Below are 111,642 nucleotides of genomic sequence, written 5' to 3' on the forward strand. Positions count from 1 at the left end.
CAGCTCAAGAGTCAGGTCCCCAGACCACTTGAGAGAAAATTCACACCCGTCGCCCCCTTCCCCAGCGTCCCGAGAAGGCGCTGGGTGGTGGTGTGAATGGGGAGAGGACAGGGTTTCCCGGGGTCCCCTGTGTCCTCTTCGCGCCCCCCCGGAGGTGTGCAAGGGGAGGGGAGCGCGGGTGGGTGGAACCGGGCCGGTGGGGGAGGGGATGAGGGCGAGGAGGAGGAGGAGAAGGAGGAGGAGGAGTGTGTGCGAGCGTGTGTGGCTGGGGGAAGCCATTGCCTGTTTAATAGTTGCTGTTGCTGCACTTCCGCTTCTCTCCCAGCGAGAGAGAGACACGAGTGGCCAGGCCCAGCCGCAGCCGCAGCAGCAGCCGCCGCGGCGGCACGGAGGAGCCAGACACAAAGAGAGGTACGGGGATCCCCCCGCCGCCCGCCGCCCCCCGGTCGCGTCCCCGGGCCTCGGGGACACCCCTCGCCGCCTTCCCCGACCCGCGCCGCCCGGGCCGCCGGACACCAGGCTGGCGCGGTGGGAGGGGGGGGCGGACAGGGGCTGGGGAGCCCCAGGGGTCCGAGGCCCGCCTGCGGGGGATGGGCAGGGACCCCGGGCCGCGTGGGGTGCGGGGACCTTCCGCGTCGGGGGTTGGGAGGGGGCATCGTGGCTGGAACTGTCAGCGCTGCCCCTGGAGCCACCCCCACTGTCCGCCCGGGGCGCCGGGAGCGGGGGAGGGGGAGTTGGGGGAGCCCCGTTTTCCCCCATGGCGGGGGCCCACGGGGATTAACCCCTCTGGGGCGGACGGGCTCATTGTTATTCCTCCGCCGAGGAGGCCGATTCCACCCCCCACCCCCCGCCGACCTCACACCCCCACCCCCACCAAGGGTGGCGATCGGGCATGTGCTCGGGACCCCCCGCCACGGCCACGCAGCCCCCAGCCGGGCTGCCGAGGGCCAGGCCGCGGGGAGGGACGTCGGGGCGCGGCGCGGGGGACCTCGGGCCTCGTCGCCCCTGCCCCCCCGCCGGCCTCTCCCTTCCCCCACCGGGGCACCCGCTCCCCGCCTCCGTCCCCCTCTTTCGGCTTCCTCTCTTACTCCTCTCCGCCCCTCTTCTCTTCCTGACCTGTCCAAACTCTGCTCCCGGCCCCCGCAGGCTCGCCCTGGCCGCTCGACCCCCGCGACCCCCAGGAAGCCGACACAAACAGCCCCGAGGCCGGCCGGCCGCCGGGACCTTCCCTCGGTGCCCCGCCGCGGCGCCCGCGCCCCCGCCCTGCGCTCCTCCTCCCCCTGGGCTTCTCCTCTCCCGGCGCGGAGGGGAGCTCCTGGAGGGGGGTGAAGGGAGAGGCCGCACGCTTTGCTCCTGACCGTTTTCCAACCGTGTCCCCCTACTTGGGGCCAAAAATAAACAAACAAGCCGCGTCCAATTTGCAGAAGCCTTAATGGGCCTGAAGACTTTGAGAAGCGAGCGGAGGGTGGGGGGCGGCCAGGTGCACCCCTGACCCAAGCCCCCCTGACAGCACCCGGGTTCTTTATTTACACTGGCTGCTGAGTTGTGTTTTTCTGTTTTGTTTCTCCCCTCCTGCAGGGGCTGTTTGCGGGGTGGGGTGGGGGGTTCGCTATGTCGGATGACGATTCGAGGGCCAGCACCAGCTCTTCCTCATCTTCGTCCTCCAACCAGCAAACCGAGAAAGAAACAAACACCCCCAAGAAGAAGGAGAGTAAAGTCAGCATGAGCAAAAACTCCAAACTCCTCTCCACCAGTGCCAAGAGGTACCGTACTTTTCCTCCCAGGCTTCCTATCCCCCCCCCCCCCCCCCCCGCCTCTTGCTGCATTGGGTCTGCCCTCCCAGTGAGGGTAGACTTAAATGCTCCTCGTGATTTATGGGTTCTTAAAAATGAAAGAAGGGCCTTGGAAGCCCTCACTATGTTTTGTCTTGCTTTTTCTGATATTTTCTTTTAATCACTGTCCACCTGCAGCTGTTGTTGCTTGCCTTTCTCATTTCTTGCTGAAGTTTGAAAGAATCCTCATTACTTCTATTTCTGACCCCCCAATCTGATTTCAGATGACTTGCCCTATTAATCACCAATCTGTGACTCCCTCTCACTGCTGTCACCGTACTTAATTACTAATACCTGCCCAGACAACACTACCAAAATGAATTCTCTTACCATCTGACATCTTCCTCACCTGTTGCACATACGATCTTTTTTTGAATAGAGCTTTCCCCTACAGATTGCATAAGGAATAAGTAACTCATTTTAGCAGGGTAAAAAAATTAATAGGTGGAGACAGAAGTTTCCTAATGGATTTTTCTGAGGCGAATGGGTGAATCAATACATGATGTAAAATGGTAATTCTAGGTTATTTGGGGCTTCTCTTTTGTTCTGTTTAAGAAATTCAGTTGACCAAATTTCAGGGAGTCTTAACTTTTTTCACGCTCTTTTCTCTTGTACTGTAAAATGTTGGTTTTTTTATTTCCGGAGTTGAATTCAAGTAGCGGCTTTTTTTCTTTAGTCTTTCACTTACGTCTCTGGAAGAAGCTACTTTTTACCTCCATCATTCTTCGGTAATGGCCTCTGATCCCTATGACCCTTAAAAGAATCTATTGCAGATTCAAGGAAGCCCCAGGACGTTTCATAAATCCTTACTGCTCTCAGGTGGACAGTCGTTAAACTTTACAATGGCAAACCAGAAGGTAGTAAGAAATCCAAAGGGTGGGTAAGATAAGGATATCTTTCTTAAAAGAATGTAAAATAAAATGGAACATGAGGCTTTCTATCTCTCCACTGAGTACTGAACCTGGAACTTGGAGTTTGAAAGTTTGTTCTTGTTATCCTGCCTGACTTGAAATTTGCAGTGTTGGAAAAGGGCTTTGGAAACCTAACATGAAGCCGTGAGTTTAACTTACTTTAAAAAGTGTAGACCTCTAGAATTAAGTAGTAAGGTGCTTTGGTAGGATTGTTCTTATTTTCAGAGGGTTGGTTTGATTGTATATCCGTTTTCTAGGAGTTGTAACCGGCCCTCATTGATTAGTCCTGTTCTGGTTTTCCCAGAATCTGGCATCGACCCTGCCCACTTTGGACGGGGCCTTCCTTAATCTCCCTGCTCCCCCACCTCCCTCCCAGGATCTGGGCTTCTAAATTCACAGTGGTGCAGCTTTTGGCCTCACCTAAGACAGGATATTTGCTTTAGGTCATTAGTGTTTTTATATTTCGCTGGCTATTCCTGCTGTGCATGTATATATTTGGGGGTAAAGGCACAGGTTTCAGATAAAAACAGTCTTGCTTTGTGTCAGGAAATTACAGAGGAAGGTTTGTCATTAGACACAATTTGTCCGTCTCTGCTAAGGGAGTTAAAAATTTATTTCGAAATGCCTGGGAAAGAGATGGTAGGTGTTAAAAAAAATGAAAGGTTGGAAGCTACAAGTAGTAATTTTACCTATGAACTTAACGTCGGTTTTAGCTCTCTGGATATCTTGCTGAAACACTAGCTGTTAGTGTTAAAGCAGAACTAAAGTTAATAGTAGAGGTAATAAATGGAGAGGGTAGGGTCAGTGTATCCAGGAAAGAATAAGGGGAAATTGATGTTAGTGGGGCCCCATAGAAAGTCGACTCTGAAATATATTGATTTGGAAGGCAAGTGTTGCCCGTAGAATTGGAAGGAGCATGTATACCTGGAGACAGATTGAAAAAGAAGCCTGAATTGGCTGACAAGATTACTTAACTGCATAGTGGAAACTGGTTTCTAGGCCACGCGTAGAGGAAAGCCCCCGTTGAGTGTGGTCTGGACAGGAATCACTCTTTGGAACATATGAATGTGTAACTCTTGCAAATCTTTTGCCATTATTCTGGAAGTGCGCACGAGTTTGTTGTAGAGGTGAAGTGGATAAAGCTGTCTGGTATTACACTTTTTAGGTATTGAACTACCTTTTCTTGACATTTTTCGGAGTAGAGGTTGCATTTGACAAGGAGAAGTGAAGTCAATAGGTATTTTTATACAAGTTGGACTCAGGGGAGAAGGATATTTTTCCTATCTAATATGCATGCAGGTAAAGAATCAGGAAACCAGGGTTCCAAACTTTAACATACAATAATGAGTCATACAGCAGGGATTCCACTATGCCAGAACTGAAATGCTTCTTGGTAGCAGTGGAATTTAGCAGCACACAGGTAAGTAGATGTCAGTAGAGATCGAGAGCAAACCTCTTTCCAAGGTTGACCAGATTTGTAGGGGACAGAAAATGTTCTCCAACCCGAAGGTTTAAAGAACTTTACCAGTCACCAACTTTAAATTCTCTTAACACCTAGAAAAAAAGTGCCTCCTGAAACCTATTCCGCATAGCATCAGCCAGCCAGTCTTACCCTCAGAAAACCTTTGGAAAGAAAAAGCGTCCATTGTGATTCAGATTGCCTTTAGAGAGTGTGTGTGCGTGTTCTTTGTTTTTGTTTTTACTGTGCTGCCCTGGTGAGATTTTTAAATTAAACCGTAGCGCTTGAGGGCTTTATATGAGAGGAGCAGAGAAAGTTACAAAGATAGAAGGCACCATTTCGAAGGTGGAAGAAGCGTAAAGGCCGCAAACTTTATCATCTTAGTTGATGCCCTAAGCGCCTAGGTAAGCGAAGACAAAGGCCAGGGCTTGGTGAGAACGGCCTGTGCCGTCGGCCTAGGAGAGGGGGATGGAGCCCTTTGTGAAGTCATAGGTTGGTGCAGAGAGAAAACTGGGGGAGTCCCGGGTTCTGTGCTGAGTGTGGGATGGCGGAGGAAGGGGGCTGACCCTAGGGAAGTTGGAGGATGTTTTGGAAAAAGGGCCGGAAGGTGGGCCGAGAGTCCGAGAGCCTGCGGGCTGCAGGCCGGACCCGGGTGCACCTGCGTGGGCCGCGGGCGGCTTTTGGAGTCCGGCCTCCGCGGAGGGGCGGGCGGGGGTGTTCGCGCCATGGCTCCGCGCGGCGTCGCGGCCGGAGGTTCCGGGGCGCGGTGGAGGCGAGCTGGGGAGTCGCCTGGCGTCCCGGAGCGTCTCCCCGAGCCCCGGCCCGCAACTTCGCTCAAGCGGCCCGGGCTACCGGGCGCGAGCGGGTGGGGGTGGGGGTGGGGGCAGGCGGCGGGGGCGGCCAACCGTAGGGGTCCGCTTGCGGGCCCGCGTCGCCCCTGTCCCCGCGACGGCGTGCAGGTCACTTAGGGCTCCAGGGGCCTCGAGGGGCCTCGCGGGGAGCGGCCATGTTGGTATCCTCACTGAGGACGCTGGGCGGCGTGGGGGTGGGGGACCTGTCGGAGCCGGGAGGTGGGATTAAGGACGCCCCAGGTGTCTAGGGTGACACAGCCGTCCCCGAGGGGCGGGGGCCGAGGCGGTGGGGCGCGTCCTTCCCACCCTCTCGATATCTCTTGATTGCTCCGTCCAGGGACAGGAGGTGCTGGGGAGGGATGAGAGTGTCCTGACACGTTTTAGGACAGTTCAGAAAACTTGTGCGCAGGGGAGCTTTTGCATTACTTTTTAAATGGAAAACACTAAGAAACAGAACTGCCTTAATGTGTGAGTTCAGTTTCGAATCCAGACATTGTAGATGGCAACAAGAGACCCTGGCCTGCCAGCTAGCTGCCTGGGCCAAAAAATACAAAAAAAAATTTTTTTTTCCTAAATGACGGATCTGAACCTTTTGGTGTGTAGTTTCCGCCTCCCTTAGTAGAATCCAGTTATCGTGGCAGGAGGGTAGGTTTTTCTGCGAGACCAGTAAGTTAGAGGTGGGGGGTTCTCAAGGACTAAATGTGTCTTGTGTCTTTTTCTCTCCCTTCTCTGACTCCAGGATTCAGAAGGAATTGGCAGATATCACTTTAGATCCCCCACCTAACTGCAGGTGAGCATCCTTTCAAATTTGTTTCTTTTAAAATAACTCTTCTAACCTTTATCTTGGGTTTTATCTTTATTATTTTTATAAACTTTGGTTTTTATTCTTTCGTTAATGCTTGTTTTGGTGCTAACGTCAAGTAACAGCTGAAATTTATTTACCTGAGCATAATGTTTTGATGAGCCTCTTACAATCTCAGTACTATGTGAAAGAGAAGGAATGGATTTATTTGGAGTGGACACTTTTACATACACGAAACAAAACTAAAGTGAATTTAAAGATGTACCTTTGCCTAATCCTGGATCTTTCTTATGTTATTAAGGATGATGCTCAGGTACATTTCGGCTTAGAAAATTGCTTTGCTCTCTTTGTTACTCAGGCTCTCTACTAAGAGAGCACAGAGTTAAATCAAACACTGGCTCCTCACAATTTCTGTATTACTTATAAATCTTGTGTTGGGTTTTTGGCAGACCAATTAGAAAATAATCCGTGGCTTTGATAAAAGGTTTTCAGTTATTTTATAGATTTAAACTCTCCCATTAAGGTGTATTTCAGTTTCAAAACAGTTTGATACTGGTTTTAAAAGGGTTGTTGATCACTATTTAGAATACTCATTTTGTTATTTGCTGTTGGGTCAGGGTAAAAAACTTGATGACTCTACTAAATCAACAGTGAAGCGAGGAAAGACTTGTTATGATAGAGCTGTTTACTTTAAGAGTGATTAATTGTTCAGTTTTATTACTCCGATTGTTTAAAATTCAGTATAACATTTGACTTCATTCTCAGTTTTCATATAGGCATTGGAATGGGATGTGAGATTTCAAAGGTATGCTGAACGTATAGGTAGGGGTAGAAGAAGTTACCGACAAGAAAATACTGTGGCCACAACAGAATTTAAATCAAGCGTGTGGAAATACTCAGGTTGAAAAGCTAAATTAAATACTTTGCTTATTAACACAGAATTTTCTAAACTATGGTTAACAGATTAAGTGGAAACTTTAATATTGCTGTTTGGTTACATATATTATTAATATTGGTCAGGTGTGGGATGTTCTTTGGTAAAATTTTGTCGTGCTTTGTAAGGAAAATAATTTTAAGTTATAGTTTATAACTGAACCATTCAGTGATTCTTGAGGATTTCTTTCCTGGCTATTAAGAATCTTTTCAGGCCCTGGATGATGTGGTTCAGTGGATTGAGCTCAGGCCTGTGAACTAAAAGGTGGCAGGTTTGATTCCCAGTCAGGGCACAAGCTTAGGTTGTGGGCCAGGTCCTCAGTTAGGGGCGTGCAATTGGTGTTTCCCTCTTCCTCTAAAAAATAAAATCTTAATTTTTTTTTTTAAGGATCTTTTCACACTGTTGAAAAAGTGGAGAAAGGAGTAAGGCTGAGGGTTGTGATACCTTTTTTATTTTTTGGAATCGTTCAGATGGAAGCCTGCAGCTTCCTTCATTTGGTTGTGTTGAGTCCATGGGTATTTCCCATACTGAGTCTGTGCTCTGTAGTTTTTGCTCTTGTTTGGTGTGTGTCTTCCATGTGTCTGGTGAGGTCAAGCAGCTGTAGCTGATCAGTGTATAAAGTTTTTCAAGCATGGGTTCAGGACTAATAACATTTATCAAAATGTGTGGTGGCTTTCTTGCAAAATAAGTGCAATCACATTTTAAAATTGTAAATGATTTAAAGGGTTTCATGGGACTACTTTTTAAAGAAAGGATAAGTTCACTTTAATGTCACACCATTGTAACAAAGTTTACGTGTGAGAGATTTGTGCTGTTGAACATGTAGAACTTTGTATCCTTGGAAAACCCTCCTAAGTACCTTTTTCAAGGTAAAATCTGTAAATATTACCTCTGGTCAGGTGACTCACCAAACCTGATGGCTATTGGGTGGTTGGTGGTGGGGAACATAATTTGCAAAAAACGTCTCTTCAATTTCAAAGACATTAGGCATCTTTGTCTTGCAAGAGAATATGTATTATGTTGACTTCTAAGAATAAAAACTGCTATATTTTCTGAAGATGTTTTCCAGGATGGCTGTTGAAGTAACATGAATTACTATTTCTACTTTTGGTTGACTTACAAGTGTTGACTGACTCAATGTTATCCAGTAGTTCCAATATTCAGCTTACTTAAATGAGTTTGGTTTTATGTTTTGTATTGGCATGGGACTGAATTATTTAACATCATAATACACATTATTGTTGGAGATGGAAATGGATAATTTAGCGTGGGGATACTTTCTGAAGTTAGCTTCCAAGTAAAATGTAGGAATTAAATGATACATTGAACATGCATTGTTTATATTTTTATAACTTTTTTTATTCAGCATGAGAGCTTGATAGCTTGGTTTTTATGAAATTGTAAATTCATCAACTGTAAATTATATTTTGAAAGCATTAAATAATTAGCTTTAACTCTTTGTGGGGCTGTCTTTTCAGTCAGTACTCAGGGTATAGTTTACAAATTAAAACACATTTATTTATCAAAATGGTGCTATGTAGTAACCTCAAAACAGTTGGACCAGTGAGAGAATTGCTTCTCTTGAGGGTGCACTGTTGGTGTTCACTAATTTTAGCACTTGGCAAAAATATTTGGCTTCGATGTTACTGAACTTCAAAACTTGTGTGAAATGCAATTGCTAAATATGTTATAATGTATGAGCACATAAAGTTAAATCCTCAGTGTTGTATATCATGTTAAGTAGATTTTAAGTGAATATTTTAAAATTGGTTTATATTGCCATATAAATCAAATTCTTTGGAGTCTCTGAACTATTTGGTTATGTGTGTGTATACAGAGAAGTCTCCCAACTTATGTACCATGCATTTGGCTAGGCTTTTCCCCTGCATTTTTTCTCTTGTTTAGGGAAAAAATATTTTCTTAACTACTAAATGATGTCATAAAGCATGCTATATCTTGGATGGTAAAATCATGCCTTTTAGGTAGCTGGTGAACTCTGGGCCATTAGAGTCAGTTTTGTAGCTGTTATTTATAGCTTAGGGCTCACGCTTTTCTAAATTGACTAGTTATAGCTGTCTAATCTGTAGACATAAATGTCTGTAGAAAGCATGTGTGCACATAATAAATGATGTATTTTGCCCGTCTTTATTTTTTTAATTTTATTTTATTTTAGAGAGAGAAACATCGATTTTTTGCTCCACTTATTTATGCATTAATTGATTCTTGTATGTGCCCTGACCAGAGATCTAACCTGGAACCTTGGCATACCAGGGCGATGCTCTACCAACTGAGATACCTGGCCAGGGCCCTCAAGTCTTTTAAACTTCAGATTTTACTTAATGGATGTATTTTTATTATGAGTGAACTACTCATATAGTGTCTTGAAACCTAAAAACTCAGGATTTTTGCAAGGGCTGCTATTTTAGGATAAAATGTTGTCTTTTAGAAGTTATGGAACGTTTCAAGCATGCTAGAGAATATTAAAAATAAGTTTTCCTTATAAATGATTTTATTACATTTTTACCATTATTTTTCTGTTTCCTAAATATGTAAGCTTGAGCCAATACTTTTTATTTTTCTGGGAAAGTACTGTGTAATTAGATACAGTTGGTTTTACATTTTTACAGCTAAATAATACTTTTTAAAATATGATTTAAAGGCTAATGAGAAAAAAAATGGAATGCATTTGTCTAGGAAGTTAAATTTTCTCAACCTACTTTTCCTCATTTACTAAAAGGGCTGAATACCTGGCTTGCCTACCTCATAGTGCTGCAAAGTTCAAATAAGATTAGAATTTTCTGTGTGTTAGATTGGTGATATTATTAGAATTGCCCACTTAGGTCCTTTTAATAGCTCATCTCTTTTTACTAACACTGCCTTTTATTGCTTGTATTTTAATACAATTTTAAGGCATTATGCAATAATATAAGAATGCACATTTTTGAAAAGTTGAAATGCAGAAGTTCTGGAGTAAAAAGTGAAAGATCCCCTCATGACCTCATCGGATCCTCTCCCTTGCACAGAGGTGCTCCAGTTTAGCGCTTTGTATGTATCTTCTGGATAGTTTCTGTGAATTGACATTATTGTAGTTTCCTGGTTTTACAAATCCTCCTGGAATTAGTGGTAATAGTACAGGGTGGGGGAAAAGTAGGATTATAGTCGTTCGTATGGAAAATAATACAATAATTGATACTATAAGAATAAACTCTTTATTTGTGCATACTCGGGACTGTAAACCGCACTCCTTGTTGAGATGTCAGTTTAGGAGTTCCAGGCTGCTGACCTTGGAATGAAAAGTGATCCTTTCCTTGCAACAGTAAAGGTATATATACCTTGTCTGAGTTTAGCATGTTGTAGTATGCTTTATTTATTTTAATCCTCACCTGAGGGTGCATTTATTGATTTTAAAGAGTGAGAGGTGGGAGAGGGAGACAAAGAGAGACATTGATGTGAGAGAGCAACATCGATTGGCTGCCTCCCTTAAGCACCCAGACTGGGGGATCGAACCCAAAACCTAGGTATGCACCCTGACCGGGGATCGAACCCGCAACCTTTTGGGGTATGGGATGATGCTCCAACCAACTGACCCCCCGAACCCGGGTCGAGTTTAGCATGTTATAAATGGTGGTTAGGTTAAAAGAGTTCTACAGAAGTCATCTTTTACAAAATCCTATGTCATTTCACTGCTGAAAATGTCCTTCCTTTTATGTATTTTTAATTCATCTGATGCTACTAAATGCATTAAGGATATTGATGTGACTTCGCCATCTGCATGTTTAGTTTTGTTCTAATTTTTATATGACGTATGCTTGTCTTCATGTGCATAAAGCCAATATTGAAAAAGAGTGAGAACCAGGAGATAAGAGTGTCAGCACTATCAAAATAGCACCCAAACCAGGGTCAAGTGGCTGGAAACTATGTCATCACTTGGGACCTGAATGTGTAGGAAGGAAGGAAATCTGTCCAGAAGTGAATTGCTTACTAAAGGAGCAGGAACTCTTCTTGCTGTTGTGTTTACCCAAAGACCCATGTTTCTGGATTGTAAAGCTACACTGCTCTTGTTTCTCAAAAAGCTAAACTGAGTTACTGTATGACCCAGCAATTCTGTTCCTAGGTATATACCCCAAAGGATTGAAAACAGGGACTCAAATAGATACTTGTCAGTGTTCACAGCAGTGTTATTCATAATACTCCAAAAGAAGAAACAGCTCAAATATCTCAACAGATGAATGAATAAACAAAATGTAGAATATATATATGTGTGTGTGTGTGTGTATACACACACACACACACATATACAATGGAACATTATTCAACTGTGTAAAGTAATGAAGTTCTGGTACATGCCACAACATGGATGAACCCTGAAAATGTTACACTAACTGAAATAAGCCAGACCCAAAAGGACAAATATTGTATGATTCTACTTAAATGAAGTACCTAAAATAGTCAAATTCATAGAGACAGAAAGAAGGTGAGAGATTTCCAGGAGCTGGGGGAGGGGAGAATGGGGAGTTATTTCTTAATGGGTACAGAGTTCCTGTTTGGGGTGATGAAAATTTTGGAAGCAGCTAGTGCTGATGGTTACACAACATTGTGAATGTAATTAATGCCACCTAATTTTATACTTAAAAATGGTTAAAATGGCATACTTTATGTTTACCACACACAGACACAAAGAAAAGGTTAAAAAAGATATTGCTGTTAAAATGTTATCAGTATTTTGAGAGCGAACGCTTATAAGCTTAGGAGGCAACACTTCAGTTTTTAGGAATTCTTATGAAGAATGCTAATGTTAAATTTCGGTCACAAACCATGAGTGCCCGTTACACGTGAAAAGTCACTGCCTTCAGGGAGTTTATAATCTAGTGAGGGGGTCAGAAATGCACACACTGATTTAGAGTAGTACTTGGAAGATTATTTGGAAAGTAATACACGTAACATGTTAAAGGTGCAGAGGAGTGAGAGGCTGCTTTGACCTCGGTGGGAGGGGTCTAGGCTGGAGCACTCACTCACTGATCTGGGACGCTCCAGGAGGAAATGAGAAGTGAGGTGAGAAGGCAAGGGACATCTGTGGCGGGGAGACAGCGTAAGCAGAGACAGAGCAGAGGAAAGGCAGCGAGGACGCTCTCGGGCAGTAGTGAATAAACCTTTGGGAGGAGAAAGAGTAAGAGTAAGAGATCAAATTTGCGGTGTTCCTTGGTGTTGGGCTGAGGCTTTGAATTTCCTTTTATAGATACTGGAGAATTATTGAAACCTTTTTGAACTGGAAGTGTAATCCAGTTGGAGCTGAGTGTCTGGATAGGGACAAAGTGAGGGATGGGCGGAGCCTGGTGGGAACCAGAGACCTGGAGATGGTTTCAGTAGTTGATGTGGGAGGTCATGAAGGCTGTGGGGACAGGTGACAGCCATCAGTGTGGAGAGGAGCGAGGAGGAAAGCAGTAGAATCTTTAGAACTTGGCTACTGACTTAGATAGGGAGCACTTGAAAGGAGTCAGATGTTCTTTGGGTGTTGGGGAAGGTGGTATGATATATACAATTAACAGAAAGGATAAGGCAGGAAGATGAATGGGCTTGAGGGAGACGGATTAGATCATTCTCCCCAGGTTTAATTATTTGCTTTATTGACCATATAAAGGTAAAATTTAGCATATTGCTACTTAGTAGGCTCTTCGCAAATATTTGCAATTTGATTATCGTTGTCGGCAGCCGTCCGTCTCGAGAGACGATGGTGTAGCTTCTTAAGAGTCTATCTGCACTGCCGAAAATGGCTGTGCAGTCCGACTCGGGAGTGACACGGTATCTGTCTCCTCCCGTGTTGAATCGACATCTTGCGATGACGCTGGAGTGTCCTCTCCAGTGGAGCTGAAGCTACAGAGCCTGGGCAGGGTGATATGGAGGGTCTGCTGTTGCCCATGCAGGAGACCCCCCCCCTCTCTTCACAGCTGAAGGGTCCAAGGGAAAGACGAAGTCAATACAGCTTGGCTTCAGGTGCGCCGCAGGAGTTGCCGGTGTTGACTACAACGTCAAACCGCCTTAGGGACTCCGGCTCTGGATTTTCTGTCGGGGTTTACTCCCTTAGCCTTTCCCCTGAAGAGGTATGTCGCAAGGCAGCGGAAGTTTTTTGGAGTCAGAGTTTTCCTTCTCTGATGTGCCCTGACTGGAAGATCGAACCAGTGACACTTAGCTCGCAGGCCGACGCTCAATCCACTGAGCCAAACCAGCCAGGGTACAATTTGATTATATATTTAAGCTTATTAGTGTGTCAGTCATTTGAACTCTCAGATCTTCGTGCCTGCTTTGAGATTACAGTAGACAAATTAAGTAATTTATAAACTCCCCAAAAGGCACAGGGACTGTGATTTCTGTCTTTGATTCTGATCCTACATGTTTGTTCCCCAACTTTTCAGTTGGAAAATTCAAAGCTACAGAAGAATAGAAAGAAAAAATAATACAGAGAACACCCATTTTTTACCCTGGTTCATCAGCTGTTGAGTCGCACCGTGTTAGCCTCGTCTCTCATCGCTGTGTATTTATTTTGCAGGACCATTTGAAAGTGAGCTGCCTCATGATGTTTTAGGTTTATAGCATTGAATCTGAGGTGGGCCAGCAGGGCTGCTGAATTTGGAACTGGCTTTGGGAGTCCACATTAGAAATTCGAGGGAATTTTTCTTAGGTTTTGAAGTGTCAAGTTAAGTGTGTGCTTTATAGGCTGAGAAGCAGCAGCAAGTAGAGAGGACAAGAGTGAAACAGACAGAGGAGGATGTAATGTTCGTTAAACACAGCGTAGAAGTGATAGAATTTGGAACTGAGGTCATAAGAGGAGATTATATTTAGACAGGCTGGTAGCTTGGAACTTTATGATAGTGTGACAGTTTTCTGAAGGTAACAGACACTCCGGCTACTTGTATAGAACTGAAAAGCAGAAGCGCGTGTCCTCAGTTTTTATTTGGTTGGGTTCTTTCCCAGTAGACTTTAAGTTCCTTGATTGCAGGGATTCTATCTTGATTGCAGGGAGTGTGTCCAAGAAAGAATAGATAAACAACATATATTTGTTAAATTAAAACACCAACACAAAAACCTAATTCAGGTCTGATGGTTTAATGGAACATCTTCATTACCCTCTTCAGAAAATAATGGAAAGAGCTGGGGAAATTGCCGTCACGTTGTACAGCTACCCATTGCTGGCAGTCTGTCTGGATTGGCACCCAAGCAGTTTTGTCAATTTTCACCTTCCCGGAATCACAGAGCAGCTCTGGACTGGAGTGTGATATAAAAGATGTGATCACGCTGCAGGCTAGATTGAGAAGATGCATGAAGAAAACACCACTACCTTTGATTCGCATGTTTTGACTTTATAAGATTACTGTTGGCCAACAAGCGAGTGTGGGTTTAGGGGTGCTAAGTAAATTGGCCTTCCTAGATATGTTTCCTAAAATCCTAAAGCTATTCCAGATAGTTGGTTATGTTAGAGATGCTGGCACCCGCCTGAGACATCTGACACATTCCCCATTATCAGTCGGTGAAACGGGATTTCATAATAAGCCCATTCTCATTCAGCCCCTCGTATGCAGCCATGCTCTGAAGTGAAACAAAAGACCTCATAACTGATGTCAGAATCTGCCTCTAATCCTCTGGGAAACTTCCTTCTCTATAGGCTAAGAATCTCAAAGCTGCTTGCTTGAGGACTGTAATCTAGGAACTGCTGTATACTATTGGCTCTTGTCTTCAAACATGTATGTGAGTGATTACAGATTGCTGGTAGAGCCAGTGCCACACTGCACCGGTGAGGAGCCTGCGGAGGGCCAAGGTGAAGTCTGCCCTGGTCAGGAAGTCGTGAAAAACCGATGTTTTCATATGCAGATGTAAATGGAAGTTGTCACCAGGTGATGCTGCCTGGGGCAGCATGCAGTTCACTCCTACTTTTAACATTCGCGCACACTTTAATTAACAGAGTAGTCAAAACCTGAATTCTGTCTGCTTTTTAAAGAACCTGAGCGAGATAGAGTGAAATGCCAGGGCAAACTAAAGGGACAGGAATAGGTGTTCTCTGGCTCCTACGTGGCATTCAGTGCATGTGCCACCGGAGGCATGTCTGACTTCGCTGTAGTGACCTGTGTTCGCACTAAGTTGTTCTTTTTTTTTGAAAATTTGGCAGCTTGAACCTCTTTTTAGTACTTAAAAAAACATATAATCAGAAACTTTCAATGCAGAAATAACCTTACCAAACCTTTGGAAAGCTTTGTTGTTCGACAGGATTTCGCATCAGGTCTACTAGGACATTGGTCCAGCCCTTTGAGCCCTGCCCCTTCCCCCATTCATGTGTGCCGACACTCAGTAGGACAGGCACACTGTCATCACCAAAATGGCCCCACCTCCTGGGTCTGGATGGCCAGGTGCCAGAAGCTATGATGATTTCTAGCCTGGGCAGGGAGCTTCCAGGATCCCCTCCCCTTATGGCTTGAATTTGCAAGCACTGCTACACTGGTGTCACCTTAATGCTCAGACTGGAGTGTGCTGTCCATGCCAGGAGCCCCGAGCTCTGTGCATGCGCACAGGACCCATGATCAGCCAGGACAGTCTGAGGATGGAGACCATGCCTTTGCTCCTGCCTCTTGGCCCAGCCAGCTGCCACCCTCCACAGCGACACCTGCCCAGACCCACCGTGCTCCCCCACCTCGTTAAATAGTGATCATCAGTGGAGCGGTCCTGTAGGGGCTACCGGCACCGGAATGGTGATCGTTGTGTGGAATACCAGGACATTGGGTGTTTGTACCCATTTACATTGATGGATGGGAAATTGATGTGTGGTGGATCCTCAAGTTCAATAGAAAAAGATTGAAGCACATTTTCAAATAACGGTAGATAGAACTCAGTTTGAAATGATCTTATTTGGAGAAAGGTTTTAGAATGGATACAGCTCCAAAAGTCAGGGTTGTAATCAGAAAGTAATGCCGTACAAGAGTAAATCAGGTGTTATCTACTTAAAATATTAGAGTGTCTGCTGTGTGCTAGGCATTGCTGTGGAGGTGACCACAGCAGACCTCTGGCTTGTGGAACTTGAACTTTAGTGGGCAATATAGGCAGCAACCAAGTAGAGGATTAGTAACTACCAGTGTGTTGGCTAGGATGAGAGAAATTAACATGAGTGATGGAGAATAATTTGGGGAGGGGGTGCTATTTAGAGAAGGCTTAAAAAGACAATTAGGGAAAGACCTGAAAAATGAGAAGAAAGGAGAGCTTTGCGAAGAGGACCGGAAAGGCATCGCAGACAGGGGGAAGCACAGAGGCCCGGGGGTCAGGAGAGCCCCATGGTATGGGATCATGTAAACTGTGGTAGAGAGCTTGGATTTCGTGCACCCCACTTCTTTCAGCGGGAAGCCATTCAAAGTTTTGAAGCGAGAAAGTGATGTTATTTCAATAATGATTTCAAAGTCTTTTCCCTCCCTCCTTGCTGTGTGGAGAATAACTGAGAGGAAGGCGCTGGTAGAAGAAAGGAGACCGGAAAGGAGGGTATTGCTCTATTCCAGGTAACTGGTGATGGTAGCGAAGGTTAAGGTGGTGGCTTGGAGATGTTAGAATGCCTGGATCTGTTATGGATTGCACGTGGGAGATGAGGGAAAGGACCCAGAATTGCTCTGAGTTTCTGTGGTTTTAGCAGTTAGATGGTGGTGACATTTTGGTAATAGGAAGAAGACTGCCATATGGCCTGTGTGTGTGTGTGTGCGCACATGTGTGCACATGTGTGTTGGGATGAGAACAGTATAGAAAATGAGTCCTTTTGGGATATAATAGGTTTGAAACAGATGCTAATGAGGCATCCAAATGAAGGTGTAGAAGTCAGATATAGGTGGTTAGAGCTGAACTCGGGATAAATATAAGCTTGATATATATATACATTTGGGAGACATCAACTTCCAGAGGCTTTTGAATGTCTGGGGATACCTCTAGTTCCCCTAGAGGGCAAAGGTGTGGTGAGAAGGGGGCCAGGATGGAGACATGGGCATCTGGCATTAGAGGTTCTGTGGGCTAAGGGAGATGCCAGCTGAGGAGGCCGAGAGAAGGAAAATCAAGAGAGTTGGTGCCAGAAAGCAGTGAGTGGAAAGTGTTTGCAGTTGAGTGATCAAGTCTGAAATAGTGCTGTGAGGTGGAAAAAGGTGAGGACCAGTAAGTGACCATTGGATTTTACATCTTCTGATTTGTTGATCAGTGTATAGGAGATGATGCACAAGAGGGGGGTGACTTTCAAGAAAGAAGTGTTTGTGTTACCCCTCTCAACTGGAAGATTTCATTGTGTTTGTCCAAAGAAGAGATTTAAGATAATCTAATTTTTACACTTTAGGACAGAATTTCTTGTGTATATATATATATATATATATTTCATATGTAATCTGTATATATAATTGACCTTGGGAGAGGATTTATCATTTTAATGGATTCTTAATTTTTTTTTTTTTAATGGTTTCCTCTCTTCTCCCTCCACCAGAAAAAGTTGACTTCTGCTCTACTAGATGCAAGCCCTTCGTGACCTTAGGGCTTACATTGCAGTGTGGGTACCCAAGTAAATTGTGCCAGATTCATGTATTATATCTTGATGAATCCCTTTTGTGGAGATTAGTTTAAAAATACTAGGGTCTGGTTAAACTGGGCAATCAGTAAATTGCTGCTGCCATCCTTAAAATTCTTTAAAAATAAGATTTTATTTATTTTTAGAGAGAGGGGAACGGAGGGAGAAAGAAAAAGAGAGAAACATCAATATGCGGGAGAAACATAGATAGGTTGCCTCTCATATACCCCCAACCAGGGGCCTGGCCCGCAACCCAGGCATGCGCCCTGAACGGAAATTGGACCTTGGCACCTTTTCTGTTGCGAAACGACACCCAATCCACCGAGCCACACCAGTCAGGATAGAATTCCTTTACATGCTTTGATTTGCATTGATCTTCTGTACTGTGTTCACACTCGTGAATGCACTAGAATGAGTGGGTACATGTGTTTACTTTGAACACAGCTTAAGTTATTTATCATACTCAATTTTTTTTATCCTTTCAAGATTGGCAGTTAAGATAATATTTTATTTTGGATGTACCTGGAACTCCTAAAACATCAAATAAGCATCATCTTTTCATCCACCAATCATGTATTATTAATTTGTTTCAGATTACCCCAGGTACTCTTGATCTTGCTTAATTTGGTGATTCAGGTTGTCTCTTTTTTGAGATTGATCTTATTAAGACACAAGCTTGTAAATTACAGTTAGTTGGGGGCAATAAGATGCCTAGAATTATTGCTGAATGTGGTTAACCGTTTCATATAAGAACATGTTCTACTGTACAAATGTTTATCTTAGTGCTTCCCATCAGAGCAGTATGTGTACATAGCAGCTTATGTATAAAATGCTGATACCAGAGTCCCATTCAGATTCGGAGTGTAGAGGTTTTGGGTATAAGTGATCTAGCTGCTGTCTTTTTATTCACATCACAAAGTTATATCAGTCAAGGCACTACATTTTTAGTCTCAAAAATATAGTATATAATATTGACATTAACTTTCTTTAGTAGTGGGTTATTTGGGTTATTATGATTGATGCTTTTGACATTTTCAAACAATTAGAAGTTATCTTCTGGTATGCCTTTATAGTAAATAAATATTTGAAGGAGAAATTATTCATGGTTATCTTTTATTCAAATAACTTTGTCAAATTTCTAAATTAAAATTGATGACACAGAGAAGTCATTTTTGTGTAATGTGGAGCATCAGACTTGATTCCTGGCTCTGGAGGCCACCAGAGGAGGATGGAGGCAACCAGTGTCCCTTGGGCAAGTGAATGACTCAGATTGGTAAAGGAACAGCCAAATTCTGGAAGCATTGAGGGTAGAATGAAGACATTTTTAGGATTGGGGAGACATTCTTCTAGTTCAGGGAGTATTAGTTAGAATCACAGAAGTTTTAGGTACTGCCCGAGGGAATCAGATGAGAACATGGAACCACAAGCATTTTGGCTGTGTAAGAACTTTGCTTCCCAAATAACTTAAATTGCTCCTACCACCACTCATAACCTTCCTCTATGGTACTACATCTCAGTTTTTAAAAGCAATTTATTGGAATTGGCTTTATAAAATTTTATTTCTTAGCAGACTTTGCTAGAACACATTTATCCTGAAGACAAGGAAATTGTTGAATTAGTGTACTTTGAAGATTGTAAAAGAAAACATTTGTTTTATAACAGGTACCCGGGAGGATTTTTAATAAACTTGATGGATAACTTTCCTCTAACCCAAGTAAATATTTCCAAACAAGTGTATGTTAAGTGGTTATAGTAATGTGTGAGCAGAGACTGGCAGTAAAGTTAGCAATATCATATATTAGTTAATAAGGTTTGATATTGCTTTGGATTTGCTCCTTTTTCTCAGTAACTCTATGAAAGTCCTCAGAATGCATAGTTCTATCTATATTTCATCTAGACTGGTAGCCTCTGAAAAATGTTTCTTCTTTGTGGCTTAGTATCCTGAGATGTTTTCATATCTGAAATGTGTTTATTACAGAGTGAATGTTGTCAAGTGGTATGGACCAGTCCTAAGATAAATTGTATGTTGAGGACATAATTCCTGTTAGAACTGAAATTTGAAGTTGGTTTCCATTTTATCTGGCCACACTATCAGAGCCACTCTTGAAACCTTTCTACACTTAGGCCAACTCTCATTTAAATCCTAAGGTCTAGCCTTCCCACCTCCTTAGGAAGCCCCTCTAGAGCAGTCATCTTCTGGGTCTGAAGCTCCTCTGCTATGCGACCACCCCTCACGCAGTGCAGGCTTTGAGGAGGGCAACATTGACTGATTGTCGTTTGACCTGGAGGTGCATAAAAAGAAATGCTATCTTGTTAAATGGACTGAGTAGTCAAATCTCAGGATAGCTCATGACATTACTGCAGGCTCTATTTGGGTTTTTCTTCCTGGTTGAAATCTGTCACTTCACCGTTGCATTTCTGGCTTTCCCCCACCCTGGTGTGCTCCCTCCTCTTCCTGTTTCTTAGGGAAAAAGATGGTTAGCCAGTTGGGTGATGTTTTCTCAGAAATTTCTTCAGGATGTGCTCACTAGAGCCAGAACACAGTTTGTGTCATGTGGCATTTCTAGAAGAGCAATGACTGTGTGCATCCAGACTCTGTGTGTGAATATTATGGCCTTAAACTGTGACGGTTTACCAAGTCCGGTAGATTAGTAATTACATTCCTTGAATGAGTTTTTAAAATATGTAGCATACTGGACACATGTTATTTGCATGATGAGAATTGTCTATATTAATAACAGATTTTTGTTCCAGTGAAATCTTACTACTAGTTTTGCAAGTGCTTGAGGGCTGGCAAGGCTACATGCAGTGACTCAGCTGGGGTGGGCGGGGCAGCCTCCTGCTGTCCCACCTGTGCTCTCCGCCTCGTTCACCATGACCCAGGCTGAGCAATCGGCTCACTGGCCACAGGGCCAGTACTTTGGTCTGTGCCTGCCCTGGCTGACTCCGTTGTGTGGCCCTTTGACTTCAGGTATAGCTGTGACCAGCTGCTCCTCACTGTATTCACTTGCTCATTCTAACATTTCCTGCGCATTTCCTGTTGTGCCAGGTACTGAAGATAGTGAAAAAGACAGTGATGTCCCTGCTGTCATCGAGCTTACATTCATATGCAGGGAGGGACAATTTTTAAAAAGTACAAAATAACTTCAGAGAACAGTACAAAGAAAACAGGGAAATGGCATAGTGAGTAAGTGACTGAGCAAGTTGGGGCATTGGTAGGTGCCATGCTGGGAGGCAGGCGTGACCGATGACAAGGACCCCGCTGTGAGCAGGGTGTTTCAGGTGACTGGATATTGTGCGGGAGGGCGAGAGGCAGGGATGAGGTAGGCAGAAGCCATTGTTTATTAATTTCAGTAGAAAGTGATTATAGAGAGTTTTAAGCAGAAGAGTGAAATCCACCATGGTTAGCTTGTACTTAAAGAATATCTCACATACAGTTTCTAAATAGAGATATGGAAATATTCTTTGTAAACCTTTTTTTTTCTTTTTCCTTACAAAGTCGCTGACATTTCTTTATGTCACATTTCTGTTATATTTCTGGATATAATCTATAATATACCATCATACTATTATACCTAGATATCCATGTCTGTTATATCTAGAACTTTTGAAAAGTTATGGCCACGCTACCCAAAATTTGTGTCTGAGCCTGTGAAAGGAAGTTCGTCTGGACACGGTGGGTGGGTTTAAGTGTGATTGCTTTGTAATGCCCACAGAATGTTCACAGCCAACAAAAACGACTTCTTGGTTGTCTTTGTAGTCCGCTTGCTTCTGACTGTCCCGCTGAAGGGACGATGGCCCCGCTACTTCTAGCAGAGAAGGAAGCATCCAGAGTTTTTGGTCTCTACTTTTTCTGAGCAGGAACAGCAAATGAGAGCTCAGGAGAACAATCAGGCACCCTCAGTGGTCTGGGAGGCGGGTTACCAGTCTCCTCCCAGTCCCTACTGGGATTCCCGGGATAGGTAAGGATTTACCTATACAGCAGAAAGCCCCAGGTCTGTGTGATATGAATATGTTAAGAGGATGCTTTCCAGTTTTCCTTGATTTGGTGGATGCTTTGGTAGAGTATTAGTTTTGCCATAATTTTTAATTCTGGTAGCTGAAGTATTTGGACTGAAGGGGACATGTAAGCCAAGCAACACATTGGAGAAGTGATATAATCATTCTTAGGTGTGTAGTTGGATCTTCACTTACTAAAATTTTTTTGATTTGTTTCTTATGCTATAAAAATGACATAAAATGAGATGTAATTTTACCATGTCTTAACCCATTACAACAGGTTTGAGGTTGCATTTCTTACAGAAGGGAAATTTTTCTTACAGAAGGAATGTTTTTCCCCTCTGAGCTGATGATCAAGAGTTTAGAAAGGGGCCCTTACTCATTATAGGAAGTAATTACACATTTTATTCAGCATTCTTGAGGGGACAAAATTTCAGTGCAAACATAATGATGATTTGCTCAAAGGGAAACAACACCAATAGTACAAAACACTCAACATATAAAAACCTTCAGGTAATTTGTATTTGACTTTGAAATGAATTTTAGTAATTATATGATAAAATGATGTGTGCCCAATATTCTGTGTACTCACTTTATCCAAAATAGCGAGGCCTCCGTAGAAAGCAGTGACTTGTGATATTCTGGACACCTTTTTATAGTTTTCACTGAAGTTGCTTGCCTAAGGTCTGGCTCTTAAATGGTGAAGCGGCCCATGACACTTTGTCCATATCTCTTTACAGCATTTATCACATTCAGTTATGGTGGTTTGTCACTCTGACAGACTTAAGTTCTTTAAATTCTGATTGTTTTATTTTTGTTCTTGTGCCTAACACCAAGAGATGCCTAAAAACTGAAATATTACTGAAACAAATTAGAGTTGATTGAAAGTAGTTGTGTAAATGTTACCATGCATTTCTTTAGATTTTAATATAAGTCACTGAGAAATTATTGTCAAGTTGAAGTGATTAAACCATAAATAAAGTCAGTTTTATTCTTCCATTGGTGGAAAAACAAAACAATTTGTTATTTTATATAAATTTATCTCTAAGGTTTTCAATATAGGTTTAATCTTAAGAAAATAAAAAATATACCCAGTCTAAAAATTTAGATCACTTCTACACTCTGAGAAAATGGGATCAATATGGGACGAGTATTTGGATATTTCCCAAAGCTAGTTAAAGCATTTGCTGGTAAAGGCATTGGTGTTACTGCATGATAGATAGATGTAAGTTACTTTTGCAATAAAATATTAAAGTAACAGCCACCATTAGAAAAAAATACCTACTTGAAAAATTTTATTCAACTAAAATTACCAACTGAACATTTTTTGTGTCTCTGCATAGCACTGAATTAGATTGTGTGGAGATACAAAAATGTATTAGATGCTCTAAATATCAAATGAACACAAGACAACTAGTGAACAAGACACTGTATATAAAGTTCACTGTGATCTAAGGTATAAATTTGTTCATAATTTTTAATCATAATTCCCTTTCATGTAAACCTTATGCCATGGATAGCAGTGACTGCCAAACCCTGCCCCTGTCCCAGCACACCTGAGGAAGAGAGAAAAACTCACCTGTAACTGGGGGCTTACTTTCAGTGATGGGATGGAGGGGGAAGAGAAATTAGCAAATTTGCTTGGGGTGGGGGAGAAAAGCCCTCCAGTGACTGTGACTAGTTTTACATGTATAGGGGTTGGCAGTAACCTGAGGGACAGTCTCCCTTTTTTCTTGAGGTTAAACAGGAGAAAGAAATAAGAGTATTTACAGGTTTAGGGAGTAAAGGGGGAGAGGAAGTGGCCTTTGAAAGATCTGAACTGAGCTAATGAGAGAAGAGAAGGGAAACGGGTCTAGAAGAGATTACATTCTTCTTGAGTTTAGAAATGGGGTGTGTGTGTCTTATTTTTCCCGGGGTGGGGGGGGGGCTTAATTTGCTACTTAGCATAAGAAACATTTAGAAGAGAATCAGGAAAAAGAAAAGGAGAAACCTGTCCCCGGAAAGGGGGAGACCACTGGCGTGGATCGATGGGCTGCTGGGCATGCGTTCCTGGGAAGAGGGCCCCGAGTTTGCTGTTCTTTTAGAATTGCTGTAGAAAGCCCTGGTGTTGTAAGAATATGGACTTGCTACGTACATGTTTCTCTTCTGCCTTCTCTCCAGCTAGCTACACACCTGGAACTTTGGCTCTAGAATAATTTAAAAGGTACTTTGCTAAGAAAATGTATTTGGAAAAAACCATTTTTAAAAAATACTTCCTGGCCCTTTACAACCCTTGACAGTCATGCACTGAATAATGATACTTTGATCAGCAGTGATTCACCTATATAATGGTGGACACATAAGATTACAATGGAGCTGAAACATTCCTATTGCCTAGTGACATTGTAGGCATCCTGATGCCATAATGCAATAAATTACTCACATTTTTGTGGTGATGCTGGTATAAACAAACCTCCTGCACTGCCAGTTGTATAAAAGTGTAGCAATACAGTTATATACAGTATATAATACTGGGTAATAAATGACTGAGCTACTGGTTTATGTATTCACTATACTTTTTATTATTTTAGAATGTACTCTTTTTCTACTCAAAAAAGTTTTGCTGTAAAAGAGCATGCCGTGTTTACCATGTTCCTTGATTGCATCGTTTTCTCTTGTGCTTGATTTAATCTTGTGTTGTTTTGTGCAGTAACATGCTATGCAGGCTTGTAGCCTGGGAGCAACGGCTGTAGCTTATAGCCCGGGTGGGTAGCCATCTAGGTTTGTGTAAGCGCACCGCGACAGAATCCCCTAATGACGCGTTTCTCAGAACTTATCCCTGTGGTTAAGCTGCACGTGACTGTTCCTTTAATGCAGGGGCTTGATCTCTGGGTCATGTTAGTCCTAGTTCAGTGAGCCTTTCAGCATGGTGTTCAAGTTTATCCTAGACCTTTGCATGAAATCCTCTACCATCCCCTTGACAGGACCATAAGTGGGTATAGAGAGTATAAGCCATTACATATTATAAATGGATTCAGCATTCACAAATATCAGTAGCTTTCTTGTCCCACCCCCATTACACACACGAGTCACAAATAATGAAGACTTGGATGGTTTATACCAGTCATGAAATTTTTTTTTTTTTTTTTTTTTTTGACAAGCTGAAATCATGTGTTGAATCTAAACACATGTAAAAGTTTTTAGGTTTAGAAAACCAGCAGAACAGAAGGAAGAGCCGTGTGGCTAAATACTGGAGCAGGGCGGGTCTGGGTTGTGTGTGGAAGCTCCCATGGGAGGACAGTGATTGCAGGCACTGCTTTTTCTCTTCCCTCACCTTCCTACCTTCTCCGTTCGTGGAGATGTGGACCCTGTCCCAGCCTCAGAGTGCCCTTGCTGGCCGTGTGCGCGCGCTCTGCATGTCACCCAGGAGGGAAGTGTGTGGTGCCAGGTGACTGGTCACAGTTGGAGCATCAAGCAAGTCACAGCGGAGGGGTTTGTGATGGCACAATGGAAGCGGTGAGAGCTAGCTCCTGTTAGGCAGTTAGTGTAGGTCAAGGGTTGTTCCAGAGGCTGTAAATGTAGCACGTGATTTAACATTTAAACCATCCCTCTTGGTGGGTCCTGTTGGCCTCGTTTTATGGGTGATGAAATCAAGGCCTAAGTGACGTACAGTTAGCAAGTGGAGGAGCCAGTCGGTCAGGCTCCAGGGCCTGTGTTCTCAACCACCCCACTGTAGGGAGAGTTAGGGAGTTCAGTCAGAGTCCACTTTTCTCATTAAGTCTTTATGTTGCAAGTAACAAAATTCTAACTCATTGAAATAGGAAGATGAGATGATTATAAGGATAGAGAGTATGTGACCGATAACTCGAGACCTGAAGTATTCTGGGTACCAGATACAACAGAAGCCGGGGATTCTTTCCGTCTCTCACCTCTGCTTCTCTCTGCACGTGGGCTGTTTTTTCCTCCCATTGTTGACTGTTGGCTGGCTGCCCACAACCTGCCTGGAGGAGCATGGCCGCAGACACCCAAAGAAACGGCCTCTTATTTATTTATTTTTTTTGACAGAACTTCAGGGTAAGGGGCCAGTTAGTGCAGCTCGATTGACCTCCAAACCAGCTAGTTTGGTGGTTTAAGAGAACAGGTCCAAGTGACACTAACGTTGACAGTTAATTTAACCAAATGAAAACTGGTTTCTAAAGGGAGAAACCTTATCATGACAGTTTTTAATGAACTGGCCGTAGGAGTTTTTCAGTCCTTGGAGCGCGGTGAGCATAGGGACCAGGTAGCCACCCGGCCCAGTGCTTGAAACATGGTAACTGCTCAGATGTTTACTGGATGAAGGAAGGAATAATGAATAGTTTTCCTGAATAAGGAACACTTACAAAAACAGAATTCTGTCTTCTGGTCTTTGCCCAGGCTGGAACAGAACATAAGTTTTTAGTAAGGGAGAAGGGACTGTATTTTTCCTGGGGTATGGAGACCTATAAAGGAAAAAAATAAAATATTAACACTTACTTTACCTAGCACCACGTCTCCTTTTGCCTCTTTCTCACTCTTTCTTTTCCTCCCCCCTTTCCTGTCTCACAGCACTTCCTTTTATTCTCTGTAACTCCTCTCTCTCAGCAGAGTATAAAGTGGAGATACTTTGTATTTTGTGTTTTTTAAATAGTGTCTGTACTGCTTGTTTTTAACCTAAAAAAAAAAAATATGAGTATTGTGCGGTATGTTATGTGCCTCCCTTGAAAGTGAATTGTTTGACAGTCATATATTTAAAAAGTAAGAGTTTAAAAGACTATTCCATTGGTGGAGATTTATTTTCTAGACACCTTCAGAGCGCCTTCGTTAATGAATTTAATTTGGTTTATTATTTTGGATAAGTGGTTTTCCCTCATTTTGAGAATATTAATATACAGTTAGGTTGAAAGATACAAATAAACAGTGATTCAGAAAGCCACATGAGGTCCGAAAGCCATCCCGAAGCAGTAAACAAAATATTAAACCTGGTGCCGTAGAGAAGGGCATTGGGAGGCAGCAGCAGCATTAGCAAAGCCCAGGGAGGGGGAAGAAAATTACAGGCACGACTGTGAAGAGGCTTATTTAAGATGCCAAAAGTTTTATATAAAAACACTTTAACTTTTGATAGATGACTTAATAGGTTGATTCTCACTCCTCCTGCAGACATTCTTTAAAATGTCTTTGGGCGAGGCCTTCACAGCCCACGGAGGAGCCCCTCACAGCTTCCTTGTTCTATAGCCCCGCAGTGAGCTTTGCTAAAAGAAAAGTGGTTTTGAGTCTCACAGACGTAAATTCATATCTTAACTGTGCTTCTTACAGGCATCGTAACCTTGGGCAGATAGCTTGCTTCTGGCAACTTACCAAACTCTCCTTCAGAGGACAAATATTTGTCACCATTTAGGTTGATTTTTCTAAAACATGTCAAATTGCTTTACTTAATAACCCTTATTGTCCACTTCTGGAACCTCTGCAGCTATAACGGGAGCATTAACTTCAGAGAAAATTTCTTTAAATATGATAATACCTGGACATTCACTAAATATGCCCATAGCTTTTTAGTTGTGGGTCATTATGTCTTCACCTAATATGTAAGCAGAAAAGCAAACCAGGGACTGTACCTTTTTCTTTTCTAACTTTGTGTAACGTGTGAGGAGAACGTGTATCCAAAGCTCAGTTTGGGGGGTAACTTAGACGGGTGTACTTAAAGTTGGCTCTGGGTTTCCTAAAGCCTTTGACTTGTGCTCAGTATCTTAGGAGCTTTAAAAAGGAGATACACAATCCCCTTTCCCTGCCCTTAAGTTAAGGAATTTCTTTTTAAAATTAAAGTGAAATTGTGTTGAATTTGGTTTTAAGACTCGTGGTATTCCTCACAAATCAGTATAAGCAATCACTGCTCCGATTGATAATACTTAGAATTTAGGGACAAAAACAAACGAGAGAAAGATACTGGACTAGTTGTATAATGTTTTAACACTTTTAGATTTTGCATATTGAGTTAATTACTTACTTGAATATATACTCACTTCAAGTAAGCTGGCACCAGTTTTATGTTTAGTGCAGTGATTCTCAACCCTGGTTGCTGTCTCAGTTACATGAAGCACCCATTGAATCATTATCTCCAAGGGGAGGCTCAGGCATCTGCATTAAAACAAAATGCAGAGGCCAGGGTTAAGAACCAAGGAAGTCATGCGTATTTTGCATATAGTATATTGTACCTCTGTTCTTGATTTATCTTTTTATGACTTAATCATACAGTAACAAAACAAAACAGATAGTCATTCAATTTTAGAAACTTTTTTTTTTCATTTTTCAGACTTAGAGAAGGAAAATCTTAGGGTAAAGATGAGTTAGTATAGCTTTATCAATTCATGAATTATTGTTTGAAGAAGAACCCTGGTAAATTGAGACTGAATTCAGTTTCAGTGTGCTGATCTGTGCATAATCTACAGAAATAATTCTCAACAGGTTCATTTCAGCATGTAATAACTTTATACTTAGAGGCATTAGGAAAAGCAGGGGAGGGTTCAACATCTGTTTCTTCTGAGTTTCAAGTTATTTCTAATAATCTTTTCAGCTGCTGCTTTTATAATCTGGTTTGTAGCACAGACAAGATACTGTACATATTTCAGAAAAAAGTTTTGAGCTTTTTCTACTGATGTTAAGATTACTTCTTTCAAGGGCCTTTGGAAACGAAGGTTGTTGAAGATATAGGTGAAACATTGAAACGGCAATAACTAAGCATTTTAAAGTCTCATGAATGTCTTTAAAGCGCAGGTTTTTAAATTAAAGTTATGGGAATGTCTGAAATTCCGCTAGAAAATTAGCCATCCACGCTTGGGACGTAGGAAACAACTGATTGAGAGTGCCGCAGAAAAAATACTTCCTTTCACTCTCCGGTCGCATGTTCTCATCTGTAATGCACTCACTTGTTAAGCATCACTATCTTCTATGTGTTGGATACTGTCCAGGGGGTATACGTGTAAAGGAGGAAGACTAGGTCCAGTCCCTGTCGCAGCTCTGAGTCTGGGGGAGCAAGGGATTTTCAGCAAGAAACAAAAGGGATCTAAATGTTAGTTGGAAAACTGCAAGGTGCTTCCCTTCTACTGGTCAGAGGCCACTCTTCTGTTCTTTCCCAAATGAGTGATGCTGGCTTTTCTTGGAAGTGTTAGAGCTGAAAGGAACTTATGTCGGGTTTGATTCCTCGTTTTACAAATGAGAGCACTCAGATGGGGCGAGGTGATGGGACTTTTCCTGACATGGCACAGCTGAGGACTGGTATGTTCGGGGATGCAACACGCGTCTTCTGGTTCCTACCCATGTACGAGTAAGGAACATGTGACCAACAGGAGCGTGCCCAGAATCTATTCATTCAGCAAGTTTTCAGTGAGCTGCTTTATGTCATCTTAGCATGAGAGGCTGGATTACTCAAAATGAAGACGATAAAGCTCTTACAGTTAAGCAGTTCACAGTCTTGAGCGAGATGAGCAATTTTGAAAAAATAAAAAAATACAGAAGTTACTTGTTTAGCATATTGATTAAGATGGCAGGTCCCGAAGTAAGTAAGATTGAGTTGAAATCCTAGCTCCCTACTTAAGAGATATGTAAATTTGGGAGGAACATGAATCTGTACCTTAGTTTCCTTATATGTAAAATGGTGATAAGCGGGCTTGCCCTATACATTTTTCGGATTTAAAGATGTTTTGTGTGTAAAGCACTTTGAACAGTGCCCAGCTCTTAATAAGGACTCAATACATACTAGCTATTACTAAAGCATTCCTTAAAAAAAATCATACTGTATTCTTTCTTTCCCTCCACTTTATGGATGAGGATGTTGAAGCATAAAGAAGTTAAGTAACTTGCCCATGATCACACAGCTGGAAAGCTTGGGAGCCAGGACTTAACAAGAGTGAGTCTAACCAAGTGTTCTGTTTAGATTGAAGGGGCTTAGCCAGAGAGGGCCTACCACCAATACTGGAAAATCTCAAAATTCTATGCATCCCAGGGTATTAGTAATGTGTTAACTGTTAAATATTTAGTGATACATTTGCTTTCTCCTGAAGAGAGGAGCGACTGAATTTTGGGATGGTTGCCCACTCTGTCCAAGTCCAACTTACTATGTATTTTTTATTTTTAGTCATGGGCTGAACCCAACTTTAAAATCAAAGGATTTGTGATATGTTAAAAACAATCACGTCTTGTTGTATTTTATAAAGCATTGGGCATAGTGTTTGGTTGGTTTTATTTTGGCCTTTGTTTTGCTTTTTAATTAAGGAAGGTAGTCTACATCTGATTTGAGTAAGAATGGTTTGTTTGAAAGCAGCATTTTTACCAGCCTCACTCTTTTGAGAAACTTTTAACACTGAGAGAATTAAATAACATATGCTATATAGTTTCAATAGCAGACAGACTTGGTAATATGTAGAATTGAAAAATATAACTCATCATTCTTTTGAAAGTTTCCCTTTCCACCTGTCCATTGATGTGTGTTGCTTTATACTTCACGTTGATGAAGTCCCTGCAGAAGAAGCTTTTAATATTGATTAGTAAATGTCTAATAAGTTATAGTTGGTATGTGGCATTTTAAGTACAGGCATATCGCAGAGATATTGGCGGTTCCATTCCAGACACTAGAAGTAATCTTTCTGCTGATAGGGGGAATCTTTCCTTCAATTTGTAAAAAATGCAATATCTGTGAAGTACAATATATATAGCAAAGCTCTGTAAAAACAAGGTATGCCTGTATTTAATACGGGTTTCTTTTACGCAGCGTATATCTTGACACTTTTTGCCTTTAAATTGAAATGTTTAGACCATTTACATTTAATGTATTGTTGAGGCAACTGGGCTTAAATCTCACTATTTGTGAGGTTTGTTCCCTGTCCCCTTTTTTCATGATTCTTTTGGGCTGATGTTTTTTTTGTTTGTTTGTTTTGTTTTTTTTAATGATCATGCAAGAATTACTAGCTATAACTTTTTGTTTTGTTTCTAGTGGTTGCTAGTTTAGAGTTTATAGAATACATCTTTAGCATGTCACCGTCTGCCTTCAAGTGATATTATGCCCTTTCCTTACTGTACCGAGTCCTTCAGCATTCTCTCCTGCTGCTGCTGTGCTGGTGTTAGCATAAATTTTATTCCTATGTGTTAGAGTCCCCATAATACTTTGTTACCTTTTCAGCTTCAAACACTTAATGTCTTTAAAGAAACTTAAGAAATAAATGATATTGTCTGCAAATTTACCATTTTGGTATTTTTATTTCTTTGTATGGTCCTAGATACAGACCTATTATCAATTCCTTCTACCTGAGAAACTGACTGCCTTTAACATTTCTTACAGTTGGGTCTGCTGGTGATTAATTCTTTCAGTTTTCCTGTGTCTGGAAAAATCTTTATTTTGCCTTTGTTTTTGAAACATTTTTGTCGGGTATAGAATACTAGGGTGACAGTTTTTCTCTTTCAGTTGTTAAGGATGTTACTCCAGTGTCTTATGGCTTTCATTGTTTATGAGACGTCTGCCGTCATCCTTATCTTTGTTCTATATGTCTTTTTTCCTTTTAGCTGCTTTGAAGATTTAATCATTATCATTGGCTTTCCACAGTTTGATTATGATCTCCCTTGGTGTAGTTTTCTTCATGTTTCTTGTGCTTGCGAATTGCTGATTTTTTTTGGATCAATGAGTTTATAGTTTTCATCAGATTTAGAAAATTTTTTGGCCATTAACTTTTTTCAAATATATTTTCTCCTCCTTCCCGCTTTGTATATCAAGCTATTTGAAGTTGTTTCACAGTCAACTGATTCTTTGTTTAAAGTTTTTTGTTTTTTTTTTTTTTTTTTGGTCTGTTTCATTTTGAGTAATTTCTATTGCTGTGTTTTCAAGTTTATTCATCTTTGTAATGTCTAACATGCTGTTAATTTCATCCAGCGTTTTTTTTTAAACCTTAAATGTATTTTTTTAATATCTAGAAGTTTGATTTGGGTCTTTTTATGATTCCCATCACTCCATCTAACATCCTCAGGCATTTGTGTATCATTTTGAATCACCGTATAGTTATAACAATAGTTCACTGTCTTTGTTTAGTTATTTTATTATCTTTGTCCCATGTGGATCTATTTCTGTTAAGCAGTCTTTTCTTCTTACATTTCAGACCTTTTTTCCATGTCTGGTAATTTTTTAATGAATACCAGGCACTGTGAATTTTACTTTTTGGGTGCTGGATATTTTTGTATTCTTAAACACTCTTGAATTTGCAGTTAAGATGGGATGCAGTTAAGGTTACTTGGAAATAGTCTGATCCTTTCGAGACCTGCTTTTATTTTTACACTTTGTTCAGAGCGATCAGAACAGTTACTAAGGCAAACTTTCCCCCTCTGCTGAGACAATACTATGTTGAATATTTTATACATTGTCCTGGGAATTATAAGATTTTTCCTTTCTAGTGGAAATACAAACCATTCTTAACTCTGGTAGCCCCAGGGGATTATTCCCTCTGTTCCTCCTGGGTGATCTTTCCCTGGCATTGCCTTCTGCATGTGCCACTCCTCAGCCAAGCACATGGGGGGACCCTCTACAGATTCTTGGGAGTTCCCTGTGCAGAGCTCTGTTTTCCGGTATTTGTGAACTCCAGCCACTTGGGTTCTCTCCCTGTACCACAGGGGCAATTGTAGATCTCCCTGTGGTTTTTTTTGTTTTGTATTTTCTCTCTTTGTCTCTCCCTGTCTGTGTGTGTCTGTCTCTTGTCTCTCAAGAATCACTTCCCTGAGCTACCTGATGCCCATTGTTTAGAAACTCTTGTTTCATATATTTTGTCCTTTTTTTTAAAAGTTTTTTGAGGTGGTAGGGTAAATTTGGTTCCTGTTTTTCTATCTTGGCCAGAAGCTAACGTGATTTAAAAGGCCCGTGACATTTTTTTGTAAATAAAAATCAGCCATTAGAAAGCAGTACTTTTATGCTATTCCAACATTTATACATTTGTAGTATTTACTTTTAGAATATATTTGAACTGTTTGAAAAAAAGTTGAAAAGATAAAAAGATATGGGACAAATTTAATTCATCTTAAATTGTAGTTTTTCATATTTTATCTGCTATAAATAAGTACAAGGTTTTATTTAAAATTTATCTTGACATTTGGAGACTGGTACTATTTTTGGACATATCATCTGCACTTTGCAATTAGAAAATTTAATTGTTTTAGATTAGACTTTTTTAACCCCTCTATTGACTTTGGAGTAGGTGTACTTTGAGTACATACAGATTTCTTTTTAAGTTTATTTTTATTGAGGTAACATTGGTTTATAACACTATATAAGTTTCAGGCATGCAATATTATAAATTGACATCTGTATGTACTACATCATGCTCCCCACCAAAAGTCTAGTCTCCATCATAACCATATAGTTGAGCCCCTGACCTGCTTCCCTCTTCTTCTGCCCTTGAATACATATTCTAATATGATTACAGGTCAAGCTGCATCAGAGGGAATATATATGTGTTGGTTGTAGTAAGATTTAAATGACTACATTGTTACAGATTGTACATTTCTACTTTTCACAAATTTCTGTTAGATTTGCAGGTGAAATATTTTGAGTCTTAATAGGGAGAAAATGTAAATGTCGTATATTCATCTCTCATGCTTTTTTTCATCTTTAAAAGTTGCCTTTTCTAAACCAGTGCCATTCAATTCTGGGCTCCTGGAGCCACATTTGTAGTCCCCATTAACCAAAAAAACCACATGACTACTACCTTTGAACACAGTATTGTCCTGTACGATTCTGACACAAATTTGAAATCCTATGGGTTGGTGAGTGAAAGAGCCACATGCAGCTGAGAGTCCCAGTTTTATATCATTGTCCTAGATCTTTTTGTGTTGTGGAAGTGTGTTGGGTGGTTGTGGTTTGGAGTTCCGGTAGGAGACGGGCGAAGGCATTCTGGGTGGGTGGTAAGAGGTGACTACTGTTGGAGGACAAAAAATAAAGTCTTTTTTTTTTAACGACTTTAAATACCCAATTATTTGATTATTCTAGTGATTGTTACACTGGATCAGAAAATTCCCTTACCTTAAAACATTTATTGTAACTAGATAAAACTAAGTATGGTATAACTTTCAGTCTGCGTATAATAGGTGGTAAATCTCAATCTCAGGTTTAATAAGCTTTATGTTAGGATCAGGCAAAAAGGTAGATTTAAACTATTTTATAGTCCATTGAGGATTTTTTGGTTTGGGCTTTTTTTTTTGTTTTTTAGAATAAATCTCTTCATTTCAGTATCTGGTTTAAATATCACTAAACTATCTCATCTCAAGTGAGATAGTGAGGCGGAAGATGTTTTAGGTTTTCTTTTGTTACATAAACTGAACTCAGGGCTTGAAATAAATGAGTCTTATATACACTTCCATGTTAAAACTTAGTTTTTGTGACATGAAATCTCATTTACCACAAGTTACAAGCTTATTTTTAGGTTTTTAAAATTTTTGATCTTGAAGTCACAAGATTTTATATTTTTTGAGGGAACGAAGAGGCCTCATTGTAGAGCCCCAAGTGGATTAGACATTTACAATTTAGACCCTTCTGGAATAAATGCTCAAAAGGTCAGTTTTTCCTTACTTAACACCTGTGACTTCTGAGGGGAGCAGTGGCTTGTTTTATTTAAATAAACTATGGTAGTATAATTGTGGTACAACTACCATAAAGTATACCATGTACTACAAACTTAAATAGTATATATACTATATAAAAATATGTATGACTACGTATAATACCAATTTACTACTATAATATTCCATAGTATATATACTGTATAGTGTGTTATAAAGCTGTTTTTCTGGAAAGAGCATAGTTTGAGGGCACCTTCTTTTATCTACGATTAAAATTGACTGTCTTTGGGAAGCCATTATCATCCCAGACATGGTGTTTTGGGGGAGGGGATAGAAGGAAGGCTGGTAGGCTAGCATAATATCTTGACTTATTCTGCATAATTATGAGGTTAATGCTAGACTTGTTAACCACAGGATATGCATTTTCTAATATATTATTTAGCACATAATAGATGTTAAATATTTGATTGACATTCTAAACTGCGCACAGTATTTTGCTGTTAATAAAAACAAGTCAGGGCCACTGAATCTCACAACTCCATGGAGCACTGTGCACATAATGACACTAGATTTCCCCAGTTTTATGTTTGCTTGCAGAAATTTGTCTTAAATCTTTGGTGCTTACTGCTCTTCGAGTAGAATATAGTGTTTGAACACAAAATTATGTATTTCGTTTTTATTACACACAGTGCACTTACAGTAAATGAGAGCTATAATAATTCACTCCCTTCTCTCTCCCCTCTTCCTTTCCACAGTCATATCCCCCTCTGCTTCCTACTGGTGTATTCCGTTTCACACCAACCTTTCCACTTTCCCCAGAGCATCCACATCATTAGCCCTGTCCACACCACAGTCACCTGTAATAACTCTGTGGCAGTTAGAACAGCAGACAGTCCCGATCATTCTCAGATCTGTCTGCAGCCGTCCTTCATTGCCCACTGGGACTTAAAACAAAACACGTCGAAGATGTAATTCTGTTTTCACCCAGATGTTTTCCTTGTGGTCCTTTATCTCTTTGATGGTATCATATTTCTACCCAAGGTATAGATATTGCCATCTTTTTCTGCATTCTAGCTGTACCAGTTCAAGATGTTGTTTTATATTTCTTTCACTATTTATGCTATTTACCTTTCACTTTTAGAAAGGTGTGTTATATGTAAAACTGGAGTATGTAAAAATAATCAGTGGTAGAGGTGGAGGGGCCTAGTTGGGGGTGTTGTGCTTTGATATATTATTTGTATGTGTCCTTGCCAATATATTTAGTGTGTTTATATTTTTAACTTAACATAAATGATGTTAGTTTGTTTTCCACTTTTTTACTAAGCAGAAAGTTTTAATCTCTCCCATTGCTAATTTGTTGCTTTGAGCCACTACGCAGTATTCCACTGGTTTATCCATTCTACCCCTAGTAGCCCAGGTTGCTTCCTGCACTCCATCCCCACTGCAGAGTAACAGGGAGCATTCTAATACGTACCTTTTTATGGATCTCTGTAAGAATTTAGCCAAATTATGGGGGTCATAGGGTGTGCTTAAATTTATTTTGATTTAAGTTGTGCCAGTCAGCTCTCCAGACTGGCTGTACCTGTCTCCATGCCTACCAGTAACTGGGCATGCGAGTTCTTATATCCCCCTGTCCCCTGGGCATGCTCTGATTTCTAATTTTTGCCAGCCTATTGGTCTAAAGTGAAATCTTGTAATTTGATTGGCATTTCTTTGATTATACCACTCGTTAGCCTCTTGTCATATTCTTGTTAGATTTTTGTGTATTTTGTACTGTATGTTGCCTAATCATATCATTTGCCCCCTTCTCTGTTGACAGTCTGTTGGGGTACGTTAGATAGTACATCTTTGTTTTAGATTCCCAAGTATCTTCTCCCACTCTGACCACTCACTGTCTGTTAACTCCATAGTGTAAGGATGTTAATCATTTTAATGTAAATTTAATTCAATCCTAATCTAAATTTCAGTTGGATTTTCTTGAGGCAATTCTGTATAAACTTACTCAAAACTTATATGTGGAGAATATGTCTGTGAACAGCTAGGTCAGTATTAGAAGAATAAATTGGGGTGAAGTTGCTTTCCAGATACAAAGACATGCCCTGATACTACAACTGTTTGTATTGCCCTGGCCTTGTGCTAATAGAAACAGACCAATGAAGTAGATTTAGAGTGTTCATCGATAAACACATGTATGTATAGGATTTTAATGTGTGGGGCAAAAGTAGGTTTACAGTTGTTTGTATGGAAAATAATACAATTCATAATAATACAAGAATAAATGCAAACTAGTATAAATGAGCCATGGACAATAAGGTGGGGATTGACTGTCGGGGGTGGGTGGCTTGGTAGGGGGAACAATGGTAAAAATGGGACAACTGTACTAGAACAAAAGTCTTTTTTTAAGTTAAGAAAAAAAATAAGGATAAACACTTTCACATACTCACAGCTGTAAACCTCCTTTGCCTCACCCTGTGTGATTCCAGTGGCACCATAAAGGCAGTGGGAGGAAGGATGGGTAGTTCAATAAAATGTCCAGGGAAACTGACTCATCATGTGGAGGCAAATAAAACTGGGTTCCTGCCTGAAACCACATGTGAAGAAAGGTCTAGCTGGATGAGAGGCTGGCCGATGTGTGAAAAGTAGAACTGTAAAGATAAAAAAGAAAATGCGATCCATAGGCTAGGAAGGACTTTTTAAGCATACCTTCAGAAGCAAAAATCTTAAGGTAAATGAAATTACGGTAATTTAATATAAGAAATTAAAATGTTCCACTTAGTGGGCTTTTTATTTTTTGCCTAAAGGCTGGGCAGTGTGCACTGGGTGCTCTTTGGGGAAGGCGAGGCAGAGTTGCCTTGCACGTTTGTACCGTGTGGGCAGAGGGAAGCCTCTGTTTATTAAGCTTCTCCCATTTTACGGACTGTAAAATTAGAAGCCTCCACATGACAGTTCCCTCTTTTCTTGAGCGTGTGTAGATGGGTCAGTGTTTTCTGAGTACATTGTCTACAATAGAGTTACGTGGGGTGGTTTTTTAAGAAATAGAATTTCATCCCCCATTTTTTAATGTGCAGCAGGTCCTTGAATAATGTCTTCCATTCAATATTGTGTCATTATAATGTTGATGAGATGCTGTAGGACCTTAGCTATTGTTTTTATCAATTAGCCTGTGATAGAACTGGTTTCATTATACATCGTTCCACTTAAAGTCCTAGAGCCTATCAGTGACATTAAATGAGCACTTACTGTGCAGAGGGGAGAGGGATCTGTCTTTTCCAAAAGCCTCTAGATCAGGGGTTGGAAAACTTACCCAGTAAGGGTCCAAATGGTAAATATTTTAGGCTTTGCAGGCCATGTAGTCTTTATTGCAACTATTCAGCGCTACACGTAGTGCAAAGACAGTCATAGAAATAAAGGAGGAAGCATGATAGTGTTTGAGTAAAACTTGGTTCATATACACTGATAAAATATTAGTGTCACAAAATATTTACTTGTTTAAGAAAGGTAAACTGTACCATCCTAAGCTTGCAGAACGAACAAAAATAGGCAGTTGGCCTGATTTGCTGTGAGTTCTAGTTTAACAACCCTGCTCCAGAGAGGTCCTGAGGCAACTGAATTTTGAAACAAAACCAATATTCTAGCTTAACGGATATAATTGTTATTCTCTTTATTATTTTGGGAAATGTCTTGGTTCATAATAATAACTTCTAATACCTGTGAGAGAAAGTAGTTCTCAGTGCCCAGGAAGGAGTGATTAAATAAAGGTCTTAATGGTCTTAATGTAACATATGATTTTTTTTTTTTTTTTTATTGCTTCTTAAACATGTTCAGCCCTGGCTGGTATGACTCAGTGGATTGAACGCTGGCCTGCGAACCGAAAAGTCTCCAGTTCAGTTCCCAGTCAGGGCACATGCTTGGGTTGCAGGCCAGGTCCTTCTATGATATTTCTCTCTCTTCCCCTCTCTCTAGAAATGAATAAATAAAATCTTTTTTTTTTTTTTTAAAGAGCTATCTTTAAAATAAAATGTTCAAGAATGGATAATAGAAAGGGAAACCAGAGTGTTTAAGCTGTATTTACTCCGTCCTGAAGTATACCAAGATGGAATTGTTAGAGATGAGAAATATAAACAGCCTTTTTTTCCCTATCAAAATGTCTAGCTATGTGTTTTTCTTTTTAAATTGCTTTATCAGGATGAATAACTAACTGGTACCTTGAAATAGTCTAAAGAACAGGGACCATGTGTGCTGTGTGAGGTCAAAATGTTAATCATGTTGTTACACACTTCAATAAATAATAAACCAGTTCTCAGAGCTTTCAGACAAGGAATTTACTCTACAGAATTGTCATAGTTCTAACTTAATTTGGTGGGATGATCTTTCTGATTGACATTACAAGAATAAACTTATTTTTTTGGTTCATCAGTAGGGTGATCATATAATAATCATTAGTAATTACTCCAGGGCAGTAAGGGAAGTACGGGTGGTGATAAAGAATCTAGAGAAACGCACAATCTCCCCTGCCTCCATTTTTTAAATAAACACAAATGATGTTACTGATATTTGTCCATACTTTGCCTTTTTCTCACTTGATATCCTGGACTTTTCCCACCGTTCTCTCTACTGGCCTCGGTAGTAGTGTCATGATTTGTAAGTGAAGAAACTCAAGCTCAGAGTCTAAATCTTGTTTTAAGGTAATGTATGTTAAGAATTTAGCTAAGCAGATACTCAGTAAACGTTAGGTCTCATCATGTCCCCTTGCCCAAGGATGTCCTTATCCTGAAGGAGCTTGGGCTAGCATAATCACAGTACAACTCCAGGAACAGTAACAATTAATTAAAGTACCCATCTGTGTGATACAATCAGTAACTGCCCTAGTAGGTCAGCACTGGTAGAAATCAAAGTGTAGTCAGGGAAAACTTTATATAGACAAATGTAGGGAGGTTGGGGAGGGATTTAAACAGAAGGCCAGAAGGGAGAGGACGTACAAGGGAAGAGAGGGCAGCATTAGCTGGAGCCAGAGGGGAAGGTGTTGGTAGGCTGGGTGAGCTTAGTAAGTAGTGGAGTGCCATGAATGTTCCTGTAGTGGTCTGACTGGCTTTTTTCACTTAGCACAGTGTTGTCAAGGCTCAGCCAATTTCTAGCATGTAGCAATATTTAATGTCTTCTGATCCGTAGTCAGACATGTTATCCATTGCGCCGCTGTCCTGTATTAGTACTTAGTTTCTTTCCATGCCTGATCAATATTTCCACTATAGGGAGATACCACATTCATCATTTTATGAATATATGGGATATTTCTACTTTTGGCTGTTAAGATTAATGTTGTTAGGAGCATTCATGTGCAAGTTTTTGTGTGGACATATATTTGATTTCTCTTGGACATATGGAATTGGTGGGTCAAATGGTAACTATATTTAACATTTTGAGGTATTGCAAAACTGTTTTCCCAAGTGGCTACACTATTTTACAGTACTATCTAGCCAACACTGATTATCATCTGTGTTCTATTTTAGCCAATTTAGTGGGTATGAAGTGATATCTCATTGTGACTTTGAATTGAATTTTTCTAGTAGCTAATGGGGTTGAGCAGTCTTGGCTCCTTTGTTGTAAATTAGTCTATATGTGTGGTTTATTTCTGTGCACTCTTATTCTGTTCCATTGATCTTTGTGTGTCTTTATTGACAGTGCCATACTGTTTGATTACTATAGCTTTGTAGTATAGTTTGAAAATCATGGTGCATGATAACTCCGGCTTTGTTCTTCTCCAAGATGACTTTGGCTGTTCAAGGTCTTGAGTAGTTCCATATAAATTTTAGGATTACTTGTTCTCGTTCTGTGAAAAATGACATAGGGATTTTGATAGGGATTACATTGACTATGCAGATTGCTTTGGGTAGTATGGACATTTTAACAATGTTAATTCTTCCAATCCATGAGCATGGGATATCTTTCCATTTGTGTCTTCAGTTTCTTTTATCAGTGTCTTGTAGTTTTCAGTATACGGTTCTTTCACCTCTTTGGTTAAATTTATTCTTGGGTATTTTATTCTTTTTTAGCAATCGTAAATGGGATTGTTTTCTAAATTTTTCTTTCTGATAATTTATTATAGTATATAGAAACACAACAGATCTCTGTATATTGATTTTGTATCCTACAACTTGACTGAATGTATTTATTAATCAAAGAGTTTTTGGTGGAGTCTTTGGGGTTTTCTATATATAGTATCATGTCATCTGCAAATAGTTTTAGTACTTCCTTTCCAATTTGGATGCCTTTTATTTTTCTTGCCCAATTGCTGTGTCTAGGACTTCAATACTATGTTGAACAGAAGTGGCTAAAGTGGGAATTCTTGGTCTTGTTACTATTCTTAGAGGAAAAGCTTTCAGCTCTTCACTCAACTCTGATGTTAGCTGTGAGTCTACCATATATGGCCTTTATTGTTGAAGTATATTTATTCTGTACCCACTTTGTTGAGAATTTTTATCATAAATGAATGTTGAATTTTGCCAAATGCTTTCTCTGCATCTATTGAGGTGATTATATGATTTTTTCCTTCATTTTGTTAATGTGGTATATCATCACAGTTGTTGGTTTGCAGATGTTGTATCATTCTCGCTTGCATCCTGAGATAAATCCCACTTGATCATAGCTATAATTGTTTTAATGTGTTGTTGAATTTGTTTTGCTAGTATTTTATTGAGGATCTTTACATTTATGTATATCATGCATATTGGCCTCTAATTTTCTTTTTTTGTGGTGTCCTCCTCTGAATGAGTTTGGAAGTGTTCCCTCCTCTTCAATTTTTTTGGAAGAGTTGATAAAGGTAGGTATTAAATCTTATTTGAATGTTTGTTAGAATTCACCAGTAAAGTCATCTGGTCCTGAATTTTTGTTTGTTGAGAGGTTTTTGATTACTGATTCAATCTCCTTGCTAGTAATCAGTCTATTCAGATTTAGTATTTGTTCATGATTCAGTCTTTGAAGATTGTATGTTTCTAGCAATGTATTCATTTCTTCTAGGTTGTCCAATTTGTTGATGTATAATTGTTCATAGTAATCTCTTAAGATCCTTTGTATTTCTGAGGTATTAGTTGTAATTTGGAAAATTGAATTTTTAAGTCCGGTGGTTAAGTGAGAAATAGCTGAGAGGTATATCTTTAAATGTCTGTTTTTAATGATTATATGGATTACTTTTCATTTCACTAACTTCTTGATTGTATTTTATGGAGAATTAAATGCAATTAGAGCTTTACATTTATGAAGCAGATTATTCCCTGAACAGGGCTTGGATTTTCAAGTATAATTTTTATTAATTTAGAGTAACTTTTGTGTGACTATAGATTTAAAATTAAAGTGAGGAATATTTTTCAAGATTCACAGAGCAGTTATTTTAGGTATGTACCTAATGTAAAAGTACAGAGATCATTGTGTAGTGGTCAAATTAAAAAACATCCTTTAGTAATCTTTGGGCTTAAAAGGGTAGATCTCTAAAACATCTTTTTCCTTATTTGGTTAACTAAGGGGTACAGATATGCAACCTTCTATAAGAAGCATTTCCACCATTCTTATTAGTTTATATTTTAAATTTTATTAAATGAGTATATATCTTAATTGATATGATGTAAGTTAGTTTTTATATTATCTGATTTCAGTATAATACCTTCATTAATTATATGGAATTTTACTATATTAATTTTGACCTTTAAAGTGAAAAAATTAACTTACTAGAAAGCCAAAATGTATCCTTAGATTTTTGTGTGTGTGTATGACAGCTTTTACTGGTACTCAAGTAAGCAGTCATTATTTCTATGAAAATTGTAGCACTTACTGTTTTCAAAATAATTGTGTGGGTTTAAGTAGTGCTTTAGGGCACAATGTCACTTTATATAGTACTTCCTTTACTTCTCTAGGTTCAGTTCAGTGTGGTGGTATGTAGGATGTTATTAGTCACACTTTCCAGACGAGGAAACTGAGGGTTAAACTTGAACTTGCACGCTGTTCTGATTTGCAAGTTCCTTGTGTGTTGAGTTGTATCACACTAGTGTACTTTTAAAGCTTTTGAAAGCAGTGTAACCCATCCTGAGAACAGATTTTGGGGAAATAAGCATTTAAAACATGAAAGCTGCCTTTTTCTCTCCATCTGCGGTATGGTTTGAAAGTCATTGCTTTGTAGTAGACATTTTTCTAGTTGCCAAGGCCTCATAACTTGTATCAGATTCTGACTCTGTTTTCTTCCTTTTGATTTCCATTAATGGCCATTTATGCCACTCTGGACCTCACATATATCAAACCCCTTCCCTGAAATACATCTCTCTTTATATTGTACCCCTGCAGGAAGAGCTCCTATTGGCTCTGTTTCTGTGCCTTAACAGATGAACAGAGAAAAGGCAGAGGGGAGTGAGAAGAGAGCCATGATTGGCAAGAAAGTTTCAAGAAGGCAGGGCTGATGATGAAAGTGGGAAATAGCATTTATTTGAAATTGGAAGGTCATTGGTAACCTTTAAGAGAATAGTTTACTATAGAATATTGAGGTAAAGCAGGATTGACTCTTGGAAGGGCAGGTGTAGGAAGAAGCAGAAAGTTGGCACTAAAGGGCAGGAGAAAGTTGGACTAGTAGCTTGGAGGGATAGGGATATTTAGGAGTATTTCAGGATTTGTTGTGCACCCCCCCCCCTTTTTATTGCATGGTAAAGTCTGAACTTTTTGTGACCACGTGTTAGGTTCACTGATGCAGTTGGTAGACCAAGTTTGTGTTGAAAAGAAGCATCTATACTCTGAAATGAAAGGGGAAAAGAAGAAAAGAGGGAAGGTTTTGTGGAAGCAAGAGATACTTAATAAATAACACATTCAGCCCTGGCTGGTGGGGCTCAGTGATTGAGCACTGGTCTGTGAACCAAAAGGTCGCTGGTCCGATTCCCAGTCAGGGCACATGCCTGGGTTGTGGGCCAGGTCCCCAGATGGGGGCACTTGAGAGGCAACCACACACTGATGTTTCTCTCCCTCTCTTTCTCCTTCTCTCCCCCTCTCTAAAAATAAGTTCTTTAAAACAAAAAACAAAAAAACACATTCAATACTTTTACGATGTTCTTGCTAAAACCTATACCTTTTGGTTGTCTCTGAGACTGGAGATATGGACCAGCCAAGGTATAATTACACTGAATTTGTTTAGGAGGTGGTTAGGCATTCAGGCTTCACTTCACCTGCCACTTGTGAGGGACTTGCCTCTCATCAGTGCGGTGTTGGCCTGGTGTGAGAGAGAAGACTTGCTTGTTGTCTGGTAGCTCTTTGTGAACCTTCTATATCCGTACATGGGAACTGCTTCGAGTGTGTGTACCTCTCAGGAATGAGTCTGAGTGATAGAGGTGCCAGTGGGCTATGAGGGTGGGCGCCGTGGGCCTTACCTGGGCTCTCTTGAGAGGCTGGGGACCTGGGGACAGTTGAGAGGTGCTGGGCCAATCAAGTCCCAGTCTGGAGGCCAGTCGTTTCGTCTATGGAAACTGCTGTGGCAGATACTACCCAGGGCTGCACAGATGCTGTTACTGCAATACTAAACTTGGAATTTCAGCACATGGAGGGCTGGTACAAGGCTGCTAATTTTATTTTGTTTTGCAATGACACTGAAAACAAAAGCACCATCTACTGTCGTCAGCATTTCACAAGAGGGAGGATAAATTTTTTTTTTTTTTTTATCACAGCATATGAGGAACTTTATACCAGAATGAAGGGTAAACCTTTATATTGAATACATTAAAATTTATGGAAAACATAAATACTTTATCCTTTTTTCCCTTTGTCTTTACCATTTGGTGAAAACTTTGTCTTGGACTTACGAGAACTTGCTGACTGGCATCACTGAGGCTGTTCGTTTTGGGGAACTTGTTCTAAATACGCACGCTCCTTTCCCACGCTTCACTTCCCAGGTGAAAGCAAGGGACCTTTTATTGTGATCAAAAGCTGGCGCAGTGTGCACATGTGCCCGTGTGTGTGTGCACAGGAGGGACAGGGAGAGGGTTACCCACGTGAGATTCTTACATTGGGCCCTTCTCTCAGCTCCGATCACATCTGTTCACTTCCCTTTTGCCCGTCTTCGAACAGTCCACTGTGTGTTTTAATCTTTCCTCGTGGGCTCGCCCCTTAGCTGGGAGTTTCAGGACAGTAGGCACTGGCTGTTACCATTTTTGTGACTCTTGTACCTTATAAAATGGTGAACAGGTATTAAGGTCTAAGTAGCTATTTTTAGTTAGTTTATTGTACTAAAACAAATAGGATTTATTTTGTACTCTCACTGTTCATGCCCAGCAGCCCCAACTGCCAGACCACCAAACTTCCTTTGCTTCCTTCTGAGGCTGGTCTTCTCCAGAACCATGCCCTGTGTTCGGGCTGTGCACAGAGCGCACGTGGAAGGTCCCTTGTAGTAAAGGGCGGCTCCACATGGTTATTGCTGAAGGAGAGAGGCGTTTTACTCTGCGACTAACACTTCCGGGCTCACGCCCTCTCCGCCAGCCAGCTCTAGCAGCTGTCTGCTCCGTGGCTTCTGGGTGCTTTCCCCTTGGCTGAGTGCGGATGAACGCTCTGTGCCCTGCTCAGGTTTCCGCGGGGCTGGAGTGAGAGCTGCAGCTCCTCCTCTGGAGCTGGGGACTGCACCTCACTAACTTTGTTTTGCTAAACAAATCGTGGCCGCTCTGATTTTTATCTTTTGAGTAATGTCTTAGTTGGTATGCCTTCTCTCCGGGCTTTGTGCCTGTGGGGGCTCATTGTTAATAATGTGAAGTGCATATTAACAAAACACTAATGTGGCTAAATATTGGGACAGTGCCTTTGGTTAACAAAATTCAAGAGGTACAATTAATGGTCACAAATGCACCGGATTTTAGTAGTTATCCCAAGATTTACTTGGTACTCATTTTATTTCATGCTTATGTGGTGTTTGTTGAATGTGCCTTTTTGAGAGTCTTTAAACTTGTGAGCTCTGCTTAACAGAAGCACCACTCAAGCAGGCTGTCAGGTAAACTGATTAAAGGCATGCATTTTGCTGAAATCATAGTAGTACGTGGTTTGACAGGTTTCTGAAATGTTAATAAATATACAAGGTTGTGTTCACATTTTGTTTATTTAGCAAGTAACCGCCCAACTAAGCACTGCATGGAAGTGATTGGGAAGGTGTTGGCGCTGTCAGGTTAACAGCACCGGCGGGAGACTGGGCAGGCTGCGGAGAGGCCACTTGGGTCCCTTTCTGCTCGCTGAGGAGTGTGTCTTACTTGTGTGTTTGTGCGGATGTGTTCAGAGGCTCTCTGGTTTATTGATAACTTAACACTTTAGGATTGCTAGCATGAGGCATGTATGATTTCCCAAAGACAATTAGTTGGCTCTCACTGCCACTGCTGCAGTCCGAGTTGTTAGGTCTCCACAGCCCCTCGCTCAGGCTCTCTGCTTCATTCATTGAAGGCTGAATGTGTAGCTTCTTATTTCTGAATAGCTTGATGCCTTCAGAGTTTGGGGTTTTCCACTGCTTGGAAACAGTGACTTTTTTTTCACTTCACTCCTGTAGGCAATGCAATTAAAACCTAAATTGCTTGTCAGGCATTTAGGGTCCTCTTTTGATCTGTTCCCATTTAATCTTTCCAGTTCCATTTTCACTTGCATTCCTGCAGGTGATACACATCTCTGTACCAAAAGTTCTTCTCCATGTTGCTCACCTGTTCCTCTGAAAAAACCCCGTTTGGCTCTCGAAGCATAACTTAGATATTATGATACTATGAAACCTTCCCAGTTCTCCTTAGAATAAATTTCATACCACATCTGTTCCTGGTTATTCTTTTTTGGTTAACATTTTAGTTTGCATTATACTACATGTAGTCCAGTGCACATTAAACTATATGTAGTCAATCCATAATATTAGGCCAGTATGTTGTGCTTGATTTCTGGGAACCAAGTGGAAGATCATTTGGAAAAATAACTGACATATATATGTACTGTGGTACTTGGAGGAACTCAAGTTAGTAAAAGAAGCCGTGTCACTTGGTTTTAAATGTTATCGTTGTTTTTTCTTTCCATCTTTTCTCTTTTAGTTTTTAGTTTTATTAAAAGGATACACCAACATAGTTTAAAGAATCTAAGCCCTGGCTGCTGTGGCTCAGTGGATTGAGTGTTGGCCTGCGAACCAAGTGTCGCTGGTTCGATTCCCAGTCAGGGCACTTGACTAGGTTGCACGTCAGGTCCCCAGTCGGGGGCGCAAGTGAGAGGCAACCACACAGTGATGTTTCTCTCCCTCTCTTTCTCCTTTCCCCTCTCTCTAAAAATAAATAAATCAACAAACAAATAAATAAATTATAAAAATAAATAAAAAAAAAAGAATCTAATATTTCTTAAAGATTTTTGATGAAGAACTGTCCCCAGCAGCCTTCACACATTTTGCTGTCTAGAGGTCACTCCTTGCACCTCTTTGGCTGGGTTATTTTACTGTTTACCTCCCTGTGTTTAGGCAGCTATGTCCATATTAATTGCTGTTTCGATTTTTGGCAACAATTCTCTTCATAACAGTGAAGACTTAATTATTTCTCCCTCAGATACCTCCCCTCGTACTATCTGTTTATATTACTGTTTGTTGTGTCCTTGTTTATGTGGAGTGAAGTATTCTCCGCTGTGGATAGTACTATGGTACCATGCACCACAGTAGCCAACGGTGATCACTTTTCCTGCAGAACTTTTTTTTCCTCTCGAAGTTAATTTTTTTCTCCTTTTCTTCCCCTGCTGTCTGTCTCCCTCCTTACCCCCATAGTTTTTTATATTTATCACTGATTCAACCTCAGGTGCTTTCACAGTTGTCTAAACTGCCTCAAAAGACATCCAGATGTGCTGAATATTATATGAATTTCTTTCTTTTTTTAAAAATTCTCTCCTGGAGTCCAACCTGTTCCGTTGTGGACAGACTACCCCTAAATCTGTACACAGCTGTCACACTGGGCTCTCTTTACACTGTCTTTTTGGGGGTTCTCTATTCTCTAATCCTCCCTAATCTCCATTGAATCTTGGTTTCTTCTTTCTCTTTATTTCCTTCTTTGTTTTGTAGAGGTCATTCTCCAGTAACTTCCTAGAAAAGAATTCTTAGAAGATAGATTTTTAGAGACCTCAAATGTCTGAAAAGATGTTCTTCTGTCATACTTGATGTGGTTTGTCTGCGTGTGGAATTTGTGTTGGACGTTGTTTTGAAGACATTGCTGCAGTGCCCACTCACTCTCAGTGTTGTTGTTGAAACCCAAAGCCAGTCTGATTGATTCTTTGTACACGATCTCATGTTTCCTCCCTGTACATTGACAGGTCTCTTTTCCTCCAATGCGCTGCGTGCTTGGCAGTCTGGAAATTGATGTCCTGGGAAGTGTTCTGAAATTACCTTTTGACTACCTCTTTCTGTTTACCCCTTTTGGATTACTACTACTGTTCAAATCTTGGACCTTCTTATGGTCCTTTAATTTTTTATGTATTTTCTGTCCTATTTTTTTACCTGTCTTTTTCTACTTTCTTGGGAGATTTCAACTTTTACCCTTCAATGAATCCTGGAAAATTTTTTTTGTTTGCTTGCATTTTTAATTTCAAAAAGCTCTTGACCTCATTTTATTGAATTATAATTGACATACAACAATCTGTTAGTTTTAAGGTGTACAACATAATGATTTATGTATGTATTGCAGAATGATGACCACAATAAGTTTAGTTTTACATCCGCCACTTCACACAGTTACTTTTTGTGTGCGTGTGTGTCATGAGAACCTTTAAGATCTACTAGCTGACAGTGTTGTTAACTGTAGTCACCATGTTGTACGTTACATCTCCAAAGCTGGAAGTTTGTACCTTTGATCATCTTCTTCCAGTGTTTCCACCCTCACCTTCTTTTTCTTCTCTCAATGTCCTATTCTTGTTTCATCAGTACAATATATTCTGTCTCTCTGGGTATTAATAAGTTCATTCTGCAAATTTTTTGTAATTTTTGTTTTCTCTAATTGGCCATCTCCTAGTTTGTTTTGATCTTTGTTTGCTCTGTTCCTGGTGATCTGTTACATAGTTTGGGAGCCTTTACTGTCCCTGTATTGAGGTCTTTCCTCTGGGCTGTCCATACTCCCCAAAGGAGACTGCCTGGAGAGGGGAAGGCCAGGCTGTGTTCTGGGAGCTGATGGAGAAAACCGGGGAGCTTATTGTCTGGCATGCATAAGCTCATTTCCAGTACAGCACCTCTGCCCTCATCCATATTAATGTCCCCTCGATCAGAGACCCTCAGCTCTAACCTTTCCAGAAAATAAACTTCAGTCTGGGGAGATTTCTGTTGCTGTGTAACAAATTACTGCAACTTGAGCAGCTCATAAACAATACACATACTCAGTATCTACATTTAACGGGGGTCAGGAGTCAGGGCATAGGTTAGCTGGGTCCTTTGCTCAGGGTCTCAGGGCTGCGGTCAAGGAATCAGCTGGCCCGTGTGCTCGTCTGTCGCTCGGGATCCTCTTCCAAGCTCACATGGTTGTGACACAGAGTTTTCAGTTCCTTGCAGCTGTAGAACTGAAGTCAGCAGCTCCTAGAGGCCACCTGCAGTTAACATCATAGCAATTTACATCACAGAGGCTTGCTCCTTCAAGGCTAGCAGGAGAGACTTTTCCTCCAGTCATCCAGGACTAAGACTTATATAATACAGTATGACCTTTCGTAGAAACCATCTAGTGAGTGGTAGCCCATCAATGTTGTCTTACTGTGTTGGTGAGAGGTCAGACAAGGTGTAACATTAGGAGGAGGGAAATTCTGCCTGTCACAGAGAGTCTTGGAATTTGCTGCTTATACTGTATACACTTAACCAATCCTTTGAAACCTCTCCCTGCCTCATTCTCAGCTTCCCCACGTGCCACAAATTCCAAGGTTGTTTAGGGGATTATGTGGTATGCCTGGGGTTGATCTTGGCTTTCTTCAGAGCCAGTTTAGGGTTCAGCTTCCTTGGATATGTCAAGTCCTTTACCACTTGTCCATGCACCCTCTAGCTACTGAATTTCTGTTGATGCTGTCCCTATCTTTGTACGTTTATGTCTTTCTAAAAAAAATCCCTTTACTGTCATGTTAGTGTTCAGAGAAAGAGTACAAGTTGGTGTATGTATTCAGCCTACCATCTTTATGCGCATGTTCTGAGATAGCCTCCCCACCCCCACCAGTCTAATACTTAAGTTATGGCTTTTTTCTTTTAAGAAAGAAAAAATTAAGAGATTAAAAAATTCTCACTTGATTCATTTTTTATATCCTTATTATTATTTTTAAAGATTTTATTTATTTACCTTTAGAGAGAGGGGAGTGGCGGAAGAGAGAGGAAGAGAAACATCAGTCTGTTGCCTCTCAACGGGGGACCTGGCCCGCAACCCAGGCATGTGCCCTGACCAGGAATTGAACTGGCAACCCTTTGGTTCGCAAGCTGGTGCTCAATCCACTGAGCCACACCAGCCAGTGCTGTCCTTCTGTCTTTATCCTTATTTTTCAGTCATGTATTGGGTTGGCCAATAAGTTTGTCTAGTTTTTTCCATACAATGGCTTTAGTAGTGCTTGATTGTCTCTTAAGTGCCTTCGAAAAAATTTTATTAGAATTTATTGTGACAGCTGTCATATCAGCATGCATTGGTGAATTTGTGCAGCCATTTTAATATTGAAGATGGAAGAAAATACAATATTTTTAGTATATTATGCTTTATTAATTTCAAGAAAGGTAAAAAGGCAAGTGAAACGCAAAAAAATTGTGCAGTATATGGAGAAGGTGCTCTGACTGATCAAACGTGTCAGAAGTGGTTTGCAAAGTTACTTGGTACTAGTGAACATTTTGGCCAAATAATTTTTTGCTGTGGGGCTGTCTTATGCATTGGAAGATGTATAGCAGCACCCCTGGCCTCTCCCCACCAGAAACCAATAGAGGGAGATAGTCAACATACTCAAAATATTCAAATCAATAAAGTTATTTGTGAAAATAAAAAACGTGTCTTTTATTTTTACAGAAAAAACAAAACAGACTTTTTGACCAACCCAGTATGTAGGCTCTTGGCCACATTTTGTACCTCTCTGCCAAACTGCTTGCTTCAGACTTGGAGCAACTGCCTCCATCTCTCTTAATCCGAACTTTTCTTGCCTCTTGGCCTTTTCTGTAGCACTATCCTGAATAGGAAGCTTAGCAGTTAGTTCTCTGAGAGTGTATTTCATATAAAATTGGTAATACTAGCTGACATTTTTGTTATACAGGACCCTTTTCTGTCTTGAGATAATAGTTTGTCCTCCCTTGGGAATTAATATTAAATGATACTTAGAGTCATTTTAGAAAGCAAATGATACTAACATGAGGTAGCTTATGCACGGCATGTATTAATTTGCAAGCCAGAATGTGGCTGGCCAGTAGCCACTGGCGAAAGCCCCATGTACCTGCTTACCAGTCCCAGTACTAGACTTGTTAGACTTGGGCAGCTTTGAAATGTCACATGTGAATGAATGTTCCAGTTTGGGCCTCTTCAGCAGCTGCTGCAATGCCTAGCTTTGTTCAAGCTGTCACCTCCTGCTCAGCTAGAAGGGTGTGTGTAGACAGAGATTTGCCAATGAGATTTTAGCAGTAAGAAAGAAGCCCGACCCTCCTCTCCAAGCCCAGCCCTGTATTAAACACGTAGGCGATAGCCTTTCTCATTCAGTCTCTCAGCCCTCTGCAAATATAACAGCCTTCCCCTTTCTCTCTTGGCCAGCTGGGGCCAAGAAAGAAGCCAGCCGATTCTCTCCAAGTGCAGTAAATAGCTCTCCTCACCTCCTGACCCTGTGATTTCCTGGCGGTTCTGAGCTGCAGATCCTGCAGTGGAGAGGGAGGGAACAAAGAGGTTGTAGAGGCCTGGGCTTCACAGAGCATTGAGCAGTGGGTGATATTGTATCCTCAGGCAGGGGTTGACCTCCCTCTCAGCGCAGGTCATTCCAATGATTGCTGGGCCTCCCAGTGCCACTGTGAACTAGAATTGGAGTGGATCTGAATTCCTGGACTAGGTCTGGGACCAAACTAATTTCTGAGCTGGGGAGTAAGTGTCATGGTGTTTTTCCCCCATTAACATTTATACCCCTTAAACTGCCCCCGTAATCACCACACTGTTGTCCACGTCCATGAGTCCTTTTCCCCATCCCTCCCCCCCCAACCCCACCCCCATAGCTGTCAGTCTGCGCTCTGTCTGTGAGTCTGTCTCTATTTTTCATGTTAGTTCAGTTCGTTAGATTCCACATATGGGTGAAATCATATGATACTTGTCTTTTCTCTGATTGGCGTATTTCACGTAACTTAATGCTCTCCAGGTCCATCCATGCTCTCACGGAAGGGGTCATGTTTTTATAACTAATTCTTACTAACTTATTTTCTCCTCCTTAAAAATGAACTGTGTTTATTTCTTGTTCTCTTTGCAATTTAGGAGCATAACATTTGGATTATTATTCAATCCAACTGATCCTTGTTTTCCCAGTCTTTGGTTTTCTTTAAGCAGGGGATTCTTATCATTTTGGTATTTGTCACATTTTTATCGAAATCCCCTCTCCTCCACACTAAGTACTCTGTGGAATGTATTTGTTCTCAGTTAGTTTATTTCTACAAATAAAGTGAACCAATGTTTTTATCCTCACCCAAGGACAAATTTTTTCATTGCTTTAGAGAGAGCGAGAGAGAAATAAAAAGAGGGTTGAGAGAGAGGGAAGAAAGAGAGAGAAAAACTGATGTAGAGAGGCATGAATTGGTTGCTTTTTGTACGGGCTGCTACTGGGGACCGAACCTGCACCCTTTGGTTTGCAGGATGACACCCAGCTGAGCCACCACACCAGCCAGGACAATCCATTTTTGTTCTAAGAAATTTTGATACCTCTTAGATCACAAGGCTTTCTTTTCTGTTTAATTCCAGCTCCTATCCAAATGAGAATGAGAAATGAAACAATAAGGTAGGAAAGGCAGAGTAGCTAATGTGATTAAACAAAATTGGAGGTGAGTCAAAAGGAGAGCATTTTGTTGGGAGCTCCCTGGATGGAGTGGAAAGAACATCGCTGCTGGAAAGCCCGATTTGCATTGGCCAGAACTGTGTGTGACCTCCTAGCTTTAGCACTTTGTACAAGCGCATCGATTAACCTCCTGAATCTGTTTCCCCATCCTTAAAATGGCGATAATGTTACCTTTCCTGTTACAAAGAATTTGAGTAAAGATCAAAGTTTATGGAAGAACTTTGAAAATGATGTTTCTGAAGCAAATGTTAGGGTAGTTTTCTGCTTTTGTTTTCTGTTGGTTCTGAGAATGATTTATATATAACATCGTCAGAACAAACCGATGCTTCATACAATTTTGGAGAATTGAATTCAAACTTTATTTTGCTTATGCTCAGGTAAATTTTAATCTACTTTACCTCACTATAATTTACATACAATGCACCTACTTCAAGTCTTTTATGTTTTGATGATTTAGCTAGATAACTTAGATACATTGAACAGATCATCTTTGCTAGCAGCTGGTATATTCGCTAGATCTGTTTGCAGGTAGGCTATCAGATCCCCCTGCCTCGTTTTGAGAAGTGTTTGCATCTTGCTGTTGGATAAACTTGAGCCCCTTTGATTCCCACCATTGGAGGGTTTGCAGTCTCCCCCTGGATTCCGCCTGTCTCTCAGTGGCATGTCTGGGACGTGGTAGAGAGACAGGTTAGGAAAGAACAGTGGGCTTTTGAAGACAGGAGGGAGGAGAAGGGAAGACTGGAGGGCCATCATTTTCAAATTAAATGTCAGTGGAACCTTTTACGTTAGCGCCAGATTTGTCTTTTAAATTGACCACAGGAGACTTTAACCCCTTGGAATTCCTGATGGATTTCATAAAGCTGTAAGTTGGGGATGGGAGCAGTTATTTATTTCCTACAAATGCCTGTTTCAGATCTTCATCTGAATATATGCAGTAAATCACTGGGTCATGGTTGAAAACATATTTGGGCCCTGGCAGGCAGGAATGAATTTGTCAAAAGCCTGCTCCCAACCCCCCTTTAGTGACTCTGTTCTAAGACATAGTCTACAAAAACTATGCTTAAGTAGCCCAGATTGACTACTTGCCATCCGCCAAGACAGTAAAGCACTGGCTTTCTAGTCAGAAACCCTACTTACTCCAAGGTAACCATAGTTACTTTCTCTATTAGTTGACTTTCTCTATTACTAGGTAGATTAGATTCCATTTCTTCTACCCTTTGTATTATAAAGGTTAAGCATGATCATTATTTTTTTAAATCCTAGTAATTTAGATCTGTCTAAAGGAGAAACTAATTCCCTGCATCTCATTCTGCAGGTATAACTACTATTAAATGTCTTACAAAAAGTGAGGTTGTTTTGCAGTTGACAGTGCATTATGGGTTTCTTTACACCCTGTTCAGGATGCATACCTCATCACCCGAGAGCTGCGGAGTGTACGAAAGTATAATTGTTAAACACAACCACATCACTTCTGAGCCATTGTTTTTGGTTTGTGTAAAGTTTTTTCATGGTCAGGATATTAATCCTTAATCATGTATAGGCATATATCTTTTTATTGTGTTTTGTTTTATTGCTCTTAACAGATACTGCATTTTTTACACATTGAGGGCAAGACCCTCCAGCAGCAAAAAGATTACAGCTCGCTTTATTGTGATGCTTGCTTTATTGCCGTGGTCTAGAACCAAACCTGCAATATCTCCGAAGTATGCCTGTACTACAAGTATCTTAAGACATGTCTTTCTCTTAAAGATTTTCAGTTTTTACTATGTAGTCACATCTATTCATCTTTTCCTTGTAAGTGTAGTTTGTTTTTAACTTCAGTGGTGTCTCAGCTTTGGTTTCCCCAGAAAGGAATTCAAATATAAGTACAACTGACCTTTGAACAACGTGGGTTTGAATTGTGCGGGTCCACTCACACGTGGCTCACTCTTAACATATATGTACAGGACTGAATATGTATTTTCTGTTCCTTATGATTTTCTTAACATTTTCTCTTCTCTAGCTTACTTTGTTGTAAGAATACAGTATATATAGTGCATATAACATGCAAAATGTGTGTGAATTGACTGTGTTATTGGTAAGGCTCTGGTCAATAGTAGGCTATTAGTAGTTACATTTTGGTGGAGTCAAAAGTTACATGCAAATTTTCAACTGTGGGGGCAGGGGGCAGGCTGTTGGTGTCCCTAACCCTGGCATTGTTTAAGAGTGAGCTGTAGCTTTCTTTAATGGTGTTAAGGAACAAAAGTAGAGGTGGGAAGTAACACTGTCAATAAAGGATGCCTTATTAGCCAGCTCCCACAGTGAAAGCTGTCTGAGGGGATACTCTGGGGAATTGGGGTAAAGCACCTGCCTCAGAATTGTCCCATCCAAACAGTTAGCTATTGGTTAAGGGCTGCTCTTGGGGAGTGTTCCAGTTATTTATCGCTGCCTCACACGACACCCTAAACTATGTGGTGTAAACCATTTGTATATGGGGGTTGGGGGCTCACTGGGGCTGGCTCTCATGCAGTTACAGAGGCGGAGGCTGGAGTCATCTGAAGGCTTCCTCACTCACATGGCTGGTGTCTGGCTGGTGTCTGGGCTGAGGGCTGGGACATCCGGGGCTTCTCAGGCATCCCCTCTGTGCTGTCTTTCCCCGTGGTCTCTCCACTAGGTATGCTTCAGGGTAGTCACAGGTCTCTCACATGGTGTTTGGTTTCCAAGGCGCAGAGAGAGAGGGAGGGAGGGAGACAGCTGCATGTGAGCTGAGGGAGAACCAACTCAACTTTTTAAAGGGGACCTAGTTTGGGAAGTGACACTGCATCACCTGGATATCAGTGTGACCAGCGTGTATTCAGAGGGAAGGGAATTAGACTCTACTCTCTGGAGGAATGTCAAAGAGTCTGTGGATCGCGTTGGAAAAGGATCACAGGGAGTTGATTTTTTACCTGCACTTCCTGCCAGGTGCCATGGACAACATAGTTTCTAGTCAGCGAGATGCAGCTGGGGCAGCTGGGCGCTGACAGGAGCATGTTAGGACCTTGAGGCCGGAGGGATGTGGGTGTGGACGTGGAGGCGTGGACAGACTCTGCTACAGGCTGTCAAGATAGGAATGGCTTTCCCCACTTGCCCAAATATAAAACCATTCATTTGTAGTGTCTTCTAGTTCCTGTTTGAAGCTTTTCGTTTTAGTTGTTTTTTTAATATCTGATGAGAGTAAAAGTGAAACACCTGTTTGCCAGTTATGTTAATAGCATTTAAAAATAATATACCCAGCTGTTCTCAGGATCCTATTACAGTCTTAAATATTATTACAGACCCCCTTACCCACCCCCCCAGGAAGAGAGCTTTTGTTTATATGGTTAATAATTATAAATTTTTACTATATTCAAAATTAAGGCTAAGACATTTAAGACTATAATACGCTTAAAATTACAAAATCTTTTAATGAAAAATAACTTATTTTCCAAATGTAAAAAACTTAGAAGAGTGGAACTATTTCACAAATTTGCAAATTCCTTTAGTGTCTGACTTCAGACAGCAGCTGGATTTTCATATTGGTGCCTGCACTGTCTGTTGCCATAGCGCACCTTACGTAGCAGGCCCAGGAAAACTTCACAGTACAAAGGTGAGAGAAGGAGAGTAAAGGGCAAATAATGTTTGAGTTATGAAGATAGTTTTGACCCGTGGGCTCGCTAAAAGGGTCCTGGGAGAAGCCTGACCTTGCCTTTCCCTGATGACATGAATGCCAGCTTTGGCGGAAGGTGTCTGCCCTCCAGCTGCAGGGACCTGGGCCTAAGAGGAGAGACACCTGCTTGGGTGTTTACTCAAAGCCTTTGAAGGAGGATGCAGGTTGAGGACCAAGAATCAGCAATATTGCTAGAGTGGATACTGGCAGGGGAGTTGCAAGCTGATTTCCACAGTGCAGGAAGGTGTTAAATCCCCTCGGAAACAGGTTAACAATATCATTTAAATTGGGACACTTTTTTAAAATGATTATTTTTTTACCCTTACTCAAGGACATACTACTGGCTGGGGCCTATTAGAACACTTCCAAGAGCAGAGGGAGGCGATAATAAAATGTAAAATTATTATTACTAAATAAAATAAAAATATTTACCAATGAAATACAATAAATTCACACCATCTAATAAGTGACCAAAAAAAATTACTGTGGCAAGATAGTTTAGGTAACACTCTCTGCTCCACGTAAGATGTTGAACCTGTCTCTTGCTCATTTACACTTACTTCACTTGCCAGGTTTCCCACTGACCATGCCGCCCCCTGCCTGCCCACCTGCAGGCTGAGATTGGTAGCAGCTGCAGTGCGGAAGCTGTGCAGGACGTGTGAGTGAATGGGAAACCTTTATGATAATTTCACAGTCACAGATGTGTTCTAGAATCGTTTCTTAGAATTGAATAAAACCTTTTGGAGAATTTTGGTATTCTTCAAATAGATTTGTGTGTGTACGACACTGTGGTTTTTGAGGATCAGTGCTAAATGTGTGGAGGGGTACAGGTGTTAACAACTGCACAACATCCCCTCAAAAAGTCTATAAGGATTTCCACCAACTGCCTCACACACAATAGTTACACCAGTAGGAGACTTAGTTGTGTTTACTGGGCCCTGTGGACTGATTTACTGTAAGAACCAGAAACTAATAATCGATTTCTGTTTACTTACTTAGATAGCAGTTTTATATGTGCCAATATAAGCATTGAAGCCAAAAAATCAGGACTCAGCCACTTGACTCTTAAGGTGCATATCCTAGCTCTGGGTTATTTTAATGGGAATGGAGGAGTAATCACCGTGGCCTTAAACGTCATTCTGCTCTGACCCTGTTTTGTTTTCTTTTTTAACTTCTCTGGGGAAGAAGCAAACTAGAATTTTCTAAGTCAGGCTTATTTAGAAAAGAGCTATTGTCTGATCCACCTTTATCCTGAATACCCACCTACTTGTTTAACCTTGCACAGGGAAATAGCTTTTGAGACATGTGGGATATTGATCTTTTAATTCTCTGTAATGGTTCCTGTGTGTTGTTCCTCAAGGTACCCCCCCCCACCCCCCATTTTCTTTTAGGCCCTTGACAGAGGACTAGTTGGTCGTTTTACTTGTTTGCTACTGACCCCCACTTCTATGTTAATAGTCCAGAACAGATAGCATGATTCATTCTTAGCTCGGCTTATTAAATACTCATACTCAGCCATCCCTAGTTGAGACTAAGATCTCCTGATGTCAGTGGTTTTCTAGGTCTTCCTTTACCATCCCCACTGGAGTCTTTTTCAAATTATCTTGAAGACAGTTTCTTTTAAAAATTGTATCCTTACTCTGTGTGCATCTAATTTTTTTAGTATTAAGATGTAAATTTCCAGTGGTGATGCATTATTGGAGCAGCACATAAGGTAAAATTACAATTGAATGGCTAACTGGGTAAGATTGAGCTTTTTGTGGTTTTTTGTTATTGCCCAATTTGAAAATATTGTCATGTAATTCTAAACAGTGAGTGGTACATATTTTGAACAGCTCATTAAATATTGTTAATTACTAGTATGTCGGAAATTACTACTGTCTAGAAACTTAAAATCTGATGTTAGAGAAATTGTGCACCACATGGCTATAGCATTCTGTGTGGTTTGGAAAAATTCCACAAAAGCTCCAGAGCTTCCATAGCCCTTAAATCAGCATTGTGCTTCATGAAAAGTTATGTCAAATTTTTTGTAAGGTTTACCTACTTTGTGCTGGACGAAGACAGTGGACACCGTTTCCTCTATGTTGGGATGGCCATTCTTGGTAGACATGCTCATGTTGTTTTAGACCTTAAGTGTCTGAGTTAGTTTCCCTCCCATTTGGGCCACTCTTCTAGCCCAGCTGATTAGATACACTGGATACTACTGACGGTGAATTCCAAAGTGGGCACCAGCTTTTCTGGGAGTCCTTTAGGTTGGCCCTTGTCTAGAAGGTCTTTCCAAGGGACCGTCACCTGAATGGTCCGTCCCTAGCAGTACCACCTTGTATGAGGAGGCCTCTCTAACGTGGTTAGTAGGTCTATGGCAGTGATTGTTCCACTTTTGGATAGCGCTCACCATGTCATCAGCCTAGTCACCTTAGGGAGGTTTTCTGATTTTTCAAGTTCCTCCTGCCACTGATTTCTAGGTTATAAATGGCTGCTGTTTTATGAAGGGATGCTGAGGACATTAGTTTATTTTTATTTATTTTTATTTTTAATAAAATTCCTCTGGGTGTGCTAAGTAGATCTCATGGAGAAGGCAGCTTGCGTTCCCTAGAGACTGTGTTGGAAGATCCTTATGGGAGATGAGGGTTCTCTCTGGTAGATTGCTACATGCATATTATTTTATCATATTCTCTTTGAATTTCTTAGCAAAAGTAAGTAAATTAAGAATGGATTTTGATTAGTATGTTTGTTTAGAGAATATAGATCTAATTGTGGATCTCTTCCTACAGGCATTACCAAGGCTGATACTTACTGCAAAGAATTATAAATAGTGAAGGAGAGAGGCAGATAATACAAATGGTAATTTAAATCTAGAAGACTAGAAAGAATTGGTATTCATTGCCACCTGATGTCATCTGTAGCTGACTTCTCAAGCTTTAATGTGCATAGGATCCTTTGGGGATCTTGCAAATTCTGGATGCCTGGGTCTGGGGTGGAGTCTTGGGAGTGCGTTTCTAACAGACTCCCAGAGGATGCTGATGCGGCTTTGCCCAGCTGCTGAAAACCACATTTTTAGTAGCAGGGGTCTAAAGGAATTTAGGGTATTTGCAAGTCTAACTTTCAATAATAACCACGTGCATTGGATGTTTTTGTCCTGTACCAGGTACAGAGCAGTAAAACAAAGATAAGAGGACAGGCACTGGAGTTTGACGACAGGGATTCAGACTGAAGCTTTTCCCTTTACTAGCTTACCTTGGAGTAAATTTCCTTCCTCGAAGACAGGAGTCTCAGTCTTAGCACTTGACATTTTGGGCCAAGAGGACTCTTTCTTGTTGGGGGCTGTCGAGTGTGTTGTGGGATGGTGAGGAGCATCCCTGGCCTCTCCCACTAGGAGCCAGTAGCACTGTCCTTCCTAAATGTCCCCAGACATTGCCAAGTATTGGGGGCTAGAAGGGGAGGGCAAAATGACCCCCAGTTGCAACCACTCTAGGGCTACTGTTTTGAAATGTGGGCGTTTGGGTTAGGATTTTTGTGATGTGCGTAGTACATGTTATATGAGCAACCAGTTCACTTTATCATGAAGCTTCTACAAAGAAGAGAATAGACATGGACTAGCCTATCTGCAGTCTTTGCCACATCTAGTTTTGGAAATTGTGATAAAGTTTGCTCCAAGCGTCAGTTCTTTAGTTTCTTGAAAGCAGTCATTGTACTATGGAGATAGCATCAGAAATTATTTGGGGATTTTAGGTGGGTAGAACTCAGCTTCTAAATCAGTTTAACCCTGAGCCTCTCCCCCTCTTTGAAATGTGTCTGCACACTTGCTAACCTGCCCTTTTTCACTCTCCCTTCCTGCAGCTGCTGTGCAGTGCTTAATTGTAACACGTTTCTTGTCTCCATCTTCCCAGCCTCTCATTCCTCACTTTTTTCTAGGGTATAAAACCAGGTAGGCAGGCTTTTTAGAATTATGCTTAAGATAACATCTGCATCAGGGTTTTTATATGTGTAAGCAAGGGGAACCTTTCCCAATAAAAAATTTTTAAATTGATCAGATGGAAGTAGAAATTGTTAAAAAAATGATTATAAGTTTTACCTTGCTTCGAGAATGCTCTTTGTAAGAAACTGGTGTCACCATTTGAAAACTAAAATGCAGCTTTGGTTTCTAACTAATGAAATGGAAGAATAATAGAGTAGTATGTAATAAGTTAGTATTTGAGGATGGGGATGGGGGAGGACTCACAAAAAACAATTTTAAAACAAAATGCAATTTAAACATTAGCTTATGTGGTTTATCTTGGAAACTTGATTAAGTCAACTCAGAGAGCACCCTAAATTCTAGTAAGACTGCTCTAATAAATGTTTTTTAAATTGGTTTTATTAACTTCTAGGAATTATACCTTAAGTGATTTGTATTGATTGGTTACATTTTATGCTGTTCAGATTCTGTTTAAAACCATATGTGTTAAAAACAAAATCAAAAACACATGTGTTGAGCAAAAGTTATTACCACTTAAGAGGTCTTTGCTTTGTATGATGAGGCATTAGAACTATATGACCTGTAACCACCCCGACCAGTGAACACTGGAGAGGAGGATCTCTAGGATTGTAGGAAAGGCTATTCGAGGTCCTCGTCATTGAGTTTACCTAACGGAGACGGTGCCTGTCAGTCAACAGACAGGCCTTCCAGTACCAACAGAAGAGTGTCGTGGTTCATGACAGCTGCTGGTCCAAATGTTAATGTACTTGTATGAAGTCAGAAACCATTATAGAAATGAGAAAATACTGTGTCAAAATTAGAAAGGACTATTATTTTTCTTAAAGTGTTTGCCACAGTTGTATTTTTTTTTTTTTTTTGACTAGAAGGAAGAAAAACCAAATTAAGGGCAGAATTCTTTTTGCCTTGTATAAAAGGTCTAACTATCATACTTTTGTTTTGAAAAGTGTTTCTGTTACAAGTAAACCTTAAATCACTGACAAAATCTGAAAGGCAAAGGCATGGTCTTGTTTTGCCAGGAGTCTCAGCTTCAGCCTTATACAAAGATTCTAAACACAAGTTTCAGCATCTTCAAACAGGGATATGTATTTTTTTGTTCTCATCTTTTCTTAATATCTTACTTTCAACCCCCCCATCTCCCAATTTAGAACTTTCTTTACTTTGTAATCACTTAAGACTCCTAATTTAACTAAATATACGTTATTCTAAAGTATACTTCAAGCAGTTTTTGAAATTGAAGCCATATTTTTTTTTCTTTTCTTTTTTTTAAATAATTTATTTGTTTGTTTATTTTATTTATAGAGAGAGGGGAAAGGAGAAAGAGAGGGAGAGAAACATCACTGTGTGGTTGCCTCTCACTCGCGCCCCCAACTGGGGACCTGACGTGCAACCTAGTCATGTGTCCTGACTGGGAATCGAACCAGCGACACGGTTCGCAGGCCGATGCTCAATCCACTGAGCCACAGCAGCCAGGGGCTGAAGCCATATTTCTTACTGTGGAACCAAAAGTATCTTCTGTTAAAGGGAGGGGACAGAATATTGCTAAAAGCATACGCTGACCTGAGGGTAAACCTGGTTAATCATTTTATAGAGAAATGGGTGGGGTGCTTGGACAGGCCTTTCCTCAACAGTCACAGGGAAAGATTCTCTTGTTCCCTGTTCTCCCTGCCAGTGGCCTTCTGGGAGTTGTAACAGACCCTGCCAGCTGGGTCTGTAGATCCTACCTTTTCCAGCGAGAACATGAAAAAGTCCTAAGTTTTGCGGGCCTCTATACCATAATTTTCATTTTATTCTCTGGTTAAGAAAATGCATATGACAAAAAGCTACACGAATTTATCTCCTAACAACTTTAAAGAGTCTCAAGTTTTTATTCAGGCCTCAGTGGTAATTCCCAAGCCCTGGTTGAGGACCCCACAAGTTAGGGATCCACACTGCTGAGTCTTCTCCAGGGCTCGTATTTCATGCTTTATGATTTCAACTCCATGTGATATTATTTTACTTAGTATTATTTTTCTCATAGCCCACCTTTATTCCACATTTTATACTTTAACAGAAGCATGGTACATCTTTTCTTTTTTATTACATAGCTGTGTTTCTGTTGTGCTTCTGCCTCCTTAACTCCCTTTACTGTAAATTTTTCTGAACTTTCAGAGAAGTTCACACCCAAAGTAATAGCTAATTACAAACAAGTGGCGACCTTGATTTGGATGTCTGGTTATATTGCAGGTGATGAGCTGTACAGCATGAAAGTTTATGTTCTGAAGTGGCTGTCCCACTTCCTGTGACCCATGCCATTAGCCTCCAAATGCAAATGACCTCTTTAAAGACCACGGGGGCCGGGGGGGCTTTTTAAATAACAGATTCTTGGGTCCCCTCTGGATATTATAAACTTAGTAGGCCTGGGATGAGTGGTCAGGAATATATATATATTTTGATGAACAGTCAAATCTGGAAACCACCAATTTTCTGAACAATCCATAAAATCTACATGTTGTGGCTTATTGTCTTTCATCTATACTAAAGGGCCAGCAGAACTGGACTAAGTCTAGGGTTAGGCTGACTTTACTCTTGAGTTTTTCCTGGGTCACTTTCTTAGTATCACCAAGCTGACTATGAGGAAAAGTGTACGGTACTAATCACGAGTTTTAGGTGGCAGCTTGGAATGCTGCCAGTGCTGGGTTTTAGATGGCCGACCTAGCTTCTCCTCTTGGCCTTGGGTCCTCTTTAAAAAAAAAAAAAGGAGGGGTTTACAGTAGTAGCCTTTTTCCTTAAGTCTTAGAGATCATGAATTAGATAAAAGAGGACAGTTCATCTTCTTATCTGCATGAGTGTTTTCATCGTAGTTCACTTTTCAGTTAACTCTAGTCCAATAAGTAGGTGTCATAGCTATTATCTGCCAGTGTCTAGATTTTTCAGGCTGAGTACATATGCTGTGTGTAAATATGTAGTTAACAAAGCAAACTTACGATGGCCAAGGACCAGTTGTGACCTCAGGATATGAAGCAGTAATCAGGGTAGTATGCTTTCACTAGAGAGGTTATTTACTGCATGTTCCTAGTAGGAGAGGGCTGATTAAGGGCTTGCCTTTATCCCACCCTTGTGAAAATTATGGTCAGATGCTATGTAAAAGTAAGAAGCCACCTTTTCTTTAAAAAAAAAACAAAACTGCATATAAGTAAGACTTCATATTAGAGACAGTGTTAAATGGTCTCCTTTCATACATATCCAGTCTGAAACAAGTTTGTGATGGTGTAGGGCGCACCTATCGCAGGGAGATTAAATTAAAGGACCATACTGGGGGAGCTTGTGGGAATAATGAGTAACAATGGTCATCACCCCCAACCCTCCTCCTTATTTTAATTATCAAAAAATTCCCAACCATTTTGGGCCCTCCTCTTCCCCCCAGACTCTATTCTTTTGTCCCTGTTTTCTCCCCTTTGCCCCCCCCCCCTTTTTGCCATATTTTTGATTCCCCTCCTTTTGATTCTTTATGGTTTTCTTTTATATGCTTATTACCCTAATGTATGGTTCTGTTGCTTCTTCCACTCCAAATTTCAGACTGAAAAAAAAAAATCTATGGTTGGTTTGAAGAAAGGACAGTATAGGGAGGGCCACAGGTAGATGGGTGTTTTCTTTCTTTTGTCCTTTATTCCCCTTCCCCCCATTCTCTTCATTGCATCTTTCTTTTAAATGAGTTGGACCTTCTCTAACCAGTTGGCTGGAGCCTCTTGAAGACAAGGCTTTTTTTTTCTTGTTCATTATAGAAACCCCTGACATTTAACACTCTGCCTAACACATGGGCTTTCAATAAGTGTTTGAGTCAATGAATCCATCTCACACCATGTATTTATTTAAAAGAGCAATTTTGCCTGCTCTGTAGAAATTATTCTATGTATTGACTGTTACATAAGTCTCTCCTAGTAAAGACCTTTTAGTTGGCTGATATATATCATTATCCTTGAAGCAGCTGTTTCTAGTTAGGTTTGAGAAATCTGAGATGAAAATGTGTAAGCTGACCACTGGTGCTATCATCATGCCGAGCGAGGTCTTTTACTAACCAAGACCATTTCCCAAGCTTTTTGTCTTTTTCTCTCTTCTCAGTAGCTGAGTACTATACTCAGGTGGATATATTAAGCTCTTCATAGGTCCTGGAGTTGATGTACTTTTGAATGCAGAGCATTTTGTAATGACCAAATTATGGTGTGACTAAGTGTAAATAACAGTGATTTAACAGGTATGGGATAGACTGACATTCCAGCTAGAATATTTAGAGAACCTGATTATGAACTTTAAAATATATTGAAATGAAAATTAGGTACTTTCATCGTTCTTCTCCTGCCCCCAACATAGTTAATAACGTAAAAAATACTGCAAACTATTGCACTCCTTTTAGGGTGAGATTAGAGAGACGCGTGGGCAAGGAAGAACTTGTCAGTGAGTCAGAAATTAACCTTTTGTGCTTAAATGGTCATCAGAAATGATATAGCTGTGAGCAAAGACCTCCTGAGTGCTGAGGAGTGTTTCTCCTTTTTTTGAAGCATTTACATTTTCTTAGGATGTGTTAAGAGGTTTGAGAACTGAGGGATTTCTTGCTTATTCACAGCTAAGTAGGCTAAGAATGTGTTGAACATTATTTTATTATTCAGCTTACTTGACCTAAAGTTGATGGGTTTGGTGTAGTCCTGCCTCAGATTGTGTCCAATAGATACTTCTGTTTTGTGGAGGGAATCCACACATTAAGGAAAAAAGAGAGAAGAGAGGGGATCTTCCTTATTTTGATAACACTGTAAAAATCAGGATGGCACCACCATCACTTAACTTCTGATATGTTATTTCACAGTGCTGGTCCCAAAGGCGATAACATCTATGAATGGAGATCAACCATTCTAGGGCCACCAGGATCCGTGTATGAGGGTGGTGTCTTCTTCCTTGATATCACTTTTACACCAGAATACCCCTTCAAGCCTCCAAAGGTAAGAGATTCATCTAATTTATACTAAAATTACATGTTCCCATGAGAGATTATTGAAGCTTTTAAAATTGTTTTCAACCACAAAAAAATAGGTTCGTATCTTAATGTAGCAACTTTTCAATGCTTTTCATCTCATGACACACATAAACTAATCCCTAAAATTCTGTGGGATACCAAAAAACTTTTTTTCTTTTTTTTTGCCAATCTGAAGCTGGACAGCTCTTGTTGTGTTGGCTGTTGTCATTCTTTTTATTTGACAATCTAAGGGAAAAGAGGTCAGTGCCCCTGACATGCAAAATTTATTGCATGTTTTAAAAATTCTTGTGGGACACCAGTTGAAAATCACTATCTTAATCAATCTCTTAAGTACATTTGGATGCATACAAAACCCTCCTTCGGGTTGACTTTGCCTCGTTTGGCAGAGACCACTTCTAGGAATAACTGTTTTGTTTGGTCCTGCTATGGTAGTCCCCCCTTTATCCCCAGGAGATATGTTCCAAGACACCCAGTAGATTCCTATAACCACGGAGAGTACCAAGTTTGTATATAGTTGACCCTTGAATAGTTTGGAGGTTAGGGGTGCTGACCCCCTGTGCAGTAGAAAACTCAGATGTAACTTTGTACTCTCCTGTAACTTTACTAATAGTCATTGCTGACCAGAACCCTTACCGATAGTAGAACACATTTTGTATGTTATATGTATTACATACAATAAAGTAAATACATTTATAATATTTATTGAAAAAAATCCATTTAAGTGCACCCACACAGTTCAAACCAATATTCAGGGGTCAACTGTACTGTTTTTTTCCTATACATAAATATCTATGATAGTTTAAAAATTTGTAATTTAGGCATAGTAAGAGATTAAGGACAACTAATAAAACAGAACACTATACTGTAATAAAAACGGTAGGTGAATGTGCCATTATTAAGTAAAATAAGGGTTACGTGAACAAGCACTACAGTGCCTTGACAGGTGATGTGATAACCCAGATGGCTGTGCGTGAGAGGCGTTACACGCATGGATGTGCTGGACTGACGGGTGATTCACGTTCCAAGCAGGATGGTGTGAGATTTCATCATGCTACTCAGAGTGGCTCATAATTTAAAACATGAATGGTTTCTTTTGATATTCTCCACTTAATATTTTTAGACCACAGTTGGCCATAGGCAACTGAACTCATGGAAAGCAAAACCACCTCTAAGGAGGGGATTGCTACCGTATTTATAGTAACATAGCAATTAACCCCCCTATTTTCCACTCAAAAAGTTCCTGAACAGTTTAAAATGGTGTCAAAATATTCACACACTAGGACAATTAAGAATCAGAATCGCAGAGTCTTGGATTCTATTCCTTGTTGTCTTTTGGTGGTGTTAAAATTCTTACCCTCCAGGCTTTGGATGTAACCAGTCCACCTCCTGTGATACTCTGTATAATGATTCTCATTCATACTGTCAGAAGGAAAACCTCTTCCTGGGGATGGAGCTCACTGTTAGGCACAATTGCAGAAGCAAGTGATTGGAAGTCTGTCAATAAAAATAAATGGTAAAGTTATAGATTCTTTTTACTTTGGAATGATCCAGGGTATCTCACAAATAAAAATTAGACCAAACAAAATAACCCAGGCTCATGTGGCTTCTGTCTGCCTCCTCACCTGAGGGGACTCCATTATAGTGAATTCTGTGACTTAGGTGTACAGGATATCTACAAGATATGATGTAAAGGTCAGAATAGGCAAAAAATAAGTAAATAAAATAAAATAAAATAGATCTTCAACTTTTATGACAGCTCTGAGTGTGTGATCATTGTTTAATTGTCTTTATGTACCTTAGTTTGAATTTATGATTCTAAAGCTTACTTTGAGGCCTTGTAGTACTATCAGCTCACACAAGAGGTCAGCAAACAATTAGCTATTCAAAACTTGGAAACGCTACAAAAATATTTATAACATTAAAACTGCTAAAGATAAATTCAAGAAATATTGTACTTAAGTTACCTTGCTTTTTGTTGATGGGTTTTTTTAAAAAATGATTATAGAATTAACATTTTTAAATCTCAGGTTTGATGTTTTCTGTGTAACACTATCTTATTTTTTTTAGGTTACATTTCGGACAAGAATCTATCACTGTAATATTAACAGTCAAGGAGTTATTTGCTTGGACATATTGAAAGATAATTGGAGTCCAGCACTAACCATTTCTAAAGTCCTCCTTTCTATCTGCTCACTTCTTACAGATTGTAATCCTGGTAAGGTTAATGATTCTTTACCTTGTTTTAGTCTTCCTTGCCTCAAAAATACTTTTTTTTCCACATAAATTAAGATTTTCGAAAGATAAAGCAGATTTTCTTTTCCTACCAGCTTTCAAAGGACAAACATTGCTTTTCAAAGAATCTTTTAATCAAGAGAAGTTCAGTCTACTAGTTGAAAAATGCAGCAGCTCCACCATTAATGGATATATGTTCTAGGAACTGAAGACTTCCAGTTTGTCATAGGTTTCTACGTTTTTCAGTCATCCGCTCTCATTTTTTTCCCTTTTGTACAGGATGGGGCAAAAGTAGCTTCACGGTTGTTAAAATTGAAAATAAAATAATAAAAAATAATAATACAAGAATAAATTGTTTTGCATTGTCACAACTGTAAAGCTACTTTCGCCCTACCCTGTATATTTATTTCTCACATGGTTCTCTTAAAACACACCACAGACTTGTCATGTGGAGCTCTGCCTGTGTACCCTCACCTGTGCCTACAGGTTTTCTGAGCACTTGCCCTATAGCTGGTTACTGAGGTGGTGGTCAATTTTGAAAGTGACATTTCTTTGCTAAACACTTATTAACAGACTGATGGGGGCTTACTTTCCATTATTAAAAATTCTGTTTAGGATTCAGAAAAACACTATACTTAGGTCCAGGTTTGGACCTGGTCTGACTTGGAGGTGCAGGTCCTTTCTAGGTGAACAGTGTTGCACTGCAACAGCCACGAGGATGACACAGTACTCAGTGTCGTAACTGCTGCCAGCCAGTGAAAGGAAAGGTCAGGAACTCAGCTGGATGTTCACTGTGGTCTGGAGCCTTCAACATCCCAGTTTCTATTGCAAAAGAAATCCCTCCATTTGGGCAGTGGTGGTCGGGAGAGGGAGGGAAGAACGACGGAGGTAGAGCCAGACCAGTACTAAAAGCCTGAGCATTGTGTTTTGATAAGAATTTTCCACCCTGCATGCTATGTTTTTTAAACTACCCAGAATGGTAGAGTGGTGTTTCAAAGATGAATTTGATCACATACCCTTGAAACATTTCTTCCCAAGCTGTTGCTCATTTATTTGCTAAAACTTAATCTACATTCTTTTCTTGCAGCCGACCCTTTGGTGGGAAGCATTGCCACTCAGTATATGACCAACAGAGCAGAACATGACAGAATGGCCAGACAGTGGACCAAGAGATACGCTACATAAACTGGGTTTTCACAATTCTTACATTATTTGTCTGTCACAGAGAGAGCTGCTTATGATTTTGAAGGGGTGGGGGAGGGTGGGAGTTGGTAAAGAGTAGGGTATTTCTATAACAGATATTATTCAGTCTTATTTCCTAAGATTTTGTTGTAACTTAAGGTATCTTGCTACAGTAGACAGATTTGGTAATAGCAACATTTGAAATTGTCATTAGTGCTGCAATATAAGCTAAGATGTAGTACAGAGGAGAATAGACATTTGGATTCAGTTGCTTGTAGTCTGTAAACTTAAAACAGCCTAATTTTGTACAGGTTACACACACGGCCATTTATGTGACGTCCTTTCAAAACTGCATACTTTTTTGTTTAAAAAAAATTGAAACTTGTTTTCTCTTCCTGGAAGGGAACAGTGATATTTAACAGTTTTTAGAGACTGTCATCTCGTATATATTAAATGGACACTTGGCTATAAGACACCATATAGGAAATGAGTAGTTACGTATTTTATTTTATATGCCAATCTATTGTGAAAAGATTAGAGGTTTGAATCAGGACTTGTGAAAACCTGTAGTAAAATACCTTAAGCTGTTAACTGTAAGGCGTGGAATAGGAGTTGCTCCGTGGATTGGTTCTGTGTTGCGGACTACTTAAGTCTGCATTTGTTACTGTGCTAATAAACAATATTAAAACAACCACCTAACACTGTTACATTCACTTACTTTCCTTTGCCTTTGGAGTTGGAAGATTCTTTTAAACTTGATAGATCTTTGCTACTAAAGCAACTTAGAAGTAACTGCAGACTGAATGAACTGGTACGTTACTCTAATTTGTACAACAGCCTTGCAGGACAGATTTTGAGGTGTCTTAGGAAAGGTTAATCTAACTCACTGTCTTTCAAAGATAAACCCAAAGATGAATCTTTTAAAAAGGACCCCTAAGTTACAGATGCTGTGGTGGCAAGTACGTGAGAAACAGGTTCTCTCGTGGATAAGTTAGCACAGCCATATTAGAGGGCGACTTGGCAGTACCTAAGTGTCCTTATCTATATACACCAGAGAAACTCACTCATGTGGTGCACGGGAAGAAGGTACATACACAGTCATTAAGCATCTAAAAGGAATATGGTAACTATGCATGCCAACACAGACCTAAGTTCACTAGGTAAAAAGCAAACTGCAGGATGCTCTAGTATATTACTTTAAAATATCTGTGTAAAAATATGTAGGAAAAAAGCTGAAAGATAAAACTCAGTTATAAGTGGGAGAGAAGGTAGGGAATGACTTAACTATATCTGAGTGATAATTTTTGACCAAAAATATATATGTGATGAGTAATTTTAAAGAATTATACAGTGGCAGTACTGTTTTGCTGAACAGTTTATTTCATACTTTACATTTAAATCAAATCGTTAACAGCTTTCACATCAAAACCACTAAGTAGCTTGCTTCCTACATTTATAATTAGTTACACCATTTTCAATTTGCTAAATACAGAGAGCCCCATTGCTCAGACCTTGCCAAAATCGTCAAGAGAACATCAGCACACTTAAATATCCAACTTGAAGACTACCTGTAGTCCAATTTCTTTGATACATTTCACTCCACCTGACTACATATCCAGAAAACTATTCCAGAAGGCATAGTAAAGAAACAGTTTGAATGTATTTATACCAACCTCTACCTCAAGTCATGCGAAACATGTCATTCAGTGTAGTATCCAGATTGTTTACTCTTTGATCCAATTTAGACACAAAAATGCCATTTTATAATTCTAGGCATTAGATGACTTGTGAATTTTTAAAAAACAAAGTTATGTTTGAACTAAAAATGTATAACATTTACAGAGTGGTAGCTTCTGAAACATTAAAAGGGGGGCACTACTTGTAGGTACATTTAGGTGCTAATATCAGGGACAATTTTCAAGCCACCAGAATGCAAATATGTTACTCCATAACAGGCAATAAATAATAATAAACTTAGCCCAAATAATTTAATTATAACAAAGTGCATAAAGTTACTTGCTTAGGGATTTCCACATGACCAAAGGCAGCTACAAATGCTCTATTTTAAACATGGTCACAGACACTTAAAGGCAGTCACTATTCAACCAACAGCTGTGGCACTGACTTTCAGTTCTCGGAACTAGAATTGCCCTTGTTTTTCCTCCCGGGCAGAGGAAAGCTCGATTTGCTCTGGGGCTGGGAAAGCTTGCTGGCTAAGAGCGTGAACGGCTCAATCAGAGTTTTCCGATCCGTGACCGTTACCTCCCACAGCCGCACCTTCTCGCTCTTGGCCCACTGCTGTGCCACTTCGGCGTCCACTTGTCTCTGCTCAGAGAGGTCGATTTTGTTTCCTAATACGACAATTGCTACCTGAAAGAAAAATGGATTAGAAGGTCACACGTTGCCAATGTCAGTTCCTCGGCAAAATGGAGAAATAAAGAAAAGTATCCTATTTAACAAACTGCTTCAACAAAACTGGTTCTCAGATGTGACCTGAAGGATAAAATAACAGCAGGACATGAACCTCACTCCTTAATGCATTTTTGTTAATAGTACAGATGCTCTACAGGCTGCTCTGAAACGTTTTAAATTAGCAACAGGTGTAGTTACTTAACTCGGGTATGAACAGAAGCCAGACTTGGGGACATTAGTATCTAGGATGCAGATAATGGTTTGATTGAAATGTGCCTGCATTTCAGTTTCACTGAACCCCTAAACATAACGTCAAAACACACCAAGAGGACTCAGAGATGTGAGTTCTGCATCCCCGGAACCTAAGTCCTGTGAGAACTGGAATTTTTGTTTTGTTCACATGATTCCTAATTATAGGAAATTAGCAGATGCAAGCGCTAAACGTTGAATGCATGGACCAACGGGCGTGTTTTACAATAAATGCAAGCCAATCAATTATTCGCTTAAACTTGGATGCTTACTACATACTAGGCACTGTTTCAGGTGATCAAACACAGTAGTCTCAAGCCTGGGGGAGGGAGGGGGAAGGAGGACAAATGATAACCAGGTTTTCGGATACTGACTATGAATATGAAAAAAAAGAATAATGGAGAAGTGGAGGAAGAGCAGCGGGAACTATCAGAAGGCGCCTCTGAGGAGTACCTTTGAACCAGAACTCTGAGCCCTCGCTGTGTTCCTGTCTTTGAGGTGAACTCCTTGCGCTGCAGGTGCGGCCACACCTCCCTGGCACGATGGAAGAACAGGCCCCAGAGCTCTGGTTTTCTTGGCAAATCTCACACTCCATTTCTCAGCAGGAGCTGTCCCTGCAAGCCCTCCTGTCATTCATCACGACCTAGATTTTTATCTTCACGTGAATCCCCGTCTGACCTCCGTCTCTTTCCTCCCCAATTGCACAGACTGTTCACCTTGCCCCTCGACTTCAGCAGAATCCCCTCCCTGTGTCTGTCACCCATCTCTGCTTTGAATGCTCCTGTCACTGCCTAGCTGAAACCTGGCTCGGACCTGCCGTACTCCCTACACTAGGTGGGGCAGTCGGGGGGAGGATGTACAGTCTGTCCCTCAGTGCTGCCTCCAACAATGTCCTTAAAAACCGTCAAGCTGGAGGCTGGTGCCTTCAGTCTGCTACTACCTACTACCTGCCTCCCACGCCCGCTTCGCTGCTGCTCATTACAGACCTGGCTTGTGGTCCTCCCGACACTGCTGCTGCCGTAATTCCTAGTGACTTCACTAGCCGTGTAGGTCGCCCTTCCAGTAACCTTGTCTTTCAGTTCCTTGACTTCTCTGAAGATCTTACCGTCCTCCTGACCTCAGCCATTCACTCCCACAAACACATCCTAGCTCCTGCCATTCCAGGAATCCCACTCTGACCTCGACTGTCCTAACACCTGAATGCAATTCTAGACACCACAAGGACCTAGAATCCACCGACTCTACACCTTTATCACTGTCCCTCAACCCCTCTCATGCCCTCAGTTCCTCACCCATAATTTATAGATTCTTTTCCTGTTCTCCCTTGCTGTCACTGTCCCATTGTATTCACCTGGTAAAGCCCCTCCCTTGGTTACATTTAACTTTTAACTTGACTCTGCCTACACCTCTTACAGAACAGGACTGTAGAGAAATACAACCCTGCTGGCTGGTCCAAATTCATAATCACTGACCTTGATGAGGTGGCATTCTCCAGCAGATATTTCCCCCATTTAACTCTATAGCTAAGACAACATCTTCCTTGGGCCTCTTCTCCACCCTCCAGCATCTCTTCCTTCCCCCACCTTTCTCTTAGCTGATGTCCTTACTATCTAAGTAGGAAGATACAAGCAATTAGGAGAAAATTTTCATGTGTTTCTTCACACATCTACCAACCCACTGTCGTCCAAGCCCATGTAACCATCCTCTAGAACCCATCCTCCTGAACCTGGACAAGGATGTCACTCCTGTATCATCATATGAGGGGGGACCCAAAACAAAACCAGAACTAATTTATAAAAAAGTTTAAACCTCGGTTACCTTCAAAGTACTCTCCATTTGATAAATCTACTGAGACTTTTTTTTCCCCACTGCTCAGAACAGTTTTCGAATTCACCAATTTTGATGCCTTTTAGTGCTTCTGCAATTTTTTGTTTCATCTCTTCCACAGCAACAAAACGTTTCCCTTGGAGGACTTTTTTCATCCAGGAAAACAAAAAAAAAAGTTGCTTGGGACCAGATCAGGTGAATAGGGAGGGTAAAGCAAGGGGCAGGGTGAGGAGGAGGGGAGTCATGCCATTTTTGGTCAAAATCTGCTGAACACTCAGTGAAAAGTGGGCGGATGCACTTATAAATCACCTATCATGAAATGGGCAAAGGCATTGGAAGGGTTCAAAAAAAAATTTACTGAAGCCAAATGCAGCCTCTTACAACAACACCAGCTGGTACACTGATACAGGTGGGTTCCTAGAACACTCACCTAGCGGGGGAAGCCTGTGAACAAGGGGCCAACCACCAGAAGATACTTCCAGGTTTTTTTGTGTCCCCCCCTCCTACTCTTCTGTATCAATTTTCTTTGTATTGAATCATTCCCCTTAGTATACAATGATATGTCTCGTCTAAATAAAAACAAACCTCTTTACAAATCCTTTTCCAACTCCTCTCTATTTCCCTTTATAAGACAATATGTTTACCCTTTGACTCAAAACTCTAGCAAAGAGCTTGTTTGCTGTGTTCAATTCTTTCATATGCAGTCCAATGAGACTTTTAGCTCACTCTTTCACTAAAACTGTTAAGACTACCAACTTACTAGCTGGCCACTTCTTTATCATTGGCTTTTTTGACCTATCTGCAGCATTTGACATAGTTGGATTATTGCTTACTTTTTAAAGTGCCCTACTTTACCCTGGCTAGTGTGGCTCAGTGGATTGAGTGCTGGCCTGCTAACCGAAGGGTCACCAGTTCGATTCCCAGTCAGGGCACATGCCTGTGTTGTAGGCTAGGTCCCCAACTGGCGTATGAGAGGCAACCATACATTGATGTTTCCCTCTTTTTCTCCTCTTCCCCTTGCTCTCAAAATGAATAAAACCTTAAAAAAAAAAAAAAAAAACCTTTAAAAAATATCACCCTTATATCTTGGTTTTCCTCCTCCTTCACTGACCACTTCTTAGACCCCTTTGCTGGTTTCTTCTCAATTCACCAACTGGGTCAATGTTAAAGGGCTCCAGAGCAACAGCACTTTTAGCTCAGCTCCTTGCTTCTCACTTTGTCCCTGACTACTGATAACAGCAACCAAAGTGATGTTAAAACAAGTCAAAAGATGCTCAGCCTCATTCATATTAAGGAAAATCAAACTAATAAAATACCATTTTCACCCAGAGGATTCACAAAATCCAAAAGTTTAACCACACACTGTTGTCAAGGCTGAAGAAACAGGTTTTTTCATTCATTCTACTGAAGGTAAGTTGGTATTATATTTACTCTTTGACTCAAGAACCCCATCTGCTGCTTGATCTTACGACTTATACCCTAAAATGTACAAAGTAGTAAAGGTAAATGATTATTCATTGTCAGAAGTCGTAGCTAGAGAAATTCGGCAAGAAAAGGAAAGAAAAGGCATCCAAATTGGAAAGGAAAGGTAAAACTATTTGTGAATGACATGATTTTATATATAGAAAACTTGAAAGACCACCAAACAATTACTAGAAATAATAGGGCATAAAGTTGCAGGGTAAAAATCAATACACAAAAATCTGTTTTGTCTATATGCTAACAACAAACTATTCACAAGACAAATGGAGAAAACCCCACTTACAACAAAAATGCATACCTGAGTATAAATTTAACAAAGGAGGTAAAAGACCTGTACATTAAAAATGAAGGGGACTAAAAGTCTTACCTTTTGAAATACTGATTTTAAAGTGATTATTAAGAAACAAGACTCAAAAAGAACCTTTGACTCTTCCCCCCTCTCCTGCCTAAAAGATTCAGATGGCAAATCCTGCTTCAGGAAGGGAACCTTAGCATAATCACCCAGCATTAGACAGGAAGACTCCAAGCAGGAGCCCGTTAGCTAGATACCCTGTGTTGCACTGTTTCTGAGTTGCCTAGCAAGAATTTGTGTTCCCTGTGTGTTCCACCCTTCCTCAACTACCTGTAAATCACCCATCCCCACTTTTCAGATCTCCTTTGTCCAATATGTACCCAATGTTACTTCACTGTTTTTGGAATTGTCAAGCATATGTGAATTCCCTGTGCTCATGTATTAAAATTTTTATTTTCTCCTGTTAACTTACCTGTTAATTTGATTATTAATTAGCCCAACTAGAACTTAGAAGGTGAGAAGAAAAGTTTTTTTTTAGCCTCCATAGTTTTGGCAAGCCATCCAGAAGAATTCACTGGCTAGGACACTGCTTATTCTCTGGCTTGCTGCAGCTAAGAGATAATGGACATCTGACCACAGTTGGCAGAGATGATAGGAAGCATTTTACCCCATCGGCCTCTGATCGCTTGTCCACGGGCTTCGATGAAAGTTAGAAGCATAAGAGTCCTTTTTCTCTCTTCTAAATTTTGATTGGCAGGAGAAAATATTTGTGAAGCCAGTTTTCTTGAGCCAATGAGACTGGCAAAAACTTGGTTTGAGTATTCTTATTTTCTATTAATTCTGTTCCTTACAAAGATGGCCTATTATCTCCACCAGCTAGATGACACATTTGCATCTGGTGAGCAGCCGAACAGGATATGACCCAAATTCAGGGAATCTTAGACCTTTATTCTGTTCAAAAGTGGGAAAGCTTGTGATTTCCTGTTTTGGAACAGCTGCTGAAAGACAGGGCTCCCCTTCTTTCTTTTTCTTTTTAAAAAAGATTTAATTTTTTTTTTTTTTTTAAGAGAGAGAGGGTAAGGAGGGAAAATAGGGAGATAAACATAGATGTGCAAGGGAAACATCATCCAGGGGCCTGGCCTGCAACCCAGGCACGTGCCCTCAACAGGACTCGAACCAGCAACTTTTCTGTTTGCAAGACGACACCCAACCTACTGGGCCACACCAGTTAGGGCTCCTCTTCTTTCTTAGGCTAACTCTGCATATGAACTGTTGGGTCTGTGAGGGTTGTATCTTTTGTGCTCTTTATGGAAAGCTTTTGCTTCCTTGGTTAGGCCATAAAAGGCTTACTGTTTGAGTTACTATTAAAAGTCCATCACTGGCCAGAAGATGGATACCTTGAATTGGAAAAACTTCTAAATTGAATTTTTTTTATAGAGCTCTAGTATTCACATAATAACTAGCCATTAAGATTCCCTTAATAAGATGGAAGGACAGAAATTAGAACAAAAATCAAAGTCCACTCAGACCCCTTCCTGTTTACCTTTAGATGTTTGCATACATATTGTTTAAAAAAAAATCAGGACCTTGGAAATACAATCGCCTGGCACTTAAGAAGAAAAAGGAAGAAAATGGATACAAAGAAATACAACTATCCTTAACCCTTTTGATTTGTTATTTCAGCTTTTTGGGTCTTACAGGTGCTATTATAAACATTAGGCCAATTAAGATAACTGAAAAGATAGAAGGGAAAATCAAGAGATTCCCCAACAAGGTGGAAATTTTTAAAAGATTATTTAGATATAAGAATGTGAGAATTGATATATTCAAATAGGTTTTAAAGGATTTAATAACTCTAATCAGAAATTTGGCAAATTGGGAGCTGATTTCTAAAGTTTGATAGGAATTTTTAAAAAAAGTCTTGGCCCTACTATGTAAATCACAGATAGAAAAAGAGCCCACAACTCCTAAGGCTGAGGAAACCAAAGGGAAAAAACTGGAAAATGGGCCCGTTAGAAAACACCAATGTGGCTCAATTGGTGGGCATTATACCACATGCAGGGCAAGGGGCTGCTAGTTGGATTCCCGGTTAGTGTACATGCCTGGGTTTCAGGTTCGGTCCTATTGGGGCATGTACGAGAAGCAACCGATTGATAATGTTTCTCTTTCTCCCTCCCTTCCCATGTCTCTAAAAAATAAATAAGTAAAATCTTTAAAAATAAAATAAAATAATCAAGAGGCTAAAGTCACCCATGTGTGACCCCACCCACCTACCACCCACCCCAGCATCCTTAAAAATTGTCAAGGGCAAATTAAAAATCTTACGTTTTCTCTACATTAGTATTATAATTTCTGTTTCTGGTTTGATGTGTTTGTGATAGCTGCTTGTGTTTGTGTTTTATATATGGTATGGTGCTTTCTGCCTCTGGATGATATCACAAGTTTGTAATACCCGATTGGCTTAAAGGAATTAAGTCATTATATAAATTACGAAATACAGTATAATAGACACTAACCCAAATGCTTTTCAGGATCACGTGATCTGGTAAAATATTTGAAATTAAGTGGGTTTAAGTATGGTTTGATTAAATAAACACGTCTTTTACAGTTGCTAACATTAAATAAGTTTTGTTTTATATGGGTTTACAAAAATAAGTTCATCTTATCTTTATTATAAAATTTGACAAGAAAATAGTATGGGTAATATTATAATTGACTTTGAAATCTCAGAGTTGTTAAGAACAGATATAAATAAAAGGGTTTTTTAAAATATATTTTATTGATTATGCTATTACAGTTGTCCCAATTTTTTCCCCTTTGTCCCCCTCTACCTGCTACCACCATTCGCTCTAGCAATCCACCCCCCACTTAGTTCATGCCCATGGGTCATACATATAAGCTCACTGGCTACTCCATTTCCTTTACTGTTCTTAATATCCCCATCTATTTTGTACCTACCAATTTCTACTTCTCAACCCTGCACCGTTTCCCCATTCTTACCTTCCCCCTTTCAACTGATAACCCTCCAAAGGATCTCCATTTCTAATTCTGTTCCTGTTGTTTGCTTAGTTTGTTTTTTTAGATTCAATTGTTTTAGTTGTGAATTTATTGCCACTTTAATGTTCACAGTTTTGATCTTTTTCTTTTACAATTCCCTTTAGCATTTCAAATAATATAATGGCTTGGTGATGATGAACTCCTTTAGTTTTACCTTGTCTGGGAAACACTTTATCTGCCCTTCAATTCTAAACAATGGCTTTGCTGGATAGAGTAATCTAGGTTGTAGGTCCTTGCTTTTCATCACTTTGAATACTTCTTGCCAGTCCCTTCTAGCCTGCAGTTTATTTTGAGAAATCAGTTACAGTCTTATGGGAACTCCTTTATAGGTAACTCTCTGCTTTTAAGATCCTCTCTTTGTCTTCAATCTTTGGCATTTTAATTATGATGTGTCTTGATGGGGTCCTCTTTGGGTCCAATGTGTTGGGACTCTGTGTGCTTCCTGGACTTGTATGTCTATTTCCTTCACCAAATAAGAGAAATTTTCTTCCATTATTTTTTCAAATAAGTTTTCAATTTCTTGCTCTTCCTCTTCTTCTGGCACCCCTATGATTTGGATGTTGGTACATTTGGAGCTATCCCAGAGGCTCCTTAGCTTATCCTTGTTTTGAATTTTCTTCTTCTTGCTGTTTTGGTTGAATGCTTATTGCTTCCTTATATTCCAAATCATTGATGTGATACTCAGTTTCATCCTCTCCACTCTTGGTTCCCTGGAAATTATTCTTTATTTCACTTAATGTAACCTTCATTTCTGCCTGGGTCCTTTTTAGGCTGTTGAAATACCCAGTGAGTTCCTTGAGCATCCTGATAACCAGTGTTTTGAACTCTGCATCTGATGGGTTACTTATCTCCATTTTGTTTAGTTCTTTTTCTGGAGTTCTGACCTGTTCTTTAATTTGGGCCATGTTTCTTTGTCTCCGCATTTTGGCAGCCTCCCTCTGTTTCTGTGTATTAGGAAGAGTTGCTTTGACTCCTTGTCTAAGTATAGTGGCCTACTGTAGAAAAGTGTACCTGTAAGTTTCATGGAGTGTAATTTGCCAGGGTGGGGCAACCTATGTCACTGCTCTGTGGCTCTGTGCGTGGGAGGGATTGAAGAGGAGACAACGCCGCTGCCTGACCTCTGGAGTTTTGCCTGGGAGGAAGCTGTCTTCCAGCACTCGACCTGTTGCCAATCACTTCAATTTCTCCCTGTATGCAACTTGCGCCCTTCCAGCTGTTGTCCTGGTGCAAAATCCCAGAGTGGGTGTCTGTGTAACTCCTAAGTCTGTTGCTGGCCCTTTAAGAGGAGTCTCCTGAGAATCCCAAAGTATCTTCCACTACTCCAACTCCCACTGGTTTTTACAGCCAGAAATTATGGAGACTTACTTTCCTGGTGCTAGAAACCTGGACTGGATGGTCTGGTCTGAGGCTGGGATCCCTCGCTCCTGAGGTATCCCGCTTGATTTTTATCCACCACACATGGATATGGGACCGCCTGTTCCATGTCCTTGAGTTACTTTGCACCACTCTGTAGTTCCGCCCCTTCTACTCATATGGATGAATGTGGCTTCTTTAAATCCTTGGTTCTCAGACTTCCATACAGCTCTATTTTCTGACAGTTCTGGGTGATATTTGCTTTGTAATCTAGTTGTGGTTTTTGCTGTTGTTGTGTAAGAAGGCGAGGCAAGTTTACCTATGTCTCCATCTTGACCAAAAGTCCAGATTTTTTTTTTAGATAAAATTTGGTCCCCTTCAAAAACTACAAGACATTGTTAAAAGAAATTGAAGATGACATGAAGAAATTGAAATATACATGTGTTCACAGATTGGAAGAATTTTGATAGTACCTAAAACAATCTACATTCATTGTAATCCCTATCAAAACCCCAATGGGCTTTTGCTCAGAATAAAACAATAAAGTCCTAAAATTTGTCTGGAACTGCAAAAGACCCCAAATTACCAAAGAAATTTTGAGGAAAAAACAACAAAGCAGACACATCACAATTCCCAATTTCAAACTATGTTACAAAGCTACAGTAATCAAAAGAATATGGTACTGCCAGAAAAACAACGGAGTAGAACTAAAAGCCCAGAAATAAACTCACACATATATGAACAACTAATTTACGACAAAGGAGTTAAGAACATACAATGGAAAACTTCAATAAATGGTGTTGGGAAAACTAAACAGCCACATGCAAAAGAAAGAAACTAGATGACTATCTTACACCATACGTAAAAGGTAACTAAAAATGGATTAAAGACTTGAATATAAAACCTGGAACCATAAAATACATAGAGAAAAGAAAACACAGGCAACTAAGCTTCTGGACATCAGTCTTAGTGATGTTTTTGTGGGTGTGACTCCCAAGAGCAAGGAAAACAAAAGCAAACACATACAAATGGACTAGGTTAAACTAAAAAGTTGCACAGCAAAGGAAACTATCAACAAAACAAAAAGGCAACCAACCGAATGGAAGAAGATATTTGCAAATGGTACTTCTGATGAGGGGTTAATATCCAAAATATATAGAGCACTCATACAACCCAATAACAATAACAAAACTAACAACCCAATAAAAAATGGGCAGATCCTTTTAATAGACATGTTTCTAAGGAAGACATACAGATGGCCAACAGGTATATGAAAAGATGTTAGACATCACTAATTATTAGGGACATGCAAATCAAAATCACAGTAAGATATCACCTCACACCGGATAGAATGGCTATTATCAAAAAGGCAAGTAACAAGTGTTGGAGAGAATGTGGAGAAACCTTCTCACAAATTTGTGCAGGTTAATATGGAAAACAGTAGGGAGGTTCCTAAGAAATTAAGAATAGAACTACCATATGATCCGGCAATTCCACTTCTGGGTATTTATCCTAAGAATAGAAAAACACTAATCTGAAAAGATATATTCACTCCTATGTTCACTGCAGCATTATATTTAATAGCCAAGATATGGTAACAACATAAGTGTCCACTGACAGATGAATAAAGAAGATGTGGTATACATACAATGGAATACTATTAAGCCATTTAAAAATAAGAAATATTGCCATTCACAACAATATGGATGGAACTTGAGACGATTATCCTAAGTGAAATAAGCCAGACAGAAAATGACAAAAACCATATCTCACTCATATGTGGAATACAAAACAGAAAAGAAATAAATGAAAAATACAAGGTGTGGAACAATATGCTTGTTATCTTTGGTGTATGAAAGAGGAAAAATAAGAGAAAATATATGTGCCTTCCTATTTATTTGTATTTACATAAAGAAACTTTGGAAGGATTACCCCCAAACTATTAAAAGTGGTAAAATATAGAAAGAGCACACCTGAGGTTCAGAAACTCAGTGGTTAAACACACGGGTGGGAACTAGAGTTCATTATAGTCCTTTTTCTGTATCATTTTTATTTTTGAACCATGTGCAAACATTATTCATTTCAAAAAAAATAAACATGAAAAATAAATAAATACATGCAACCTAAGCCAGATCATGTAATTCCTTTGCTCAAAAGCAATAACTTCCAATCCAGATGTTGATCTCATCTCCTACCACACTCTTCCTCACCCACTCCTGCCTCGCTGGGGCTCCTGAACATGACAGGTCCCTCCACCTGGAGCACTCCTCTCCTCCAGACATCAGCTTGACTCCCTCCCTCCCTTTCTTCAAATCTCTGCTAAAAGTCACCTTATCTGGGAGGCCTTCCTAGATCACCGAACAGAAAATAGTACCCTCACTCCCACTCTGCTTTTCTTTTCCTTTTTTATTTTTTCTATTGTACCTTTCTACATAGCATCACTATATGTATTCATTGTCTGTTCTCAGCCCACGCCCCAAATAGAAGCTTTATGGGAATAAGGACTCTCTTTTGTTAACTATTATATTTCCTGCACCTCACCTGAAACAATGCCAGGTACATAGTAGTTGTTCAATAAGCATCTGATGAACGAATGTACTTCTTAAATCCCCATAACAACCATATGAGGAAGGTACTACTACCCTCATTTTACAGGTACAGAAACTGAAGCAGGAAAGTTGAGAAGCAGAGCCAAGATTTAATCCGTATCAAGTATATAAGTGTTCACTGAACTTGTCTTTCAACTTTGGGTGGGGGGGGGCAGGGAGGGGAGTCGGTAGAATACTCCAGGAAACAGTAACGGCACTATTCTGTTTAGATGGGAAAGATGGGAAGCAGATGGGAGGGGAGATTCATTACTTGCCTTTTTAAGTCTTTTGAAGATTGAACCTTGTAAATATTGTTATCTAGTCACAAAGTAAATATGTATTCAAAATAATAAAAATAAATATCAACAATCCAGATGTCCTTCAGCAGGTCAATGGCTAAACAAACTTTGGTACGTACATACCATGGAATACAACTCAGCAATAAAAAGCAATGAACTACTGGTATGTGCAATAACCTGGATGACTTTTCAGAGAATTATGCTGAGGGAAAATAGTTACATACTGTATGATTCCATTTATGTTAACGCTCTTGAAATGACAAAATTACGGAAACGGAGAACAGATTAGTGTTTGTTAGGGATTAAGTGTGGTGGTGATGGAGCAGTGGGTGTGGTTATAAAGGTAACATAAGGGATCCTTGCAGTGATGGAAATGTTCTGTATCTTTATTGTATAAATGTCAATGTCTTGGTTGTGATACTGTACTATAGTTTTGCACCATGCTAATATTAGGGGAAACTAGCTAAATATCTATTATTTCTTAAAATTGTATGTGAATCTACAATTACTTCAAAATAAAAGTAAAATGTAAAAATCTAGGTTAAGAACATTTAGCCGGTGCGGTTAACCAGTCAGTACATTACAGGACGTACTCCTAGGTTATGAGGAGTCAGCTGTGTGAAGATATGGAAAAAGATCTGCGATAAGAGTTCCAGGCATGAGAATCAGCAACTGAGAAGGACTTAATAGTGGAAGAAAATTATCATGTTGGAAAAACAGAAAGTAGACCAGTGTCAGTGGAGTACAGTGACAAAGGAACAGAATGAAAAAGATAAGATGAAACGGACAGTCATGGGCCAAGTCATAGAAGACTTTATAGACCATGGTAAGGTTATTATTTTTAAGTGTTAAATGGGCAAAATCCAATAATTATTTAAGTTATTTTCTTTCTTTCTTTCTTTCTTTTTCTTTCTTTCTCTCTCTCTCTCTCTCTTTTTTTTTTTTTTTTTGGTAAGGCTGAAGACAAGAATCCTATTTAGCCTGGGAGACAATGAAGAGCCCTAGGAACCAACGTCATGCCAATAAATTCCATAAAAAAGATAAAAAGAGCCCTAGGAAACAGTGATGCCACACAATACAAAATGAACTATGTAGTACTTGAGATATGGAGTCATTAAAATTCAACTTCTACATGGGAACAAGCAAAGGCAGAAGAAAGTCAAATGCTGGTCCCGACTCAACTCAATCAATCCTATTTCCTGGGCTAAGAAAAAAATAAATAAAAATAAAGATTACAGATACTGTGAATACAATTTGATGCTTCAAAACTATTTTAACTAGCCCTGGCTGGTGTGGCTCAGTGGACTGAGCACTGACCTGTGAACTGAAAAGTCGCTGGTTTGATTCCCTGTCAGGGCATGTGCCTGGGTTGCAGGTCAAGTTCACAGCTGTGGCGTGAGACGCAACCACTGATGTTTATCTCCTTTTCTTTCTCCCTTCCTCCCCCTCTCTCTGAAAATAAATAAAATCTAAAAAAAAATTTTTTTTTTACTACCCCACATTCCATGCTACAATTTAAATAGTATTATAATTCATAGTTGGCATTTTTAACATACCCACTTACCTCCTTTTTGTCTTTAAACTTATCAATTTCTTTCTTCAGAAGCTCTACTCTTTGAAAGGATTCAAGATTATTCACACTGTACACTAGAACAAACCCATCAGCAAATGAAAAATAATGCTTTGGCAGTTCCACACCTTCCTGCAGGCCTCTGGTGTCATAAAGATGTAACTGCTCCTTTACTCCACGATCTGTTTCCACTGAAGCCATATATACATCTTCCATTGTTTCACAATCTTCCATTCCTGGGATGAAAAAGAAGTTACTCTATGTGTACCAATATCAAATCATTAAGTTGCACCAATTGTTGAGTATTTTCTTGTCCTTTAGAAGTTGTTGGCTTTCTAGGTTCCCTATTTGCTACATGTTAAGAATCATATTTCCATTTACTAACTTCTTGAAATGAAAGGTAGTCGTGACAGTAAATGAAGAAACTACTTTTTAAAAATATTTCTAGCCCTGACTTGACTGGAGTGGCTCAGTGGATTGTACACTGGCCTGCGAACCAAAAGGAGGCTGGTTTGATTCCAGTCAGGGCACATCCCTGGGTTACAGGCCAGATCCCCATTTGGGGGCGTGTGAGAGGCAACCAATTGATGTTTCTCTCTCTCTCGTTCTACCTCTGTCCCCCTCTCTCAGAAAATAAATAAATAAAATCTAAGAAAAATTTTAAAAAATATATTTCTTCTGGCCCTGGCCACAGATGGGTTAGCTGGTTGGAGCATCATTCAATACACCAAAAGATTGTGGGTTCAATCCTCGGTCAGGGCACCTACCTAGGTTGCAGGTTCAGTCCCTAGTCGAGGGACGTACAGGAGGCAACCGATCAGTGCTTCTCTCTCACATCAATGTTTTCTTCATGCTCTCTCTCCCTCCCTCTCTCTCAAATCAAATTTTTTAAAGGTTTATTATTTAGAGACGGAGAAGAGGGGGAGAAGGAGAGGGAGAGAAACTTCAATGTGTGAGACATCAATCAGTTGCCTCTTGCATGCCCCCAACTGGGGACCTGGCCTACAACCCAGGCATGTGCCCTGACCAGCAATTGAGCCAGCAACCTTTCAGTTTGCAGGCCAGCACTCAACCCACTGAGTCACAGAAGCCAGGGCTCTGAAATCAATTTTAAAAAACATATCCCTGGACGGAGAATTTAAAATAGAAATAAAAGTATAAATAAAAATTTAGTAATGATTTAATACTGCATATTTTTAAAAAGTAATTGTAACGATAGTCAAAGAACTGAATACCTAAATTGGAGGATAAAAGGCTGATTTTAAAAGTAGCTTCAGCAAATAAGTGGCCCCATTTTCTTCTCCATCAGAGCCAAGGACAGGACCGGGGTAAATTTGCTGCTTTTGTTCTGTACAGCTTCCACTATTTCCACAGTTCGTTTATGGGACTCAAAAATTTATATGTCTAGTCTGGGCCTGACACCAGGATTTAATTCCCAAGTACTTACTGGGCACTTTCATGTGAATGTCCTGCAAGTACTTCAAACTAACAAAACTTGTTATCATTCCTCCCCACACCTGTTCCTCCTTTTTGCTCCCCTTACTTGCTCACTATCCACCTAGGCAGTCTGTAGAGTTCTCTTAAAATAAGGAAAGTGTGGGTGAAAGTTATCGTAAATCATCCACTCTAATGCTGAAACATCTGCTCAATATATTGCCGCCTTCCATTCCCATTGGTGTATTATTACCTGAACTGCTGCAACAGTTCGGTAAACATCTGGCAAACACCTTGTATCCTTTCTAGACTTTGCTCAAATATAACTCCATGAATCCTCTCCTGATTATCCCCTTCCCTACTTTCTGCTCCTGCTGTGCCTTGTATAGGTCATACCAATTAATATTTAAATCTTCCCATATTGGTCCCCTCCCAAGCTTGAGTGTAAACGCCTTGAGAGCCAGAACTGTGGCTAATCTATCTTGATAGATCTGTGGATTAACAAATTGACTTACATACATAGAAAGTCCTTGGTAAATGGTTGCTAAATGAAAGCATTCATAACTGATGTCCCAATCCAAGACCCTCTTGCCTGAGTGATCCTTTTAAAATGCATTCCTATCCCTAGTTGGTTAGAACATCATCCCAAAATGCCAGGTTGTGGGTTCGATCCTCAATCAGGGCACATACAAGAATCAACTAATGAATGCACAAATAAGTAGAAAACCAATCTCTTCCCCCCTCCACCTTTCTCTCAAGAAATTAAATTTTAAAAAAAATTATAATGCATTCCTATTTTCTTCGTTTGTGCAGATTTGTCTCTTCAATAACTCCCTCGAGGGAAAGAAAACATTCCATGTACATAGTACGTGTTCATTAATCATTTATTGATAGGGAATTAAGAGAAAATTAACATATAAGTTTTTAATTAGTGGAGATGCATATGATAAGAGATATTAAACTGTCCCGGTAATCACTTTTATATTTAAATTTGAGCTCTATCTGGAGGTAAAATCATATGGATAACATCCTAGGCCAATAAAATACACTATATATTATAGTTTTAAAAAAACTCTTGCTATAATTCTCTTAACTTAAATACTGTAAAATGTTTTCTGCAGGGGCCTTATATGAAATGTCCATAAATAATAAACAAAATCTCCATGAAGCATTAGATTAAAAAAAATAATCATATAATGATAAAGGAGATTGGATCATGAGAAAACAAAAATTTACTTTCATCAGCATAATTATGTTAAGGAATGTGTTCAATGTTTAGAAAGGGAAAATTATTCATATGTTTGAGTATGTGTCATTCTGTGATAAATTAACCTACCTTGAGGAAATTAAAGGTTACTCTATTAGGAAACAACTTTACTGGGCTTTGATTACAAAAAGTTTTAAAAACTACCAAGATTTGTCACGGTGGATCTTTTATCTACCAAAAGCCAGTCTAGTTCTCCTCCTCCCCTCCTTAAGTTTAGACATTTTGAGATTTTGTTACTCTATGAATCAACTAAAGTCATGACTCTTCCATCAGCTTTCTAGATTTCTCCCACTCCATGCTACTGGGCAACGACCTCTATCCTATACCCGCAGAAGATTAAGGGTACAATTTCTGGGGAGAATAAAACAAAGGATGCTTAGACTGAGGGATAGAAGGTATGAAAACGGGGCAACTAAGCAATGTGTTCCTCCTGTTCCCCAAAAGAGTCAGGTCTTTATCTCCCAGGCAAAGGAATCAGGAAAATCTAGCCAGTGAAAAAGTTAAAATCCTAAATATGGTAACATTTAGGGTTCCCCAATAAATGCCCCACCCAGGTCACCTTATGAAGCTCAAAACCATAAATCCTATCCACATGCTTACAGTTTTCAATTATGAGTAGACAACCTATGATTACCAGACACCTGAGGAAAAGGGAGACCAAAAATCAGAAAACAATACTTTAGAGAAAAAAAAAAAAAGAATGCAAAAAAGAAAGAAAACTAACAACAACAACAACAACAAACTACCCGATATTATAGTCAAAGAGATACGATAGTGCAGTCATGAAATAAGAACAGGATCCTAAGAAGTGAAAACTCAACATAAGGGCTGGAAAATAAAGATAAGGCAAACTCTCAAAAAGTGGAACAAAATATTGAGAGATGGAAAACAGCAGAGAAGAAAAACAGATTACTAGTCTAGAAGGTCCAGCACCCGAAGAGTTCCAGAAAGAGAACACAGACGAAGGAAAGCACCAACAAAATTACTCAGGATGGAAGAGCATGCATTTCCATATTGAACGAGCCAGATTTTCTTCATTATTTCAACTAAACAACATATCACAACAGACTGAATGCAAAAGCAAGTAGATATGATACTCCAGTTGCCTTCTAACTGAACATTCGATTTAAAAAAATGTAAATGAATGCTCTTCTCGCTAAATTTTTTGAAGATATAATTACTTTTCATAAAAATGTTATCTTAGCATGTGATAAGTTTATCATTATTTTAATAAGTGTTTTGAGTTTCTGTTTTAATTTCTAATACAGTAAAAATATCAACAAATATAGCCTACATAAATGAAAACTATCTGCAGTTTTAAGAGGGTGAAGGAATTCTTGTCCCCCCTCCGCCTCGGGCATAATTTACTTTTGCAGAGGCATACATTACAATCTGGAAGTAAAAAATTAAGAGCCAATAGTGTAGCACAGGAGGAATTCAGAAACCCAAAAGTTTGAGGACTCGGCACAAACACCATAATAAAAACCAAATATGGATTTAAGCAAAATTAGTAAGTATTTTGGGACAGTGAGAAAGAAGCAGAGCTCATCAAAAATAGTTAATAAAAGATAGCAATATACTCTAAGCTACTTGCCAGAGATAAATATTTCAAAGACCTATGATTCTATTTATCTGACATAAACCTCATATCATTCTAACTTGTAACGTCTGTCTTCCTTACTAAATCATGACCTCTTTAAAGCCAAAGATGCTGTCTTCTTCACCTCTATTTTCACAAGGCCTCGTCACAGCCTGTACTCAGATTCATGATGCTTTAACTCGAATGAATAAATGAATGAATGAGATAATCCAATTCACAAAATTAGATCATATTACAAACAGCTGTTTCTTCCATTTTAAAAATCTATACAGCAGTATTGGAAAGTCATGTTTGAAATAAGAATGAGATCATTCAGTGTATTCTTAAGTCAATGATTCAATGACTCTGAGATCACTATTCATTTTGTAAATACACAGGAAACTACATATATGAAAGGGATGTAACTTACAGCAAGCACTCTTGAACTTCACCGTCATAAAATATTTGTTTTCTCTCCCGTATTTTTTCCGCCCTCAATCTGTTGACTTCTATGACCCTTTTGGTCCCTCTGGATTGCACTTTTGTGTACTGCCACCCATCATCAGATTTGTATGACCAACAAAAGACCCCTAGCAGTTTCCAGAACCTACAGAGAAACTACAGAAAAATAATCTTACCAATAGTATGGTTCCCATAAAGGAGCTGCTCCAAAATTGCTGTTTTCCCCACAGATAGCAAGCCACAAACCACAACCTTGCAGCCCTTTCCCATCTTTTCTCAGGATGTCACTGTGAAGAGAACAGAAGAGCTTTAAAACTGTATACAGTTGCCCTGGTCAGAGTAGCTCAGTTGGTTAGAGCATTGTCCCAATATGCCAAGGTTGTGGGTTTGATCCCTGATCAGAGCACATACAAGAATCAACCAATAAATGCGTAAATAAGTGGAACAACAAATTGATGTCTGTCTCTCTCCCCCTTTCCTCTCTCTCTTTAAAATCAATAAATAAGAAAAATTTTTAATTGTATATGGCTGAAATCAACATTTTATTTATTTTTTTCTATGTTTAAATTGAATAAGTAAAACATAGCCAGGGGGGATTTCAAATATGAACAAGAATATATAAAATAAATCATATCCTTTCAAACACAATTATTAGTGTCACATTTGCTCCCTTGGAGCAATCAGTGTTACCAGTTTCTTATATAGCTTTGCAAAGGTAATCTAGATAAATGTAAAGATAGATGTATTAAATACAGATATGAATATACATTTGTTGGTTTTCAAAAATAATAAATGCCTTTTATACAGAGGCTACTTCAACACTAATTAAGTCTATAGAAATCTAAATCAAATCCTAGATGAAACCAATCCTTGAGACTTCCTGCTTATCAATATTTACCTGGAAAAATAAACATATAAGTAAACATTTAAGGAAACGTTAAGATAAAAATTGGATAGAGAATGGACATGACTTATAGCAGGAACTGTAATGCTGCCCTGGCCAGGTGGCTCGGCTGGTTCGAGCATTGTCTTGTACACCCTAAGGTTGCAGGTTCAATCCCCAGTCAGGGCACATACCTAGGTTGTGGGTTGGATCCTCTTCTTGGAGTTCATATGGAAGGCAACCGATTGATGTTTCTCTTTCACACAGACGTGTCTATCTGTCTCTCTTTTCTCTCCTTGAAATCAATAAATAATATATGTTTGGGTGAGGATTAAATGAAAAAGAAACCTTAATGCTATCAATGCTACCATCAATCTGAGGAGAGTGAGAAATTGGGTTTTTGTGGCCATACAGGATCTCCTAGTCATACTTCTTTCTGAGTCATACTTAATGCTAGAAAAATTGCTCAGGCACTTTAAACTGGAAAGAAAAGAAAAACTCATTTCTCCTAGCTTCCTAACATATCTAAGGAAGAGCAAGATCAGGTAACATTTTCTTTTTTCTTTTTTTAACTTTATTTAGTTTTTAGAGAGAGGGGAAGGGAGGGAGAAAAACAGATGTGCAAGAGAAACATTGCTTGGTTGCCTCTTGCACGCCCCAATCGGGGGCCTGGCCTGCAATCCACGCATGTGCCCTGACAGGGAATTGAACCAGTGACCTTTTGGTTCACAGGCTGGCACTCGGCCCACAAAGCCACACCAGCAAGGGCTCTGGTAACATTTACTTCAATTTTCCTCACAACTTTGACTTTCCAGAAAGCAAGGTACTAGAAGCCAAGGCAGAAAGAAAAAAGGCTCGTTGAATACAACAGAATAAGTTGCTAAGAGAACTTATAAAGTCCACATTGCCTTCTGCCATCTCCCACCACCTCTTATGCCCCCCACTTTTCTGACCTAGAGCTGTGGAACACGCAATAACTGACTAAAAGGGATACCAGAACTACCTGAAGTCAAAAAGCAACTACAATAGGAAAGTTCAAGTAAGCAATCGCAAGCAGATAAAAGGGATGCCAGCTGCCTCTGTGTGCATGGCTGTTATACATCACTATTATTTTTTTTTTAACCAACACTGAAAACAGTAATAAAAGATTTTCTCTATTATCTCTTTTCAAAGTCTGTAACTTTTACGACCCAGATCAGCCACACTAATCTGCTGACAGGAAAACTTTTAACGCTACGATTATTGTAGCACAGTGATGACAGAGTGCTTGATTCCAGAGCAGTACATTACACTTTATCAGTAGAGAAATAATCATCACTGTTTTCTTTATATTTTCAACATTACTGCGATACAAAAGTTTACACGGCAGAGCTCTGTGAAATGTTGCTATTTCCTATGTCAGCAATTTTGGCCCATTTAAAAAAGCTTTCTACACAAAGCTCTGAATTTATAATTAATTTAATGTCATCTCATTTATCATAGGATTCTATATTCTCTCTGCATATAGGGGCCTCCTGTAAATTATGGTAACATTGAATCCTTCTTTCAATACGTTTTCCATGATCATACTTAAAATTTAAAGGAAAGTGCCACCTAACTACATGAGAAGGGGGAAAAAAAAGAAAAAAATCCTGAGAAGATGGAGGCGTAGACAGACACGCTGCATCTCCCTCCACAACTGAGAAGGAATACAACTCCCTCAAAACTAGAAACAACCAGAAGTCTCAGAAAATCAAACTGCATGGAAGTCCAGCAAACAAAGATATAAAGAAGAAATACTCATCCAGACGGATTAGAATGGACCTCTTGCAGAAAAGACTGGGGAAGAAAGAAGAAGAAAGGAAAAAACAAACAAACAAACAAAAAAAGCAATTTCAGATACTTCAGAAGACTCAAGGGATTTTAGAGGATTGGAAGCTTTCTTCAGGACTCCTCAAGTCAGTTCCCAAATCAAGAGAAGGATACTGTGTGATGAAAACAGTCCTCAAAGGGAAACAAAAAACAGCAGAAGCACTAAAAGGCATTAAAATCAAGGAGTTCAAAAACTGTTTTGAACAGTGGAAAAATATGTCTCAATAGGTGTATTGCATCAAATGGAGTGCTTTGAAGGTGACCGAAGTTTAAATATATAAGAATACACAATTTTTTATAAATAAATCCTGTTTTTTGCCCCCCCACCCTCCAAAAAACCTTCCAAAGGATAAGAAAAATGATGGCAACAGAGAACAATTCTGTTATCAGAAAGGCTGCTGTTGGGATTTTTCTATTGTTATTTTCTATTGTTATTTCCCCTTCCTCTGAAAATGTCTTAGCCCCAATAGAATTTCTAAATATCAATCCTTAACTTCATCTCCCCTTCCTGTTCAGTCAAAAAGGCCCCTGTACCACACATTATACCAATCTACAAAAAAAATTCTCCAGTGCTTTAAAAAGGCAGATACATAATGTAGTTGAGTGAAACAAGACAGATATAAGGGAAAAAAACAACAACTAATAGCAGCAACAGATCCTCTGTAAAAGGAAGGTAAATAAGAGTGCTGGGGACTGCAGTAAATGGGGAAAATGCTGAAACAAACAGAATCCTGAGAAATTCAGGAATCAAAATATTCCAAAGAGTCTTTTAAAGTGGTCTTAAAAATATCTGCTTTAAAAGTGGTATGGTACTTTGATCACTCACTCATATTAGGATTAGCAGATAAAGTTTGTTTAAAATATGTATTATTTTGTGTTATGTGTAAATAAATAAATCGATAGGGTGGGGTTGTTTCAGTATACTACGGAAATCTCCATCAAGGACAAAAGTAAAAGAAACTGAATGGAGGTCATTCAAACACTAGGTAAGGATTTTAAAGTTTTTAGGAAACAAAAGGAAAGAGGTAAGACAGAACAGACCATGTTAAATATTTTACATCATTAAAAAGGAAAAAAGATGAAATGATGTGCGATTAATCCAAGGACAGCTGAAACATTTAAGGCACCTAGTTGTCTTCAAGTGGGAAACAATAGTACATAAAGCTGAAGATCAGTGGCCTGTTACCATCAATTCAGTAGTATGAATTCTTTAATAAATTAATATCTACTCTATGATTTTGAGTGAATAACATTAAATACACATTCAAAAATACTTTATTTTCTGAATATGGTAACAATGGCAAGCACTCACATTATATATAAGGAAGTAGTTATGCTTAAATACACTCAGATTTACAAACAAAAATTACTAAAAGCTTAGTTCTATAAGCACTATAATACTTTACAATTCCCAAACACAATAAACAAACACCATTCCTTTCCATATACAAAAAAGAGGTCATCTGCACTACCGTGCCTGCGCATTGAATCACACAACCAGATCCTGGGGGTATCCAAGTAAGTCTCTTATGTAAATCTAGGTTTCAAGAGTTTGAAAGAGTAGATGGATTAAGACCTTTAGGGTTCCTTCTGACATCCTAATGCTATAGATGGAAACTTCTTAGTCAGAAACTACATCAACACTGAGGTTAACACAAAAAGCAGTACTTGGAGCTATTTGTTACAGTCCCTACCCTAAGAAACTGCTGGACAATAAAATTCAATCCGTGACCTATTTAAAACTCATCGGATGTAAATGACTAAGAGAATGTGCTAAACAGGCAAAATCCAGTGCAGTTTTAAATACATACTGCTTTGCTTCCCAGGTTAATTAATAATCATGCTAGAGAATGAAAACATGACCTGGTCCCTTCCTGTGGAAAACACTGAGCTTGGTCAGTATTCTTATTGACGAGCCATCAGAAACAGCTCCCCAAATTATCAGTACTTCTGGTTCTTTTACCTAAGGAAATCATTCTGCTTTTATAAATAAAACAACCTTTTATACAGTGTGGTTTTCTCCATGTGGTGTTTAGATCACAAAACCTATAATATCTATTATGTTAATAGAGTTTCACTTATGTTTGTCATGAGATCTGTACAGGACATGGGGAAAACTACACTGTACTTTTTATGTAAACATCATATGTGTGCAATACTTTTACTATCCATATATGAATACATTTACATACACAAACACACATTAAGAGGGTTTTGCAAACCTTTTTGCACACAAGTTTACCATGCTTTAATTCATTTAATACATATTTACCAAAGGCTTATCATAGGACCAGGCATTAGAAACAAACTAGGGGGCAAAACTGGAAATGATCCCTACCCTAAGGAATCTCAAAATCAATTAGAAATATTAATCCAAATCTTGCAAAACAGAAAATGCAAATTAAGAAACAGAACTGCAAAACCTAATTAAGAAATTAGCAATGGTTATTCACGTTGCCAGACTCTCCTTTCCAAATGAGTCATCCAATTCTGCAATTAACCTTGACGCATTTTTCTCACACTCCACTTCTGATTCATCAGTAAATCCTCTACCTTTTAAACATCCAGGCTGGACCCTTTACCACCTCCATCACTAATGAACTGGTCCAAGGCACCAACTTCTCTCACCTGGTCTTAAAGACATTCATGTCATAAACCCCGCAACCTGGGAGTATTTTACTTGACAAAAAGAAAAGGGATTGTGCAGCTGTGATTAAACTAAAACCATTGAGATGGGGAGATTATCCTGGATTATCTGGGTGGATTCAATGTAATCACACCTGTCTTTATAAAAGGGGGAGACAAGAGTGTCAGAAAGTGATAGACTGATTTGAAGATACCATACTGCTATCTCTGAAGATGAAGGAAGGGATCAGGAGCCCAGAAATACCAGTGGTCTCTACAATCTGGAAGAGGCAAAGAAAGAAGATGTCCCTCTAATACCTCTAAAAGGAACACAGCCCTACTGACAACTTGATTGTGGCCTAGTGCCATTTCAGATGTGCAGAACTAGAAAAAATCTGTGTTGTTTTAAGCCAGTTAATTTGCTGTACGTTGTTACAGCAGCAATAGGAAACTAACACAACTTCCTCACTAGTCTTGCTGCTTCCACTTATCCCCAGCTTTCTTTTAGCCTCAAAACTACAATCCAAATTGACCCTTTAAAAATGTGTGACCCACATAAAGTTATCCTTCTGCTCAAAATCTTCCAGTGGTTTCCAATCTTATGCAGTTTGGAAACCCCAAGTCCTCCTAAGAACCTACACCTCTCAGTTTCCCCTGTGGTTCATTCTAGCCACACTGCCTCCCTGCTGTTCTGTACTAATCCAGTCATATACTCTTGGCACTTGTCCCTCTGATTGCAATCAGTCTCATCTCCACCGCTCACATCCTTCAGGTCTTTCCTATAACGTTCCTTTTCAAAAAAGGCTTACCCTGAACATTCCATCCAAAATTTCCACCAGTCCCCATCGCTTACCTCCCTTAACGGTTGTGCTTAGCCCTTATCACCCAATACTGTTTATTGCCCATTTCCAACAAAGACAGAAATGCTGCCTTGACCACTGCTGCATCCCCAGCAGTTGGGGCATAGTAGACACTTCATAAATATTTGTTAATTGAATAAATGAACCATGTGAGGACTCTCACAATGGTAAAGCTGCGGTTTAAAAAAAAAAAGGAAAGGAAAATAGGAAATAGGGGCGAAATAACCAAAACCGCCAATGATTCAGAAGATAAATCCGATTCTCTTAAACCCTGGCCATACCTAAACTTAGAATTTGTAGAATTAAACTACACGATTGTATTAAAAATGCAAATATTCCAGAGGCGCAAAAAAAAAAAAAAAAAAAAGCAAGTAAACCATTTTTTCAATAACGAACGCAACACAAAATGTCAGCATTTTCTCGGCATCTCTTCCCTAAATATTCGCACCTGCCAACCAAATCTTGGCAAATAAATACTGTACTATGCTTTTCTAAAAAAACCTGTGGTCCTGACGTTGCAATACTGGAACCAAATCTGTATGCAGGAAAGACACAGGAATGGAAAGGCACAGAGCCGCTCGGGTTCCCTTTCCCCCAGACCCTTTTTAGGGCAAAATACCTCGGAATTGGGCCTACGGAGGCTAAAGTCCTAATTGGCCAGCGTGGGGGTGGGGAAAGGCGCGGTGCGCGGGCCCTCTGCCGCAAAGATTCCGCAGCACCGACGCCTTATTGGGCGGCTGGGGCAGCACCGCCGAAGTCTGTCAGAGCCACCTCGGGGCCCCAGACTACTGCGCCCGTCCCGGGGTAGAAAAGGGGCACCGTTTCCGCATCGACACCTAAACCGTGGAGCCTGCGGTGCGTGAAACAAAACCGTACACCAAAATGACACAGACCTGCACACTTCGCAGACCCCGAAGATAGCGACACTTTAGCTGCCGGGCTCAAAGGCGCGTTTTAGCCACTGGAGCCCCACCCCCAACTTGTCTCTCCGGACCACGGTTCCCAGACGATTGCCCGCCTCAGCCTCGCCAAGGAATGTTGCCTAGAGGAGCAGGGGGCGGGATAACAATGAGGGCTGCGCCCAATCCCAGCGTAACCCCGCCCACCAGTCTCTGCCGGAACTACATGTCCCACAAAGCTCTGGGCGACCGCAGCTTTCAACGGAAAGAGTTTCTCTGAAGTGGGGGAGGAGTCCAAAGAGGATTGTGGGAGAAAGGCTCTTCCTTTCCTTCTGGCCGCAGCCATCAGGTAAGCTGTGTCGGAGATATTCACTATTCCATCCGTCGCTGATCTCCTTTCACCTGAGCCATCCAGGCTCAGGGGTTCTACGTCCTCGGAGCTTTGCCTGTCTGCAGCGCGGCGCAAGTATGATCAGGATGCGGGGCAGCGGGCATATGGAGAGGCGGCTCCCGGGGCGGGCTGGGGGATGATGTGATGGCGGCGGGAATTCGAGCTGGGCCCAGAGCGTGAAGAAAAGGAAGACGTGGGGATGAGGGATAGGAGTCTGGGCCAAGTCTTCCTAAAGCGAGCCCGGCGGGGGGGGGTGGTGGAGTAAGTGCATTTTTCTGGAGAGTTAATCTTAGGCAACGTCAACATTTTCCTGTATTGTCGGCGACGGCTCTGCAGATTGTGCCCGGCCCTTGGGGGACGCTGACTGCCGCAGTCATCCGCCCCCTAAGGGCCTAAGTCTGGCGCCATTTATTCGTCCAGCAAAAATGTTAAGCTTTTCTACTCTGCTAAGCCTTGGGGTCGCAGAGACTACTGAGCGCTGCTTTCCGTGGGCGCAGAGGAGGGGCTTAGGTCGGCTTTGCACTGCAGTTTGTGCAGAGCCATTTTCATCCCCAGTGGTTTCCTTGCGGCTGGTTGGGGAACTAAGATGGACGGACGGAGCCTTCTAGTTTACTTGAAATGGGTGATGCTTTTTAATACCCGGTTTTCTCTCCAAGGTAAGCCAAGATGGGCGCTTACAAGTACATCCAGGAGCTGTGGAGGAAGAAGCAGTCCGATGTGATGCGCTTCCTTCTCCGGGTGCGCTGCTGGCAGTACCGCCAGCTCTCTGCGCTCCACAGGGCCCCCCGCCCCACCAGGCCCGATAAAGCGCGCAGGCTGGGATACAAGGCCAAGCAGGGTGAGTGGTCACTGCCTGGGCGCTGGGATAAAAGTGGATTCCCCGGGAAAAGCTAGAAACCTGTGATTAGGAAGAGCTGCTATTGCCCTGATGTCTTCCTTCACACAGGGCTTTGACAGGGCCTGCTCTAAGCTATCAAAACGTTGAAATTGTTGACCAGTGAATGTCTATCAAGTGTGTCATGGGTTACACAAATTTGTATGAGCCTGGACTTAAGCAAAGGAGAAGTGTAGAGTGTAAATGAGAAGTTACTTTATCTCTCTGTGAGGTTAACGAAGTTTTTTAAAGCTTTTTACCTCCATCGGACCTGTAGTATTTGACGAATGGTCTGGGTATATTTGATGTAGGGGCAAAAGTGACATGTCATTGAATCTTCCATTCTGCAGATTTTATCATAAGACCACCGTAATATTTGTTTATAGGTTATGTCATATATCGGATTCGTGTGCGCCGTGGTGGCCGCAAACGCCCCGTTCCCAAGGGTGCCACCTATGGCAAGCCTGTCCATCATGGTGTCAACCAGCTAAAGTTCGCCCGAAGCCTTCAGTCTGTTGCTGAGGTATGTGGTTTTTAAGAAGTAGTTGTATTGGGCACCACCTGGAGGTGGCATACAAGGATTTGTACGGTTTTTCTGGTGGCTAGCTTGTGCCTAGGTGTGAGCCCTTTGTGTTTTTGATGGGGTTTAGGAGTTTTACTTCCTGATCTTGGTCAAAAGTTTTGGTCAAAGACAAGATTTTATAAGTCTTTGTTACGAATTTGTCTTTGTTCACATGTATATATCGGGAAGTTGGGTTTTAAGATTAGTGTGAATCTGTGGAACCAAAGCTTTTCAAGGGCAGTAAACTTTGTCTGGAAAAGCACACCTCCCCAGGTATATAGAAGTTATGTGCTCTTAAAAGGCAAAGAAGGCTGTGCAAAAGAAAACATTGTGGACTACAAAGCCTAAAATAAGCTGAATATTAAGGTTTTCTATATAAAGGTTTGCTGATCCCCCTCTTGTATTAGGAAAAAGACAGGGTTCCAGAATCCTAAGTTTTGTTAGCCAGATAGCCAGATAGTCTTAACATTCAGGCCTTGAAGGCACTCACAAACCCTAGTCATTGGGTGGGGGGGTAATAGGGAATAGTAGCTTTACCTTTTCATTTGTGATGGTTACACCTCAGTCTCCTATATAGTGGTGAACTGAAGAGAATTCTTGATTTCTAATTTGCTACTGTGGGAAATGTGGGAGGCTAATCTTTTTTCCTCTTCTAGGAGCGAGCTGGGCGCCACTGCGGGGCTCTGAGAGTCCTGAATTCTTACTGGGTCGGCGAAGATTCCACATACAAATTCTTTGAGGTCATCCTCATTGATCCATTCCATAAGGCTATCAGAAGGAATCCTGACACCCAGTGGATCACCAAACCGGTCCACAAGCACAGGGAGATGCGAGGGCTGACATCTGCCGGCCGCAAGAGCCGTGGCCTTGGGAAGGGCCACAAGTTCCACCACACCATTGGTGGGTCTCGCCGTGCAGCTTGGAGAAGGCGCAATACTCTCCAGCTCCACCGTTACCGCTAATCTGAGGGATGTTTGTAAAATTCTTACCTAATAAACAATTTAGGACAGTCATGTCTGCTTAAAAGTGTAATTTGTTAAAACTAGTTGTCTGCAGATTGTTTCCTGAATGCATTGTCAAATTATGAAAGTTAAAAGTGCAATAATGTTCGGAGACTATAAGTGATGGTGTATCGTTTCTCCTAAGATAAAACACTTGCTTTTGCTTTATCAGCGATTTTCAACCTTTTTCATCTCATGACATATAAACTAATTACTAAAATTCTGTGACGCACCAAAATGTATTAGTTTTATGCTGATCTGACCAAAAATATAGGTGTAATTTTGATTCATTCACACCAGATGGCTATTGTGTTGGCTGTTGTCATTTTTATATTTGACAATCTTAAGGGGAGAGGTCAGTGCCCTGGCTAAATAGTTGGGTATTGCATGTTTTAAAAATTGCGGCACACCAGTTGAAAATCGCTGCTTTTTCTTGTTAGGGAGTTTTCTATGTCAGTGTTTATAATGCTGTTTGGTGTGATAGGTGTAAAATAAATTCTGTGAAAAAGGAGTGCAGAACTAGCTGTGTAGATTTGTTGGTGCATGTGATGAAACTTACGGCTTTACTGGGGCAATATAGTTCTCTGGTGGTGTACTCAAGGGGCTGTTTTTAGGTTGAATTTTGCTTGGAAATGCAAAAGATGGCTTAATCTGTTCCCATAGCCCTATGCAGAAAAATGAAAGTTAACTAGGGGTCCATGTTTTTAGATTAACTTAATGTAACTGCTGCTTCTGAAAGGAGAAAAGTTAAAAGAATGCCACCATTTTTTTTTTTTTTTTTAGAATTGAGTGATCCTCTTACAAGAGGGTTCTCTTAAAAATTAAACATCCTGGTTTACCTAAACAAAATTAGCTTGGTCTCCACAGTACCATTGACCTTGACATAAAAGGTGAAATCTGGTTCAATCCCATGACTTGGGTCTGTAGAATACTGAATTTCATGTAAAGTAGTAACGGTACTTAATGCTGATGTATATTGAAACCAGAGGAAATTGAACATAAGGAGAATAAGGGGTTGTGTTAACTTGTAACCATTATGAACCTTCTAGTCATGTTATGGGGAAAAATATGGTCTGTTTTACTTAAGTGTTGGTCCATTTAGTCTTACAAGTCATCTTGGGTCAACCACTGTGACTGTTATCCCCATAAGGCTACAGAGAAAAGTCATGTAGTTGGTGTCAATAGAAGTTCATAGTTTCCAGTTTAAGCTTAGGCACTACAGTTTTGCTCATACCTCCTCAAAACTATCCTCAAAATCCTTACATGCCACAAACTCCAGGCCTTCAATTGTGCCCACCTTAATGTTAAAGCATACCGCTACATTGTGTTTGCCTCATGTCTTCCAGTAGACAAGGCTGTGTCCCACGATGAATTTAAGGGTGTAGGAAATACAGAAGAAGTGGTCCCAATTTCCAACTCCGGGTTTGCTGACTTGATAAGTAGTTTGGTTCCAAAATCTAATTGCTGGTTTCTTGTTTTCTTCAGAGGCCCTAAAAGGCTCAGTTAAATATACCCAGAAAACATTTAGCAGATTCAGCCTCTTGAGACCTAAATTTCTTTCCACTCAAAAATTTTAAACCATCTATTTGTGTGTAGATGTTCAGCTGAAGGAATAAATGTCTGTTAAACTAAAACAAATGGACCTTCTGTTATCTTTTGTCATCTAAATACTAATGTGCTTTAGAGCAAACCAAATAATATCCTTATTGAAAAAAGGTATCAAAACGTGATGGCAGCCCTGGCTGGTGTTGCTCAGTTACCTGGAGCATTACAGTCTCTTTCCAAGTCAGGGCACACCCCTAGGTTGTAGGTTTGCTCCCTGGTCAGGACCTACAAAAGGCAAAAATTGATGTTTCTCACATTGATGTTTCTCTCCTCCTCTCTAAAATCAATAAGCATATTGGGTGAGGATTAAAAAAGAGTGATGGCAGAAAGTCAACAATTTGTGGGGAAATGAAATGTGTAGTACTTAAATCTTTGGAGTGTTTTTCATTTTGGTTCTTTGGTTCTTGAATGAATTAGGAAAAGTCACTCAAGTCTTTTTTTCAAACTATCCAGAATGTTAATTTGGAAAGGGGGGGAAGGTACTCCTGTCCTTTTGACCCTACAGTTACCGCTCCGTACAATAAGCAGCTAGAGGGATCCTGTTAAGTCTTAACATGACGTTCTTGTAGTTGATACTCAAGTCCTTACAAAAAAGTTCATGATCTTTCTACTTCCACCATGTGACTTAATGTCCTATTTCTGTCCTCATTCCACCTTATCCCAGTATTTTTGCTGTTCTCAAGACACGCAAAGTGCTATTCCTAATGTCTTTATGATGGGAAAACAGGTATTAAATGTTACCTTAGAGGCTTGTCTGACAGCCACACAAGCTATTTTGTTTGCTTTAATATTTCTAGAAGCCCTGGCTGGTTTGGCTCAGTGGATTGAGCGTCGGCCTGCGAGCTAAGTGTCGCTGGTTCGATCTTCCAGTCAGGGCACATCAGAGAAGGAAAACTCTGACTCCAAAAAACCTCCGCTGCCTTGCGGCATACCTCTTCAGGGGAAAGGCTAAGGGAGTAAACCCCGACAGAAAATCCGGAGCCAGAGTCCCTAAGGCGGTTTGACGTTGTAGTCAACACCGGCAACTCCTGCGGCGCACCTGAAACCAAGCTGTATTGACTCCGTCTTTCCCTTGGATCCTTCAGCTGCGAAGAGAGGGGGGGTCTGCTGCATGGGCAACAGCAGACCCTCCATATCACCCTGCCCAGGCTCTGTAGCTTCAGCTTCACTGGAGAGGACACTCCAGCGTCATCGCAAGATGTCGATTCAACACGGGAGGAGACAGATACCGTGTCACTCCCGAGTCGGACTGCACGGCCATTCTCGGCGGTGCAGATAGACTCTTAAGAAGCTACACCATCGTCTCTCGAGACGGACGGCTGCTGACGAATATTTCTAGATCAACATTTGATTCAAACATACCCAAATTGATTACTGGAATTTAGGAATAGAGCAATTGGTTTCCCCACAGGATGTAGATAATAATTATAACTTTTTTTTTTTTTTGCTGATGAGCAAAGATGAAGCAACTTGCTTATGTTACACATATCTTCCCTATAAACATTTTAGATTTTGATCAGGTAATACATTGATGTGGCTAAAAATTCAAAAGTTAAAATAGACTCTACAGTAAAAGTTTCCCTGTCCCCCAGTTCCCCTTCTGGAGGCAATGTTACCAATTTTTTTAGGGAGGGACACCCAATTTTTTTTTTTTTTTTTTTTAATATAAGGGTCAGGGGACCCTATACTGGGTCCTACTCAGTAGTAGCTTCTTCCATAGGGTTAAGGAAGACTTTGAGGAAATAAAAGTTGTTTGGAAAAATCCAGGCAGAGTTGCTTTATATGTTGTGTTGGGGTAGAAGGGATGAAGTGTGAAGGCCCCTCATCCTCTCTTGCCTCTGGCTATGTCCTGGGACCCTGGGACAGAAAAAGCACCACTTTTCATTCCTGTTTTCTGGCATTGTTGACGGCCTCATAGTGATAGAGAACTAAAAGCAGGAGAAGCAACGCACCCATCATGTTGGCGAAAGTGGGGAGCTGCACATCTGTAATCATCCTGACCAGCTGGGCTTGGCTCCTCCATGGTCTGCGCACTAGCTCGAGGTAGGAGACTGAACTGGAACTTGGTTGCGCCAGCTTGCAAGTAAAAAAAATTTTCATCAAGAGATCTTTCATAAATGTATAAACAATACATATGTATTTTTCTTTTTTTACCCAATGGGTAGGATATCCCACACATTGTTGATTTCCTTAATTTAGTTACATATCTCTGATCTTAATCTATATCAGTTCATAAAGAATTTCCTCATTCTTTTTATGACTGGTATCCATCAATATGGTTGTAGCATAATTAGTTTAATGTGACTGTTACTGATGAACATTTAATACTTCTTTCCAATCTGTTGCTTTATTTTAAAAACATTGTATGTATCTTAATTTATCTGTAGGATAAATTCCTAGTAGAATGGCAGAACTAAGAATTATTGGTATTGGCAGAAAAAGTCTGCTTTGGTAGTCTGATCAGGAAAATTATATTATTATCTAGTTTTATTTTTGCACTTCTGAATGTGGCAGAGGCAAAGCCATGTGTCCACCACAGCTTTTTTTTTTTTTTTTTTTTCCTAGGCATACAGCTAAACATTTTCCTGGTACCTTAGGTAGGAGTCTTATGATTTATTCTTGCCAGTAGACTGGAAGCAAAAGTGACATATTACTTTTCTCCAGGACAATCACAAGTTGGTATGCCAGTGAAGGCCAGTGCTCTAAGTAGCATAAATACAAAACAGAAGAAAGCTGCTCAACCCCTATTAGATTGTACAAGTCAGAAATAAACTTTATTGTGTTAAGCTACTGTTAGCTGTGTTTGTTCTTATGTCAGCACAACCTAGTTTGACCCTAATTTATTAAATATAAATATATTTTAATTTTAAAATTATATTCCTTTTCCATTTTTCTATCAGAATCCATATTCTTAAGTATCATGCTAGAGTCAATGAATTGGAGGGTGGCCGCTAGCTCATTGCTGCTATACTTCATTTCTCTGTGCTCAAGATTGTTAAAGGTGAATTTATGAAGAATAAGTAGTTGGAATTTCAAACACTCATTATGTCCTTTCAATTCTAAGCTTAGATTCTACTTCTAAGTTCTAAAATCCTAAGGAAAATTAGAAGATATATTGTATCAGTCAGGCAGACTAGATCCAATAGTAACAAACAACCCCCAAATTTCAGTGGCATAAACTAATAAAGGTTTGTTTCTTGTACATACTACATGTTCTCTGAGGGTTGGTTATGGTCGTCACTCCAGAAACCAGGCTATTGGAATGACCACCATCTGGAACATGGCTCATGGCAAAGGGCAAATAGCATGTTTCAGCATGCCTTGGCCTTTAGAACTTCTGCTCAGAAGGTTGTTTGAAGCAAGTTCCATGGCTACAGTTCAGTTCAAAGGGAACGAAGCAAAATCATTCCATGTGTCTGGAAGGAGAAGAACCAAATATTTGTGAACAGCTCTGATGATTGCCACCTATACTAGTCCATTGGATTTCCTTTTGTCCTTGTAAACACTTGAGGAATTGTAGAGAACAGTTGGTATAGCAACCGGAAAGCAAGAACCAGTGCAGTCCACTCTGGCAAAGAGGAAAACTTTATCGCTGAACATTGCTTAGAAGTGTTAGCATATGACTGTTAGTCAGCTTTTGTTATTTTTAAATTCTCTGCAGACAATAGCCCTCCTACTGAGTTGATTCATTAGTCAAAATAGGGTTATTCACACAAAACTTTGCAACAAATTTTCCTGCCACTTCATTATGTGACTTGGCCTCTTTCCTGTAAACCACATAACATTTACCAAAAAATACTTTAGAATTACACTATCCAAATACAGTAACCACTAGTCACCTGCTACAAAGTTTAAATTTAAATGAAATATAATTAAAAAGTAGGTTCTTCAGTCACACTAGCCACATTTCAAGTGTTAAATGGCCACATTGGCTATGATGTTGAACAACAGAAAATATTCCTGTTTTTTTAAGAATGAAATCTTTTTTAACAATGTATTTATTTATTTATTATTTATTTATTTATTTTTAGAGAGAGGGGAAAGGAGGGAGAAAGAGAGGGAGAAAAACATCACTGTGTGGTTGCTTCTCATGCGCCCCCCAACTGGGGACCTGACGTGCAACCCAGTCACGTGCTCTGACTAGGAATCGAACCAGCGACACTTGGTTCGCAGGCCAACGCTCAATCAACTGAGCCACAGCAGCCAGGGCAGAAAATATTTCGACCATCACAGTTCTGGTGACAATGCTGCTTTAGTCCCTTGACATTCTTTTCTCCTTTTGGGAGGTGTGTGTGTGTGTGTGAGTGTGTGATATTTCCCAGTAGATAAAGACGAATCATCTGAAGTCTAGTTTTTCCACAAAAAGTGTGCTTGATGTGTACATTTCATATCAAAATGCTATATGTTGCTACAGATTTTTTAAGGTATATAATTATGACTTCTTTTGTCAAGTTAATATTGAGTTTTTAGAAGTTTTTGATAAAAGTTTTATCAAAAGTACTACCTATAAAAGAAATGCTAGAACGCCTTTTCTAAGAATTAAGGTTTCGGTCTAAAAAGACTTTTAGTTTGCCACTGGCCTCAGTTTGACATGCATCTTTTGCCCAAGTGCTGGATACTCAAAGGAAGTTTTGTAAATATTCATCATTTGGAGGGAAAAAAAACACAATTCTTTGGATTTGTCCTGGAAGGATCAAGCTGGCCTGACATACCCGTAGTGAGGTGACATGCAACCACAAGCTACATCACAGCAGTTTTTACCCAGCATCCTTCTTCCCGTAGCTCCACCATCCCCCTCTAGTTCAGCCTTGGGAATGCTGGCTCACATTTAGCTTGTTTATAGATTTTAGCTATTGTTACTAATGCTGCAATAAACAGCATCACTATGTGTATAGTTTTCCACCTGTTTTTATATAGGAAAAATAAAATAGAGGCTCTTAATAGGAAACATTGATTAAGTTTCTTTTTAAAAATTTGCTGCAGAGGTAGCCTAGTTGGCCTGTACCTTTAAAACTCTTATTCAGAGCATTCAAATTTAGTAAAGCAGCTGAAATACACACTTCACACCTCTCAAATCCTGGTAAAGGGCAATTCACTGCCCCTTCTTTCCAAAATTGATTGAATTATCGAATTTAATTAGTATGCTACGAACCTCTGAATTCGTTTGCTTGCAATTCTCAATGTCACTTAAAAAGAACTTCATTATTTGGCAATCCTAGTTAGTTTAGAATCAGTCATTGATGGGTAATGTAATTATCAGTCATTTAATCACTAAACTGCTTTCTAAGAGGCTGTAAACATACTCTCCAGGTTCCAGAGGTTAGAACTAAGCTCAGAAGTTGTACATATCAGAAAGAAAAAGTCAAGAATGATCACACACATTGAAAAAATTTTGTTTATTGGCCCTTATTTGGATCCTGTGGATAAGGGTTTGTTAGAATCCACTGCTGTCAACACATCCAGCATTGCTACTTTGATTAGAATGAAAATTTTAATCATTTGGAGAATGATTTAAAATTTAGAAGTTCCCTAATTTGTAATTCAGTAATTCTCCCAGTTTGGTGGTTCTCTAATTTGTTCATATTTAGTTTTTGTATGATACATATTCGTATAATACCAGCTGATAGATTTTTCTCCTCTATGTCCTCACTCCACTCTTGTTCTTCCCTCTTCTTGTATTAATAGTCAGTGAGGAGAGAATTGCAGACCGCCAAAGTAAGGTCATTGACAAAACCTAGGGACATGACCAAGAAGTGTCAACCCCAAGATAGAACCCTTCTCTGAAGATGTCAGCTGTCAACTGAAAAGTTTTCTTAAGGTAATGGTAGGAATTAATGTTTTTCTACAATTTAACAGTAGGAATTAATGTCTAAGGCCACAATATCATTCATTGTTTTATGTGATTTGTAAAATACTTCTAAAGTTCTTTTTTGTTTGTTTTTGTTTTTTTAAGTATATTTTATTATGTTGTTACAGTAGTTCCAATTTCTTTCCCCTTTGCTTCCCTCTGCCCAGTACCCCCCCTTCCCTCCAGCAATCCCACCCCTCTTAGTTCATGTCCATGGGTCGTGCATATAAGTTCTTTGGCTTCACCCTTTCCTGTATTATTCTTAACATCCCCCTGTCTATTTTGTACCAACTGATTATGCTTCTTAGTCCCTGCACCATTTCCCCATTTCTCCCCCTCCCCCATCCAGCTGATAACCCTCCAAATGATCCCCACACCTATGATTCTGTTCCTATTCTGGTTTGCTTAGTTGGATTTTGTTTTTACTTTTTAGATTCAGTTGTTGATTGTTGTGAGTTTGTTGTCATTTTAGTGTTCATAGTTTCGATCTTTTTCTTAAGTAAGTCCCTTTGACATTTCATATAATAATGTCTTGGTGATGATGAACTCCCTTAGCTTCACCTTGTCTGGGAAGTACTTCATCTGCCTTTCCATTCCAAATGATAGCTTTGCTGGATGCAGTAATCTTGGTTGTAAGTCCTTACTTTTCATCACATTGAATACTACTTGCCAGTCCCTTCCTCCCTACAAAGTGTCCTCTGAGTAATCAGCTGATAGTCCTATAGGCACCCCCTGTAGGCAACTCTCTGCTTCTCTCTTGCTGCTCCCAGGACTCTGTCTTTATCTTTCACCTTTGGCATCTCAGTCATGATGCATCCTGGTGTGTTCCCCTCTGGTCTAGCTTGCCCGGGACCCTCTGTGTTTCCCAGACCTGTATGTCTATCTCCTTCGCAAAATTTGGGACGTTTTCCTCATTTTTTTCAATTCTTGCTTCTTCATTCTGCACTGGTTGACTCTTTTTTTCTTCCTTATGTTCCAAGTCATTGATTTGAACCACAGTTTCCTTCCCTTCACCACTGGTTTTGTGTGGATTTTCCTTCGTTTCACTTAGCATAGCCTTCACTTCTTCTCTTATGCATTTGCTGTACTCAAGCATATCTGTCAAGCCTGTGAGCATCTTTATCACCAGTGTTTTGAATTCTGCATCTGTTAGGTTGTTTATATCCTCATTTGTTAGGTTAGTTATCTCCTTGTCACTTAGTTCTCCCACTGGAACCTTGATCCGTTTCCCCTTTTGAGCCATACTTCTCTGTCTCCTCATCTAGACAGGCTCCTGTGTTTGTTTGCCTCAGCATCCCAGGTACAGCTGTCGCTTCTTTTACGTTTAAGGGGTGGAGCCTTAGGGATTCGTCAGTACAGAGCGACCTGTTTCACCACGTTGTGGCGCTATATGTGGGGGAGGGGTCTGAGAAGGAACAATGCTTCCTGCCCAGCACTCACCCCTCTTCCAGGCACTTCTCCCACTTCCGTATGGGACTGGCACCCCTCTAGCTGCTGCCCTGACTGTTGTTCCCAGGGTGGGTGGGTCTGTGGACATTCTAGGACCATGGGGGCCCTTTAAACAAGCAGACTCTGCTGAAACTGGCAGTTTCTGCCTCTGCCCCAACTACCACTGGTCTGCACAGTCAGAAGCAATGAGGCTTGGTTTTCCCCGGTGCTTGGACCGTGGGCTTCAAGGTCAGGTGAGAAGCTGGGAACGATCCCCAGGTGTCCCTTCTGACTTTTTAAAATGTGTGACTGTGCTTTCTGCTGGCCTGCCACTGCCACTTTTGCTGACACCGCCACACTGCGTCCTCTCCACCCCAGCTCTGCCCCTCCTACCTGTCTGGATGAGTATTTCTTCTTTATATCTTTGTTTGCTGGACTTCCATGTAGTTTAATTTTCTGGAACTTACGGTTGTTTCTAATTTGAGGTAGTGGTATTCCTTCTTAGTTGTGGCAGGAGACACAGTGTGTCTACCTGAAGTTCTGAAAATGCCTTGAGCAATAGTGTTACTGCTGTTTCAAAATGGTGCTCTTCCTCTCATTACTCTTCATGAATATCATCAACTGTTAGGAAAACCACCCCCCCCCCTTTTTTTTTAAACAAAATAAAACTTTCTTCCAAGGTCTTGCAAATTTGGAACAGGCTCTAAGTGGCGTTGGTCAGCCGGACTATTTGACCTACAATGGCTCTTAGTGGTCACCACTACCACCACTGTGACATCCACTTAATACTCTGTAGTGGAACTAGGTCTAGGAGAAATTATTTAGTAATCCTTACCAGTGTGGCTCAGTTGGTTGAGTATCATTTCTCAAAGTGAAAGGTCACTGCTTCAATTTCTGGTTAGGGCACGTGCCTAGGTTGCGGGTTTGGTTTCCAGTTGGGGTGCCTACCTATGCAAGGGAACCAATTGATGTTTCTCTCTCACATCAGTGTTTCTTTACCTCTCTTTCTTCCTCCCTTCCCCATTCTCTAAAATTAAATAAATAAAATCTTTATAAAAAAAAAATAGAGCACTTTAGTAGGGTCTAGTAGGTAACAGGAAGGAAAGAATTAGTATGCATCCAGCTAGATAATCTGTTACAAGATAAGGAATACTCTCTGGGACTCCCTCTGATGCATCAGGGAAGCATCTTACTTCTCTTGTACCTGTATCTCCCATTATACATGAGAAATAATGCTGTGTGTTAGCAGGGGCAAGGAGAGCAAGGAGGCTAGAGTCACATTGCTTAAGTTCAAACTCCTTCATTCTCATTTCCCGGCAGAAATGATCTTGGGCAAGTGGCTTCAAGCCTTTAAGTCTAAATTCTCTCACCTGTAAAATGGGTAAAACAATAAACCCAGAGTTTGTCAGTATTTTTCCAGTCTTATTTGGACAGAAGGAGTACTCTGAGAGCCTGGATGTCTAGGTCAGACTTTTTAGAGAGAAATATTGCTATAGTGGAAGAAAGGGATCTAGTAGGTCATGATGGCTTGAATGAAATTTGTTAAGAGACAATTCCTTTCCCTCTAATTCTGCACTTCCCTAAGCAACCATTTAATCAGTAAGTTAGTCTTTCAATTGGACCCTGAGTAGTTCCTAATAGCTCTTCTTCCTGTAGACTGTAGATTGGGATTGTCTGTTGATATATCACTAATGTAAAGTAATCTTATCTGAATATGATTAGTGCTCATTAACCCTCAAGTTCCTAATATTCCTTAGTGAATTTATAACATTAAGTTTCTATTGATGTAAAGTATATTTAATTCTGATGTATGTTATATTTGACTCATATATAAAAATAAATTCTATTGCATCTTGATCTAGAAAAAAATTCTAGGCTAATGTTTTTCCCTAGAGAAATAGGGGAGATTAGTTGAGATAATGCATACATAACTCCCAATCAGTAATCCCGGTGCTAGTGGTTTATCACAAAAGTGCTCTCAGGAGAAATGACAAGGGAAGAGAAGCCAAACAGGAATGTGATTTTAGTATCACAAGGGGTTGTTTTCTTACTGATCCTACAGGGGAACTCAGGAGTAGAAATTTGTCCCAACTCATGCAGAGAAACTGGGCTTGCAGCAGTCAGCCATGGGTTCAGCGCCACGCTGGGACAAGGTAAACTCCCAGTTGTTCTTACATGTAAACAAGCATGCCAAGTGGCACCTGTAGGTCAGGGGTAGGTCTCCCATAAGAGTCTCAGGTACAGAAACAAAAACATACAGAAGCTGAGAAGGGCTACACAGAAGCAGTAAAGGATCCAAAGGAATTTGACTTGAGCGCTGACAACCTCTGTCTTGCAACATCACAGAAATTTCATTCTCCTCTCTCTAGTTGAGGTTTTATTAAGAAAACATTTTCATCATCAAGGATTTCTTCGGCTAACATTTCCAGCATAATAAAATCAGTGAACAATTTTTCATCAATTGCCTAGGTAGGGGGACAGTGAAAAAAAAAAGGTTGAGAGACACTGCTTTATGCTAAAGTGTGTCATTAATGCCTTGCAAAGATGATCTTTCCTTCTGACCTTGTTAGGGTTAGGGGAACTTATGCATAAGCTGTTAGAGTGGTTGTGTTGTTTAATAAAGGGCATTGATTTAAAAATGTTTTTGCAAGCTAGGAAATGTATTTTAAAATTTGCATGCTTATGAATTTTTAAAAATGTGCATAAAAGTGATGTAAAGGAATTACTATTTAACTGCTAACTAACATCTAGTATAAGATGTTTTGCCCTGTTTTTACCTCTTCATTTTTCCTAGGAGAGGCCCTTATTTTACAGAAAGAATACTATTTGTATGTCACAGTTGTGAACATATAACCACAGATACTAGAAATTCGAAAGTAGACTATTTTTAGTTTCACACAACATAATTTTGTTTTTTGTTAAGCAATACTTCAAAAATGGTTTATATGGTGGAATGCTGGCAGCCTAATAAATATTTCTATGAGAACGTAATTTTTGGCCTTTTAAGAGTTATATATTTATATTGTAAATATTAACAGTGCTTAAGAGAGGTTTCTAAATTTAGCTCAAAGAATAGCTGAGTAATGACCCCAACTTTATATTACTTCAAAAGAAATGGGGAGTGTTTATGTGTGTGTTTATTATTTGCTCCTTCCTTCCTTCCATCATTTCTGTGCACAATCATTTTTTTTCCCCAAAGAAACACTAAACATCTTCTCACCTTTCCTCACCTCCAAACAAACCACTCCAATAAGGCAAAACCAAACACCCAAAGTAATTGTATCCTTGCGTTTTGTCAGGGATATAAAGTGAGAAGGAAGCATGCGTCTTCGGCAGCTGTGGGCCATGCTGTCATCATGACCTGTCTCTTGTGGTACTGGTGCTTTGAAGGATTAACCGGTTATTCAGATATTTGAATGACGTCATACTGGTGCAGTGGCTCTGGCTGTTTTGCTTTCATACAGCAAATGTGTTAAAGATTTAAGTCCCAGCTTGAACTTTTCTTTATGCTGAGATCAGCCCTGTGGATTGTCTCATTATACAGTGCCTGCAGGGCTGGCACTTCTGGGCAGGCAGCCAGCACTCTTGGGTCAGCAGGAACTATTTCAGCTCAATTTATAAAGCAAAAGAAAGGGATCCGGTTGACCTGTAAGGACCAACTCTGCACGAATTAATGCTAACCACAATGGTGATTATTCACAGCTTGCCTATCTTCCTGAGAAAATAAAACATTCTCCAGAGATTATGCATATGATTACTCTTCTCTCCTTTAAATGAAAGCATCCACTCTTGCTATCTTATTTTAAAAATTCCAGAGAATATTAGTAGACTTATATCTAATAGAGGTTTTTTCTTTGTTTTTTTATTTTTTTTGTTTTTTTTTGAGAGAGAAAAAGAGAGAGACATTGATATGTTGTTCCACTTATTTTTGCATTCATTGGTTGATTCTTTATATGCCCTGACTGGGGCTTGAATTCGCAACCTTGGCATATCAGGACAATAATCTAACAAACTGAGCTACCTGGCCAGCGCTAATAGATTTTTAAGAAATCTATAAAAGGTGGCTTAAGGGATCCATGTAAAAAATGGTTTCTAAATCTTGAAAGAATAATAAGGTAAACAGTGGTGATTGCGGGCAATCTAATTCACCCACTATTCCCTTTATACCCTTCAGGTGATCTTAAAGATTTCTCAGTTCCTCAAGAAGTTCTTATATGTTATGCAAACAAAGGTGAAGGGGTGAAGTCAGCATTCTAAGACTGGAATCCAGCCTTTACTTCTTACCAAACCTTTTCCATCCACCAGTCCATAAACTCAAACTAGGTGTGATCTTTGTCTTTTTTTTCTTCATTTTACTTGAGTGATTTATAAGTGTCTTCATTTGTTTCTGTAACAAGTTACCACAAATTTAGTGTCATAGCACAATACAAATTTATTATCATGGGTCTCGCTGGGCTAAACTCCACTCCAGGTATCAGCAGGACTGCATTGGTTTATGGATTATCTAAGGGAAATTCCATTTCTTACCTTTTTCAGTTTCTAGAGGTTGCCACATTCCTTGTCTTGTGGCCCAGTTTCATCTTCTAAGCCAGCAGTGACTAGTATTGTCTTTCTCAGCCTGCATCATGGTGACACTGACTTTCCACATCTAAAGGACACTTGTGATTACACTGGGCCCACTCAAATGATCTAAGATAATCTGTTTTCAGGCCAGGTGGTCAACAACCTTAATTTCTCCTGCAGCCTTAATTCCCCTTTGTCATGTAACATAAGGTTTGGTGACATAGGTTCTGGAGAATCAAGTCAGAGAATATGGTCATTTTGGGGGGCATTATTTTGATTACCACATTATGTTCGACTGTCAGGCAGTAATGAAACAACTTAGGTTTCAACCATATTGACCTTCTCCTTGCTCAGTAGACTTGTGTCC

General features: G+C 40.1%; 4 protein-coding genes across 7 annotated transcripts; 2 read left to right on the forward strand and 2 right to left on the reverse strand.

Moving 5' to 3' along the window:
* Positions 1–238: 238 nt before the first annotated feature.
* LOC150005175 (ubiquitin-conjugating enzyme E2 E1) lies at positions 239–68,705 on the forward strand. The gene is made up of 6 exons (XM_090283019.1): positions 239–411; positions 1,579–1,763; positions 5,793–5,843; positions 64,433–64,565; positions 66,668–66,815; positions 67,920–68,705. The coding sequence occupies exons 2-6, from the start codon at positions 1,612–1,614 to the stop codon at positions 68,015–68,017; spliced, it is 582 nt and encodes a 193-aa protein (XP_090139145.1). The 5' UTR covers positions 239–411; positions 1,579–1,611; the 3' UTR covers positions 68,018–68,705.
* An 899-nt stretch (positions 68,706–69,604) lies between these two features.
* On the reverse strand, positions 69,605–95,130 carry NKIRAS1 (NFKB inhibitor interacting Ras like 1). 3 transcript variants are annotated; one of them, XM_090283020.1, is made up of 5 exons: positions 94,998–95,130; positions 88,963–89,063; positions 88,062–88,172; positions 83,138–83,379; positions 69,605–70,384 (listed from the first exon to the last, which is right to left on the reverse strand). In XM_090283020.1, the coding sequence occupies exons 3-5, from the start codon at positions 88,153–88,155 to the stop codon at positions 70,142–70,144; spliced, it is 579 nt and encodes a 192-aa protein (XP_090139146.1). In that variant the 5' UTR covers positions 88,156–88,172; positions 88,963–89,063; positions 94,998–95,130; the 3' UTR covers positions 69,605–70,141. The 3 variants fall into 3 exon arrangements, with proteins under 3 accessions (XP_090139146.1, XP_090139147.1, XP_090139148.1); XM_090283021.1 differs by lacking the exon at positions 88,963–89,063; XM_090283022.1 differs by lacking the exons at positions 88,062–88,172; positions 88,963–89,063.
* A 142-nt stretch (positions 95,131–95,272) lies between these two features.
* RPL15 (ribosomal protein L15) lies at positions 95,273–99,469 on the forward strand. Of its 2 annotated transcripts, none has more exons than XM_090284388.1 (4): positions 95,273–95,352; positions 96,051–96,232; positions 96,655–96,791; positions 97,487–99,469. In XM_090284388.1, the coding sequence occupies exons 2-4, from the start codon at positions 96,061–96,063 to the stop codon at positions 97,790–97,792; spliced, it is 615 nt and encodes a 204-aa protein (XP_090140514.1). In that variant the 5' UTR covers positions 95,273–95,352; positions 96,051–96,060; the 3' UTR covers positions 97,793–99,469. The 2 variants fall into 2 exon arrangements, with proteins under 2 accessions (XP_090140514.1, XP_090140513.1); XM_090284387.1 differs by having other exon boundaries at positions 95,298–95,469.
* A 1,848-nt stretch (positions 99,470–101,317) lies between these two features.
* Positions 101,318–101,431, reverse strand: LOC150005178 (dolichyl-diphosphooligosaccharide--protein glycosyltransferase subunit 4-like). Its single transcript, XM_090283023.1, has one exon. It carries the CDS (start codon positions 101,429–101,431, stop codon positions 101,318–101,320), a length of 114 nt encoding a protein of 37 aa, XP_090139149.1.
* Positions 101,432–111,642: the final 10,211 nt, after the last annotated feature.

The sequence above is a fragment of the Furipterus horrens genome, unplaced genomic scaffold (assembly GCF_987537825.1).
Source record: "Furipterus horrens unplaced genomic scaffold, mFurHor1.1.pri manual_scaffold_7, whole genome shotgun sequence".
Lineage (NCBI taxonomy): Eukaryota > Metazoa > Chordata > Mammalia > Chiroptera > Furipteridae > Furipterus > Furipterus horrens.

Coding starts and splice junctions, on each gene's coding strand:
- NKIRAS1 (XM_090283021.1), bottom strand. CDS start 88,155: ATGGGAAAGGGCTGCAAGGTTGTGGTTTGTGGCTTGCTATCTGTGGGG. Junction 83,380..88,061: donor TTATGGGAACCATACTATTG/GTAAGATTATTT, acceptor TTTTCATCCCAG/GAATGGAAGATTGTGAAACA. Junction 70,385..83,137: donor AGTTTAAAGACAAAAAGGAG/GTAAGTGGGTAT, acceptor TTTTTCTTTCAG/GTAGCAATTGTCGTATTAGG.
- RPL15 (XM_090284388.1), top strand. CDS start 96,061: ATGGGCGCTTACAAGTACATCCAGGAGCTGTGGAGGAAGAAGCAGTCC. Junction 96,233..96,654: donor GGGATACAAGGCCAAGCAGG/GTGAGTGGTCAC, acceptor ATTTGTTTATAG/GTTATGTCATATATCGGATT. Junction 96,792..97,486: donor GCCTTCAGTCTGTTGCTGAG/GTATGTGGTTTT, acceptor TTCCTCTTCTAG/GAGCGAGCTGGGCGCCACTG.
- LOC150005178 (XM_090283023.1), bottom strand. CDS start 101,431: ATGATTACAGATGTGCAGCTCCCCACTTTCGCCAACATGATGGGTGCG.
- LOC150005175 (XM_090283019.1), top strand. CDS start 1,612: ATGTCGGATGACGATTCGAGGGCCAGCACCAGCTCTTCCTCATCTTCG. Junction 5,844..64,432: donor GATCCCCCACCTAACTGCAG/GTGAGCATCCTT, acceptor GTTATTTCACAG/TGCTGGTCCCAAAGGCGATA. Junction 66,816..67,919: donor TCTTACAGATTGTAATCCTG/GTAAGGTTAATG, acceptor CTTTTCTTGCAG/CCGACCCTTTGGTGGGAAGC.